This window comes from Pectinophora gossypiella, chromosome 2 (assembly GCF_024362695.1).
Source record: "Pectinophora gossypiella chromosome 2, ilPecGoss1.1, whole genome shotgun sequence".
NCBI classification, from domain to species: domain Eukaryota; kingdom Metazoa; phylum Arthropoda; class Insecta; order Lepidoptera; family Gelechiidae; genus Pectinophora; species Pectinophora gossypiella.
This window is the reverse complement of record NC_065405.1, coordinates 9,113,374-9,221,337: the sequence shown is the minus strand read 5'-3', so window position 1 is coordinate 9,221,337 and position 107,964 is coordinate 9,113,374. Positions and strand designations below refer to the sequence as shown.

General features: G+C 39.0%; 9 protein-coding genes and 1 long non-coding RNA gene across 16 annotated transcripts; 5 read left to right on the top strand and 5 right to left on the bottom strand.

Moving 5' to 3' along the window:
* The first annotated feature begins 6,107 nt into the window (after positions 1-6,107).
* On the top strand, positions 6,108-20,491 carry LOC126375460 (neuronal acetylcholine receptor subunit alpha-7-like). The gene is made up of 11 exons (XM_050022393.1): positions 6,108-6,189; positions 9,090-9,229; positions 10,388-10,432; positions 12,317-12,426; positions 14,017-14,197; positions 15,213-15,288; positions 16,850-17,044; positions 17,377-17,573; positions 17,655-17,899; positions 18,185-18,287; positions 18,582-20,491. Exons 1-11 carry the CDS (start codon positions 6,108-6,110, stop codon positions 18,732-18,734), a joined length of 1,527 nt encoding a protein of 508 aa, XP_049878350.1. The 3' UTR covers positions 18,735-20,491.
* Positions 20,492-21,475: 984 nt separating this feature from the next.
* LOC126377756 (acetylcholine receptor subunit beta-like 1) lies at positions 21,476-34,881 on the top strand. Of its 2 annotated transcripts, none has more exons than XM_050025590.1 (9): positions 21,476-21,548; positions 23,899-24,035; positions 24,481-24,635; positions 24,747-24,837; positions 25,118-25,465; positions 25,869-26,062; positions 26,151-26,309; positions 26,381-26,648; positions 34,234-34,881. In XM_050025590.1, the coding sequence occupies exons 1-9, from the start codon at positions 21,488-21,490 to the stop codon at positions 34,396-34,398; spliced, it is 1,578 nt and encodes a 525-aa protein (XP_049881547.1). In that variant the 5' UTR covers positions 21,476-21,487; the 3' UTR covers positions 34,399-34,881. The 2 variants fall into 2 exon arrangements, with proteins under 2 accessions (XP_049881547.1, XP_049881540.1); XM_050025583.1 differs by having other exon boundaries at positions 21,488-21,548; positions 26,402-26,648.
* A 178-nt stretch (positions 34,882-35,059) lies between these two features.
* LOC126377505 (DNA-directed RNA polymerase II subunit RPB1) lies at positions 35,060-47,851 on the bottom strand. Its single transcript, XM_050025252.1, has 7 exons — positions 47,766-47,851; positions 47,126-47,395; positions 46,731-47,037; positions 40,716-41,007; positions 37,178-40,605; positions 36,893-37,084; positions 35,060-36,778 (listed from the first exon to the last, which is right to left on the bottom strand). Exons 1-7 carry the CDS (start codon positions 47,844-47,846, stop codon positions 35,643-35,645), a joined length of 5,706 nt encoding a protein of 1,901 aa, XP_049881209.1. The 5' UTR covers positions 47,847-47,851; the 3' UTR covers positions 35,060-35,642.
* Positions 47,852-48,345: 494 nt separating this feature from the next.
* On the bottom strand, positions 48,346-51,413 carry LOC126377782 (potential E3 ubiquitin-protein ligase ariadne-2). 2 transcript variants are annotated; one of them, XM_050025612.1, is made up of 9 exons: positions 51,339-51,413; positions 50,981-51,260; positions 50,660-50,906; positions 50,188-50,363; positions 49,497-49,682; positions 49,193-49,378; positions 48,990-49,106; positions 48,760-48,912; positions 48,346-48,678 (listed from the first exon to the last, which is right to left on the bottom strand). In XM_050025612.1, the coding sequence occupies exons 2-9, from the start codon at positions 51,200-51,202 to the stop codon at positions 48,508-48,510; spliced, it is 1,458 nt and encodes a 485-aa protein (XP_049881569.1). In that variant the 5' UTR covers positions 51,203-51,260; positions 51,339-51,413; the 3' UTR covers positions 48,346-48,507. The 2 variants fall into 2 exon arrangements, with proteins under 2 accessions (XP_049881569.1, XP_049881561.1); XM_050025604.1 differs by lacking the exon at positions 51,339-51,413 and having other exon boundaries at positions 50,981-51,330.
* A 1,774-nt stretch (positions 51,414-53,187) lies between these two features.
* On the top strand, positions 53,188-71,868 carry LOC126377600 (ATP-dependent 6-phosphofructokinase). Of its 3 annotated transcripts, none has more exons than XM_050025433.1 (15): positions 53,188-53,354; positions 53,490-53,800; positions 54,303-54,507; positions 54,755-54,909; positions 55,087-55,195; positions 56,318-56,506; positions 56,898-57,041; positions 57,346-57,480; positions 67,404-67,567; positions 67,892-68,033; positions 68,430-68,612; positions 69,626-69,695; positions 69,815-70,039; positions 70,509-70,710; positions 70,950-71,868. In XM_050025433.1, exons 2-15 carry the CDS (start codon positions 53,520-53,522, stop codon positions 71,089-71,091), a joined length of 2,346 nt encoding a protein of 781 aa, XP_049881390.1. In that variant the 5' UTR covers positions 53,188-53,354; positions 53,490-53,519; the 3' UTR covers positions 71,092-71,868. The 3 variants fall into 3 exon arrangements, with proteins under 3 accessions (XP_049881390.1, XP_049881388.1, XP_049881379.1); XM_050025431.1 differs by lacking the exon at positions 55,087-55,195 and adding an exon at positions 55,308-55,416 and having other exon boundaries at positions 53,189-53,354; XM_050025422.1 differs by lacking the exon at positions 55,087-55,195 and adding an exon at positions 55,641-55,749 and having other exon boundaries at positions 53,191-53,354.
* On the bottom strand, positions 61,903-65,295 carry LOC126377772 (uncharacterized). Its single transcript, XM_050025595.1, has 2 exons — positions 64,893-65,295; positions 61,903-63,217 (listed from the first exon to the last, which is right to left on the bottom strand). Exons 1-2 carry the CDS (start codon positions 65,077-65,079, stop codon positions 61,944-61,946), a joined length of 1,461 nt encoding a protein of 486 aa, XP_049881552.1. The 5' UTR covers positions 65,080-65,295; the 3' UTR covers positions 61,903-61,943.
* A 1,459-nt stretch (positions 71,869-73,327) lies between the features above and the next one.
* LOC126377828 (translocating chain-associated membrane protein 1) lies at positions 73,328-84,814 on the top strand. The gene is made up of 9 exons (XM_050025764.1): positions 73,328-73,448; positions 73,540-73,696; positions 73,788-73,976; positions 74,067-74,220; positions 79,497-79,674; positions 80,534-80,649; positions 82,458-82,603; positions 83,092-83,206; positions 83,608-84,814. The coding sequence occupies exons 2-9, from the start codon at positions 73,562-73,564 to the stop codon at positions 83,709-83,711; spliced, it is 1,137 nt and encodes a 378-aa protein (XP_049881721.1). The 5' UTR covers positions 73,328-73,448; positions 73,540-73,561; the 3' UTR covers positions 83,712-84,814.
* On the bottom strand, positions 81,892-83,234 carry LOC126377943 (uncharacterized). The gene is made up of 2 exons (XR_007568020.1): positions 83,098-83,234; positions 81,892-82,793 (listed from the first exon to the last, which is right to left on the bottom strand). It is a non-coding gene; the product is annotated as an uncharacterized LOC126377943 (long non-coding RNA).
* A 2,956-nt stretch (positions 84,815-87,770) lies between the features above and the next one.
* LOC126377894 (uncharacterized) lies at positions 87,771-96,171 on the top strand. Of its 3 annotated transcripts, none has more exons than XM_050025948.1 (4): positions 87,771-87,929; positions 89,453-89,584; positions 92,147-92,252; positions 95,895-96,171. In XM_050025948.1, the coding sequence occupies exons 1-4, from the start codon at positions 87,875-87,877 to the stop codon at positions 96,013-96,015; spliced, it is 414 nt and encodes a 137-aa protein (XP_049881905.1). In that variant the 5' UTR covers positions 87,771-87,874; the 3' UTR covers positions 96,016-96,171. The 3 variants fall into 3 exon arrangements, with proteins under 3 accessions (XP_049881905.1, XP_049881921.1, XP_049881913.1); XM_050025964.1 differs by lacking the exon at positions 95,895-96,171 and adding an exon at positions 93,175-93,350 and having other exon boundaries at positions 87,772-87,929; XM_050025956.1 differs by having other exon boundaries at positions 87,773-87,929; positions 89,456-89,584.
* A 312-nt stretch (positions 96,172-96,483) lies between these two features.
* LOC126377854 (protein transport protein SEC24-like) lies at positions 96,484-98,163 on the bottom strand. Its single transcript, XM_050025850.1, has 2 exons — positions 98,051-98,163; positions 96,484-97,444 (listed from the first exon to the last, which is right to left on the bottom strand). The coding sequence occupies exons 1-2, from the start codon at positions 98,139-98,141 to the stop codon at positions 96,801-96,803; spliced, it is 735 nt and encodes a 244-aa protein (XP_049881807.1). The 5' UTR covers positions 98,142-98,163; the 3' UTR covers positions 96,484-96,800.
* Positions 98,164-107,964: the final 9,801 nt, after the last annotated feature.

Genomic DNA, 107,964 nt, shown 5'->3' with positions numbered 1-107,964 from the left:
TACAAGCTGATCACCTGATTGTCCGAAACTAAGACGATCCGTGCTTCAGAAGGCACGTTAAACCGTTGGTCCCGGTTACTAGTTACTGATGTAAATATGTAGTCGTTACATGAGCCATGTAAGGGGCCTTTGGCGGCTCAGTAATAACCCTAGCACCAGGGTTGATGGGGTTGATATTCCGCCTCACAACCCACACGATAAGAAGAAGACTTGAATAAAGTAGCCACAAGTCGATTTGCCTTGATTGGCAAGTAATTACAAAATCATCTGAAGGCATATCAAATAAATTGATCTTACTCCTATTTTGAAATGCGGTAGCATAGGAACTCCTAAAATATCTGTAAATTGAAAACGCTGCATTAGTTTTATTGTGTTAGGGTAATTTTATTTTTACTTTTTTTCATGGGTAGCCTTACAAGAACATTAACAATGTTTTGCGGTATTTTTGACTTTCCAATGCGCTTTAAAATGTATTTATGTAGCGTGAAGAAGTCCATACGTTTTTATCTTTTAATTTTCAAATTACTCAAACCACAATGCATTTTGTGTATGATGGCTGAATGCCAAATAGAAAGTAGCAGTCAGAAACGCCGGTCTATCAAACAAGATGGGCTTATAGATATCACATGATTGGTCACGATTACCGAATCTTATACTGTCCAACTTCATTGAAAACTAGTCAACGATTACAACTCTATAATTTTAGTAGCGACGCAACTATTATTTTGGTCCATTAGCAATCGATAGAAAATAATCTGTTATCGCTTTCTGACACACCTCATTGAATTTGGTATAACATTGTTAATATTTTATACTTTAATAATGGTTTACTTCCAAACAGCAATGGTTCGCCACCGGGGTAAGCAGAGACTATAGAATTCCATTTGCTTCGATCCTGACACACTTGTCTTGCTTCCTCCACATTCATCAATCGCTTAATACACGCACGCCGGTCAGAGTAGATCGTATTAAACCTTTTCTAAGGACAGGCGTGAGTTTATGTATGTATGTAGCAATGTTTCGCCGTTAAATAGCATATAGTTAAGAAGGGAACAATAAATAACATTAGATGCATGCGGTAAGTAAATGCAAAAGGTACTTACATGCAAAAATACACCTTCTGGAATCGGCCCAGCCTGAAAGTTTTACTTGCAGAGTTCCGTCAGTGTTCATAAACTTGTACGGCGAAGCAAAACCGATTGATGTGTCATGCACGTCTACGAAAAGAACCGATCGCCTGCAGACGACTGGCCACCTATAGACAAATCGTTAATTTTTTCCATCTCTTAGAAACTCGCAAATTTGCCAGGGTCATCGAACCCACAGAAAATACGGAGTTGCATAACAAAACTAGATTCGAAATAGTAATGTCATTCACCACAAATATAAGCGTTCAAACTATTTCAAAATGTACTTACCTTATATGTAACAACAAATCTCTTTCTTATTACAAAAGTTAATAAGACACGAATAAGTTAAGTCTTAAATATGTTTCTACTTTTCATAGTCTGAAGTGGAGATTGTGGACTCTACATAAAATTGCTATCTCAAAAAACGACTGTTTGAAATTTATTTATTCTGCCTTATTTACACTTGGACATCTGCGGCGCCGGTTGGGTGAATGTTTTATCAGCGCCGCGGGAACTGAGGGTCTATAGACGATCACATTTTTCGGATCGATGGTTCAATTTGGTCCAAATTTATCATCGAGTGGCCGGCCGCAGTCATCAATAAGTAATCAGTGTGACGTGTCTACGGTCTCCCAGCAATATCGCAAAAAGCGTATGTCTGAAATATTTCATAGCTTATGCAATATTAATGAAAATGAAACCCTTTCCAATCTGGCAACCTTTTTAAGGCAATCATCGCAATGGAATTACTAATTCGAACCATGAATCAGATTTACGTTAAATATGGCCTAATAATGGGTGTAAATCTAAATAAAATAAAAGTATTAACAAAAGCTATATTACTATACTTAGTTATTACTTTTATTGTTATAAACACGTCAATCAAAAATAAAAGGAAAATATTAAAAAAACTCTTTTATAAAAAATACTGGTCTAAAACATTGAAAAAAATATTTCTCGTCGCCATTAGAATTGAAAAAATATGGAGTTTTATTTTTAATTAGGGCAAATGGCATGTCGAAAATATATTTGATAAATGTGGCCAGTAGATAATAATTGCAGACTTTTTGAAGAATCATTTTATATCTTTTAAATATTCCTAAATCTTTTTTCAGAAACCAAAATACATAAAAATACTTAATCTATTAAAATTCGATTCCATTTTTTTTCATTTCATTTCATTAATTATATACGCTAACACGACGCTTAATTTTAAAAAACACGATGAATATTATCATTTATACAGCATAAATTACACAACTTCATCACGTGATTTTATTCATGTTATGAAAGTGAAAAATGCTCTGCATTCTGTATGAAATTATCTGCAAATCTACAGGAAACGCATTGCGGAAGTATTGCACACGTTGGTTGATTGTTGTTGCATGTTATTTGTTATCGATAACACTTGCATGACAGCATCGTTGAAAGAAATACATTTGCCGAGTAGAAAAAACTGTGTTAGTTTCCATGGTCGGTTTCGCTATGAAGTAATCTGTGACAATGCACTAATGGCTGGTTGCAGTAATGTGCAATTTGCAAGCAGACATCGAGTGGTCACGCGACTGACGCCGCGAGCTCCTGTACACGCCGCACTGACGCGGCGCTATCCTTAAGGGTGAAAGTGGAAGTTCCACCGCTTTTCATAGTGAAAACTTGCACAAGGAACTGGATAGTACAGTGATATTTTTACTATCACTCTTAATGTTATTATGACTAATAAATACGATTTTATACGGCTTCACAGCTAGGGCGACTACAGACCCGTCTAGAAAATCAAGTTAGTTAACCTATAAACACTGCGAAGTCTGGCGACGTGTATTTACAACATTGTCATGAAGAAATTCCGTTGAAAATCCGCTTGCAAAAGTATGTAAAAAAAACTCTGCCTTGGAATGATTCGAAACGACAGTTCGTTAAGCAACTGTAATCAGTTCATAACGGGACTGATGGCGCTTCTTTATCTTAGTGGCGCCATGGTGCAGTCACATCGGCCCACAATTTTCATAGATACCGTTACATCATAACATTGAGAAAAACTATGTCGCCGCCACACGTCGGCTCCACTGTTTAAAAGTGTGTCAACCTCATAAAAGTCAATGTTCATTACATATGCAATCAATAAAGAGGAAGTCATTGAAAAAATACTTATAAAGATATATCTATCGTAGGCGCCAATACTCGAGAAATGATCATTAAGTAGTACATCAGCATATAAAGACCAAGTCATTTTTAAACATGTCAAGCAGCTTCTTTCAATACTACATTTCAAAATTGGAAACCTAAAAAGGCATAGCTATAAATCACTCTGAAAATAAAGCGTCGCATTGTCACGGTGTGTATTTGCTATAGCTAATAGCTGTTCTGAGTGGCGAGTCGTTGCCGTCAGTCAACACATTGGAGGCGTATAGCTATACAACCTCAGCCATGCACCGCTCTATTGAGAGTGCGCCCGTGCACTCGTAACTTTTAACCTTTACGTTTGACATTTCACTTAGGTATACCTACGACGGTCATTATTTCGCCTGGTCCCAGCAAATGAACCGCTTTTGTTCGCACTCCACCATTCCACAGCTCCTTAGGCGCTTTCTCCTAGTTTCGCAAACTTCCTAGTTCACCACGTTTGCCATTTACCAAATATATCCAGCACCTAATAGAGGTTTGCAACTGGATCGTGAGTGCCAAGAATAGTAGTTCCATTACTTTGCTATGGAATAATTAATGATCGTTCGCTTTAATAATGGCGACCAATATAGTGTAACTTACATTTATGTGGTTAAAGCTTTAATTACTGCGATGTGAACGAAGTATGGGAGGATTTTCCATTATATTTTATGCTTCCTGCATGCCGCTCGAGGCGTATAAACTTAATTCATTGAGGACACTTCCTCGTTAAAAATAACTGAAGCAATATAAAATGAGGCTTCATTTTTTTTAAAAAAAGGCAAGCGTTTTGCACGTGATGTTGGTAGTGTAGGTAGGTATGTGGGTAAGGAAAGTGGTGGCACAGTGGGTCGGTAATGTGCAAACACCCTTCATTATCAGGTTCTGGTACATTAGGCGCGGACATGCCTCACCGCGCGTGCCTCGCCGCCTGAAACCCGACACCCTGTATCTCTGCCACCGCTACCGTCGAGCTAAACAAATACACCACCTTAGATAATTAATATTCTTGAATAATTATACTTAATAATGATAAGGTCTTCTCTCCTATCGTGTGGGTTGTGAGGTGGATTAACATCCTCATCAACCTTGGTGTCAGGCTTACTATTGGGCCCCTGACATAATCCATGTAACGAATACCACGTACTTACATCAGTAAGTAGCAATCGGGTCCAACGGCTTAGCGTGCCTTCCGAAGCTCTGATCGTCTTACTTTCGGAGAATCAGGTGATCAGCCTGTAATGGCCTAACCAAACTAGAGATCACAAAGTGATTTTTTGTGATATGTCCCCACCGGGATTCAAACTCGGACCGTGAGCCCAATGCTCAACCACTGGACCACTGATTATAATAAATAATTTGATAATTTGATACTTCTAGAATCAAAATTTTATCAGAAGAACATTAGCTTTTTATGTGTCCATCTGTTACAGACTAACAGATTTCGATATCAATGCAGATTATTATTTTATAATATTTCCGTCATCTTCATCTGGCAAATACAAATAATAAAGTAGAAAGATACACATCAAGATGAACAGACAGTATTTTTAGAATGTAAATATGACCTAACCTACTCCGGTTTTCATTAGGCGTGAAAGTGCATTTATGGTCGTTAGTATCGTGTTACTCACGTAGGTGTTATTGCTGACCATTCAAAATCGTGTTAAATGAACCCGAATAAAACGATAACTAAAAGAAACGTTAAATTAAATTATCGGATCTAGCCGAATCGACAGGCGTTGAAATGATGGCCGAGGATAAAACTCGATCTCTTACCACAAAATCTCTACCGGTTCGGTTCTTTTAGGGGCCGCTTATCGACTCGTAAGGGTTTGTCAGCTGATATCTTGAAAGTCAATGTTCGAGTTAGGAGTCGAAAATTCGTGGTTGTTGGGAGCGAGGTGTCGCGGGAGGGGACGCGTCCTCATTGATCTGCGGCGCGCAGCCCCGCGCCGCCGCAGCCCCGCAGCCTCCGCAACTCGCGGCCACAACAATCGAACCTCTAATCGCAAGATTCCACAGCGCCTACACATTTTTGTCACCTCCAAAATTAACTCGTTAATCAGGTATTTGATTTGAAAAGAGTACATGAGATGATGAGCAACAAATAATATATATTATATGAAATGATATAAGTTTCAATAGAGTTCCAATATACTCATTATTGTTTCTGAAGCTGCTGTAATTGTTATCATTGTAAAGCTGCTGCATAGCATTAAAGAAAATATATAAACGAATCCGAACTGGAAGTTCGACGTGTGTTCCGAAAGAAGCATGTCTGTCGAAGTAGCATGAGACATTGACGTAGGTAGGAGAGAAGAGTTGTCCCGGGAGTGGAGCGAGGTCCGCACCGGGTGCAGGCCGGCAGCTCGCTGGCGGCGGGGGCGGGCGGCGCGGAGTGAATGGGCGGCGGCGGCGGGCGCGGGCGGGGGCTGCGGCGCGCGCTGCCGGCGCCGCTCCGCCCGCCGCGGCCGCTCCGCCAGTCCGCACACCGGCGGCTCCGCTGCCCCACGGTCGGCCGCACTCCGCTACACAACAATGCTCAAAAACACACCGTAGCCCGACAAACCTAAACGTGACGCGGTCGGCGATGCTCGAGGGTCGGACGGCACGCGTGGCCGTCGGCGAGCGGTCGTGAAGGAGGTTTGATATATGAAAACCATAAAAGAATTGAATTTTAAGCTGATCGTATTCGATAGATCGGAATAGGGGGGCGGGAGTGCGGCTGGGGGGAAGCGTGTCGGGCGGAGATGGCGCGGCGCGGCGGCGCGGCGGCGGCGGCGCGCAGCGCGGCGGCGGCGCGGCGCTGACATGGGCGGCGGGCGGGCGCGCCGCGCGCTGGCGGCGGCGCCCGCGGCGCTGCTGCTGCTGCTGGGCCTGCTCTGGCCGAGGGGTAAGCACCGCCTCGCTTGCACCTACACCTGACCCCGGGCCTACTTGGTTCTAGGCCTCCGACGGCGCCCAGCATTCCATTACACGTTGTATCTCCCATTTTAGAAATCAAACATGTACCAGTTAGTAGACCATTTAATACCTCAGATTAGCACAAATCATGTGTAAATCTGTAAAATCATATATTTTGTAAGACAATACAATATCATGAAATATTTCTGCTAGAGTTGCACGTTAGAAACGACCATTACTTATATACATAATATTAACAAACAAAGTTCCCGCACAATCCTTTTCTCTCTGAACTACTTACTCGAAATAATTTACGACGCCTTTCATGTTCCCGCGTGCGTCGCCATGTTCGCTATTTTTCTCGGATATGCCGAGTCACGTACTGAACATCAAAGATTTGGGCGCTCGGATCTCGAGCGGCAAATTTTCCTACAAAAGGCTACCCTCAGACGTGGCACTCGATCGAGAACCTCGAGAGCGTTCAGCTTCAGATAACGTAACGACCATTCGAGGGCCCCTGAGAGGGGATAACGAACCGCCTGAACATGTCTAGTAGCCCGATTTGATATCAAAGGAAGAGCCAAGAGGCATATTGTTGTCGCGTGACATTCATTTACTTACGCCACGAAAAGACAGCGTCGTAACCGAAATAATACAACCCTCTCAGTGAACGAGCGCTTTGTTAAATTACCTACATAATATCGCCATTTTGATTCGATTACGTGGCTATGGCGGCGCCATAAATCACGACGAATTAGCATCAGTGACCTCTGTTCATATGAAATCCTTTTATTTGGCCGCTTGCCGCTCTTTTGTTTATTTAACAATACCGTTATTAACAGCATTTTGTTCGTGGATTCAGAATTAGTGACCTCAGAGATGGAATGCTTAGGTCAGGTGACTATGCATTCTCTGTGATCCCGGACCTCAGCAATAATGTTATTATTTCAGGGCAAATAAAATAAATACAAACTACATACAAACAATAAAACAACTAGAGAAGCCACGTTAACGAAATCGACATTTTTATTTTAATCTTCGAACGCGCGTTGAAGTCTTTTGTACTAAATATAGGACATGAGATAAAAAAAAATATGTTTCTTGACATAACATTTGAGCTATTTATAATGTAAGTATGCAGAAATGTAATAAATTATATATTTATATTATTTCAATATCCATGAAATTGGAAATATTCTAGATACCACTATAATACAATACTGTAAACTTGGCAAGTTTGTTCAGGATAATCTCAATCATTTTATAAATTTCCCTAAACACGGGTTAAAAACAAAAATCCTTTAATCTTATTCGACATTCTGGAAAGAGAGCAACTCTAGCTGTATTTCATTATCTTATATATAATTTTCCTCATAATCCTTAGTCGGATGGTCAGATGCAAGAATCATATTAATATATCAATTGGTGTCGATTTTAAGTAAGTACCTACTTACTTGTATCTGACGACGAATATAAAACAGTTCAGACTGACTACCAACCCACCGTGATAAAATGTTTATATCAAATATTGGTTTACTTAACATTGAAGCAATAAATACCATACAACTAAGGCTACAATTGTAGTATACACCTATTTTAGAATTCAATTAGATATAATTATTAAATAGTGTAAAATTTTACATTAAAAATACACCTTTACACAATTATAATACTTACTTGACAAATATAATAACAACAAAACATAATATAAGCTCATGTCTAGGTATGTCCCAATTGGTGTAGTCAAAGGAACATGCATCGCAAGATGAACTAAGAACCCACACCTCATCGAGCTTTCTAAAAATAGAATAGTGATGTAATTTAATTACTTGCAAGACCAAGATTCTTGATAAGAACTAATCCCGGTAGAAATAATCCCGGTAATAATTCAAGTTCAGGATTCAAGTACCAATATTAAAATTCAAAAATAATAATATTTTTTTACATACCGAACGTCTCATCCGCCTAAAACTACTGCAGCTACTATTCTCATTAAAGATTCAAGTGCCGGGACCCTCTCGTTCAAAGACTTAGTAAGGTACTACCTACACAGTGTCATCGATGTAAGGAGACGAGATTTAAAGAGATTCCGTACTCGAGAGTCCCAACAGACAACTTGCTTCCCGAATGTGACGATTACGGCGAAAGCTCCCTCTACGACGCGAGTGATTGATGATATTACCCACAATTCGCACACCCGTTTGAGCATACGGATATTATGATCGCACGAAATTGAATTATATTTCCCACCTAGTTATTTTAGTTTGTATATTGAAATATTAAAGGTCAATTTATATACATTATATATCTTATTTATATAATCATATACCCACTGCTTGAGATGAAGGTGGTGGACTATACAAAAAATATAACTTCCCTAGAGTTTATCCTGTTTTATTCATCCAGCCTTTCCGATCTGAGACCATCAGGTTCAATTTATTAGTGAAGCGTCTGTGTACTTAACATTACATACATATACTGACATATGATGAATCGCACGGTGATTAGTTATCAACACATCGCCTATAATTATAATGTTCCATCATGTTAGAAAGAACACAATCTTTCCGCATCCTGTCTATGCGAATTTTATCCGTATCGTCATTATGACAACGTATATTATTGTTTGGACTTACATTGGCCAAATTGGAGATGTCCTTAGAAAAGGTTTAACGGTTTAAAGGATTAGGTTTAGGTTGGTACGATCTAGTCTGAACCGGCGTGCGTGTATGAAGCGATTGATGAATGTGGAGGAAGCAAGAGAAGTGTGTCAGGATCGAAGCAAATGGAATTCTATAGTCTCTGCTTACCCCGGTGGGAAATAGGCGTGAGTTTATGTATGTATGTAAGTATATTATTGTATTTCGTAATGATGTGTGTTGGTACCAGGGGCGTGTGGCGGCTACCACGAGAAGCGTCTGCTTCACCACCTGCTGGACCACTACAACGTGCTGGAGAGGCCGGTGGTCAACGAGAGCGACCCGCTGCAGCTCTCCTTTGGCCTCACGCTCATGCAGATCATCGACGTGGTAACTACTGTTAGATAGCAAATGATCATAAACAGCCTATATACGTCCCACTGCTGGGCACAGGCCTTCCCTCAATCAACCGGAGGGGGTATAGAGCATACTCCACCAGGCTGCTCCAATGCGGGTTGGTGGAGCAAATAATCGATCGGTCTAATCTCGACTGATACGTCAGTATGCTAATAAACGTAACAGCACTGGTTTGGAGCCGTATTTTTGAATCGTGCGTTTTCGATTGGAATGCGAATATATACCTATTTCACATAGCACATCAGAACTCGTCGTTTGCAAGATGAGACAGTTATATATTTTCGTGAATTGGGGACGAACAATTCAGAAATACGAGGCCTGTATTTTGGCAGATCTAATTGGTACCGCGCATTGAAGCTTTGTTATATGTTATCTCTGATGAAATATACTTAATCACTGATTGTACTGAACACGTCGTTTTGTCTAATAATACGACTTTCTCACTCACGGCTCTAGTATCTATAGCTTATGTAAGTAATTTAAATTATTGTTTTAAATTAATGAGGCCTACAAAAAAGGGCCTCATACTGCCGTTCGATTCTATCGAACATACATAAACAGCCTATATACGTCCCACTGCTGGGCACAGGCCTCCCCTCAATCAACCGGAGGGGGTATGGAGCATACTCCACCACGCTGATCCACTGCGAGTTGGTGGAGCTGTTTTACGGCTAATAGCCAGGACCAACAGCTTATCGTGCCCTCCGGAGCACGGAAGCATCTTACTTTTTCAGATAATCAGGTGATTCAAGCCTGCAATGTCCTTACTAATCAAAGGACCGTCTCACAATGTGTTTTCGACAAGGTCCCCATCGGGAATCAAACCCTGACCTCCAGATCGTAAGCCCAACGCTCTAACTACTATACCACGGAGGTTGTTAGTTATATCGATAAAAAAATATTTTCACCACCGAAGTTAGGTATAAGTATACATATAAAATTCTCTTGTATGGTGCGCCGCGAAGCTACGACGCAAATGCAAAAAAAAATCTATTCTACAGCAATTAAAAATATTATGAATTCGATATTCTCGTACTCGTTAAATAAATAATACTAATTGTTACTTGTCTCAACATCGTGTTGATATTAATTATGTAATTCTGGACACTAAGCAGACACTTTTGTCAACAGGACGAGAAGAACCAGCTACTTATAACAAACATCTGGCTAAAACTGGTAAGTACATAATACCATTACGACCCTGGACGTATGCTCAGCTCACCCATCAAACTGTCACAGGCTATGTTTGCCAATTATTATTTAATCCATTAGCCCCACTTTGCTGATGTCACTGTAAGATGACTTTAGCTAGCAATACAATTAAGCTCTATTTACCAACGGCTGGCTCTTACCTATCTATAGCCTCATAATAACGTTAAGAGAGTGGCCTCACGCGCGTTGCCGGTACGTTGCGTCGTCACAAAGGACTCTTTCTTACTGAATATAATCGTTGTAATTTATTTTTTAAGTATATAAAACAACGTTTTTTGATGAAATTCTTGTGCATTTACCGCAAATGGCATTAACTATTCGCCGGGCAAATGGGGAGCGCTAAGGGCCCGTTACAACTTTAAGATATTGATAACTTTAAGGCCTGAGGGTGCCAAGGTGGCGCCAACCTCGACTCAGGGCGTCATCTGGGAGGAATAACATTTGAAAGAGTTAATCGAACCTAGTGGTTCGATAGCGATAAGCGCTGAATGAGACAAATCGTCGACCACAGCGACGAGGTCGGTATCGGGGTTCTGTAGTGTTTGTTGTCGCGAGCAGATTGGCCGCCTCTATGGCTAGAGTAATCATTCGGGCTCTGATACTTTTTAGTACCGTCCCTAAGCGGGATGTATTCGGAAGCCGCAACTACCAGGGGATTTGGGTGGTGCGGAGCAGAATCGAAAAAACGTTTTGAAGCTAATTTAAGCTATTGGGCAATGGTTGGCACACCTAGGTCAATGTGCAGATTTTCGTTGCCAGGAAACCACGGGGCACCCGTAGTTTTTCTGTAAGTGATAGATTTCTGCGCAAAAACGACCCCTGGATAAGTCATGATCGGATGGCTGTAAAAAAACGGAGCAACATCGCAAAAAACCCACCACGCTTCGTGTGGCATCGCTCTCGTAGCAATGAGTTTTTTTCCAAAACCATCCAATTAATTTTATGTCAACATGCTTGTCGAAATTGCGGTGGGAAAATATGTTTTGAAGGCTGTTGATAAAATATTGACGAATTTGCTTTAAAAGAATAAAAACCTAAACGAAAAATTTGGAGTCGTTTTACTGCAATATTTTATGTAAGTACCTATTAGAAAATAAACGTGCAAAACAACCGTTAGCCCAAACATAAGTATGTTAGATCCTCTTGGGTTTTCAAGGTACTTTGTCTGTAAGCCTATACACTTATTTGCCCAATTTGATTCCCGCGGGAACAAAACAACAATAATACTGTTAGTTCTGAATTCAAATTCTGATATTAAGTCCACAACATGGAAATTAGCATACATTTGTGTTCGGAAATGCAATTATTGCCGACGGACATAAAGAAAATAGTAGCACTGTAGTCTCTTTGCATTCCTTAATAATATATTATTAATTGTACCTACTTACTTCTTAAAATTACATATTATGTTTTATGGCAATAATGAACTTTATATAAAATGTACAGCACGGCTAGACCTTTCTCAAAAGTCACCACTCTCACGTGTTTTCACGTGTGATATAATTTTACCCATTCCCCTTTCATAAGTTTTAACAAATATTTTAAGAAAAAGACGTGGGATATTTTTACTTCCAATTTAAACACAAGTACCGTTGCAGTAAATGATGCAATTTTATTTCACGAGTATCTCTCAATTTATGGTTTACGCCGTTTCTTTTAAATGTCTGTAAAAATACAGCTTTAAAGGTTGATGTACACAGAGACGGGTAAGCAAGACAAACGAGCCGGTACGCGAGAATTTGTATGAGACCGTAGCAAAATCCCGTGCCCCGGCCTGGTACGTCCGCTTTTTCCTAGTCTGTGGACAGTAAGCTTTATGTTTAAGTAACTTACAACTTATCCTCGCAGGAGTGGAATGATATGAACCTGAGGTGGAACACTTCTGATTTCGGTGGCGTCAAAGACTTGCGGGTGCCGCCCCACAGGCTATGGAAACCAGATGTCCTTATGTACAACAGGTAAGTTAAGTTCTCACACGTTCAATGCAATCAAGTTTTATTTCCACTCACAATCGTTATTTTATTTTTTACCAAACTTGTAATTAAGATTTCCTGCATGTCTATTTAAGCTTTGCTCTTTATAAAGTCATTAGTAAGTAAAATATACTCTGATTTTAGTTCTGTGCAATAAAGTATATTTGATTTGATTTTATTTTTAAATATACTCTTCTACTCTTTATTTATTTATTTATTTCCATAATTCTTAAACAATATCTTTACAGGTATACCCAATGCGATATCGATACATAAATGCGATTAAATATTTTATAAAACAAAGTATGAACACACACACAACATAACATCTAGTACCCACTGAAATAATTTAGAGACCGTTCTGTAAATTTCACCACCGAACAAGTAAATAAGTAGTTATTAGTTAATTATATACCTACATTATAATACGAAATACAGGCATATACATATTTAATGTTTTTGTTCGTGCAAGTAGGTGCTTTATAGAACTAAATTTAAAATGAAATATACGTTATTTAGTAGGTAAGGATATTTTATAAGATTTTTTTGTGACTGTTAAAATCGACGATAAAAACACAATCAACCAGTTCTGAATTAATGCTATAGTTTCCGAAGCTATCAGGTAACCGATGTTGACTTTCTGCCTCATTAATTTTAACAGACTGTGACCGCGGTTGATCAACGCACCGCAATCAAAGTTCATTAATATTTGATAAGTTTGGCGGCGTAAATCTGTTATTAATACCAAGTAAAGCTATCAATAAAACTAAAGTAGGTTTTGATAAGGGTGCGCCCTACAGACGAATGTAGGGTACTGGCATACTTGCTTTCTTTAAAATGTATACCTTCTAGGTATTTAGCGTACCCACTTAATCTTTGACAGCCAAACATGTACCTACTTGTAAACGACCCCTCGTTGCCTTATTACTGAAAACCACGTGAGCGTGTTTTTGAGAAATCACATTTTAATGTGTTTTTATTCAACAAAAGTTCGATATTCAATTAATTTCATACCAGGTAAAATTTCGATTGAAAATAACGTGTCTACCGCGAGATTTTGTTTATTTATTCAGTTATCCAACTGCATTTAGTTGTTTCAGTACTTATATATACATGTAGTTTGTAAGGATCAAAGCAAATGGAATTCCATAGTCGCTTACCCTAGTGAGATGGTGTACATGTAGAAAATTAACAAACAAACATTATCCCGTTTTTCCGCTTACCCAACCTGAAGATTTAAAAGGTCCAGTTTTTTACAGTCAATACTACTGTCAATACTTCAGGTTAGGTAAACGGACCCTGTGAAAAACGGGATAACGCTAGGGAGATTATGACGTCAGCAAGTATTTTTATACATACGTGTTCCTCTAGTTATTAAATAACTCCTAATGTATACTAAAGATGTGTGGCTGTTGCAGTTTCTTGTCATTTCTTCTTCTTAGCCATCATAACACCTTGACAAAAGATGTAGATTCAAAAATGTTAAATTGACCTTCAACAAGTTTATTCGTAATAATTACGTTGAATAAATTATTCTGATTTCTAATTACTTATTCGTTGTTTTGCCCCATAAAGTGCGGATGAAGGGTTTGACAGTACGTACCCCACGAACGTGGTGGTACGCAACAACGGGTCGTGCCTGTACGTGCCGCCAGGCATCTTCAAGAGTACCTGCAAGATAGACATCACCTGGTTCCCCTTCGACGACCAGCGCTGCGAGATGAAGTTCGGCAGCTGGACTTATGATGGATATCAAGTGAGTATACAGATGACAGTCTAAGTCAAGCGCCCCAAGGACATAATATAGCTTTAACGACCCGATTACTCTAGCCATGAGACTCGTGACAACAAACACTTCAGGACCCCTATACCAACCACGCCGGCGTTGTCGACGTTTTCCCTCTTTCAGTGTTTATCTCTATCGATCCACTAGAGTCGATTAATTTCAAATATGGCCAACCAGGCACCCTCAGGCCTGTTGTCTTATTTTTTTACCGAACGAGAGCCCTCAGCGCACCCCATTGTCCGGCCAAGTAGTTAATGCCATTTGCGGTAAATCTACAATAAATCACGTCAAAAAAGTCTAAACATTGTTTTAAGTTTACGCGGTTATGTCAAACGCGGTAAGAACCCGTTACTATGTGCTTTAAAAAAGTCTAAGTCATGAAATTCTACTTCTTTCGAGTTGACGATGAAGCTTCCTCAAACCACTTTTACGTCATATATAGGTAATCCCTTTAGTTCCCACTACTACTGTAATAAGTGGTAAATTATGTACTTAATTCGAAATCCACACTAATATCAGCGGCTTTTGAAAATAGGAATGTTTAAAAAATAATATTTGAAGTCAATGCAAGTTTCCATTAGAGATTCGAAATTCTGGAAGTGGTCATTAATTTTATTTATGCGTTTTCTTTTACAGTTTTTATTAGGTAAATTCCTATGAGGTAAGTAGGAGTCCTGGTACGGCTTTGAAATAGACTACTCTGGGGCGCAATTCCTCTCGCGTCACAAAGTACTGCGGGGCGGAAGGCAAGAAAATAAACACTGCCCTGTTTTTCCCTAAAAAGTAGCATGAGAGCTACACCGACAAGAGCGTGGCTCATAAATTAGTGATGATTAGGTAAATTATGTAAACCAACTACTCGTATGTATAGGCGAATACGAGTATCAGGGCGAGTTACGTAGCTTAAAAAAATCAAAGCCATTCTTTTTCTTAGAATATCTTTTAAACATTATTTTTTTACAAATGTATTATATTTTGTTCACAGTTGGACCTACAACTACAAGATGAATCGGGTGGAGATATAAGCAGTTTCGTCACGAATGGCGAATGGGAGCTTATAGGTCAGTTTAAATTTAATATTCTTTAAAAATGAAATAAGATATTAAATATAATAAACCGCAATTTCTCCTTCTTGGAAGTAAAGTGAAAGCGGGAATTCAATCTACCGTTACACTACTCTAAATACAAAATTACGTCGTTTTTTTTTTTTTTTATATTTTTTGCATAATCAATTATCGGTGCAATGAAAGTATAAGCCACTGAAATCAATGACGGGATGCAAATTATCGCGTTCAAATTAAAAAAAAAAGAATAAGAGCGCAATGAAATGAAACTTTTTGAAACGAGTACAAATTGTAGGTAATTGCAAACCGTATCAAAATTAAGTGCAATTTTGTCTCCAAATTATTTGTGGCGCTGCTAAAGCCTGTAAACTTAATTAGGCAATTACTTATGCAATAACTTGTTTACTACATAAAATTAAACCAATGCACTCTATTTATTCTTCTTTCGTGTTGGTTGTGAGATCAGTGATCGACTTCTTAGATCAGTGCTTAACGTGCTCTCGGATTGCCTGCAATTTCCTAGCTAAACTAGGCAACACAAAGTGATTTTGTGTTATGTCTCCACTGAGATTCGAACCCGGATCCTCCAGATCATGAGCACAGCGCTCGACCACGTAGAACTTCACTCTATACATGACTAGCTTACCACCCACGACTCCGTCCGCTTTGACTTCGGTTATTAAATATAACACTCAGGAATAATATCGTCACTGAAAAGGTAAAATTACGTAAGCGCCAAAATGCCATTTCAAGAAAAAGCCGTTTAAAGTATTTTAATCGTTTTTTATCATTACTTTTTACCCAATTATCCAATTTAGATGACGTCAACGTAAGTTTACTTTGTTTTTATATTATATTATATTATGATATTATAAGATGGACTCCTTTTAGGATATTTTGGCGCTTATGTAATTTTGCCTTTCCAGTGACGATATATTTTTATACTAGTAAAATAATTTTCGAAATCGGTTCAGTAGTTTCAGAGATTACTTTCAACAAACGAAGTCACTAACGTACAAACTTTAAACACTAATAAGTAATTTGTGTAGATTGACGAGCGACGCCCTATTCTAATATGTAACCGTTCGATTTAAATATCCTATCCTGTCTAATTCGTACACAATAATTTGAGGAGCTCAGTGGCGCAGCGGTTAACGCGCTCGGTCTGGGATTGTTGAAGTTAAGCAACTTTCGCAAAGGCCGGTCATAGGATGGGTGATCACAAAAAAAAATTTCTCCGAGCTCTCGAGAGCTCCTCCGTGCTTCGGAAGGCACGTTAAGCCGTTGGTCTCGACTGCATTAGCAGTCGTTAATAACCATAAATCCGCAATGGGCCCGCGTGATGGTTCAAGGCCCGATCTCCCTATCCATCCAAAGGGAAGGCCCGTGCCCCAGCAGTGGGGACCTTAATGGGCTGATGATGATGATGATGAATTTGAGGTTTAAATTTCACAAGCTTTTAAAAATACGCGTTTTGAGGTGAAGTTGGCCTCACCTATAATCAAATGCGACAGTCCTAACCGGAATAAAAAGGAATATTCTCTTGTAATGTGCGCAGGCGTCCCAGGCAAGCGGAATGAAATCTACTACAACTGCTGTCCGGAGCCGTACATAGACATCACTTTCGCGGTGGTGATACGACGGAAGACACTCTACTACTTCTTCAATCTGATCGTGCCCTGCGTGCTGATAGCCTCCATGGCGCTGTTAGGGTTCACCCTGCCGCCCGACTCGGGAGAAAAGCTGTCTTTAGGTATGTTTCGTACTTATATTGGTTACCAAAAAACAGGACTTGAGGTCCAGGGGGGGGGATTCTTGAGGGCTCGGGTTGGTTGGGGTTGGGAGGGGGGTTTATATAGTATTTAAAATAGTTCAGAGTTCTAGGACTAGCTCTCTCTTTCTGACAATTAGCGTAAGTAAAGGACGGCATCATTTTAGGGCCGTAGATTTAGTGCCATAATAAAAAGAAGTTTTATTTCTGGCAGGCACTTTGATCTTTGGGCCTAAAATGAATATTTTCCTTTATCCGCCAGAAATGGCCAGCATCAATGTTGTTAACCATACGAGACTTGTCACTTCGTTCAGGTGTGACGATCCTGCTGTCGTTAACGGTGTTCTTGAACATGGTGGCGGAGACGATGCCGGCGACCTCCGATGCAGTGCCTCTACTGGGTACCTACTTCAACTGCATCATGTTCATGGTAGCCTCCTCCGTCGTCTCCACCATACTCATCCTCAACTACCACCATCGGCACGCAGACACGCACGAAATGAGCGACTGGGTAAGTTATTACTGTGACAAATAGTCTCTTAAAATGTGTTACCTACTTTGAGAGTAAATAATGTGTTTATTTGTTGTACAGATCCGCTGCGTGTTTCTGTACTGGTTACCGTGGATCCTGCGCATGTCGCGCCCGGGTTCGGCGGCGACGCCCCCGCCCGCTCGCGCGCCGCCGCCGCCGGACCTGGAGTTGCGCGAGCGCTCGTCCAAGTCGCTCCTCGCGAACGTGCTCGATATCGACGACGACTTCCGCCACACGCACGCGCAGCAGCCGCCTTGCTGCCGATACTACAGGTCCCTCGACGATCTACACGAACACTACTCGCCGTAAATAGCACGGTTACGATACTACACCCTGCCTCGAACGATCCGCAGTTTACACCCGACCAAAACAGCTTTGGCATCGACATCACATGTCATAGAGATTTGATGAATCACATAGAGATTTATAAATCACATTAATTTCACTCTTCACTCGACTCTTCGACTATGGATCTTAAATCTTTCTCATCTAACGAGCATAAATCCAGTAGCTCCCTTCGTTCCTCGGCTCCACTTGTAGTTAGGGAGTACTCGCAAATGGAAGGCTACAGAGCATATTGGTTGTTACAGAGGGGCTGAGGAGAATGGCGCGGGGCTGGCGGCGCACAGTTGCTTCGGTGTCGACTATGAGCTGTCGCTCATACTCAAAGAGCTTCGAGTCATCACAGATCAGGTCAATATTTAATGTGTTTCCTCTTACATATCTTGGTGTTAGTTTAAAAAACAGTAGTTAGTATAACAGTACAACAGTAGTTAGTAACAGTTGAAAATCTTCACGAGTTTCATCCGTCCAAACATGACCTATGCAGGGGTTGTATTCGCCCCCTCCTGTCTATCGTTAAAAAGTGATACAAAATTGATTCATGTGGTGAGAGCCATAAGCCAGAAAGTAAAAAAATATCTGCAGATAATGTACCCTAAGCCACGAGAAATAAAATAAAGCACTTTAACTGTACAAATTTTTCAGATGCGCAAAGACGACGAAGACGCGGACATTTCGCGCGACTGGAAGTTCGCCGCCATGGTCGTGGACAGACTGTGCCTTATTATCTTTACCCTGTTCACAATCATTGCCACGCTAGCCGTGCTGCTGTCCGCGCCACACATCATGGTGTCGTAGCGACCCGCCCGCCTGCGGCTGCGCATGCGTAACGTTCTGTGATAACGCGAGTACTTGTTAAGTTGTGATGTGCGAAGCGGCGCGGGCGTCGACGCCGCGGCGTCGGAGTTGCCGCCGCCCGCCTCGCCGCCCGCGCCCCCCTGTAGACATAAGTTACCGCTGACTGCCATTCCTATGCGCTCAAACGAATACTGCCTATCCGACTAATGTCCTATGAAACTTTGTGACCTCCTGTCAGCGACTCGTGCTCTTTTCTCCCAAGAACCAATAAATGACCAAGGGTCGTTAACCTTGGGAAATGTAATACTACCAACTAGTCTCTTATAGAGTCAAGAAAGGTGTTCGAGAGGGACGAGTGGTTCCGTGCGGAGGGAGCCGCCAGACAACGTAGTAGGTACGTGGCAGTAGTGGCTGTGCCGGGCCGCGCGCTGCCCGCGGTTGCGGCCCGGCGGCCCGCTGGCAGCTCGACAGCTCTACGCTAGAGTAGTCGCCGTCTCGAATGGTCCACCTCGGTGGCCAGTTCTGAAAATTTTAGCACAAAAACGTCTTCCTTCATACCGTTGAACGACCTGGTTCGCATTAAAAATTTAACTTTGTTAGAACTTTCTCGATTCTTGAAATCTATTGTACAGTTTAGGATTTGGGCAGTAAATAAGCAATGGCCCTTTGTTTCCTTCTTGTTCGATTCCGTGAATCGTGGTTATGATCCCTAACTTTATTTTCAGATGTATTTGTGTCAGTAGCTAGTATAGAACTTTACAAACAATGTTGATTCAATTGGTACAGGTTGTGATATGCCTCGTTGTGAACGGGTCGATATTGTTATAAATGGTAAAATATCCAAGGCTATAGCTTAATAAAACGTTCGTTAAAAGTTGTAGTAAACAAAATATTATTTTATTAAATTCATACCTGGGTCTTTCGGAATGACTTATACAAATAACTAAATTAAATTACATGATATCACGTTTATACTTCTTTCAATAAAGTTACAGTAATCATGCTGCAATAATGTTAGCTTGTGAGCAAAGTTTCTCCTTTTCAAGAATCTTAATTATTGAGAGTAAAATCATTCATCGGGTTGCAAAATATTGTATTCATGCATGATCATTTCATCTGTATTTCATAATTTTGTATGATTTGTTTAAAAACGGTGTAAAATAAGTTGACGTTCGTCGATAGGGAACATTGAACTGAGGTGCCTATACAGCATATAGTATATAGTACAGCAGTCGACTAGTACCGCTGTTACACTGTCTCGACCAGCACTCACGCTCATCTGACTCACTCCGGCGATAACTCGCTCATTGAGTTCGACCATATTCACTTCTGATCCACAAATACATTGTGACCCAATCCTGACATAACTCATATACAAGGATAGGTATTACTTTCAACTATTGTTTTCCAGAAAGCATTGAACACCTCCTAGAAAGAAAACGTCAATCGTTATTAGGAGCAGGTGCGGCGGGTACGTAAACTGAATGTACCCACGCACTGCCTCTATCATGTTTTCTTTCTCCGAGGTTATTGCTAAGATGTAATTGTAGGCGTTCCTTTTAGGAAGTTGCTGAACGACTATGGTTATGTTGTCAATGTTTTCTGTGATCGGTTTACTGTTGTATATCTGGTGTCATCAACCGATGATGGCGGTTGTGTGAGGAGCCGGTCGGTGGGGGCCGCGAGTGACCTGCGTCTACGCGCGCCTCGCGGCACCACCGTCAGCAAGGGGACGCACTGCGGTCCCCATAATTTGTTCAATTGTTAGGGTTAATACTCTGAATTGCACTTTGTTTATTAAATATAAACGAATGAAACAAAACTGCCTTTTACTGCTTAACCTGTTTCCTTGAAGACAATTTCTTGAAAAAACAATATACTTAAGTAAAAAAAGTCTATAATGTAATACCGTAATGAAATGTAACTATAACAATTGTTTGCAGAGCAAACGAGAGCTCATTCGATTAAGTGATTGGACAACTCTCTGAGCAGGCACTTGATTTTGTAACAATGATTTTTTTGTGTATTTAAATTGATTGAAGTAACCCTGACCTATATACCGGAGCTGGCGCGGGCGGAGACAATCGATGCTATCCCGAGGGATATCCGCACATGCGCACATCCACCTACCCCGTAATGCGAGCTTTCACCACAAAATGTGCCAAAACCCATTTGTTACTGCTGACATGTATGTGTGCTGAGATAAGACTTGAAATTTCCAAAAATAAGTACAGCTAAAGCTTCTTCTAATAAAAATATATTCTAATATTTAAATTATTTAAAAAATAATTTTGAAAATGTTCATATTCATTTATTGATTTCAGAGTCACAAGTATTTAACTTGTTACATGTATGTATGTATGTGATGTTAGGTATATTGACTAAAATATCATGACAGGATAAATATGTATTTATTTATTTATTTACGTAGTTCTTTTTGCCTACGATAATACAAAGGAATGCGCTTTAACAAATCTTAGCGAGGCGCTCGTAACATGCACTTGAAACATTAAAGTTTGCGTGCCAACGGACAGTGGGTATACTGCAATGTTGCAGTACGAGCAAATAATTTAATGTTTCTTTCATAATTTTCATGAATGGGTTAGAAGCGGTTACGTGTATTAAGTATCACGTTTGAATGCAAGCGACGTTGTTAGGGCGGGCGGGCGCTCGGGGCTGGTGTGCGGGCGGGCGGGGCGGCGGGCGGCGGACGGGACGTGCCGGCGGGGGCGGGCGCGGCAGTGCGCGCCGCCATGTCGGGCGGGTCGCGCGCCTTCCTGCTCGTAGCCGCCCTGCTCACCGCGCTGTACTCAGGTACTCACATCACTCACCGCACCACTAATAAATACCACCTATCCCTCGCACAAACTCACCTAAGCTCTCTAAAACTATCACCTTGGTTAAATTCAGTCATCTATTTATTTAAAAAAATAAACCATCCGCATATCAAATGTTATCTTATTGTTCAAACCCTTAAGTAGGTAGTGAACACATAATCAAAATATTATATTATCTAAGTATTTAAAAGTACCTCTTGAAAAAACTAATGAAATTTGAGTCCAGTAAAGTCTCGCAATGTGAATTTAATTGTAATTTTACTGTTCGTTTATTGAGCCGGTGATAAAATAATTGCAGTTTAAAATGTGATTAACTACTTCATTGATAGTCTAATTTGATAATAAACTTGTAGAAATTGGAACAGAAATATTGGAGTTTAAAGAAAAGACAGATGTGCTCTTAAGTTCATCTCGCGACCGCTCCTTATTGATCTGTCCGCTGCAGCATCACGCGGATCGTGTCGGATGACAGATGCTACTTGTACACAAATACTTAACACGAATACAACTCCTATATGAGTACGCATTTTCATATTTATATAAATATAACATTTCAACAAGGAACAATCCGAAAATCTGTCCCGAAAAACCTTTTTGGACAGTTGTTTTATTGATTGTGAAACATTTGTCAGAAACTAACTCATTCGCTTGCACATATTTAATTCAGGCTACTTTATATTACCCACATTTGTCCGGCCAAGTAGTTAATGCCATTTGCGGCAAATCTACAATAAGTCACGTTAAAAACTAGTTTTACATAGCAAAGTACCGTTTCGCATTCATTTTTCTTTTTATGAAAATAACCTGCGTTTTCGTTTAGATGGCTAGAGTAGCACGATGAAGGAAGTATACAAATTAGACAAAGATCATTAAGTTATCACAACAGTTTTGACCTTAGCAAATAATATATAGAGTTATACTATAGATAGTTATGATATAAGGCGCTAGGTAGAGTGTAGGAAGTTCGTGCTCGCTCCGTTGATTAGGGAGGCTGTGATTAGTAGTCGAGGGTACCTAAGTAGTGGGTTGTTTACGAAGTTATGTAAGAAAGTTATGTAGCTTTTACCTTAGTCGCATAATATAAACTGACTGATTTTATTTTTCGTTATTTATATTCCCAACCAGCCTCCCTGGTCTAGTGGTTAGAGCGTTGAGCCCACGAACTGGAGGTTCAGGTTCGATTCCTGATGGGGACATTTTCAAAATCACTTTGTGAGACTGTCCTTTGTTTGGTAAGGACATTGCAGTCTTGAATCACCTAATTATCCGAAAAAGTAAGATGATTCCGTGCTTCGGACGGAACGTTAAGCCGTTGGTCCCGGCTATTAGCCGTTAAAAGCTCCACCAATCCGAGCAGCCTGATTGAGTATGCTCCATACCCCCTCCGGTTGATTGAGGGGAGGCCTGTGCCCACCAGCGGGACGTATATAGGCTGTTTATGTTATGTATGTATTTTCCTAAAACATTAAATCAAGTCATTTTGCGATCCACTAAATTTGCTACAAGGTCAATATAAGATGTAGGTAAAACATGTCTAGTCGCTTTGCGATGTAGTCTTTAATGTAGTTAGTCATATTGCTATCTAGACAATCTGAGACCAACCCATACTCAGCACTCAAATGCTGTTCCTGGAAATCAACTACCCTTTGTCTGACTATACAAATGCAACTCAGTTATTTAAATTCAGATTTGAACGTAAAAAAGGTAACAAAGGTAGCTTAGGAGCTACATCTATCTGCTGATTTGGGAGCAAATAAAATATACAGAACTCGTCTTTCTGGACATACATTAAAATCTGGAAGGGAGGGATTGTGTCCTTTCTAACATGATGGCCAATTGTTATGGGTGATAGGCTCATCCCTTGTCACCATAAGGTTCATCATACCTATCTTAGACTTTGTATCAGTCTTTGCAAGTTGTTTTTCATTGCTTGTGGCTCTGCCCACCCCATTCGGGATTACAGGCATATGTATGTGGGTATGTGTGTGAAGGTTACAGACAAAGACACTTTTTTACTTATAATTCCAGTATTGATAACAGGATTTAAAAACCTATAAAAGCTATACTGCTTTTGAGATAAATTGCTATGATGTGGCCTTATTAGATCCCCAGCAACTCTCCGCTCCCCACCAGTGGCTTACTTAAGTTTACCTCACCCCCTCGGTCTTACTTTAGTCTTCAATCGTATGGCGTCAGACGTCACACGTACCTATACAGATGCGCGCGTACGATAACGTCATTGTGTAGTGTCTGTGGAAAACGAGGTATTTTGTATGAAGTGTCCAGGGTGTGCCCCATACATTTAAAAAGATTCTTTATAATTTCAGGATGGTGTTCGGAAGACGAGGAGCGGCTGGTCCGCGACCTGTTCCGTGGCTACAACAAGCTCATCCGGCCCGTCCAGAATATGACACAGAAGGTCGACGTGCGGTTCGGTCTCGCGTTCGTCCAGCTCATCAACGTCGTATGTATCTCTATTGCCTTGTTAATTTAGTTTCGATCGCCATCGACTCTCAAAGAAGAAGAGAACAGAAACTGTATTCTATAAGGTTATAAGTATAAGGTAACTGTATTTCGGTCGGTCACTCTTAGTAGTATGAAGTCAAGTCCCTCTATTTCAACTACTCTTGAAATATACCTACATATAAGTGCGGCAGATTCCCCAACATTCTGAAAAGAATAATTAAAGAATTTTGTCACACGTGACGCCTCGTAATGGTAGTTGTATATCAATGATCAACACCGATAAGAGCCTCCTTTATACGTACACAAGCATACAAAAGACATCAACGACAGCAGTGTTTCTTTTAAATATTGTGTTAAAAAATGTTAAAACGACTTTGCCGACTTCGACGAAACTACTAACTCTCTTTTTTAAAATTAAAATTATTTACAATATTACGTTACAGAACGAAAAGAATCAGATTATGAAATCGAACGTCTGGCTGCGTTTAGTGTGGATGGACTACCAGCTGATGTGGGACGAAGCAGATTACGGTGGCATAGGCGTGTTACGACTGCCTCCAGACAAGGTGTGGAAACCCGACATCGTGTTATTCAACAAGTACGTACTACTATAAAAGCATAAAACTCAAGTAAAGCTAGTGAATCATTTCGTACACTCATATTATTATTAAGTTTAAAGCAGGGTAACTGATCCTATATTTCCTTTCAGCGCTGACGGTAACTATGAAGTTAGATACAAGTCTAACGTCTTGATTTATCCGAATGGTGAAGTACTTTGGGTCCCTCCAGCCATATACCAGGTAAGTTAACCGAATAAACAAAATACAGTACCTACTTACATGATTATTACTATTGTTCATACCACGAATTACTTATTTATATAAACGACCTTGGTTGGCGAAGGAAACATCGTGAGGAAACCCAGATTCCCAGGAAATGCATTTTCTAACCTAACCTAACCTAACCTGTATTGGGCTGGTTTGCCCTTCGCGGCTTGGAAGGTCAGAGAGGCAGTCGCTTCTGTAACAACCGGACCTATCAAATTGATGATAATGATAAATGACCTTGGTTCCCTTTCAGAGTTCATGTACCATTGACGTAACGTACTTCCCGTTCGATCAACAAACCTGCATTATGAAATTCGGCTCATGGACATTCAACGGCGATCAAGTATCGCTCGCGTTATACAACAACAAAAACTTCGTCGATCTATCAGATTATTGGAAGTCAGGAACATGGGACATCATCGAGGTACCGGCATACTTGAACATCTACGAAGGAAACCACCCGACGGAAACGGACATCACGTTTTACATAATCATAAGGAGGAAGACATTGTTTTACACTGTCAATTTAATCCTGCCAACTGTCCTGATTTCATTCCTTTGCGTATTGGTATTCTACTTGCCTGCTGAAGCTGGAGAAAAGGTAATGTATTCCGACTAACATAACTTTGCATCACGCTTGTGTCTCTGAACAGAGGCAGAGGTGTATAGTATATACACTCACTCCTCGCCAGCTATGTTTAAGTCCCATATAATAGAAGGCGATCGTAATGCGATTAACCAGGCACAAATCTTCGGAACCTCATGATATCAATTATCTATGATCCAAACATGAATTGAAACTCATAAAGTCGAATTCAGTGCTTTTGAGCTTGAGCCGGGATTTGAAACCGTGACACTACGGTGTAAGTCGCGCGTTCTCCGAACAGGATTATCGCGGATAAACAAACAAGTACTGCAACCAGATATTGCATTATTACTTATGATATTATCTTCTTTGACTACTTACAGTCAGTAATCAAATACCTCAATAACAATTGTTTCAGGTCACCTTGGGTATCAGTATTTTGCTGTCACTGGTTGTGTTCCTGCTGCTGGTGTCAAAGATTCTACCGCCGACCTCACTCGTGTTGCCACTCATCGCCAAGTATCTGCTGTTTACATTCATCATGAACACCGTCAGTATTCTCGTGACGGTCATCATCATCAATTGGAACTTCAGAGGTCCTAGAACTCACAGGTAACGTATTGACCTACCTACGGAACACAAGTATACTTACTTGAAACCAAGAGAATGGTTATTGATACTATGTTCTACACCTTTGTAGAATGCCTTTGTGGATCCGAAGCGTCTTCCTTCACTACTTGCCGGCAGCCCTCCTTATGCGCCGCCCACGTAAAACTCGTTTACGATGGATGATGGAGATGCCTGGGATGGGCGCCCCGCCACACGCAGCAGCTCCTCACGACTTGCCTAAGCACATCAGGTAAATAAGATATTGTTAGCTGATCTGAATCACACCTATTTCGCGAATGAACTTATGTTCTAACTCCACAGTGCTATTGGTGACAAACAAAGCAAAATGGAGGCTATGGAGTTGTCGGACTTACATCATCCTAACTGCAAGATAAACCGGGCAGCCGGAGGCGGCGGTGAGGTTGGAGCCCTGGGTGGCCTGGGAGCTCTAGGCGGGCTCGGCCTCGGAGGCGAGCGGCGCGAGTCTGAAAGTTCAGACTCCTTGCTTTTGTCTCCCGAGGCTGCGAAAGCCACGGAAGCGGTTGAATTCATCGCTGAACATCTCCGAAATGAAGATCTTTACATCCAGGTAAGTTGTACTGGAAAAGCCAAAACACAAATGTACTTACTTACCTATTAATTATTATTATATAACATTTGATAGTACTACGTCGTTCGCATAAAAATGTATCACGAGCGTTATATAGCAGGTCTGAATAAATCTAATAGTGTAGCGGGAGGTAAAAATAATAATAATAATAGAACGTATAGAACGGCTCGGTCGGGCCGCGCCGTCGTTCCCCCCGCGCGCCTGCGCGAGTAGCATGCGCGAGCGCGCTCGTTGACTCTCGCTCACTCGCACTCACTCAGTTTGCCGCCGAGCTTCATACGCGATAGACCGTTTTCGCGCCGCCCGAGCGAACCGTCCGCGCACGCGCTGCGCCGCTGCGCCCCGTAGTTTAAGTTACTCTCTGTTCTGTTGCAAAAGCCGTTACAGTGTTCACTAATATAAAATAAAAACTAGTGTGGCGAACTAAACCCGATTTTCAATTCCATCTGTGCTACCCCACGCTAGAAGATGGCGTCCCAACGTGAAGCTGGATATTGTGATGGACTTTGCGTACGTTCGGAGTGACTTTCATGTGCTTAAGCATCGTTTTATCTTCTAGAAGAAGTTGCGATCGTGTTACTGTGTGTGCCTTTTGAGTCTCGAAGACTCCCGCCCGAGTGACCAAATCTAAGTACATACCTACTACGTGTGAACTGTAAATTATTACCTAGATCTAGACTTTATTGAGTGTCGTAACTAGCTGACGAACATTAGGACTGTGTGTCTATCGTTTTGTGTTTCGTTTATTTTCTAGTTTTTCTCGAACATTCATGTTCTAGACTTTGTAATTGCGATCTTCACGTGTTCGAATACTTCTTATAAGTGTTTTTAGACTCAGATTGACTATATTTTACGGATAGTTGTGTTAAATATCTTTGGTGGACAGTTTCAAATAAGTATTTTATCATTGCGCGTTGTCCACAAGTGGGCGTGGTCATTTGTGAAAATCGGGCGATTCCATTTTCTAAGTGCCACTTTTTACCGCCAATCGAACTGTCAATGTCAAATTGTCAATCGCGTCATCGAACTTCTTTTTCGTGAAAAACTTTTGTTTATTAACTGTTGTAAATCAGTTTTATAGTTATTATATATTATAGTGTGAAAACTTAGTGTTGACTGGAAAATACTTCAGTTAGGTACTAACAGTGCATACGTAAAGTGAAATACGTTAGTGTGTCTTGTTTTGTTTCGTATGAGACGAGTTGCTGTCGACCGTAGAGGGTCGATGTTCCAGTTGCTCGTATTTGCCATACGTACGAGTACACCGTGCGTGCCCTGCGCATGCCCTTGCGCTGGCACGATTGATGCAGAGCTGCTATACCGCTGCGCCAGCCGCGCATGCCCGCAACCTGCTTGGACTTAGGGAAGTACCCCTTACCTATTTTTCACACAGTGCTAATGAACATTTGAACTATAAGCGGAACTGTTATTTTATCTGTTATATTGACTGCTATATACTACAAACTAAAGTGAAAAGTACTTAAAGTAAATTAAAACGAACTAAAGTGTTAAAATGGTTTTAACTAGAAGTGGTAACGATTTAGCGCCGCCCGTCGATCGCACGCCGCCCGTCGAACGCACGCTGCCCGTCGTTCGCACACCGCCCGTCAGTCGTACGCCGCCAGCAGATGCCACGATGCCCGTCTATGCCACGTCTCCCATTGATGTCACGCTGCCTGCCGAGGGCGCGTCGCACGTCGATGTCACGCTGCTCGCTGATGACGAGTCGCCCGGCGTGAGCTTCATGGCGCCAGGCACCTCTGCGCCTACTGTGCCGAGGCCAATCGCCCCTTCTCCTTATGGTGTACCTGCCGCTGCTTCTCCTCGTGGTGTGCTGGAACCCACGCATGCAAGCCAGGTTTTCCCATCACCATCTTCAGTACTGATGACAGATGAACAATTCAGCCGACTGCTGTCCATGTGCACGCAATCATCACCTGCACCTTCACCCTTGCCGCCTGGTCCGCAAACCTCTAATTTTGCGAACTGCACGTCACGTTTCAATGGTGCCGGCGACATAAACGCGTTCATAGACGCCGTGGAGATGTATAAGCAATGTTTGGGAGTTGATGATGCCGTTGCACTGCGAGGCTTGCCTATGTTGCTGACCGACTTTGCTGCTTCCTGGTGGCGGGGAGTCAAGCATTCTACAGAGTCCTGGGTTGATGCTGTTCAACTGCTGCGAGTAACCTTCGGTCCGCGCATGCCTCCACATAAGATCTACCGACAGATCTTCAAGAAAGAGCAAGCAGAAGAATCAACAGACATATTTGTTTGCCGAGTGAGAGCTCTGATAGCTCAATTACCACCTGACACTCTACCAGAAAATCCAGTACAATTGGATATGACATATGGATTGTTACATCGTAGAATACGCGAGAGGGTGTCACGTAGCTCCTTCTCATCATTTGCAGAGCTACTACAGCATGCCAGAAGCGTAGAAGATATGTTAGACGAGAGTCGACCAGTGATCGGACACAATCGGGTAACCGCTGTTACCCCCACTACTGCTACACCTGCCGTCACTACTGCACGTGCTATCCCGACACAGTCCCGTCCGAAATGCATATATTGCAAATGCTACGGACATACAAGAGACGAATGTCAAAAGTTGAAGAATAAAGTAGAGATTAAGAAGGAAGTTGTTCCAGATCCTCGCCCAGTCAGTTGTTTTGGCTGCGGAGCACTCGGCGTGATAAGATCCAATTGCCCTAAATGCAAAGAGCAGAGCAAAGTAGTTCCTGCTGTGTCGTCTACATTCAACTCAGTGTCGGCTATAGGAGTGAGTGATCTTATGGTTCCACGGGACCGTCCCGTTGTGAACATTTCGGTTTGTGGTTTAGTGGGTAGTGCAATTGTGGACACTGGTGCAAAACAATCTATTGGTAGTAAGAGTCTGTATAACCATCTTGTAAATTGTGGTCAAAGTTTTGATAAAGTTGTAACTGAACTTAGATACGCCGATGGGCGAAGTTGTATAGAAGAAGTTAATGTAGCACGTGTTAATGTTACTTGTAGTAATGTAGTGACTGAGGTTTGTTTTCTAATGTTACCACATGCTACTAACTCATTGCTAGGTATGGATTTCATTGAGGGTACGGGCATGATACTTGACTTTGATCGTAATGTTTGGTATTTGAGAAATTCTCAACCGGAACCAATGTGTTTTGAGGGCAAGACTGATTTAGTTCATCTATCGACTGTGGAACTTCGTGAGGACGAGGGCGCCCACCTTGATTTAGACGCTCGGAACAAGCTCACGACTCTCCTGCAAGAAAATGAAGATATCTTCAAGCTAGGGGGAGCACCCACCAAGTTTGCCACTCATCGCATTGACACCGGTGACGCCGCACCAGTAGCGGGACCGCCGTATCGAGTCACGCCCTCTAAGAAGGAAATTATCCGCCTGGAATTGGACAAAATGTTGGACGAAGACGTCATCGAGGATGCAGAATCGGATTGGGCTTCTCCCGTTGTTTTAGTCCCTAAGAAGGATGGGGAAGTCCGCTTTTGTGTAGATTACCGGAAGCTAAACCGCGTGACGCGATCCGACCAGTACCCGCTCCCCTTGATCGACGATTTGATACAGTCAACGAAAGCCAACAGCATCATGTCCACCATTGATCTCAAAGCAGGTTATTGGCAGATAGAAGTGGCGCCAGAGGATCGCCATAAGACGGCTTTTACCACACCGTTCGGGACTTACCAATTTAAGCGAATGCCGTTTGGTCTTAAGAATTCCCCGGCGACATTTCAACGCTTAATTGATCGATTTCGTGCCGGCCTGAAGGATGTATGCGTAGTTGCATACTTAGATGATCTCCTTATAGTCTCGCCTGATATTGAAACTCACGTGCGTGACTTACAACAGGTCTTTGACAGACTTCGATTATTTGGTCTCCGAGCAAATCGGAAGAAGTGTGTTTTTGGAAGAGATAGAGTTGTATATCTTGGACATGTACTTACCTGTCGTGGTGTCGAGCCAGATCCCGCGAAGGTTGAAGCTGTACTAAATATGGAGCCGCCAAAGAATCTGAAACAAATGAGAACGTTTTTACAAACCTGTGCGTGGTTCAGGAAATTTATACCACAGTTTTCTGAAGTAGCGCGTCCACTCACCGATCTTACGAAAAAGAATCGAACCTGGCGATGGGCTGACGATCAGCAATTCGCGTTTGAAGAGCTGAAGCGTCGTCTCGCGACTAGCCCCATTCTGCAGCAGCCTGATTTTGAGAAGCCATTCATCCTGCGTACTGATGCCAGTGCATACGCCCTGGGTGCTGTTCTCCTTCAGGGAGATGATCCGAAGGAGGAACGGCCGATCGAATATGCGAGCAGACTTTTAACGCCAGCTGAACGTAATTACCATACCACCGAGCGTGAAGCTCTTGCAGTTGTATGGGCCCTTGAGAAGTTTAGGGGTTACCTTGAAGGCGCGCAAGTGCGCGTTGCGACTGACCACCAGCCACTGAAGTGGTTGTTATCGCTGAAGACTCCCAGTGGTCGATTAGCCCGTTGGGCCATGAAGATTCAGGCCTTTAACCTGGAAATAGAGTATACCCCAGGAAGGGCGAATGTCATTGCCGACACGATGAGTAGGCCCGTGTGCGGTGATGCCTTACCAGAAAAGGATGTTGTTGCCAGTTCCTCATGCGATGTTTGCCCTGTAAGTGTAGACTTACCACATCGTCGTCCCGAAGAGATCCGTAGTGCGCAGCTCGAAGATCCTGAAATAAAGAAAATTATTAATGACTTTGAAGGTCAGACGGCCGATGCATCAGACCGCTGGACTGATCGCGGATATTATATGACCTTAGGCGTACTTTACCGTATAGATCTGGACGGAGATTCTGAAGAACCGCAGCTGGTAGTTCCCGAGTCCATGCGTGAAGAGGTCATGAAGATGCTGCATGATGCACCTACCGCTGGACACCTTGGCCTGGAACGAACCCTGAAGAAGATGAAGGAGAGATACTATTTTAGAAACATGCGACAATATGTTGCCAAGTATATCAAGTCATGTGACCTGTGTCAAACCTACAAACCCAACAACATGAAGCCTGCGGGGTTGTTGCAGACGCCCGTAGCTCATCAGCGTATGGAAGTCCTTGCGATGGATCTATTTGGACCTCTTCCCGAAGGAAGCAACGGAGAGAGATGGATCTTCCTCATCGTGGACACTGCAAGTAGATGGGTGGAAGTGTTCCCCTTAGTTGACGCTACAGCTGAAGCCTGCGCTAAAGTGTTGTTGGAGGAAGTATTCCTCAGATATGGGTTTCCTCGCCGTGTAATTTCTGATAACGGCTCACAGTTTGTCTCTGCTGTAATGCAGAAATTGATGTATGTATTCGACGTTAAGCAGAGCCTCATTCCTGCTTACCATCCGGAAGCTAACCCGTCCGAGCGCAAGAACCGCGACATGAAGCAAATGCTTGCTATGCTCGTGGGGCCTGAACATCGGAATTGGCCTGAAGCGTTGCCCGCCGTTCGGTTTGCCCTTAATAGCTCGTACAATGAAGGTACTGGGAGGACTGCTGCATTTTTAACGTTTGCCCGTGAATTGCGCTCACCAATGGATGTAGTTACTGACCTCAGAGGGGTTGTTGAACGCGAGAACTTCGTTCCTCAGATAACTCCATACCTGCTAAAATTCACCGAGACCCTCCAGGAAGTCAAATGGAGAACCGAAGAGCAACAGGATCGTAGAAAGGAAGTCGCTGATAAGAATCGCCGCCCGATTTCTTCCTACCAGGTGGGAGACCTCGTCCTCGTTGAGTCTCACCGGCTTAGTAATGCCGCTAAGGGTTTTAGTAGTAAGTTTGCCCCGCGTCGCGAGGGACCGTACGAGATATCTGAAATTGTCAGCCCAACCTCGTTTCTGCTTAAGGATAAGCAAGGTACCATCAGAGGGAAGTATCATGCTAGTGCCCTTACCCCTTATGTGGGGACTGCTACCCTCATAGAACACCCCCGTAAAAAGGGTCGTCCGGCCAAGTCACCATCGGGTCGATCCGGTGACTTGGAGGGGGAGGTTGTAGCGGGAGGTAAAAATAATAATAATAATAGAACGTATAGAACGGCTCGGTCGGGCCGCGCCGTCGTTCCCCCCGCGCGCCTGCGCGAGTAGCATGCGCGAGCGCGCTCGTTGACTCTCGCTCACTCGCACTCACTCAGTTTGCCGCCGAGCTTCATACGCGATAGACCGTTTTCGCGCCGCCCGAGCGAACCGTCCGCGCACGCGCTGCGCCGCTGCGCCCCGTAGTTTAAGTTACTCTCTGTTCTGTTGCAAAAGCCGTTACAGTGTTCACTAATATAAAATAAAAACTAGTGTGGCGAACTAAACCCGATTTTCAATTCCATCTGTGCTACCCCACGCTAGAATAGTAAAGTAAGTAATCATAAGTAATATAGTCACCATATCTGGCCAAGTACTTTACTGCTATCTGCGACAAATCTACAATAAGTACCGTGAAAAGGAAAAAGAAAAAAAAAGAGTTTTGAACGAAAGAAAGAAACGTTTATTAAGTACTATACATATAGGGACACCGCTGCTGTAACAAATATAAAACAAATCACGGAATAACATAACTTACAATCAAAACACGTAATAATGGCCAAGTGCGAGTCGGACTCGCCCATGAAGGGTTCCATAGGGCAAAATCCGAAAAAAATCAGCTCCCCAAAGAAACCGTATCAGCTGATTGCGCATTTAGCATGGGATGCCAACATTTTTTTTAACAGTTCGACCCATGTTCCTTGGAAAAAGTTGTTCAGTTTCATGGCCAAAACCAGTGCTTCAGTGTTACCGCTCATTCTTTAAGTCGATTGAATGAAAGGCAAATTGCGGTTTATTAATATGACATATTAAAAAAACTATTTAATAAATCTCGTTCAAACCAATTTTCGGTGGAAGTTTGCATGGTAATGTACATCCACATAAGTTACTGGGGGGACACATTTACCACTTTGGAAGAATATCTCGCGCAAACTATTTAGTTTAGAAAAAAATATATTAAAAACCTCAATATCATTTTTGAAGACCTATCCATAGATACCGCACACGTATGCGTTTAATGAAAAAAAAAATGAGTTTCAGTTCTAAGTGTCGGCAACCCCCAAAAATTGTTTTTTTTTTCTATTTTTGTGTTAAAATGTTAATGCCGTTCACAGAATACATCTACTTCCCAAGTTTCAAAAGTACAGCTCTTGTAGTTTCGGAAAAGAGTTGCTGTGACATACGGACGGACGGACAGACATGACGAATCCATAAGGGTTCCGTTTTTGCCATTGGCTACGGAACCCTAAAAACAACTTACATAAGAGAGTACAAATAAATATGTATATGACTGAGTAATAAGACAAATAGTAATTGAGTGTATGGACTAGTCAACAATGGTGGTAGTGTCTTTTATAAAAAGGCCCCACTCAGCATAAGCCCCGGCGCGAGGCACGACCCTGGTATCCTGTGGACCCTGCCAAGTGAAACACGGAAATCGTGTCTCCCACAAATATTATTATTTGCCATACGGTCGGTTCAACATTCCTTCTTTTTTTCTGTTCGCAGACTCGCGAGGACTGGAAGTACGTAGCGATGGTTATCGACAGACTTCAGTTGTACATTTTCTTCATCGTGACCACTGCTGGCACAGTTGGTATCTTGATGGACGCGCCGCACATTTTCGAATACGTCGATCAAGATCGCATCATAGAAATATATCGAGGAAAATAAATAACTTTTTACTGTATTTCTAGAGTGCATTGAGCTCTACGTGGAACATTGAGGCTTCCATCGAAGATAGCTTCCATTACAAAATTATTTTCTTCCTATTAGTTAATAGCAAAATTTATATAGCACAAGACTAAGTGTCGTTTATATTATTTAAGCCAGCAATTAAATCGCATACTTAATTGCATAATATAAATTGCAAATCACTATAGAAATAAGAGTAGCGTAATCTAAACAATAATTTTTATAGAATTTAAAATGGCTGTGTTCGAAGTTTATAAAAGCACAATAGGTACGATTAACAATTTGATGTAAGTTTGTATTTTTATCAGCTACTGTAATCACGATAAGTAATAAGTAGACGATAATGTAAATAATCATAATAAGAAATTTTATTAAGATTGGTAAATTGCCTGGCCCCAGTATTACTTTACTAAGGGAAATAAAATAATTCAAGTGTGTGAAAAGTCCCAATAATTCCCAGAGTTATTTTAATAGTAGTCGTTATTATACTTTTATTATAATTTTACGTAATGTAAAACTAATGTCATTAATTAATAAATAATATTGATTAATCGGTGTTTTATTGCATCTGTACAACGAATTAATGTGGTAATGCTGTCGTGTGGATGAGTGACACGTAGATCTAAATAAAAGTCTCACATGGATTTTAATTTTTAATTCATATTTTGTTGAACTTACATTTATCATTTTAAAATTTAATACAAACTAGTATACTTATTTGAATGTTAGATATAACTTATAAACGGGGGGAAATTATAGACGGGAGATGTCTTTGGGATAGTTTTACACTTTTTTTCATCGTTTTTTGAGACAGGTGATGTATACGCGTACAGCACACATAAGAAAAAATCAACATCTCTAACGCATAAGAAAAAGAAGCTGTCACACAAATAACAAAACTCGAACCGAATGTTCATGTACTTCGGCAAAGGGAAATGCGTGCGAATAGCAACAGACTCCCGTCTATAATTTCTCTGAGTAACTATTGGGTCCTTACCAATTTTATAAAATCACAATGCTTTGAGAAACCAGTCAGTTCAAGGTGATGCAACAGACCCAACAAAAAATTGATCACTCACCATAACACTAATATTAATCCAGAATGGGATCTTATTGGAAATAACTTAATTTACTGCAAACGAGTGCGATAAATTCAATATCGTTTTACAAAAAAATACATAACATTCAAAGATATCATTATACAATGGAACTCCACTTTTGGTTTAGTCGTCACTATCCTCGTAAGTGGGAGAAGTAGGAGAGTAGCTCGGGGACGTTGGAGAATAAGTGGTAGGGCCGGCTGACGAGGGAGAGTACGCTGGAGAAGACGGGGAATAATTGGGAGAGGTAGGAGTGTAAGTCGGCGATGTCGGGGAATACTTGGTGGATGACGGAGAATAGCCCGGCGACGATGGAGAATAGTTGGGTGACGACGGGGAATAATTCGGGGACGACGGGGAATAACGAGTGCTCGCCGGGTGCTGCGGGGACGACGGCGAGTAAGTCGGACTTGTAGGCGAGTACTGCGGACTCGTCGGAGAATATTGAGGACTTGTCGGTGAATATGTAGGACTGCCTCCGGCAACTGACGGGGAAGTCGGAGAGTAATTCGGCGATGGTGAATACTTCGGCGATGATGGCGAATAACTCGGCGAAGTTGGAGAATACGCGGGGGAAGTCGGCGAGTACGACGGGCTCGTTGGCGAATACGCCGGCGAAGTAGGAGTGTAATTCGGAGAAGACGGCGAATAGCTCGGCGAAGCAGGGCTGTACACTGGACTAGTCGGAGAATAACTAGGGGACGATGGAGAATATCCGGGTGATGCCGGAGAATATGCCGGGCTCGTTGGTGAGTACGACGGGCTCGTAGGTGAATAGGATGGACTTGTAGGTGAATAACTTGGGGAAGTAGGCGAATAGCTGGGAGACGTCGGGGAGTACGCAGGACTCGTGGGCGAGTAACTCGGCGATGTCGGGGAGTAGCTGGGCGACGTCGGCGAATACGACGGAGATGTAGGTGAGTAGCCTGGCGACGTCGGCGAGTAGCTTGGAGATGTCGGTGAATAGATCGGAGAAGTAGGAGAATAATTGGGTGACGTCGGGGAATAAGATGGGCTGGTTGGAGAGTAGTGAGGCGATGTGGGAGTGAGACTTGGAGAAGCCGGGGCATATACGGGGCTTGTTGGGGAATACGATGGAGACGCTCCAGCAGGTGACGCATATGGGGACAGCGGGGGTCCGGGAGATCCGGGGGAACCTGGTTGAGGCGACCACGCACTGTACGCTGGCGATAGACCTGATGCATCTGAAGCGCCCGAAGGCGAGAACGATGGTCCTCCAGGTGTCATACTGCTTCCCACTGAAAGTAATAAAAAAATATTTTAAACCCAATGCACATTTCGAGATATCTCACAATACAATAAATGTAACAACCACAGAAGAAATCTGTAAAATTTAATTGATAATTAATTACCTTGACCAGGCGACCATACGCTACTAGCGTATCCAGGTGTGTTCTGATTTGACCATGGTGTCATCAGAGGTGTCATAGACGGAGTGCCGACGCCGAAGTACATGCCACCACCAACACCCATTCCAACACCAAGACCACCCATTTCCATGCCATGTTTGCACTTTTCGGCATCGAGTAACAAATCGAAACAACCTGAAAAATATAAAATAAATCGTAAATATACAGTCACTGCTAAATACGCCTCTATTTTCTCTCTTCTTATAGCAAGATAGATGGACATCATACCTGTTCCCATTCTCGGTAATTGTCCCATAATGATGTTTTCAGATACACCTCTCATAGGGTCTACTTCAGCGTGACTTGCAGCATCAAGCAACACGTCAACAGTTTCTTCGAAAGAGCATCTCATAAGCGCTCCAGTATCTTGTCTGTTAATTCCGTGACGAGTGATGGCCATAAGATGACCTTTAGCTGTCATTACGTCACAAAGCAAAGCAAGGTGACGGTAGTTTACGTACAGGCCGTAGAACTGCAAGACAGCGTTCATTTCTTTCTCCACTGATTTACGCACAGCTTCTATACCCAATACTTGGAATATCTCACAAATGTCGTTACTGAATGTCCTGATCGGGTCGACGTCCCTTTCAGAAAGTACTTTCATCAAAGAAGTACCGTCAGTTTCAAGTAGCCATTCAGCAATAGCTTTAAATTCTCCCTGTTCGGTGATAATTATACGTTTCTTGGCTTCAGTCTGAGGTAAATGCATATACACTTTTGCAATAGCTTCTATGCCCTGGAGAGTCATGTCTGACAACATGTTTGCCTCAATACATCTAAGGAACATGTCGTCTTCCATTTTATCAACAGTCTCTTCATCATTGTCTTGGAATTTACTTTCTTCATTGTTCATAATCCTAATACGTAACACAAGCTTCTCGGCGTTATCGTCGTTGAAGATACAATTCAAATCATCTCCAAATCCAGCATTAATCTTCTCAGCAATCTGTTCCATAGTCAATTTCTTATCTGTCATTCTCTTTCGATCCAATTCAATACGCAAAAGCCATGGAGATATTTTTGTGGGATCAAAATCAGGCATTTCGTAATAGACATTAACGAATTCCTGATCTTCAGCAATGACGGTGTTTTGGGGGTCAGGATCATAATAAATTGCAGTGTTTGCAGTGACTTTGCGAAGAGTGGTGTGTTCTAATCTGCAAAGAACATTCTTAGCTTTCTCCGCGTCTCTGGCTGCTCCTCCAGTTAAGAATACAGTTAGAGATGGAGCTTTCGGTTTCTTCGAAATGTTGATAATTTCCTTCAATCGGGGTACACCAAGGGTTACGTTTTTGGAAGATACACCAGCAAAATGGAAAGTGTTCAGTGTCATCTGAGTGGCAGGTTCTCCCAGTGACTGGGCAGCCAAAGCTCCTACCATTTCACCTGGATTGACTTGCGCCTGTTGGAAGCGAGTTTCAATTTCTCCAATCAACCATTCAAAAGCTTCACTAGAGAGTCGGTATTCTTCAGACACAAACTTTGTGCATAGAGTGGACCTTACTAGACATTGGAAAAGCAGAGTAGCGTTTTCATTAGCTTGTTTAGACAAACGATCTTCGCCCGCTACAATAACGCACTTCTTCAGAAGATCCTTCACACCTTGTATGACTTTAATTGGGCTCAGATCTGTGGGAAGTCTCTTGTCAATGTGGAAAATCTTTTGCACATTCCAAATCATCCTCTTGAAGTTGCAGGGCAGTACAACTTTAGATTCGCCACTAGGGAAGATTTGACGAAGAATTTCTCTATCTTTGCAAAGTTGCTCCCATTCGCTTTCAAGATCACCAATAACATAACCAGATTCTGTGAGTTCCTTGATGATGTCTTCATTAAATATTCTCTTCAAGTATCTTTCATTTGAAGGATCGAATTTAAACTTCTTTTCAAACGCTTTGTTAGATAATTTGACTGTTGGCAGATTTTGGAACTCCACTGTTTCTCCAGCTAGACCGTCTTCGCCGTACCTTAACTGAATCAGCTGTCCGACTGAATTACGGACAGTGCCGTCGTAATGTACCATTACAGACTCCATAGCCTTTATTAGACGTCGTTGAATATATCCAGTCTCAGCAGTTTTCACAGCAGTATCGATAAGACCTTCACGACCTCCCATAGCGTGGAAATAAAATTCCGAAGGCGTCAAGCCGGCAAGGTAAGAATTTTCTACAAACCCTCTAGACTCTGGACCGTAATCATCTTTGATGAAGTGCGGCAATGTTCTTTTACGGAAACCGAAAGGTATGCGTTTACCTTCAACGTTTTGTTGACCCACACAGGCAATAACCTGAGAAATATTGATGTTTGATCCTTTTGAACCGGCGACCACCATAGCTTTAAGGTTATTGTACTCAGTAAGAGACTTTTTGGCTGATCCACCAGTTTTGTCACGAGCGTCGTTCAGAATACGATTTACTTGATTTTCGAATGTCTGTCTGAGAGTGTTACCTGGTGTAGGTTCCAGCTCCATGTTGTGGGCTTTTTGAATGACTTCTATTACATCGTCTTTAGCTTTAACGATAGCACGCTGAATTTCTTGATATGTTTGAGGATCGGCAATGGTATCGCCAATACCGATAGAGTGGCCTTCCAGGAGAAGCCAGTTATTGATGACAGTTTGAATGTTACCATAAAATCGTCCAGCTGTTTCATGTCCCAATTCCAACATGCAAATATGCAACAAAGAACCTGCTGAAGCACCCAAAGATTTTTTACACAAGATACCCATGAGAAGTTCACCATGTTCTACAACAACTTTAGTGTCACCAGGTGAAATCCATTTGTATGGGCCATCATCCTCTTCATCAGGATGTGTGGAATGAGTTCGAATCATGTTTACATTACCAGGAATGATCAAGGTAAATATCTGTTTTCCAGTCCAAAGAGGTTGTGGTTTCAAAATGCATGGTTGTGGGATTTTCCCATCCCAAGTGGGTAAGAACATAAGAAGGTTCATCACTTGTTCTTTTGTCAGGAATACATCTCGTTTAGTCATTTTTCTTACAGCTGTTAATGTATCTTGTACAATACCCATAACAGGTTTGTTGGCTTGTGGTGTAATAATTTGTCTGGGTGTAATGTGAATGTTTTCCACTTCAGCACGGGTTTCCATTGATTGTGGCACATGAAGATTCATTTCATCACCATCAAAATCAGCGTTATATGGCGAAGTGCAACTTAAATTCATACGAAAAGTTGACCACGGAAGCACTTTTACTCTGTGGCCCATCATACTCATTTTGTGGAGAGTAGGTTGACGGTTGAAGATCACCAGATCATCATCTCTTAAATGTCTCTCAACTTTGTAACCATACTGCAAATGCAAATCTGAGGGTTTAGGGTGGAATCTCAAATCAATTCTCTCGCCATTGTCACGAACAATGTACTTTGCTCCTGGGTACTGTGCATTTCCTCTGCGCACTAATTCTTGCATTCTGTCGATATTGAAAGGTGTGACAAGCTCTGGGAATGTTAAATTTTGTGCAATTGATCTGGGTACGCCTACTTGATCAATACGTAAATTGGGATCTGGTGTGATGACAGTACGAGCCGAGAAGTCCACACGTTTGCCCATAAGGTTTCCACGGATTCTGCCTTCCTTACCCTTGAGGCGAGCTTTTATAGCTTTTAGTGGTTTTCCTGACTTCTGCATGGCTCTGAAATAAAAGTAAAAAAAAATATAGTTTTACTAGTACAACAGTGAGTGAGCATTACATCCAAAATTGACAATATAAATAATAGCAACTCCTGACATCAAAATACTCACTTTGGCATACCCGGCATATCATTATCCACAAAAGTAGCCACATGGAATTGCAATAATCTGATGTTCTCAGCTAAAACATGGGCTGCAGCTCCTGATTGTTCATTCCTCATAAGCTCATTATTAGCTTTAATAATGTCAGAAAGTTTGTGTGTCAAGTCATCTTGATTTTTAGCAGCACCGAACATGACAACTGCAGGTCGCACTGATAGTGGTGGCACAGGTAATACAGTGACAATCATCCAATCTGGTCTAGCAAATTTAGGATCCATACCCAATATGAATGACTCTTCATCTGTAAAAGATAACATCATAAATACTCCAGTCAGCAAAGAAAAAAGCTAAAATTTTAAACCTAATTGCATCACAATACATATACCATGTGTCTACACTCAGCGGGATCCCCTGTCTGGGAGACATAAGAGTGATGCAGAGAATTAGATCTGAATTTGTTCTACTGAATTATCCTGAAAACAGAATTTGTTCCGTTAAAAAAACGGAAATACAAAGTTTTCTAACCGACCTCCAGCCAGCGGGATATTTCCCAAAGTTAAGTCTGATGAAGTATAAATTGGTATTAACTTTTAGATCTGTATTTATTCTGTTCAACAAAACAAAAAAAATACTTCTGACGTCCTTACTTCAGCTACAATCAAGCTGCAATGAAACCTCCAGCCAGCGGGATATTTCCCAAAGTTAAGTCTGATGAAGTATAAATTGGTTTTAACTTTTAGATCTGTATTTATTCTGTTCAACAAAACAAAAAAACTACTTCTGACGTCCTTACTTCAGCTACAATCAAGCTGCAATGAAACCTCCAGTCAGCGGACTTTTTCTCTCACAGCTTCAATTTGTACCTGATACATAGTTTTTTTTTATATTCTACTCACATAATATCTTTCAAATTCTATACTTTTTAATTTAAGCACTAGATGTACGAATAGGTAATTTAAGTGAAATTATAGTCGTAAATAGGTTATTTTTTATTATTTTAGTGTAAAAGTTACAAAAGAATGTCATTGAGAGAAAAAGTCCGCTGACTGGAGGTTTCATTGCAGCTTGATTGTAGCTGATGTAAGGACGTCAGAAGTATTTTTTTTGTTTTGTTGAACAGAATAAATACAGATCTAAAAGTTAATACCAATTTATACTTCATCAGACTTAACTTTGGGAAATATCCCGCTGGCTGGAGGTCGGTTACAAAACTTTGTATTTCCGTTTTTTTAACGGAACAAATTCTGTTTTCAGGATAATTCAGTAGAACAAATTCAGATCTTTTTTTTTTTTTTTTTTTTTTTTTTTTTTTTTTTTTATATAAACTTGCAATCAGTCCTTGGACTTTCAGCAGTTCTTTTATATGGTATTATGTCGAGTGAGGCTTGTCCTTCCATTGTTGGACAGCCTTTATTGTGATAGGTTATCCCATATATGTAGCCGTCTAAGGCGTCTCGTATCGAGCGGTTCGCTAAGGTTCTGGGCATAGTGGTTTACATGGTGTGTGATTCTATCTTTGTATCTCTTTGTCGTGTTAGATATTTCTTCCCTGACAGTGGGTATCTCTAAGTATTCGTGGATTTCATCCATTCTTGTGAACCATGGGGCATTAACAATTTTCTTGAGCACATTATTCTGAAACCGCTGCAGTATCTCTATATTTGACATCCTCGCAGATCCCCAGAGCTGTATTCCATAAGTCCATATAGGCTTTAGGATCGCCTTGTAGATCAAAACTTTGTTGTTCACTGAGAGTTTAGATTTCCTTCCGAGTAGCCACTCCAGGGATTTGAGTTTGCAATTCAACTCAACACGTTTCTTTTGTATGTGGAATTTCCATGTTTGTTTTCGATCAAGGTAAAATCCAAGGTATTTAACAACTGTACTATGTGGTAACGTATGTTCTCCAAGTTTGACAGCTGCGGTGTCACCATTACGTAGTGTGAAGGTAATGTGATTTGACTTGGCCGCACTTGCCTTGATACGCCAGTCTTTCATCCACTTGTGAATTTTGTTGAGGTGTGTTTGTAAGATGTGTGATGCAGTGTTTGAGCTTTCGTGAGATGTTAGTATGGCCGTATCATCAGCGAAGGTTGCTGTTATGATATTTTCAGATTCTGGCACATCAGCTGTAAATAGCAAGTATAAAGATGGTCCCAATACCGACCCCTGTGGAACTCCTGCTTTAACGTTATAGAAACTAGAGGTTGCGTCGTTAACTTTTACATAAAAGGTTCTGTCTTCTAGGTAGGATTTGAAGAGCAGATACATGTTATGCGGAAGTAGTTTCTTCAACTTGTAGAGTAGCCCATCGTGCCACACTTTATCGAATGCCTGTTGTACATCAAGAAATACCCCTGAGCAGTATTTCTTACATTCTAGAGCTTTCCTAATGTGGTCACACACTCTATGGACTTGCTCGATTGTTCCATGGTTTTTGCGGAATCCAAATTGGTGATCTGGTATAGCTTGGTTTATGTATTTATGAAGACGATGTGATATAACTTTTTCCAGGACCTTGGACAGCACCGGGAGAAGGCTTATCGGCCTGTAGGATGACGTTAGATGCGGTGGCTTGCCAGGTTTGGGCACCATGGTTATTTGAGACACTTTCCAAATGCTGGGGTAATATGAGTTTCGTAGTATAGAATTAAATAGTTGCGTGATGTAGACTACTGCTTTTTTTGGTAGGTTTCTTAGTATTTCAGCGGTTATTAAATCAAAACCAGGGGCTTTTTTCAATCCTAGATCAAAGATCAATCGCCGAACCTCTGCAGGTGTACAGCATTGAATGGGAGGACTGAGTTGAAGATCGGTTTTAAGGAACGATTGGACTTCACTATCCATTTCATCTGTACCTAAGTCATCGTTTGGAACGAACACATCTCTCAGGAACCTTCCATAAGTTTCTGCTTTCTCTTCGTCTGTTTTAGCCCAACTACCGTCTTTTGTTTTAATTGGATGCTGTGCATGCTGCGGTTTGTCACGAATTTTGGCAGCTTTCCATAGCGAATGTTCATTTTTTGATGGAACTGAAGGTGCTAAATTTTGTAAGTATTGTTGCATTGTTTTGTTTTCTATTTCCGCTATAACTTTTTTGAGCTCAGCCGCTGCTTTATTAAAGGCCCTTTTATCTGCAGGATGTCGACTACAGTGCCATACTCGTCTGAGTCGCCGCTTTTCCAAGACTTTTTGCTTTACGTATTTCGACATTGATTGTTTTCTTGCTTCTATGCGAGTTTTACAATCTGGAGTGCTGAGCCACGCTGCCTTTTGGATGCTCTTTGTTATGTTTATAGTGGCATTCTCAATATCCATGTCTGACTTAAGTGGGACTTTGAGATTTATATTGTCGGTTAAATATTCTGCAAAGTGGTTCCAATTAGTATTCTTGTTGTAAAGGTACGGATTCTTAAGCGAGCTGGTTATAGTCGTACTCATAGTTAGGATGGCTGGTGAGTGATCTGATGAGGTGTCGTAGCAGCTTTGGATGTCTAGGTGATGGGTTTGTAGACCTTTATGTATAAAGAAGTCTATTAGGTCTGGTAGTCTATTGACGTCTGTGGGCCAATATGTTGGTTCACATGTAGTGAGGACATGCAAGTGATTTCTCTCGGCTGTTCTTTTTAAACTTCGCCCTCTTGTATTAGTAACACGGCAACCCCAGTGTGTATTTTTGGCATTTAAGTCACCACCGACTATGAACCGGTTTCCCAGACTTTGAAAGAAGTGACTGAAGTCGATATCGTTCGTTTCAGGTTCTCGTTTCTTTTTAGGGGGACAATAGATAGATGTGATTGTTATTGGCCCTCGATTATCTTGCACCATTATGGATGTGGCTTGTATTTTTGCTGTCTGGTATTCTGGTAATAACTGGTGTTTAATGTTACTTCTTATGACGATTGCAGAACCAGCATGTGCTGTACCATCTGGGTGTGGTGTTGTGTAGATACAGTATCCATCTAAGGTAATTGATGGCTGACTTGTAAGGTGTGCTTCGGATACCAGTAAGATATCTAGATATTGTATATTAAACAAAATGCTAATATCGTCTTTCTTGTCTATGAGACCGTTTATGTTCCACGTTGCAATACGAAGAGCCATTTTTTAGCGAGCTAACTTGTTGATGACTGTGGTCAGAAGACCCATCAATGTGCCCATTTGATCAATAAGTCGATCAAGCTTCTCAGCTTGTTTCAAAAGAATGAGTTCTAGATTATTTGGTTCTCCTAGTGTAGCGTGTGCGTATGATCGGTATCTGTTGTTGTTGGCTGGTTGTTCTTTTTCCTTATCGTCTTGTGTTGCTGTGGTCAGGTTTGATTGGGGAAATTTTGTTTTTAGTGGTGGGTATTGCGCTTTTGTTTGAGAAGTATATGCCGTTGTATGAGTACTTCGTGGTTCTTCCTTTGTTGTGCTGTCTTGAAGCTCAGTTGGTTTAGTCACTCCTTTGTACTGTTTTTTAGTGCGAGTCTTTCTATCTAGAATTTCTTTATATACTTTGCAGCCCTTGTAACTGGCCGGGTGGCTTTCAGAACACAGCGCGCAAGTGGCTGGAGAATTTTTATCTTTGATGCAATCGGTAGTCTTATGGGGTCCACCACATTTTACACAGCGGTGCGGTCTCATGCAGTTATTTTTGCTATGTCCGTATTGTTGACACCGAGTACATTGGACTATGGTGTGCTGTTTTTTGGGATCTTCTATTTTCACCTTTTGATGGAAGATAAATTCTATGTCCTTAAGACGTGCGTTGTTTTCGTGAGGTCGTATATTTACGAAGAAAGTGTTCAGGGGGTCCTTTGTTCCTCTTTTACGAGCAGTGATAATTTCACCTTCGACTTGGTTTCCGGTTTCTTCAATGGCTTTGATGATTTCCTCTGTGGGTGTGCTATGGTGGAGGTGTTTGATCACAATTCTTGTTGATTTTTTATCTTTTCTAGTGAAAGTGTGTCCAATGAGACCTTTAGAACGTACTAGTCCAATCATGATTTGGTAAGTTTCTACTGTTTTTGTTGTAATTATTAGTTGATTCCTTGATACAACTTTGTAGGTGTAGTTTTCCTTTGCTACTTCTTGTTCTAGCAGCTCGGAGAGTTTTTGTAGGTCCTCTATTCCATAAAGTATAATAGGTGGAGGCTTCGGTGTGTTGTGCTTTTTGTTGTTACGAGTGACTTGTTCTCGGTTATTATCTTCTACGGGATCTACTTCCAAATCGTTGAAACTATTTGAAGTTTCAAGAGCATTAGTGTTATCGCTATCAGCCGGAATACCTCTATGCTCATTCAGAGCTTGGTAGTTTTTTCGTTTCACGAATTTTGACTTTGGGGTTGACCATTGTTCTTCATTACCAGGTGAGCGTGTCCGTTTCTGCATTTGTTCAGGCATTCTTTGCCATGGAATCATAGGATTAACTTGAGATCCCGATTGGGTGTCAGCAGTTGACATACTTTTGCTTGTGGTGGTATTGTTGTTTTTGTTGAACATACTTGGATGGAATGTTTGCTGGAAGAGTTTCTTGGGTGGTGGATTTTCCATTTTTGTTGATAGTGTTTTGGTTTCAGAACGAATTCGTAGTAGGAATTTATTTTCTAATTCTGGCAACACTATTCAAGGTGTCAGTTGTCATATTGACATATTTATTTTCCCAAATTGGAGGGTAGAAAATTAAACTTTGCTAGTTGAAATGTCACTTGTGGATTTCACTTGCACCTTTTGTTACGAAAAACACAGATTTTCACTAAGATAACGATATCACTTAGTTCACAGATGTTATATTTTAAAATGTATATGTTTTTGTTTTAATTTTTACTTGTTTTCATAACTAATCAGCAAATTCAGATCTAATTCTCTGCATCACTCTTATGTCTCCCAGACAGGGGATCCCGCTGAGTGTAGACACATACATATACCTACCGATCGAAAGCTTAAGTTCAAACTCATCGTTCCTTATCCAGCTATTTCTAGTTGCATAATAGGTATTAATTTTACTTAACCATAAAATACTTTAAATATACGTTTTGTCACCTGTGATATGCTTTAAAATTTCCCAAACTCTTTCAGCTGTGATTATAATTTTCTTTTCTTGTGTGTCCTCATTTGCATGCTTCCATTCAGCAGTGACGTCCAAACCCTGTCTTCTAATGGATGGCTGGTAATGTCCGCAACCTCCATGACCTGTACCTTTCTTCCCCTCTTCACCTTCCTTCCCTATATCCATATCTTCACCACCCTCACAAATATTTTTGCCTTTGCACAAGTCATATACATATGTCAACCTTTTACGTGGCTGACCCTTAGATTTCATCACCACCTCTTTGATTTTTGGATTTGTCTAAAATATGAAACATTTTATCAGTAATAGGTAGAATGCCTTAACTTCATTATTTGAATAATAATAATGAAAAGAATGATTCACTTACCGGACTGACAAGCAGTTTTGAACAATAAAAACAAACGCATCTCAAAATTTTTATTGTTTTTGTTATGAAACCAATGTGAAACACTGGTTTGGCCAAATCAATGTGACCAAAGTGACCAGGACACTCCGTCATGTTTCCAGCGCACGTTTGGCATCTGGAACTTCTATCGATCACCCCTTGTCGAGGATCCATGAGTCCACCCAGCTTGGGCCTTCCCCCCTCCATAGTTTCAGGGAAGCGAATGCCTCCATCTGTGACTGACATACGTCGCTAAAAAAGAAAATTATATCCTTATAAATAACCTTGATTTGCTGTTTGACAATTAACGGTGCTCTTTCCTTGATTGCTCAGCAAAAGATAAGGGCATAATATTGTGAAATAGGGCCATTGAAGTAACGCATATTCTAACAAAATCCAATATCACTGATGCTCTTAGGTATTTAGGAGATCTTGGAAATATAGATAACTGCTTTTATTGAAGCCAATATGCTGTTGGTATACACACTCCGCACAACACAACATGACCCTAACTGCGTGCCACAAATACGACATCAAAAAGTAAAGTTTCCAATCATAATGACGTAAAAATTAAACCACGTCTGAAAGTTTATATTACAAAGTTTATAAATTATTTACTTACGATTTCATCTGGTGATAATATACCAAATTGTACTCTTTTTACTTGGCGCAAAGGCGCCTTCGAATCATTCGTGGTAGCCATTTTGAATGGCTATGAGCCATAAACTGTAGAATTGCAGGTTATAAAGCGGATATGTGTTACCAGAGTAAAAAAAATAATTATAGTAAGAAGCGGAACGGAAGAGTGACAGAGGAAGTCTATATCATTTGCGTCGATGGAAAAATATCCTAGGATGTTGTCTTTTTGCTAAATATCCAGTTAGAATAGAACTTACATAAGTTGTTGACATACCTACATAAGTTCCGACTTAATATTTGCAAAAAGACAAATAGGATATTTTTTATTGACATCCGGTGCTCTGTGGACTTAGCACCGTAAGCGCGCGACTCTTTCTCGCCTCGACATACATCACCCGTCGCTCTCTCACAGTACTGCATAGAAAGAGACAGATGATCTCTGTCGCGGCGAGTAGCGTGCTTGCGGTGCTAAGCCAGTGCTAAGCCCGCTGGTATTCACCAAGCTATCTTTTCATCAAAGCTAGTATATCGGAAATGAGTTCTATGTATACCAAAAAAGGAAACCATTTTTTAATTACCTATATTTTATTGCAAAGTCATGTTAATAATAAATATACTTTGGCAGAACAAAAAATCTAGCTTTCACAAATATTATACAAACGTGCAGAACTGTTATTTAATACTAAATATTATTGTATTCTCTTAAAAATGCATTATGAGGTTCATTATACTTTGCTACTGGAGGCGATATTCGTGTGAAATTCTAGGAAATCCTTCAGTAGTGTTGTACGTCTTTTCTCTGCTATATCCATTTGATTTTCTAAATCTCCTCTGTCTGTTGTCTCAGCTCTTTCCACTTTCCATGACAAATTCTCTATTTCAGCTTCTAGTTGAGCCTATAAAAAATCATGATTATTAGTATGAGTTATTAGGAATAGGTTGTAGATTTGGAATGTTAAAATGTTTGTAACACAAACCTGTTGGTACTCAAAAAGCTCTTTCCTAGGACCAACTTCCATATAATAAGCGTAAGGATAAGTGTACTGAAGTGTATATCGACATCGTTTGAGAAGCCTTGCAGCATCCCATAGGTACTGCCAGTCTATCCAAGTCCCTTCACCAGCCATCACCTACAAAAGAAAAAAGATGTCTCACCCTATCTTCAATATCAAAACTACTAAAACATAGCAACTGTAGTCAATATTACCTTCTGGTTGATACGACTTTTCAGACTTGCCAGAGTTTGTTCCTCCAGTTTTAGAGAACGAGCATGGTTTTCCCATCTTTCATAATAATGCAGATATTTCTTAAGAGCTTCTCGTGCCTAAAACATAGTTTATATAATATATTATTTGTTAAAAAAGAAGTCATCTACAAAGTAATGTTAACAAAGCTTAATTTCTTAATAACCTGAGCATGTTGACTATCATTGGCCAAGTTAGGATCTTCCTTATAACGACTGCACTCGTAATATTCTGACCCATGGGTCTTCCAGTCACCCAAGCATACCCAACAGAAATCATGTCTACATGCTCCACACTGCATATGGTTACACCCTCCATTCTTTTCTATGCATATCTGACATTTCGGACAATCCTGTAACAATACAATGTGTATTAGTCAAATAAATAGAATACATATAATCAGAATGTGATTTCGTTCAATTTTGTACCAAAGAGATAAAAGGGAACAGTAGTTGTATTTATAAACCAACCTTAGTATGAGCACTAATATAATTGGCAGTTTCAGAGTCATCAGCACACTTGGTAAGCCACCGGCGTATGGTAGGGCAGTCAGTAGGTGCATGGTGCGGAGCCCCACATGAGAAGCAGGTGAGAAGTTCACAGCCACGGCACTCCACGCGCCGCGCCCCTTCTCGGGTCCAAGCGCGGAATATCCACTAACATGAGATAACATTTCAGTAAATCCAACTTTCAGACAATCACAAATCAATATCAAATTCTATTCAGAGAAGCAATTCATCTAAGAAAGTAATATTACTATTTGACATTTGTTGACATTGGACACTTTTATATGCGCAAATTTCAAATTGCAATTTTGCTTTTGAGATGAATCGCTTTGATGTGGCCTATTTAACCACCCAGATCTAATATCAATGCTACCTACATTTTTAAGAAATGATAGGTATAATTTACAAAATGAATTGTTTTCATGTCACATAACATTCAATATCATTGATAGCAGGAAAATTTGAGTCATATAAATTGAAGGTGACATCAATATGCAAACAAAAACATGTGAAATAATAGTAGGTACCTAATGTAAGTAATGTTTAGTTCCAAGAATTGTTATTTATATAATGCAGTCATAGTATTTTGGTATTAAAACATATCTTTTATCCTTGTAACAAAAAAAATATGGTCATATAAGGGTTAGAACATTACCTGACAGTTCGGGCCAGGACAGAATCTAAGTTGTGGGTGTGATTTTACATGGTCCTTGAACATAAACTGTTGATAGCGGTCCCTAAGACCTGGCTTTGCCACATGAGATAGCACAAAGTCTTCAGGTGCCCTTACTTCACACTCTTGAGCCATACACTGGATTGTATTTGAAACACCTGCAATATTAGCATGACATCTTTCTTATCAAAACAATATAAATGATCTGTAATCAGAACTCCTTTATGTAAAAGCAATCAATTTCTCACAATACTAATGATGTTGTTATACCTATATTTTACCCCTACCACATAAGAATACCCCCCACTGAGTTATGTTTAGATTTTGCTTATTTAATAGGTGACAAATAGCCAGCCATATCTGTCCTATATAAAAATATAGAAGACTTCACCTGAACATTGACTTGACACATGAACATTGATAAACAAATACAGAATACCTATTAGATATTTACCTTGCATTATTTGTACTTCAAAATGCATTCCCCAACAATCATTACAAAAGTAGTGCCCACAAGCCAGAGCACTGTATTTCTGCAAGGGAGGGCAGGTTGCACAGACAGCACAGATCGTGCGGCTGGCGCCCGCCTGACACGAAGACAAGCGAGGTTTTACGCGACTGTATACCAGCACCTCGTTTGCGTTTTCCTTATACTTATTAATAATCTCTTGAGCATTCCATTGATAGGCATGTAACATTACCTACAAAACATTAAAATTTTAATTATTTAATTATACAATTAGAATCTGTACACGAACTTCAGGAAAAGACGAACCTTGGCGAGTGACGGCGTAATTTGAAGGCTATTGCTGAGCAACTCAATGGATTCATTCAACAATTTCTCTACTTCCTCTACCTTCAGACAGGAATACAAAAAATACTCCGGATCAGCCTTACTCCGGTCCACCGTCTCCATATCACAATCATCCTGTCCTCCGTAGTAATCATAGTCGTCTCCCTCGTTGTCCGAATATTCCATATCAGATTCCGCAGACATTTTGTTAGTTGGCTGGTTGTTAGTGAATATCAGGAAATCATAAACATGGCGCGAGGCACTAGAAAAACAAACCACTGATGAGTGAAGGCGCTAATATATGTAATATAATTTATAAAAACTATGTTTCCTTTATTACTTGTTTCATAAATAAAAATAAATAAAACAATAATCAATGACGGCCGACTATTTATTACCATTTACAACAATTTTCTACTATAATGATACCAACCGTTGGTGCGTAAAAACTACTAGACAGTAAAGTGTCTTTCTACAAAAGTGAATAAATCGAAGTTTACACTTTTCTTCTGTAGGAACAAAAAAAATCCATATATCTCTATTTAATAGCTTGCGTGTACGACAAAGAAATCATACAAAAATGTAATCGTATTTGTTTTTTTTACTTCATTTTTTTTACAATCACTTTCTTTTTTTTTCATGCTTGGAACATTAAAATAACATTGTCATAAAAAGTTAACCATATCAATAAATTCTGACTGAGTTGGTAGAAATTATGGTTAATTTCTAAACATTCACCTTATGTATATGGCCGATACGTAGTATCCTGAGGTAGTATCTCTTACTAGTCTGTGTGTCGCCGGACAGACCGTCCAAAGACCGGACCATCAGATTTACTGCATGCCTCAAGATTCCTCAAAAAAATATACTTGGTGCTGTATACAGAATGTTGGTGACATCGTAACGAATACTGAGGGGGATGATATCAAGCTGATATCAAGTGGAATTTTTCCGTCGCAAAATTCATGACTTTTTTTAGTTTTTTTTTAATTATTTTTAATTCTATACTTTGCGATGAAAAAATCCACTTGATATTAATTCAGAATAATCAGCTGAATCATCCCCCTCAGTATTCGTTACGATGTCACTTACACCGCGCACAAGTACATACCTACTGTAGCCATACAAGGGTGTTAGTGACGCCGTAACGAATACTGAGGGAGATGATTCAGACCATGAGTCTGAGTTGATATCAAGTGGAATTTTCAGTCGGAAAATTCATGAAAATTTTTGTTTTTTTTTAAGTTATTTTCTGTTCCAAACTTTTTGGTATCAAATTCCATTTGATATCATCTCAGAATCATGGTCTCAAAGTTTTCGTTACGATGTATAGTTGCCATCGTTTAAATCTAATTTTGAGGATAACAAACATATGCATCTTTTATCTTTGTTTTTGAGTCTGCTCCTCTGCGGCTGCTGGTTGGTGGAGGTGTTTTTCGGTAGGGTATAAAATGATAACCCTTGTCTTGTATTGTACCCAGGCACACACTTCTTCCACCCATTATTATTCAAATCAAAATAAATAACATAATTCTATATTTAATCAGATCCAAATATAAGTTTGTCTTTGCCATTACATTATATTTTTGAATAATTTTGTACCCGAGTAATGAGAAAATAGGTAATTATCACGTTAAATCTGGACATCGCCATCTATATCATATTTGGGAACATAGCCTGGAAGTCCCTCATTGCATTATCTGATTTTAATTTTCTTAATGTAGAAACCATTCTGTTTTTAAGAATTAATAATGTACACAGTCCAAGGCCAAGCGATAAATATTGGATATTTTTTGTAATGGTAGTTTTCGTAAAAGATTCTTACCACACAATAGCGATGGGTCGTTATCGGTTTTTGAGATAACGTAACGTAAGCGTTATGTGATTTCCAATAACTAGTTTCTTAACTAGTGATTTTTATAACTAGTTATTTTCACAACGTTCTGAAGCAAACGTGATAATTGTAACGTAAAATCGTTTGGTTAGGTAGCAGTTAAAACGTCGTTTTCATCTTGTCATTACGAATATTGTAAAACCAGTGATTTTGCGTGAGTAGTGAAAGTAGCCAAACATCGACGCTATGCCTTAAACATAAGAGTGAATTCGATTTAACTTTATGGCGTTGTGATTAAAAGAGTTATTGAAGACTGATGCCTATTTCGATCGTTTAAATGGCGTTATGAATATCACTAGTTTTTGTTGTAGTGGAAAACGAGTGATCACTGTTCGAGCTCGTAACTGCATATATAACCAGTTATCGTTAATAACGCCCATCGCTACCACACAAAATGTCACTTCAAAGGTCACCTTGGTAAAGTTCGGATTCAAATTCCTGAAGATATAATAAATAATTTCGGTGCGTAGATAAATGGTGTTTAATTCTTAAAAGCATTTCAGAATTATCTATAAATTGTTAAAAATCGCTACAAAAGTGGTTCTTGTGTTAATTTTGGGTGTGCCAGTTATAACTTTGTTAATTACAACCTTCTAGGTGACCGGAATCTCTTTTTAACCCTTAACGATGGACGGATCGTCACAGAAGTTCATCGAGCGGGGTTCCCACAAGGGTAAAGGCCTTGCTGTTTTTACCAGCGGTGGTGACTCGCAGGGAATGAATGCCGCCGTACGATCTGTAGTGCGTATGGGCATATACCTTGGATGCAAAGTATACTTCATTCGCGAAGGATACCAGGGTATGGTAGATGGAGGTGATAACATAGAAGAGGCTAACTGGTCCTCTGTCAGCTCCATTATTCACAAGGGAGGCACTATTATTGGATCAGCGCGCTGTATGGACTTCATGTATGTTCATTGTTTGTTTATTTATAATTTTTTAAAATAACACTTACTACCTACTTAAATGTTTCGCAGAATCTTACTCACACTTAATGTATTGTCATGATAAAATAATAATAAAATTCAACTGTTACCAACATTTCACAATGCAAATAAAGATTGCATCAAAATGACTAATTCAATATTGGGGTCTTAGATTTAATTAAAGCTCTAGGTACTTGAAGTCTTGAATTGCCTAGAAACTAAAACAAACATGTATTTTCAACTTTATTCAAACAATAGAATGTGTGATATATTTTTTTAGTTAATTATAATATTTATTGATTATTGACTAAGGGGCCTCTGGGGCCTGGCTGTCTACATGAATAGCAGTGACTATATACTTCAACTAGGTATTTTAAAACATGTATACCACAGTGAATAATAGTAAATGCTGATATCTTAAGGTTGTGCCTAATCAGGCAGTCAGGGGGTGAATTTATTATGTATAATTTATGTCACTTTACAGCAAGAAAGAGGGACGTTTGAAGGCAGCCTATAACCTGGTGACCCGTGGTATCACCAACTTGGTAGTAATCGGTGGTGACGGTTCATTGACTGGTGCGAACCTCTTCCGCCAAGAATGGTCCAGCCTCCTTGATGAGTTGTTGGAAAACAACAAGATTACCAAAGACCAGAGGGAGAAATACAAGTATTTACATATAGCTGGAATGGTAAATAATACAAATTTAATAGATTACTGTTCTTTTTCTACCAGTTTCAGTTTTGTAAGTTCCTTACTTAAGAAAATTAGAAGTACTTACTGAGTCCCTAAAAAAATAGAAATGATTTGAAAGACTAGTTATTTTGTAAAGCTTCCAAGCAATTTATAACCATTGTAACTGGTGAGTAAATAGATGAAGAAACTTCAATAAAAACAGCAGATGTCCTTTGCATTAGTTTACAAAAAACTTTTTTTAGGTGGGATCTATTGACAATGACTTCTGTGGCACAGACATGACAATTGGCACTGATTCTGCGTTACATCGCATCATTGAGGCTATTGATGCCATTGTCAGCACTGCCTACTCTCACCAAAGAACATTCATTATGGAGGTCATGGGCAGACACTGTGGGTAAGTCAAAGAGAAGTATTCTTCTACCAACCTCTTTGACCTACACTAACTTATTTTCATTTCTTACAGGAAATATAAGAATCATAGTTTTTGAAGAAATGTACAATAACTTTATAAGCAAATGGATGCCAATTCATGTTCAGTGTATGAAATGTTAATGGAAGTTTGTTAATCTAGATATCTTGCTCTGGTCACGGCCTTAGCGTCCGAAGCGGATTACGTGTTTATTCCTGAGGCGCCGCCCAACGTGGACTGGCAAAATAAACTTTGTAATAAGTTAGAACAGGCAAGCCTCAACACTGATCTATCTTTGCCCTCTCATTTTCTTTTCCCAGTGTGTAAACATTATCATACTTGACACTTTGTGCATTTTCTGTAATCCAGTTTCCCCCTTTTAGTTTTCTTGCAGTATACACCGCCCTGTGTACGGATGCAACTTATAGCTTTATTTGCGAAGACCCAGCGCCTCTCAATTGGGAACAGAAGTTGTGTGCGAAAATAGCAGAGGCAAGGATCTCAAACTGTATTACCTAATGTATGTGGGAGCAGGATCACTTACTCTATTAATACTTTATTTACCATTTCATCCTTTGAATTGGCAGATTCCATTGGCGTGGCGTCATTTGACAATGACGATACTTCAAAATTGTCTATAAATTGTATTGTCCTTGCACTCTGGAGGGTTTCCATGCATGACCTTACCCATTATGCCTGGGTGCTGCTTGTTGCAGTTATCTGGCATTAGTGGCCGCTCTGGCGAGCGAAGCAGATGCGGTATTCATTCCCGAGGACCCTGTTCCCAATAATTGGGTTGAAAAGCTTTGCAAACGATTGCAGCAGGTACGCAAGCTTAATTGAGCGGCACTGTATAATCATAACACACAATCTTTGGTTCTTATTAATAACGCTGTATTTACGCTGCAACAATTTGGTATTTAATTATTTAGTTTTAAGTTTCTTGACAACAAGCGCAACAATTCATGTATGAAATCATATTTAATGAATTCAAATTGACCAATCAATTAACCATATATTTCAGTTGCACAGCTGTTGACCGCCTGGCCGGATCTACTTTGTATTTGCTTCTGCTTTGATTGTGTGTTTTCGGTCAATATTGTAGTATGCTTTATTATTTTTCATTTCAAGTTTTCATTTATCCTCATGTAATCTCCTATCGTGATATCTCCTTGCATGTCATATAATTGATACAGGTGCTTATAATCGTAGTAGTACAAGTAAAACAATCTTATCCTGCATGAGCAGCGTTATCTTAATCTTCATATTCATGGACGCCTTGAATAATTGATGAGTACAGATTAAAAAAAAAACAAATGCATTGACATCAGAAATTGTTTACTGTAATGGTAATTTATGATTGGATAGTGACGTATGTATGTTTGGGGTATAGGAGAGGAAGTCGGGGCAGCGTTTGAACATTATAATCGTGGCGGAGGGCGCCATCGACCGGGAGGGTAAGCCCATCACCGCCGAGTTGGTGAAGAAGGTGGTAGTGGACAACCTGCAGCAGGACACGCGCATCACTGTGCTCGGCCACGTGCAGCGTGGAGGATCGCCCTCGGCTTTCGACAGGATTCTGGTAAGATTCCATAATGAACCAATCCCGTATGTTGCCCGCGTATCGCGCGGAACGCGATAAATGAGCCAATGAAATTGGGTAATAGGTGGCTCGTTTATCACATCGTGCGCGATATGCGGGCTTCATTCTACGTCTACTGTATTCAATAAGGTTGCTTCTCTCTTCATTCAAAGTTAGGTACTTCCTTATTTGCCTTTAAAGTGAGAATCTATTAGAAAATTCCCGTTAATCCCTGTTAATGGTCTTCTATTCAAATGCTTTTTTCATTCGTATTTCATTTATTTTTTCAATATAGAAATTGAGATCGCTGCTATACCGTAATCTTGGTTGAACCTAGTTTTAGCAAGTCTCTGAAATGACTGGCGATTCACGTATCTTTTTATTTGTCCAGGGATGTCGTATGGGTGCGGAAGCGGTGATGGCGTTGATGGAGGCGACGCCGGAGACGGAGCCATGTGTCGTGACTCTGGACGGCAACCAGGCGGTGCGTCTGCCGCTCATGGAGTGCGTACGCCGGACTAAGGCCGTTGCTCAGGCGAGTAAAGAATAAAGACATAAAGACAAATTTATTGCCAATAAAAGTAATATTTACAATAAGTTACGGGTAAAAGGTAATGGTCTAGCATATTATTCATCCACCGACGTCGTGAAGTAGCCATTTCCAGATTACCCAGTGTGCAGCGGATGGAACGAAAGGTTACGGTTGTGGTTGCCCGAAAGAGATTGCTACTTAGCAATAAGGCCTCCTATTGCACTCTATATGTCTATTGTTTCTGTTACTTTCTATTTCCTGTGTGTGCAGTGTAGTATGTGTTATGTTATGTAAATTATTATTATAGGCCATGGCTGACAAGAACTGGGATTTAGCGGTGCAACTGCGCGGGCGCAGTTTCGCACGCAACTTGGACACTTACAAGATGTTGACGCGCCTGAAGCCGCCCAAAGAAGCCTTCAATGAGTCCGGGAAACCCGCTGTAAGTTTATTTTTCTGTATACTATCTTGGTTTGTGCTGCATTATTTTTGAGTGCTGTCTTTATACACTATCTCCTCACTATTTCATGATGTACATTAATGTTAAAAAATACATAATACTTAACAATGATCTATTCTAAGAAGTAATTTGAAACAATTTTATGGGAATCATTTCACGTTATTTACAATTATATGTATACCTATTTTTGAGTAATCAAATGTCTGTTAATAGAACATAACATAACATAAATAGCCTATATACGTCCCACTGCTGGGCACAGGCCTCCTCGGCGTTAATAGAAACCCATGGAAAAATGTTTACGGCAGATCTAGTAACCAGGGGGTCAAAAAGGCCACATTGAAACAATAGGCTAGTTTACAACTAAACAAATCAGTTACTTTTTATTAAACGTCAAAACACGAAATTACTATGGAATTTGATTGATAAAAGGCAACCTGTGGCGTCATAGAAAAACAAGACAAAATGTCGCACTTATTATTATTACATTTTTGTTTATTAAAATTCATAAATAAGATAAATAAAAGAAAACGATTTTGTCACTTTTAAGATCTGTCTTTCTTTAGTAATCAAAATTTAATATCATAATTTATCTTTGACCTAGAAAATTACCCAATTCATCTAAAAATAATAAGCAATATTACAATTTAACATTTGCGCTTATAAAAGTAAGTGTGCAATGCCAATATATGTCAAATAGCAATATTGCTTTCTTAGATCTTCTATCGTGTTGGTTGTGAAGTGGATGACCAACCTCATCAACCCTGGTGTCAGGGTTATTATTGAGCCGCCAAAGGCCCCTGACGTGACTCAAGTAACGACTACGTACTTACATCAGTAAGTAGTCACCGGGACCAACGGCTTAACGTGCCTTCCGAAGCACGGATTATCTTACTTTTGGACAATCAGGTGAAGCAAGTGTAGAAAATCTGCTCTATTAATAATAAGAGTCGTATAAATGACTTCTTTTGTGTCTGCCGTACAAAAGATGTCAGTAAGAGGACATTGATACCAACATTGACTTTGAAACCACAGAAAATATACCTTATTTATAGGTATAGTAAAATATGAATATCTTGGTTGTATCTCCTTTATGTTGTTGCAATAGAATGTTGCACATATTTTACTGATAAAGTTCAAAAACCCTCATTGTTTGAACACTACATTTGTTTACAAGATGTCATTGTAGATAATAAAGAACAGATAAGATTGATGATTTTTATATTATGTCTACATCCTTTATAAGTATAATGTTGGAATGAGGTCATTGGCATTCGAAATGTGCAAAATACAGAGTGTTAGTGACATCGTAACGAATTCTAAGGGGGATGATTCGGACCATAATTCTGAGTTAATACTTGTTTTTTGTTGTCTTTTTATTATTTTTAATTCTATACTTTTGCCTTACAACCCGTAAAAGTACGTACAGGTAGCCATAGAAGTACGTATGGGTGCTAGTGACACCGTAACAAATACTGAGGAGAATGATTCAGACCATGATTCCGAGTTGATATCATGTAGTATTCCTTGTCCGAAAATTCATGAAAATGATAGAGATATTTTAAATTATTTTCAGTTCCATACTTTTGTGACGGAAAATTGTAATAATGTTTCCTATCCACTGGTTGCCTGGAAGAAATTGCTGCTTAGCAATAAGGCCGCCAGATTGTACTGTATCTTAATTTGTTTTGTATGTTGTGTGCAATAAAGTATACCGGGTGTTAGTGACATCGTAACGAATACTGAGAGGGATGATTCAGACCATGATTCTGAGTTAATATCTAGTGGAATTTTCCGTCGCAAAATTCATGAAATTTTGAGTTTTGTTTTTAATTATTTTCAATTCCATATTGTGTTTTTAGCTGCATAGAACCCAAATTTCAATAAAAAAAACAATAATGACAAATTATCGAAAATTTTCGATGTAATGGAGACAACAGCTGCTCGAACGGGTCAACGGCCACACGCACCGAGCCGCGCGCCCCGCTCCGCACGCCCCGCTCCGCGCGCCCCGCGCCGCACGCCGGCGGCGGCGCGGCCTACAAAGTAGGCACTACGAACCGATCCTATTTCTTTCTCTGTCTATCGTAAATTTATAAATTTATTTTATTCTTATTCTTAAATGGACGGATAATCAACAGGCATAAAATTTATGGAATACACGTCAATTTTAAGCAGAAATCTAAAACAACCGACAGAATTAAGTTGACAGCACACGTCAAACGGTTTGCATACCAGCGAGATACCTTTTTGATTCGACCGGGTTATTCATTCATTTACTCATAGGAATCGGGGCCATTATCTACCTAAAACAGTTGAAACAGTAAATAATTGTATTCTTTGTTGTCATTAGAATAACTAACAACCAACTAACACAACCACCACAGATTAGGTAATTAGTTACCTACTATGTCAACCATCCACCAACTTAGTATGTAAGTACCTACGCAAAACCTCGCTACACAAAAATCGAGCGAGATCGCGTCTAGAATTGGGCGGACACTCCGCCAGAGTGTTGCCTATCGATATTCTATCGATACCTAGTTAAAAAAAACCAATAGTAGGTACCTATCGATAGATCTTTTAGATCAATACCCATTATTATTACAAAGCAAGACCTATCGGTACTATCGCTAGTATCGATCTAAATGTACTATCACTACTTTCGATAGTTTAGACAATTTTCAAGTTCAACAATTGATAATCTACCTATCGATAGTTCGGCAACTCCGCCGCGTAGGCAATGTCGGCATGTTCAAAGAAAAAAATTGTCCGAGAGGAGTGATCTTATTTTTCTTGTTACATGTTGGTACCGAGGTACTAAGTACTAAGTTATTCGTGGTTTTAAATCTCATTGTTAAATCATCAGTAAAGAACTAATTAAACCTATCCTGTTCTGTGTACAATATTCATGTAACGGCTACATGCTTACATAAGTACCTAGTAGACGGGAGCAACGACTTAACGTACCTTCCGAAGCACGGATCATTTTACTTTCGGACAATCAGGTGATCAGCCTGTAACGTCCCAACCAAAGGCCTTATAAACAGATTTTTGTGATATGTCCCCACCGGAATACGAACCCGGACCCTCCGCATCCCATCGCTCAACCACTGGACCACATAGGCCAAGAAGGTTCTAAGACATAATTAAAGGATCCTGGGACGCAAGACCTCCGAGTTAGGGCTTGTTTGATCTGTCTTGATGGATACTCGGACGTGAATAGCCTCACGGATCAAGGGCAACGCGCGCCAATAAAGTAGGCATTACGAACAGATACTAGGTATTTCTTTGAGTTGATAGGTATCAAGTGAAGTTTCCTGTCGCCAAATTCATAAAAAAATTAGATTTTTTTCAGTCCCATATTGTTTTAAGCTGCATAGAACGCACATTTAAAATAAACAAATAAAAATTACTAATTATTAAATTTTATCAATGTCATCAATAATAATAATAACGTATCTACAACTTCAGCTATGCGCAGGTGAATAGCCGGCGCACGGGTCAAGGGCAACGCTCGCCAATAAAGTAGGCATACGAACAGATACTATTTCTTTCTCTGTCACTTGCACCATAAACATACTTCTCTCTCTCTCTCTAGTCGTCGGCTCGACTCGGTCGCGGCCGGTGCGTCGTCGGCGCCCTTAGTCGGCGCCTTTGATGCTTTGCGCTAACGCCGCCGCGCGCTTCCGCTCAGTCGAATACTAAGCTTGACCCGAATCGCGTGATGTTTTTCGAGGATATTTTTTTCGTGTTTGTGAGTGTTTGTTTCATTCTGTAAATGAGTAGTGTCGACTATGATGATAGATCATAGACCATTTACTGCGCAAAAGTATGGAAGATTGTTGATGTTTATTAAAGAGCAAGGTGTTGTGTTTGTGAGTGCGTGTGATACCTACCTACCGCGGAGGAAACGCGATGTTGCATACCTACGTGACGTGACATGTTCTAGGGTACCTACCTAGGTACTTCATCCGAAGGAATAACAATTAAGGTAAGGCAAGAGTAGGGTTTTTATTGTTAATAAGTTAGGAACGTTTTAATAACTGGTAGGTAGGTACCGTGCGTGAAAAATCGTGGCAGTAGGTGTTCTACTTCAACAAACAACATTTTTAAACGTTGAACCACTAAGCATCTAAATACAAGAGAATGAAAACTCCTATAAGCCGCGCCAATAAAGAAACGAATCGAAAATGGCGTCTAGTACTTGCAAAGACAGATGGTAGGGTCAGCAATACTAGGGTTTAGTTCCCGGGAAATTTCGAAAAAATAGATATTTTTCAATTTTATTAAAAATATTTTTTAAGCAAGATTAATATTCCGGGATCGAAAACCCATTAGTTTCAAGCTTGTTAAGAGATACATAAGTATGTAGAATACATAGGTGTAAATATAAAACAATGCTTTGAGCGAAACATTATTATTTATTTATCAAAATAGACAAATTAATTTTGAGACGTTGATGGCCTTTCACCGGTTTTAGTAGACGTTGATGTCCCTTCACCGGGGTCATCGTAATCAATCTCTTCAATCCCAGACATCTCACTGTCCCTTTCTTCCGCCGAAGTATCAGTTTCACTTGATGAATCGTCGCTGCTATCCATACCCACTCGTATAATGAAATCATCTATTTCCGTTTCATTCGTAACGTCACGTGTCCAGTACGTTTCTTCTACTCTTTTAATATGGTTGATTTGTTTTTTCCAGTCTTCAGCTGTTATTGATGAGATGGCATCTTTTGTTAGTTGTTCAATTTTGTTTTCATGCTGTTCCACATTTTTGTCAGCAACCCTTTGTTTTAACAAATTCCAGATATGCTCAATCGGGTTCAAATCACAGTTATATGGGGGCAATCTTAGGACTTCGTGTCCGTGTGATTTTAATAATTCATCCACTACATACTTTTTCTCTGGCATTTGTTTCTTTAACTCTGTTAGGAGCTCTGCTTTTGTCCATTCCTCTCTGTAGGTTATATTATGTTCCTTCATAAATTTTTTTACATCATCTTTTCGAGTAGCCGTTGTTGGTGCTTTGTCCAATTGCATCGAATGATACGAAGCATTGTCTAGTACTAGAATACATGATGGAGGCAGATTTGGAATTAATTTTTCATTCAAATATTTTAGAAAATTTTGGCCATCCATTTCGTCGTGGTAGTCACCTGTTTTACATTTCGCTTTAAAAACCAGGCCAGCACCACTCACGAAACCATTTTCACTTCCTGCGTGAACTATTACCCACCTTTGGCCAGGGCTGTCATTTTTTCGAACACCCTTATCCCTCGAACTTTGCCAGCATTTGCTTACTGTATAGTGGGCGTGAATCCATGTTTCATCCATATATATCACAGGTTTTTTATCGGGTCCTAATGCATCATTTTCTCTAATGCGTCGCAAATAGCGGGCTCGCCAAGCTTTAATATTGTCTTTTTCTATAAGAATCGATCTGTTTTGACGGCATTTTTTGAACCGATAGCCAAGTTTATTTTTTAAAATCCGCCTCAAAGTTGTTTTAGATCCTTTGAAATTTAAGTCTTTTTTTGCGGATGCCAATATTTTATTTAACGTGGGTACTTCTTTACGCACATCGTAAATAGAATTAACAATATTTCCGATGGCACAGATATCAAAATTGTCAATGGGGACTCTAGTATTATGTAGACCACGTCTCCCTTTGCTGGGTGTCCGAATTCTTGTCTTCTTCTCCTCAGCAAGTTGACCTTAAAAAACAAAAATAATTCTCAGCATTAATAAAAACATTGAACATTGCAGTTATCATCGGATATTAGCCGTAACATATCGAGAATATCTAAGAAGTACCTATTTATAAGCATATTTTATTCCTTATTTTTATAAAAGAAATAATTTGTATTATACATATAAATCTTATTATAAGATTAAAACTTAATTTTCGTTTCCAAAAGAAAGATTTAGTTCAAAAATGGAATGAAAATATTGTGTATATCAGGATCGCGGGTGTATTTCTCAGATCAGCCTAAATATATTGCAGTTATTTGGTACCTTCTGTGTACTTTTACGTACCTCTCCTGAAAATCTGTGTACCTACGTCCATACAATGATATTTTGAATATTAGGTACACCCGCCATCGTGATGTCAGAACCGCGGGTGTACTGTTAACCAATATATGTACCTTAGTACACTGTTTAACTACATTTGGTACCTTTTGTGTACCTCAAGAAACAAGTATTAAACCAATAAACTACGGTATACTTTCTGAGAAATTTCAAAAAAACATTTTTTTTCTCTTTTACGTCGTTACTATTTTACTTAAAAAAAACAGTAATCGAACCCAGAACCTTCACATTAAACATAATAATATACTACTATGCCCATCCCGGGATTCGAACCCAGAACCTCCACATTAAACATCTACTATTATGTCCTTACCGGGAATCGAACCCAGAGCCTCAACATTGTATGTGTACTATTTTTTGGCTACACCAGGATTCGAACCCAGAATCACCGCATTAAACATGTAGGCACAAATGTGGCTTACTGGGAATCGAATCAGAAAAAAAATTGAGGTAGGTACTTTTGTATTGATTGCACAATCACAGTGCAAAAAAAAAAGTTTTTTTGGAATTTCTCAGAAAGTATACCGTATTTTATTGGTTTAATACTTGTTTCTTGAGGTACACAAAAGGTACCAAATGTAGTTAAACAGTGTACTAAGGTACATATATTGGTTAACAGTACACCCGCGGTTCTGACATCACGATGGCGGGTGTACCTAATATTCAAAATATCATTGTATGGACGTAGGTACACAGATTTTCAGGAGAGGTACGTAAAAGTACACAGAAGGTACCAAATAACTGCAATATATTTAGGCTAATCTGAGAAATACACCCGCGATCCTGATATACACAAAATATTTCCCATTAGTTGTTTTTTACAGAAGATAGCCTATATGGGCTATGAGCTTTTGCATGCTAAAAGCTAGGCGAAAATAACTTAAAAAGAAAAACAAAGAACTAGCGATAAACTAGAACTCCGCGCCACAAAAGAAGTCCCGTGGATGAGGTCGTTGCACGTCAAAGGCGGCCATCTTGAGACACGAAAAAGAACTCTATTGCAAAGAAATAAGAAAAGTCAAATTTAGTTCCACAATATGCCGCGGGAATTCTTTCGTTTCAATCTAGGCAACATGGTCTTATTTTATGAATTAGGTATGATCTTAGCCTGCTCCACACTAACTGGACGAATTTAAAAAAAAAATAACATCAATCGTGTAATATTGAGGTTATTTTATTATTTCTCGTAAATTATAGATTTCTTCACAAAAACTATTTAATGTCTATACTTGTGTACAAAATCATGCCGCGGGTTACTAATGACATACCCTTGTTAAATACGAAAAATATATTACATACCTTCTTTTTTTATTTTCACAATAGTGCTAACAGATAAACCCGTGGCCATGGCGGCGCGAGCGTTTGCGTATTGAAACGGATGATACCGTTCCAAATTTTTTTCTTCTTGGAAGTATTTGATGACGTTATAAACAATATCACGTGCATCACTTCGAAGAACCTTGCCTCGTTTTCCAGAAGTCGTCATAATGACCACGTATCAACACGGCACTTAAAAGTTGGGTTAGGAATTTGGAAACAAACAGCGTCGTGAGCGTCGTAGCAGCGGAAGAGCAAAACCAGACTGATTCATTTTTTTTTTGTATACGGTACGCCCGTGTGTGAGTAAAGACAGCAATAGCGTGCGAGTGAGAGAGAACGATGAGTGACGCCATTTTCGATTCGTTTCTTTAATGGCGCGGCTTATACCTAGATATCAACATCGTATCACGCACGCGTAACGTAGCCGCGCGTAAGTTTAGCGTCTGTGTGGCGCGTTGTTCGACTTACATTGCGGCACAGTAAAAATTGAAAATCTTAATTAAACATTTGCGACAAGAAAAACACCCACCATCATTTTTAGTACAATAAAATAGGCGTTCCATTTTTTTTTTCGTTACGATGTCACTAACACCCTGTATTTGATTTGATTTGAAAATTCCACTTGATATCAACTCGAATCATGGTCTGAACCGTCCCTCAAAGTTATCGTTACAATGTCACTAACACCCTGTATTTTCGTGACCTTTTGCTGGTACTATTCCTTTATTATGAGACATAATGAAGAAATAATGATGTCTGCGTACAATGTTCAAGGACGTCAATTAGTTTCGTTTTTTCATAGGTACCTAATTAATTACTATCTTTCACCTCTGGTCAAGGTTGTTAGTAATCAGAGAGCAACTTCCAGCCATACAAGGTCCTAAATGGACATGATGTCGTATGGTGATAGGGTTGGCTGGTGATTCACCCATTCCATCATGTTAGAAAGGACTCAATTTCTCCGGCGGTTTTCACGATTTACTACGTAAGATATTTTTTTTTTTTTTTTTGTTTTGGTTTTCCCCGGAGGGTAAGGCAAAGGGAACTATGCCCATACAGCCATGTCTGACGTATTTTTTTTTCTTGATGATTAATGAAATGATGAAAGGTGATGATGATGAAACCTAAGCCCCCACCCTCGGAGTAGACTCCTACTCCGAACCCCAAACGAATTAACTCAAAAGTCCGCATAAACTTTTGAGTTATGAAGCGGCTTCCTGGCACGAAGCGAAAATAGGCAGATACACTTTGTTTATTGAATACTCCAATATAATAACACTCGCGAATGTCTTCCGACTAACTTAATGCGATCATTAACCACAAAACACCACTTCGTATTAATTATTTAGATTATTCAATGAAGAAAGCAACTGTCCCGTTCCCGTCTCCCGCCAAAAAGCCCTACGTAAGATAAACAGCTGAACGGATTCTATGTTTTTTTTTTTAATTCAGTTTAGCACAGCAGCAACAGAAAACTGGCTATCTGCCGCATTTCGTGCCGCCTCTGTATTATTATTTTTTTATTTTCTTCTAATCTTTTCGAAGCAGGGACGAACAAAAGTCATCGAACTAACTGATCAGTCAGTGTGTTTTGAAGATAACTTTAAAAAGACGTTCCTTACAATCCACACACACAACACATACATAGATTTATCTATACATATATGTTTCTTACACATTGTATAAGAAAATGTATTTTATTATTTACTCGATGATGATGTAGTAGAAATGCATTTTCGGAGTTATGTGACCTAACCTGTATTGGGCCGGTTTTTCCTTCGCGGGTTGGAAGGTCAGACAGGTAGTCGCTTCTGTAAAAACCGGACCTGTCAAATATTCAGGTTAGGTTAGCGGACCCTGTGAACAACGGGATAATGCTTATTTACTCGTAGTAGCAGCAAAAACCCAAACATTAAAAAATATATGTATTAAGCCGTTCTTGAATTATATTACATACCTACGTAAACACATCAGCTTATGCTGCTAGTGTACTTAGATAATAATAATAATAATACTTAAACGCACCAATTTCTCATCCGAGTAAGCAGAGGCAATGAAATCCGATCCTGACACTCTTCTCTCGCTTCCTCCACATTCATTAATTTCTCTTTTCGTAAATCGTACTAAGCCGAGAGTTATAACTATAACTTATAAATGGTGTAACTAAGTATATAGTCTTTGTTTTATATTATAACTAGCGACCTGCCCCGGCTTCGCTCGGGTGCAATACTGTGGAAAAAATGAAATTATTTACATCACATTAAAAACCTCAAAAATAACAGTATTTATCCACTATTTAATGGATGTTATTATACATATAAACCTTCCTCTTGAATCACTCTATCTGTTAAAAAAAACCGCATCAAAATCTGTTGCGTAGTTTTGAAGATTTAAGCGTACATAGGGATATAGGGACAGAAAAAGCGACTTTGTTTTGTTTGTTAGTGAAGAGACACAAACTATATTTTTGTTTTTGTAAATCAATCGCAGGAAGGCCTGACACTAGCGGTGATGCACGTGGGCGCGCCCGCATGCGGTATGAACGCGGCTGTACGCTCGTTCGTGCGCAACTGCATCTACCGCGGAGACACCGTGCTCGGCATCCATGATGGCGTGGAAGGCTTCATCAGCGGGAACATCGTCAAGATGGAATGGTAAACAAGTGGTGTCTTGGCTTGTACGTCATGTCGTCTTCAATGCGCCCGCTGTCTTATGCGGATATTAAGCTCTGCGGGTCTAATTTGGCTCTATACTTTTGTTAGTTTTCCCATCTAAAAAAGAGCAAGTTTATGTTTTGAATCATTATCAGAAAAATATTAAATACGAGTTTTAGGAATAAAACATAAATTACATTCTATAGTGGTTATTATTAATGTTCCAAATTCAAATTAATTTCAACTCGTGTTTTGTTGAAAAATTCGAAACTGTTAAAATTTTTTTGGAGTGCCTTTTTATGTACGAATGACCTTATTTCCCAGGTCGGACGTAACCGGGTGGGTGGCCCAGGGCGGCGCGTTCCTTGGCACCAAGCGTACCCTGCCTGGAGACAAGAAGGGGGAGATCGCCGCGCGCATCAAGCAGTTTAACATCCAGGGGCTGCTGATCATTGGTGGTTTTGAGGTATTGCGGTATACTTTACTACAACTACCTACTATAGTTCTTGCGTATTACAGCAGGACAGAAAGATAGAGTACTGCCTAGTGCGAAAGAGACAGATCAAGAAATTGTACTATTCTGACAGCTGTTCTGCGCACCGTGCCATAACGCTAAAGATATAACTATAATATAGCCTATAAAATATGTAACTCCCACTGGTAATATACCACATTGGTTTGCTCCGGGATGGTGGAATTATTTGAGCACGAAGCCTATCTACCCAAAGGCGTCCGACACTTTAGATTCTTGTAACAAAACGCAATCTACATCAACAAAGTCTTACACATACGGACGAATCCTTTTACCACAATTACAAGTCGAATTCCAAAGAAACACCTACCTTAATAACACTTGTTCCAGGCCTACCAAGCCGGCCTAGAGCTGTACGACGCCCGGGCCCAGTTCCCGGAGTTCTGCATCCCACTGGTGGTGATCCCGTCAACCATCAGCAACAACGTGCCCGGCACCGACTTCTCGCTCGGCGCCGACACCGCCCTCAACGAGATCACCGAGATCTGCGACCGTATCCGTCAGTCCGCACAGGTGAAGTACCTCGACTTAAGAAAAAAAAAATGATATTAAATAACAGTCATGACAGACGTCGATCATGTGTTGTGTGTTAAGTCATGTCAGGAGTCTTTGGCGGCCCAATAGTAGTGACACCAGGGTTGGAGAGGTTGGTAATCCACCTCACAACCCACACGATAGAAGAGACTTATATTCAATTAATGGCAATAGGCTCGCTCTTTATTCCAAGGGACGTAAACATAGCTGGCGAGGAGTGGGTGTTTAGACTACACACCTCTGCCTACCCCTTCGGGGATACAGGCGTGACGCTATGTTAAAAAAAGTTTATTATTCTTGTTTCCGATGTAAGGGAATGAAAATGAAGAATATTTATTGCTTAAACCAAATAAACATAATTACAATAAATTGGGATCTCCTAGTAGGCAAATTAATTTACCTGTGTCAGTGAATGTACTGTGGGAATGAGTGATGATAAGAATGAATGAGTGAGAAATTAGAAGGAGGAAGTTTGCTGTTGGATAATTTCCGTGCGAATTAACGAAACTCCTTGCTCAATGAAGCAAGAGGTTGGATGGCGATGTTTCTAGATGATTTGCTGAAATTATAGTCTGGGGTTAAAAAATGGCTTGTTCTCTGTTGTTTCTCATCCCCAACATGTGACAGAACTTCTGCCGCCGCGGGGGCAGCGAGAGGGTTATGTCGGAACCCCCGGTGAAGGTATCACCGTCGTTATGCCAAGCTGCGGGGACACTTTCGCATTCTTCCGCGGCTTATGGCCACGATTGCACCATCACTTTTAACTCACATAGCACCATCTCGTGGCAAATGCCCCCACTCCACCTTCGTTGTAGAGAGGCGCACGCGACGCAACGTACGCTACCTCTCAAGCCCCAGTGGTGGCGCTGACACCCCCGAGTTCAGCGCCAGTGGCTCAGTTCATTTATCCCTAACCTAGGGTCCAAAAAGAGTATACTAGTACAGAGTAATATATAATGTAAATAATCACTCAAACTATAATTCTTTTACAGGGTACCAAACGCCGCGTGTTCGTTATTGAAACTATGGGTGGCTACTGCGGTTACCTGGCTACTTTGGCAGGTAACAATACCTACTTATTTCAGTGAAATGGTCCTATTTGAAAAAAGAATAACTTTTTTCGATGGCTTTCGGTGAATTATTTGAAAGAAGAACAACTTTGTTTTTTGTTTTTTTCTTAGGACTGGCTGGCGGCGCCGATGCGGCGTACATCTACGAAGAAAAGTTCTCCATCAAGGACTTACAGCAGGACGTATACCACATGGCCTCTAAGATGACCGGAGGCATCCAACGTGGACTCATCCTGCGCAATGAGAAGGCCAATGACAACTATAATACGGACTTCATTTACCGTCTGTACTCTGAGGAGGGCAAAGGCCTGTTTACAGCCAGGATGAACGTGCTTGGTAAATTGAACTATATTCTATTATTATACTGTTTATTATTTTACGGAAGGTTTGTGTTATGTATGATGCCGAAACTTACATGCGCACGAAGTCGCTTATAAGGGAGTTTGTGTATAGACTAAAGAGCGATACACAGTGAAGCGAAAAATCCCATGAATTAACTCTATACGTAATGATTTGTCCGACTAAGTATTAATTGCCATCCGAAGTACATAAAGTCACAAAAAATACTTAATGCAGGATGGATACGACGTCGATACGTATCCGCTGAAATGCGGGTACTTTGTTCATCATGGGCTTTATTTAGCCTGTACCTATGAGTATAATCCGCGGCATATAAATTCAACAAAAATGGCAACCCGTGCAAGTAGCATCCCTGGATGACAAGGCTATTGTTCGACTTGCACGCCGTGGATTATACCCGTTAGACGAGCTATTGTAATTTGTTAAAATAAATTTATTTCCACAGGACATATGCAACAAGGCGGGTCCCCAACGCCGTTCGACCGCAACATGGGCACAAAGATGGCGGCCAAGTGCCTGCATTGGCTGGTGGAAACCATACAGAAGGGCCCGGCCAACAACCCCGATAGTGCCTGCCTGCTCGGCGTCGTGAAACGCCAGTACAAGTTCACGCCACTAGAAGATCTCAAAGCGCAGACCAACTTTGCGTAAGTTAAATCAAATCACACGTACACGTAACCTAATTTTATTTCGGCCGGGCGCACTTTGCAAGCATTGTCGTACTAATTCAAATCGTGTGAACACCAGTCTATGACAACCAACTCGCTCCCAGTTTGCGTACTTTCATAGTACTTGGAAGGCTGGCATTGTTCGGAGGCATACGAAAACACATCCATAGTGTGACCAGCCTCAAGCACGAGATATTAACAATCACCTCCACTTTCAGGCAAAGAATACCGAAGCAGCAATGGTGGATCAAACTCCGCCCTCTCCTCCGTATCCTGGCGAAGCACGACTCCACCTACGAAGAGGAAGGCATGTACATGACAGTCGAACAGGGCGAGATGGACTCCGAAAACGTGATCTAAGCGCCCGCTCAAGCTGTGCACTTATTTATGTTTCGGCTTCGGTGCTGCCATTTTTTTCAGCTTTGGTGTTGCCAGCGGTCTCGAAATTATTATCACAAACCTTTAGACCCAGGATCACAAAGTTAGATAGAGATGCGCATTTTTAGGAGATTTAATTGTAGTATTATAAAAATAAAATGAAGTACGACTTTTTAGAATTTATATAAAAATATAATCGGTTATTTATAAACCTCTCATTAGATACGTAGGAATTATACACATGACACTTGTAATAGTTGCGGTCAGATGAAAATGAAATCCTTTACTAACTAATTTTATAAATATCAGTAGCCACAAGCTAGTTCCAGTTGAGTAATTTGTACATTATAGTTATACAATTTTAGGAATAACCCTTGTTGATGTTTGCTTATTTATTTCTATGTTTTTACTAAACAAAACAATTTCATGTGGCTGTGGAGTAACTATGTAATATTTACAGTGTTGGTGATCACTAGCTTGTATCTAGACAATTTATTTATTTGTTTTATATACAGATATAATTTATTTTTGAGAAATCTGTTTCGAAATACCTATTGGTGTTTTAATAGTGAAATCGAATAATAAATAAGCTTTACATTTGTAGCATATGCAAATGTCTAAAAATATCAGACTTAGTATCAATTAGTATTATATGAATTGAATGAGATAATCGTAACTACTGCAAATTGTTGACAGAGATTAAATTATTGTAGATGTTAAAGTGTATTTGATTACTATAAATTAATATACTTTGACTAATACATGGTTGTTTTATTATCATGTTCACACCTGAATGTCTACAGATATAGTAAAGAAATCCACGTAGTGGAATACAAAACATACACATATTGTTTATGATTCTTTATAAACAATATGTGTATTGGACATTTCAAGCAAAACTAAAGTAGGTAAAGGCGTTCTTATCGTAGAAAACGATCTCTTCCAGACTAGCTTCGTTAGAGGCTTAGAGGACAGAATCCCAGCAAAACCTAAAAAATTGGAATATTCCATGAACTACTTACTAATCATTTAAGTTATATAATAAAATGTAGCTATATATATTATAAAACGATCTAACTGCTCTTTCGATATCCACTAGAAGTGATATTAACTCTGAAAGTACCTATTTTATTGATTGGTCCATTGGAATAGCTGTGCCAGTAGGCTCTAGTAAAGCTATCCTGTGTCCCCATTATTACGTGGGAAAAATTCAAACGGCGATATTGCCAACATTGCTATTTAGCACGATATGTTTTGTCGATGATAGTGAGACAACAATAACACTCTTCTTCGACGTCCATCTTGCCTAACTCGTCAGATATCAGTGTCTGCGTTTGTCGCGGGCTTAGAGAAAGAATACGGGCATTGGAATCGCGATACACGAAATAGTCTTTTGCACAAAGACCGACAAGCGCGAGGAAATTACGTACGTTTTCTGCGTGAATCGCTGACGCACGCAGCCGGTATTCTACCGTATGAAATGAATGCTGTTTTACATTTTAGTAAATATAAATAGTATCAGTGATTGATTTTCCTATGTGTTTGTATGACATTAATGCTCAAGTTGGGAATTTTATTGAATCTTGCAATATCTATATTTTATTAATGTACGAGTTCCTGTTCGTGTGGCTTTTCATCATGATGCTGTGAGTTAAGCATGCATGTTCGTAAAAATAAAGATTAAAGATTTTATCTAACTTTGCAACAGGTAGTATTTTCAAATAGGTATCCTATTTAAAAAACGCTCAATATCATTATTATTACGGATTACGAGCCAGCAGAAAAAACTTAAACTACATAAAGGTGTTAGACAGTTGGAGTACTAAAATTAGGCTGCATATATTATGTCTATCCCTAAAGGATAAATATAATTGTATACAACGCTTCATCCCGGATCATCCCTCCTGTTACCTTCTTCACCCTTCCTTTGTCTATAAATAAAAGGTGGAAATAAAACTTGCTTTTTGATTTGTCTAAACGAAATGAAACGAAAAGACCTTATTGACGTATATAGTTACGTATACTTTGCACCATAAACTAAAGTATTTCCCGGATGACATTTATTTTGTACTTATACTTTTCTAATTTACTAAATTTTCTAAATTATATTATTACTTACCTAAATAAAAAATATTTTAATTTTACAACAACACGTTATGTGACAAATAATATAAAATAATTAATTTTATTAAAGAGAAGAATTATTGACTACTTCGGGTGCCAACACAACCAAACAAACGGTTGACGTTTCACCGCGTAGCAAGTGAAAGTTGTCACGTCGGTCAGAATTTCTGTCAGAAATATTTTTGTGGGATAATATTCTTATTGGCTGCTAATTGGTACGGAGTTGTAGAATATCTGCTCAAAAGTCGTAATTGTGGTTACATCTGTCAAGACAAGCTAATTCAGTGTACGTGCTAATATTTTCAGACGCAGGTTGTTGCCGGGAAAAATGGGTGTAAAACCTGCAATTGGAAGGAAATCTAACAAGAACCCACCTATTTTTAGCCATGAATTTGTTATTCAGAACCATGCGGATATAGTATCATGTGTGGTTATGGTTTTCTTGGTCGGACTGATGGTACAGGTATGTATTTAGAAGGTGCCACGTAAGCCGAAGATTGGTATACAATATTGTATATATTTCAGTGTTTGAATGTATTATGTGGATCTTGCAGGCGACGACTCCAATTGCGAGCTTTTTCATCAGTCTACACCACAATGTTAGTGGCGTGGAGCCTACTAGGGAGGCGCCAAAAGGCGAGCCATTCCTTTATGAAGCTGGTTGGAAGGATCTGTGTGCAGTGTTTTTCTACTCGCTTGTATGCATCGTTATGCATGCCATTCTACAAGAATATTTCTTGGATGTAAGTAAACATTTAGTCTATTTTATTCATGTACTTTCTATATTTGCTTTGCTAACTGTATATTATATTTGATATTTTTTACTCCTACAGAAAATCTCAAAGAAATTCCACCTCTCGAAGTCAAGATTAAGTTCTCTAAATGAGTCTGGTCAGATGCTGGTATTCCATCTTGTAACTTTCCTATGGGGAGGTGACGCTATTCTCCGAGAAGGATTCATCTTCAACATTTCATCTCTGTGGGATGGTAAGTGACTAGGTATCTTGTCTTCAATCTGATTTAAAATACAACTTGGTGTGCTTTGTTTCAATAGATATAAGAGCTGGATGGTATTTAAGTTTGTTACTTTCAAATATTTCCATATTGCTGTGCAAAGCAATTACAAGAAATTTCTGCAATAATTTATTGTTTTCTAGTTAACTAATGAGATTTACTTTCTATTTTAGCTGATTATATATACTCTTTAACAATTTAATTATAAATTTACAAAGAAAATTAAAGCTTTAGTGCTACACAATTACATATCCTTAATTCCTTTTAGGATTGCCAAAACTATATCGTCACTGGAAAGGCAAAATTACGTAAGCGCCAAAAGGCCATTTCGAGAAAAAGCCGTTTAAAGTTTCATTTTTTCGTTTTTTTATCATAACTTTTTACCCAATTATCCAATTTAGATGATGTCAATGTAAGGTTACATTGTTTTTTAATTTTCTATGTCCAGCAATACATATCATAACAGTTGGATTGCTATTTTAGGATATAGTGGCGCTTACGTAAAAATGACTTCAGTTTACAGTAAAGCAAATTTACTTAACCGCCATCTGGTTAAAATATTATTTGGAAGCAAAATTACTTACAGCTCTTACGACAATGCATACGAGAACGACAATATTTCTTTAAATATAATAATACTGTAATATTAGCGGAGTAAAAGTTACTGTAACGACTTTTACACATCTGCTCTCATTATGTAAAAATTGCCTAAAAAGTGATCGATTGATTATGTCAGTTCACCAAAAATTCTATAAAGTAAGTTTTTGTAATATCTTACATGGGTAAAAAGACGTAAGAGACAAATAATTATTCTTAATACCTCCTTAAACTACTTATTACTTCAATTGATTTATAAAAATGGCTATTAAAATACTGAAGTGCCAGAAATAAAGTTTCATAAAATATAAATAATAGCGTACAACCCGTTATCTGTTTGTAAAAGTTTCTTTTTAACACTTTCAAAGACAGAACGTATACGGACGTTCCGATTCCAAGGTGCCATACTACCTATTATGAACCACCAATGACCCATGGTCTCTGTCCGTGCGGTATATTTGTATCAAAATTAGATATTGCAATTTAAGTACCTTCCTGTTGTCAGATTGATCTGAAATTTGGTACGCACCTTTAATTCCGATGTCAATACAATATAATAAAATCAATAACATTATAAATCTAAGATGGCAGCCGGTACATAATGGGGGATTACATATTTTTCCAAACCCCCTCAATATGGGTATCAAATGAAATAGCTACACAAGTAGAATACTGTGATTATGTCAAAATTTAAAATCCAAGATGGCCGCCGTTCCAAAATAGCGGACTAGGTACATATTTTTCCACAACCCCCTCAATATGGGTATCAAAGATAGGACTACACTAGTAGAATACTGTCATTATGTCAAAATTTCAAATCCAAGATGGACGATATTACAAAATGACTGAAAGAAGGATGTTGCCCTTAATTTTGTCATTGGCATCCACCGACCATAATATGCAGGGCAGCACAGTGGATCGCTGGGTGGGGTCGCTCCGCGAAGCCTGTGAAATCCCCAGGAGGCTACTGAGCTTCTGGAAGGAGATAGGTTGGCTTACGTAGTCAACAATTACACGCATAATGGGCCGCCTTAGAGTCTAAATGCGGAAAACAGAGCCCACTAACATAACATATCATATGCAGGGAAGCACAGTCGACCATGCAGTAGTATATTTGGGCTCAAAATTGTTTGAATTAGGACAAGCATACGTGGCTCTAAGTCGAGTCAAGTCTCTGGAAGGGTCAAGTCTTTTTAATTCCTCAATAATTCCCCTTATTGTTTTTAAGAGTATTTACCACGAAGTTTAATACACTTTTCCATTCGCTCGAACCAGGTATTATTTAACATTTATTCCACTCCAAAGTAGAGGTGTTCAAAATGGCTGACTTGAAAGCGTTGGCCGCTTCTTCACCGCACTGGAACCTTTGACCGCGAAGAGTTTCTTTTTTAATTTTAGGAAATGTAAAGAAATCATTGGAGCTTAGGTCAGGACTGTATGGAGGATGGTCAAGAATTTCTACGTTTTCCTGCTTCAAATAATCGTTTGACGAGCGGTGTGTGAGCTTGCGTTTTCATGGTGCAGCATCCTGCACTCCTGCGCATCATCATGCGTCGCTTTGGGTTAGATTTTCGATGTTCGGCGATGACTTGTGGTAAACAAATTGTGGTATACCGGTATACCAATCCGCATTAACCGTCCTACGATCTTCAAGTGCAATTGTCGCAACATGACCGATTTTCTCCACGAAGGTAGCCACCATCTTCTTTGAAGTGCTTCGAGAGCGAACAACTTTAGTCGGCTTTGACTCGTTTTGGAAGACCCAAACTGTGGATTGTTGTTTGGAATCAGGATAATAGCATACATCCAAGATTCGTCACCACTGATGATGTCGTACACGTGATTTGACTCTCCTCGGTTGAACCTCTGAAGAGTTTTCTTACACCATCTGACGCGGGCTACCTTATGATCGTCAGAAAATGCGGGATGCAACGGCAAACTAGTTTTCTCACACCAAGTGCCTCATGCAATATCGTTTAAATGGTTGTCCCTGAAATGCCTAATAACGCCTCTATTCTCGGTATGTCACATGACGATTTTTGAGGATTAGTTGTCTCACAGCAACGATATTATCTTCAGTGAAGGCGGTTGTCCACGCTCGAATTCTAAATACCAGCGTTCGATGGTTCGCAGACATGGCACTTCATCGTGGAATAGAGATTTTAACTGTTAGAAACACTGAAGTCGCAGTAGGCCTCTTCGAAAGTTATAGAAAATTTTTCTTTGTAAGATTCATTTTCGGACGTGACCTGACAGATTCAAACCAACGCTGTGACTAAAAAATTGCATTAATCCTTATGCTTTCAATTGTTTTGATATTCGAAATTCCAACAAATTTGAATTTTGAGTTCTCAATTCAAAATTGGCGCTAAATATGCAAACGACAGAACTTAAAAAGTATAACAAAGTCGCTTTTTCTGTCCCTATATCCCTATGTACGCTTAAATCTTTAAAATTGCGCAACGGATTTTGATGCAATTTTCTTTAGTAGATAGAGTGATTCAAGAGGAAAGTTTATAGGTACTTATGTATAATAACATCCAATAAATAGTGTAGAAATACTGTTATTTTTGAGGATTTTAATGTGATGTCGTAAATAATTTCATTTTTCCTCAGCATTGCATCCGAGCAAAGCCGGGTCGCTAATAAATTATAAAATCAATTCTAAAATAGTTTTACTTTTAGATCTATTGTTAAAAATAACTTCCTGGGAAACTTACTGCTAGCCCACAAACTTGCTTAATAACAGCATAAAAATGCGAAGGCAAATTTACGTACACGCCTTACTTATTCTAAATACTGTAAGTCAAAATTACTTATTCGCCATTCACTGCATAAACATGCTAAGACATTATTTTCTTATACGCCTTACTTATTTTAAAAGCTGTAAATAAAAATGACTTATACATAGTCTATTTTTTATTTTCAGTAGTCCAAAATTACTAATAAAATGATACTTTTCAAACTATAGAATGCCAAATTTACTTAAAGTTAATATGTAGTTATTATATAGGAACACAATATTACTTATACACCAGTCACGAAAAAAACACCAAAATCTTGTCGTTTAAGAAACTGGAATTGAAAAAAGTCAACTATTTTTAAATTTACGTAAGCGCCAAAAAAGTGCTCGTATCGCAATGCTACCCAGACAGATCGACGCAGAATGAAACGCTGATTCCGAATATATAAAAAACCCAAAATACCTATTTTGGCGCTTACGTAATTTTGCCTTTCCAGTGACGATATGTATCCTTCTTTAGATAAATACACATTAAAAACATTATACACACACATACATTGTAATAAAGAAGTTTGTTATCAATCAATACATTACATAATTCTTTATCTTAGTTACCATTAGCTTATCAATAACAGTTTTATATATGTATGTATGACATACCTATATGAGTGTAATGAGTTCATATTGGCTGACATAAAATGTTTTTCCTATTTTAATTTTTCACACCATTTTTTCTCATAATCATCAATTTTCTTTTTATAATATTCATCTATTCATAAATGTAATTTTCATTTTTTTTTTCTTAATTGAGTAATTCCTCTGTTACACTGACAATTATATTATTCATCATAAAGTTGTTATCAAGGATAACACACAACATGCAATTGGATGCTGCTATAGCGGAGCCATGCATACATGGTGTCACAGTACTAACCTAAACTATAACATTTCCAAGATTGGGTGATGATTTTTCCATATTTTGTTGAGAAAGTGTAAGAATACAATTCATGAATAAAGTGTATTAGTAGGAACAATGTTAGTAGTAATGATTATGAATAGGCTAGTTTACAACTAGTCAAATCTGTTACTTTTTACTAAACATCAAAACATGAAATGACTATGGAATTTGTAGGAAAATTGTGACGTCATACAAAAACGTGATAAATGTCGCACTTATTATTAAAGTTTTCTTTATTATAATTCAAAAATAAGTTACATAGAAAAAGGAAAATGTGTTTTGTCACCTTTAAATCTGTTTTTAGTTAGAAATCAGAATTTCATAATTTATCTTTGACTTAGGAAACTACCCAATTGTGATTAATATAAATAAATAAAATATGAGCAATGAATAATAGTATAAAAATTATGTGAACAAAGGGTCACCCCAGTGCAATTTTTCAACCTCTGTTTATAAAATACGTTCAATGGTAGTTTAAAATATTATTATGGCCATGTTTTGAGTATGGATGAAAAATAATTAGCTTTTATGTTTTGGTTGTTGATATGGGGTGATTGGATATTCAAAGTAGATTTGATAAGTTAGAAATTATAACATTAAATATTAATGAGGTACTTTCCAGGTCGCTTCCCCCAAAAAATATAGATGGCACTGTACAATATTGGCTTTGTTTAACCTTCTAATTTCATGACATATGGATCTTTTATCTTTGTTTTTGGGTATAAAAGATGACCTTTGTTATTATACCCAGGCATAACACATTTTCCACCCATTATTATACTGATAAAAATAAAAACAATTTCCAAATGTCAAGCAACAATTTTTTTTTTCTTTTTTCGGGAACATGGCCTGGAAAGTTCCTCATTGTGCCCATAGAAGTTCAATTTTAAGATGTCTGAAATAAAGGCTATTCTTTATTATATAGTTTCAAACATAAGATATCTTGCATAGGCTATCCCAACCACCCGATGAGCTTCCTACTGAAGCTGTGGTGGATCGTGCAGGCGTCGTACTGGCTGCACACCATCCCCGAGCTGTATTTCCAGCGCATCAAGAAGGACGAGTGGGCCGGCCGCATCCGACAGGCCGCCACCGCCTTCGCTTTCATTGCCGTTGCTTACAGTTTCAAGTAAGTGCTATTTTAATAATAAAAAAAAAAAAAAAAAAATCTTTATTGAACATAGTATTACAATTTTACATTAATAAAAATACAGACAACTATAATATGACCAATTACTCTAGTTATGCGGCGGTTAGTTAGTTGTGGTGTTATTTTATTTTATTACTTTAGTTTAAAAGAAAAAAGAAAATGTTCTGTTAACATTTATTTATTTCTTCGATAACACAACATATGCACAAGACTATATCCCAATTGTATCCTAATATTTGTTCATATAATTCATTTTGTTATTTTTGTTTAATCAGCTTGGTTACTTAGATAACTATTTGATTATGACTGTTTGACACTTTACTGCTTTGTATAACCATTATAGTCTTCTTCTGCTTCTAATTCTTTTATCCTCTGTGGGGATGCAGGGCTCGAATAACAGACAGTGAGTGAGAGTTTCTACTCTGCGCGATCTTTGCAGCATCTATAGCTTGCCCCTATGACATGTCGAGTTTTAATTCCCGGCCAACCGAGGGTCGCAAGGTCTCTTTGGGCCGCCCTTTGCGTTTTCACGCGCACACCAGTAGGGCTAACTTGCGCAATGTGATAAAAATTTGTCACGGTCATTTTATCGATTCTGACGATATAATTATATCGTTTAGTTGATTGGTGCTAATATGTGAACCCAAATAAGGCAAGTCGTTCTGTAAGAATACGAACAAAATTACGTAACGCGCTTGTTAGGGAAAAAAACAAACTTATCGATTTCGACAAAATTATTGAATCTATCGATGATTTTATCACCTTGCACATGTTAGCCCTGCTGGTCAGAACTCGTCGTGACATAATATAGTATACAACAAAATAATCTTGATTTCAGATTCCAGCGTGTGGGAGTATGTCTGGTGGTGCTTCATTCCCTGGCTGAGTTTGTGGCGCACACCTACAGGCTCAACACCATCCTGCGCGGCGAGCGAGAGGACTTCCTTGACAAAAGTAAGACATACATAGTCAAATACACTTTATTGCACAGAACTTACTTTTAACGATCAAACAATACATGGATACAGTACAACCTAGGCAGCCTTATTGCTCTAAAGCGATTTCTTCCAGGCATCCAGACTTGAATGCAGGATGGTACAACCAGAAATAAATAAAAATAAAATAAAGCAAATTACACTATAATATGTACAGACTCTTACTTGAGACAAGGACAGTTTCAAATCAAGGTGGAACATTAAATCCGGGGGAAAGCTTTTGCTAAATGGGGAATGGGAATGGGAATGGGGTGTATTGTTGTAATTTTTTTTCGCTCTGCACATATGCGTTAAGATCATTACAGAATTTCTGCCCTTATTACCGTAGCAAAAACTTGTTCCATTATCAAGGTCGATTTGAGTTATACAGATGTTTTTTTAACATATTGTGTTTTCACTTATGTTAAACAATCGTTGTTAGAACAGCCGTTTCTATTCTTCACCAATATTTTACACAAAAGTAGCTGTTATGGAATAATGTTTTATATTTGTTGAGTAATTTATTTTATAGTCTTAAGTATGGTAATGAAATATTTAGGATATTTGGCTGTTTTTCTTAGCATTACTTGATTAGAACCGACAGAGGGATTGTGTCCTCTAACATGATGGACTAATGTTATGGGCGATAGGCTGATCCCTTATCACCATAAGGTTCATCATATCCAGCTTACGACGTATCAACAGTGGCTATAAGTTGTCTTTGATTACTTGTGGCTCTGCCCACCCCATTAGGGATTACGGGCGTGAGTTTATGTATGTATGTATGTGTACTTGATTAGAAGATTGTTGATTAATTACTTGTTACATATTTAAAAATCATGCCTATTCCTTGCCCGGGTAAGCAGCAAATGAGTTTACATGGCGTTTGATTTTGTCATACTTATGCTTCCACATTCATCACAAATACAAGAGTAGAGTGCAATAATTGAGATGTGCCTTTAATTACATTATTAAATTAAAAACATTGATTGTATCCAATTTGGTTAGGACATTGTAGGCTGATGAATGCACATAAGTTCTCGCCTGTTTCCTGTTGAGACCACGGAATTCCACTTTCTACGATCCTGACGCACCACTAATTACTACGTCTAATTCCGTTGACTTTGCCTACCCTAAGGGGTAGTAGGCGTGATGTTATGTATGAATAACTGAAATGAGGATACGTCGGTCATCACAAATAGTCGGAGAATAAAATATCAAATCAAATCAAATCATTTATTCATAATATTCATTATACATCATACAGAATGCATTAGACAATAGTCTTAAAAATAATATCAATAAAAATAAATAAATTAATAAGTACTGAAATCAATACGTAATAAATTAGTAATAATATCTATATTTATCGTAATTACTAACAATATATAATTCCATCAATTCCGATTTATAAATTCATCGTAGCTATAGAACGATTGTTCGACGAGCCATCGTTTTAGTTGGACTTTGAAAGATGCCGTGCTTCGAGCCTCTTTAAGGGATTCCGGAAGCCTGTTGTAAACGTGCGGGCTCATGGCGTGGATGGTCCGAGTTGCCTTCGCCAGTCGATGCTGGATGGTATTAAGGCGGTTCCCGTATCGCAATCCTTGCCTCCCATTCTCACCTCTCGTCCTGAATAGGTGCAGATTAGCACGTGCGTAGGTTGCTATTTGTAGAATTAGAGCGGGAGCGTCAATATTTTGAGTGCGACGAAGTACGGCTTAGCAGACTCGTCCACCGGTATCCTATCGAAATGCCTCATGGTGTAATGTGGTATGTTTTATTTAGTTTTGAGCGTGATCAACGGCGCTGTGTTCGTGTCGGTGCGGCTGTGTTCGCTGGTGCTCGGCGTGCTCACGTTCTACTTCGGGCTGGCCGGGCCGGCGCCGCTGCTGCTGCGGGTGGCCGCGCTCTCGCTGCTCGTCTCCTTCCAGGTAACTGTCCACCACATAGTGACGTCACATTGAAGTAGGAAAACGCTTGTTCCATTGAATTTAATATCTTCTTTTTGACTCGATGGCAGACTTATATAGTATTTGGCTACTGAAGTGGCATTGTCAGTAGCCAGCATCAAGTCCTCCCGCGTGCAGTTGGCAGGGCAGGAACGACAGGACATGAGGCATACTGAATTTAATATGATAAGATAAATTAAGCTTTTGTTGATAAACAGTTTAAAATAACATCAGTTAGAAAACAAGTAGTTAGCGAAATGTTTTTATTTTTAATTGATGTTTCGTGGCTCGCATTCAAACGAATATTCGACTAATAAAATGCCCATGTTTTCCCTCAGCAGTCATCGATTTTCCAAATACAAACGAATGCTAATTAATTTCCACGTTCATTAATTAAAATTGCGTAATAGAATGGGCCAATTAAGCAAGAAGTGCTTCCTTCAATGTTAAAATATGATATTCGTTTTCAGGTTTACCTAATGTTCAACTTTATATCGGAGACGATCAAGCAGAGGCAGGAGTCCCGCGCGCTGGCGGCGAGCCGACCCAAGAAGGAGAAGAAGGAGAAACCTAGAAAAGAAAAAGGTATTTTCTCATTTAATTTACGTAAAAAATATTTTGTATCTTATCTAATTTTAAACATAAAAGTAGGTACACTTTTCTAAATATTATTTCATGTCTTGTTGTTTATATACCGACTAGTTTTGATCAATGAAATCCGTACTCTTTTTCTGGTTTTTATTATTCTAACAAGTTTTGGTTGACTCATGATTACTTGTATGTAGCTCTGGTAAGTAATCTTTGATGACTTGTACGAAGCTCATGATTTGAATAGGGATTACAGGCGTGTGATCCGACACTACGGCCACACGACCCGTCGGACGGACGCACCACGACAAAGACGCAGAGGTCGGGACGTGACGGCGTGCGTGGAGACGTGTGTTATCTTCACATATTTCATTATATTTTGTGACATTTGTTTACAGTGAAGAAAGAGAAGCCCCCAGTAGAGGAGTCGGACCTGCCCGAGGTGGACCAGAACACGAACAAGACGCTGCGGCAGCGGCAGCCCGCCGCCAAGGCCAAGTGAATGTCCACTCTTAGTTCGTAAACTATGACTCCCTCTCCTTACGCTTAACTCAGACGGAACACTCTCGAACCACATTTGTAAATCGGTGCCAGGTACGCACGCAAAAAAGCGGTCGTTATTTCAGCTAGAAATGAAACTTCCTGCAATACAATTCACCGTTCTGTATCTGGTCCAGTTTCAAAGTGTTGCGTGTGAGTTAAGCTTAGCTCTGAGCTCGTGTAACCGTGTCTTTCCCTTCGTTTCCTTGTCCTCCATTAGTCTACCACACTCGTCTGTCTAAGCACAAACATCTACAGACTGTCTAACAGCATTTATTTTATACTGTTGCCGTGTAGTGACCTCTTGTCTATGATAATTGTAACGATAGATGTGAATTATTATAAACGTATATTCAATATCTCAACGAGTACATTATATTCAATTTATCGTAACTGTGTGGTAAATTATTAAGCATGTATAAAAATGACTGTGCGAAATATTTTATAAAACCTACATCCGTTTAGACTGCAACGTTATGTCGTAACGTATAGTGGATACAGGGTTGTAAAAATATCTCCTAAAATGTAAAAAAATGTTTAGGATAAATGTTGTTTATATAAATATTTGATAAGGTATAAGTACTGTGTGTTCATACACATTAAAAGATGAAAATTCCATTTTAGTTTTGCGTTTTAATTAAATAAACAATTATTTTTCACTAGTTAATGATCAATTCCAATAGATTTTACTTTTTGTACCATTGAAATTATATTTTTATAGGTTGATTTTAAATATTACATGACAGTTTCTATTTTTGTAACATCGTGTTTTTCAATGTTTGGTATTTAATTTAACCTTATAAATCGGTGCTCTCGAGAATTTATTTTATTTATTACGATGCTGTTTGGTACCTACTTTCAGTGTTAGATTCATACATAAGCTGAGGCGACTGTTGACATGAGATTTTAATTCTTGATTGTTGTTATACTCGTATGTGAAGTAATGAAATTCTTCTTTCTAATGTGAAAATGTGCTCATAAATAAATTATAATATAATTTTCACATGAATTGTCAATTTAAAAGCTTGATGTTATTTTTATTTCAAAATAAATTTTGTAAGAATATTTTTTCTTTTATTATTATGACTGCTTTGAGAAACATGTAAAGTGATTATTCCCGCTGTCCACCTTTTGCAAAATTTTGCTAATTATTCCGACAAAGAATATGATTCACTACGTTTTATTCCCATTCGCCACCACTGCTAGTGGACGGCAGACGACTTTTATTTTAATTTCTGCCGTTTTCAGAAAAGGAGGAGGTACTCAATTCGACCGTCTCTCTCTATATATTTAAGAGCTGCGCTCTTGTCGGTAGAGTAATCGCCATTCCTCTCTTCTTCCCGTCAAATCCTTCACCTGATGCGACACGACCTGCACCTTTTCTACCGACCGACCGTAATTCGACCGTATATTTTTTTTTAAATTTGTTGTATTTTTGAAACAAATATTATTCCCAACTGTGGTAGTCAGAAGTACCAATTCCCGCAAATTCATCAATTTTATCATTTTTACATACAAGAAAAAATATTTTCGTTTCTAGCGTATCCACCCTATCGTAGCAACTATAAGATATCTAATACCTACTATAATAGCTGAAACATTTATATCTATTATAGACAATTATAGTGAACTTTGCGCTTGTTATACGACATAACCGAGCACGAACTGGAAAATTCTGATCATAACTTTTGTTACTTATTGTCTGTTATTTAAGTGTATTGCTATCCATTTCCTTGAACAATATGAACAAACACAAGCGTTAACTAGATTTACAAATGTCATAAATCGCCAATAGATTGACGATTGTTCGTCGGTAACGGGTATTATTTCAAATGTTTAATATGAAATCTGCGCACACTATTGTACACTTCTCATCAAAAAAAAATCGGAACACCTCGCAAGTATATGTTTCGTTAGGATTTTACCACAAAAATAAATACGAGTATTAGGAATAAAAAATAAACGTCATTTTTCATAAACTCGAAAGCGGTTCGACTTTTATAATGAGAAGTATATTTTATGAGGTGGGTATTTCAGAGTTGTACATAAAAAATAAAGTGAACTGGGGGGTTAAAAAGGCCACATCGAAACAATTAATCTAAAAAAGCAATATTGCTATTTGACATATGCACATATAAAAATAAATGCGCAATGCAAACAAATGTCAAATAGCAATATTGCTTTCTTAGATGAATTGCAACTATGTGGCCTTTTTAACCCCATGGTACAATTTACCTATCTTAAAAACTTTTCGTAGATATAATTCCACGTATTGATACATTTAATTTTATAGTTCCGTAAAAAGAAACTTCAACAAAACCGATTTAGTACCCATAGCACCCGTGCACTCCTAACCCGCTCCCGCATCCGCCGGAAATTGTATGTCCAACACACCCTTGACAGGATCCAATTTTCTGTGATTTACACCTGAATCATTTCTAGTTAACCGACTTCATGCATGATAATAATTATTAAATGATTTCTAACGACTTCATATTGCCTATTAAGTACAGACCCTCATAAGGGCTTCCTTCATACAAACGACATCAACGAGATCGTTTTTGTTCCATAGGTATTTTTTTTTAATTAACAAAAACAAAAAGACAAGATGTTAGAAAAGGTTAAAAGAAATCTCTAATATTGTTTTATTGACACTAACTTTAAACCTACTAAGACGATTTTAAAGAAACTTCTTGTTAAAAAAGTTATTGCAATACGATCTCCAGTTTTTGAGAAATGCGCGGTTTCCGGCCAAGTTGTAAATGCCATTTGCGGCAAATCTACAATAAGTACAATAAGCCACGTTAAAAAAAAAATGCGTGGTCAAACATATATAATTATGTATGTGTAATTTAGCACATGTGCTTATAAGCCCACATAGCCTTCTGCGGCCCAGATTTTCAAACACCCACGCTAATAATCGGGTTTGGATTTTATAAAGTAACATATACGAATAAATACATAATATATTGGCTCGTATGTATCTTACAAGTCAAATTGATAATCTGCTTTTTTTTTGAAGTCGTTTTAAAATACACTTAATCGTTATTTTTTTTTATTAGGCACACAAAACAGGTTGGGATTACAAAATGATTGTTTTGAACCTGCCCAAGACATGTGTGCTCAGCGTAGCCAAACGGGACGAAGTTTATACGGAATGTTTACTGTGGCAACTAGTTGTTGAGTCCCAATTATATTGTAATTCAAAAAAAGTAAAGTAAGGTGTGCCTAGTTATGTATCGAATAACTAAGAATTTGTATCCAATACAAAACTGTTTAAATGTAACGTCTGGTTTTTTGTGTGCATCACAAAAAGCAGCATCTGAAAGCAGATGCTTCCAGATGAATGAATAGCAATTCACCTAATGTTATTAAGATAAAATGGATGAATTGCTAAACTTTCACAATTTCGATGCCTCTATCAATTACGGCGCACCGTGTCTATTAGGTACTTACTCTTAAAGTAGGTAAGAGTTTTAAGACCATGTGTGACGAAAATACCTGAATTATCACATCTGAGCCTGAAGCAGTGTTTACGTCTTTACTTTTTTTCATGTTTGGATAAATCTGTTATTTATTACTATCTATAAATAGTTGTAACTCCTCCTTAAATAGTTATAATAGTCAGGATCAGGAAAAAGCGGGGAAAAGAAGAAGAATACCTGTGGATTCTTCCTTCTTTTCTTAATCAGTGTTCACATCTAGGAAGAATTCATAGGGTAGTCTTCCTCTTTTCCCCATTTTTTCCTGATTACTTGATAACACTGTTGGGCCTTGATTCTCCCACTCTTCTCGACTCTGCACTATCTCCGGCCAAGAGATAGAGTTTCTTTTTGGATCTCCTAGGTAGTTTAGGCGGTTAAAGAGTAGCTTTTTGCGCACCTTGACTGCCGAACCTACTTTCGATCTATCTTTTTATGTGGACAAATTGTTCATTTTGGTATTTATTCATTGACGGACGATAGCTTTTTACTGAAGGCGACGAGACGCGACCGTTATTTCGGACGTGCAAAGTGATGCGCCGACGCAGCAGAGACGCAGTCGCGTAGTGAATATATAAAAGGTTCGCGTGTGTGCGTCAAAGCCAGTTCCTTCTGAATATCGGCGGAGGCTTGACGTCGGAAAATGCATCCTCTCACGTTCCTCGCATTGGCGGCCGTGGCGACCGTGGCTTTGGCAGGTTAGTGCCCCTTGTTTTTACCGCCATCTGACTCCGCTGCAAATTTCATTTCATTTAATCATTGGTCAAACTCTAAATAATATGTGGTTTTTCCTATTCATAGGTTTAGTCGACCAAATATACCTACATTTTATCACAGTCTTTGTTTTATATGTATTAACTTGAAGAGTGATTATTGTAACTTGAAAAGTAAGCGAGGTAAAATGCTCATATTGGAAATGTTTACCTACTTATTTGTAAATTGGTTATTCTTACATGTATATTTTATAGCAAATTCTAAATTGCATGTTAGCTAGCCTGAAATAAACATAGTAATAAGTATTAACATTCTTATAGTATACGTAAACCTACTGAAGTAGGTATTAATTAAGCGCTGTAATTGATTGACGAATTTTACATTAAACATGACTTCACCCATACGATCATCGAGGATCAATCAAGTAACGATGGTCACGATTGCTTAAGGTCGTTGTTTACAATGATTTTAAGCTCTAAACTAATGGCAGTAAGCACAATAATACCGCTTGTTAGCGGTTGTTAGAAGGTGATGATCTCAACCTTGTGCCTGACTAACTATTCTTCCTCGTAATTCGCGTTTTTTACTTTATAAAAGGTTTTCAACATCAAACTCTATATTGTAATGCTTCGTATCAACATAATTTTTAATTGGTACCTACATATTTACTTATACAAGGTAATAGTGACATCGTAACGAATACTGAGGTGTTGATTTGACTCATGATTCTGAGTTATGAAAAAGATGATGAGAAACGCTTCGGGTGGTAATAACAGAAAGTACTGTAAATAATAGAGTATCTATGTACCAAGTAGTTAGTGGTTGTTACTTACAAGATGGTAGAACGGGCAAATTGCTCGAGGCTGTATAAGGCAACGGACCAGACTCTAGACAGATAACTTACACTGTGGGTTGGTATTATACGATCATTCGAAAATTATACTAACAGAATGATTGTAATTTGGTTCTCCTATACCATAGTTTTGTAGAATTTATTACCATAATTTATATCGAAATTCTGAAAGATCCAATTATCCTTAATACCTTCTTCTTCTTCTTTTTGTCGTTTCGATGGCATTTAAAGTATGCAAATAAACTTATTTAAGTAAGTAAGTACCATATTTATAACACAACTGTATTTAGAGAGTATTTAAGATCATCGCACTAATTAAATATTATATGCAGGCTTATCACCTGATTGTCCGAAAGTAAGATCATCCGTGCTTCGGAAGGCACGTTAAGCCGTTGGTCCCGGTTACTATTTATTGACATATATAATAGTGAGTAATCGTTACATGAGCCATGTCAGGGGCTTATGGCGGCTCAATCATAACCCTGGCATCAGGGTTGATGGGGTTGGTAATCCACCTCACAACCCACACGATAAGAAGAAGAAGTTATATCATAGAACTCTATATATGTTCAGTGGTGGTATGTTGTGAAGCGGAGCTAAACATCCTCCTTCAGATTCCACGCCTAGGATACAATTATACTTCCCTCGTTTCAGAAGGTCAGTACTACGTGCCCCGAGCCTACTATACTATTGACGCGGAGGGACACGAGTCGATCCCGGTGCCGCTGCGGCGCCTGCGCAGGTCGCCCATCCCTTACCCGAACCCACCCCCTCTTGATAACAGCTGTAAGTTCATTTTCTTTTTTTATACGAGAATTAAGAAAAATATGCTTTTGTTTAGACAAATATGTCCGAAATATTGGACATGTGGAGAGAATGGAATGGTGAAAGACAAACGAAACCATAAAGGAAATTGGGATAATCAAAGAAGGCCAGGTCAAGATTACACTAAACCGGCGAGCATGCATGCATGAGAAGATTGAACAGCGGAAGAAGCCAAAAGTGGTGTCAGAAGTAATTCGTGGTGTCTGCCTACCCTAATAGGAAATTGGCACGATCTTATTTATGTATGAAATACAAAGTCATTATGAGTAGCAGTAATAACACAGTAGCAGTGATAGTATATCAAAAAACTTCATACTACTACACTACTACTGCACTTTCATGTTGGAAGATACTTCGTCGTAGTGTGATAAATACTGCAAGTCTTAGGTTCTAACCAATAATTTACGTTTTCCTCACTAATTTACTGGTGCATGGTCCACGTGAGAACCGGGTGAGAGCCTTCAGCGCTCCCCATTTGTCCGGCCAAGTAGTTAATGACATCTGCGGCAAATCTACAATAAGTCACGTCGGAAAAAAAAGAAAAGGTCCACATGAGACGCACGAGTCAATTAAAACCATAAATTATGTTTATTTCAAAATTATTAATAGGCAAAATAATTTACAAAAATGTTTTAGACAACAAATAGAGGCAACATCAATATTTTGAGAAGATAAATTAATGCATAAATACGTACCCATTATTTATGATCCCATAACGTTCTATGCAGACACAATAGAAACAAGTGTCCTTATAAATGTTATAAAATATTGACAACGATTGTGTTAAATTAATACCTAACTTAGTAATAACTTTAATGTAGTAATGTTGTTTGTTCCCTTACAAAAGACATAAATCTTATTTAAAAAAGCAACCTTTTTTAAATTACAAAAGAATACAATCCCATAAATTGTAAAAAAGATAGTTAAGTAGGTACGCATTTATTGGCCATCGCATTTTTTTACTTAAACAACCAGATTTAAAAACAAATCAAAACCTTGAAGTTTCAATTTACAAAAAACATTCGCTTTTCATACCTAGGTACATGTCTTCAAAAATTTATTTCGTGAGTCACGAGTGCACCTGTACCTCTCTTCTTGGCTGACTGGACATGCAGTCATTGCCCTATCTGTCGTCTTCGGATCCGGAATACCGTATCAAATTGATAATTGGCAATCCAATGATACTCTGACCACCTTCCTCTTCGCTATTGAACGGGAACCTTGGAGAAAATATACACCTCCCTTTTAAGTCATGTCTTCTTAAATTGTTATTGCATATTAAAAACATTTAAGAATCTTCCTCATCACGATTGAAGCAAACTCTTACGTAATTTCATACCGATATTTTAAAGTTATTTTGATGAATTTTAATTTGATCACGTTTCATTTAAATTCCTGAGCAGACGTCACTCAGAAATGCATCAGATGGACTGCGCGGCGAATTTTAAGCGTGTTCTTTGGAATGCTAGACTACAGGAAAACAGGCATTTCGCGGTGAACATTTGTATGTAGAGCCATAACAGTACCATTTCACGCGTACAGCACGTTCGTACGGCCGTCTAACGGTTAACATCCAGTGGTAACTGGTGCAAAGAATGCCCGATAGATATCAGCTCTCTCTTTAAATATTAAAAAAGTAGAGTACCGAATGCCAGTCAATATAATTGACATAGTTAGGAACAGGTTATTATGATTAGCTTCGGCGCAGGCGCGCACTTCCAGCAATTATACGGTACTTTGTTTTGCATATTTGAACTACATTTTTTTATTTTTCGTTTGAATTTGATTGTATGCAATGTAGATCGAGATATAAATTTCCGTATTACGGGACTACGAATAAAATATTAGAAATAAATAAGTTTAGTTGAATACTGGGAAGCGCTTTGTAGGGTAATGAATTAGAATGTTGATATATATAACTATTTTACCACTTATTGTAACTATTTTATATATTCGCACGTAAATTTCTGTATTATACTCAGATGAGTACAAAGAAGTGGCGGTGGTTCAGTAACCTAAGCAAACGGACGGAGGCCTAGCTAAACAAATAAGTACAATGTCTGCTCAACCGAAACAATCGGGAATCTGTTCTAGCATAGCCATTTTAAAAGTCTTACTTTCATAAATAACATACGAATATTGTTCTATGTTAAAGATGGCTATGACGAATCTTATGTTGGCAGCATATCATTCATAATAATGGCCCATCTTTTTAGAAAGGATACGATCTCCTTGTAACTTTTTACAACATACCCGGGAATATGCAACTGAAACAGTTCTATGTATTTTATTCAAACTCCAGCATTGAAGTAAGACAGGATTTACTACACAGAGTAGGGGAAAAAGGGGCAGTAGGAGTCAGCGGGCAATGGTGGTCAGTGTAACCACATCCAAACGAAAGAAATTAAACAAGCGAATGTCGTCTTAAACGACGCGTCACGTGACCTATTCTTCTTTGATTTCTTCGCTTAACGCTGTTGCGATAGCGATATCGTTCTAAAACTGTTATTGTCTTGTTTTCAGGGAGCAACGCAGCCAGTGGCTCGTCGTCGTGGTCTAACGCCAACAGTGGCAGCAATGGCGGCTACCGTCCACCTCCACAGAACGGATATGGATCTGCTGCTCCCAGGTAAATAACTTTACCTCTATATATATATATATATAGCGAACGAATATATAAAAACATCAATAGTGTAAGGGTGTGTAACTCACCAAGTCACAAATTGGTGCTGATTCCTAAAGAGGTCAACTTAATTTTAATTTGTTTTAACAGTAATAATGTTAGTTTTATCTCTGTCTTACACTCTTCGTAAGTGAAGGACGGCACTATATTTAAAATAAAATAAAGTTTGGTCTGCCAGAATCGACACCATTGATTTACAAATTCATCTAAATATAAGATTACACCAATCGATCATTTTATCGGGAGGATTTCCTACCGGAGTGTCTAGTCTAGTCTTTCTATTTCTAAACTCGCGAGCGCTAGTGCATTGTTCTTGACTCTTGACGCAAGCGCAAGGACGCAAGTATTTTAATGTGTTGTGTGTGTGTGTTTATTTATTTGCACAGATTATACATCAGCGAGTGTAGATATAGAAAAGTTTGCTACTACCCTCTTACAGAGGGTTAGGTTAGGTTAGGTTAGTAGAAGTACCTAGCCAAAGACGTGGGGGGCAACCATCAAAAATATAAATATACCCTGGAGAATTTTGGCTTCTAGGTATGTTTTAAGGATACAAATAGAAAGCTTAGCATAAGTGTGTGGCGATTGGAAAGCTATAAGTATAGTTATAGATATTATATAGAGTTATCCATTTTAGCACCCATGTTTTAATGACGTCTGCCCATTATCACAATGATATTTTTACCGCTGTTGTCGAGAATACTCATTGATGTTAATAGAATAGTAGATAATACACAAAAGAAACACCTAAATAAAATAAATCTGCAGATTTCACGGTCACGCTTATTTTTACGATTAGTTCAAGCCCTTGTATTTAATATAAAATGTATGTCTGTGTAATTAACAATACATATTTGTTTCTCTCTAGGGGCTAGAGCGAGCGGCGAGGCATACTAACTCCATGGTGTGGGTGATCATCATTTTCCATCAGTTGCACCGCTGCGTCAGCGCCGAAGTGCTCGCGCAGCCCCCGTGCAACTGCCGGAAGATACATTGTAATTAATTAATAATTCGTAGTAAATAAATACAACTAATTTATCATGACGGGATTTTTTTTTATTTACTTATTAAACTTCTTTTTAAACTACAATGACGACGATTGAAGATTGCCTTTGACAAGGCAATCTGGGAAATAGCCCTGTAGAAATAGGTAAGAAGTAAATTTTGATGTGTGTTGCCGCATATGGCATTAACTACTTGGCCGGACAAATGGGGAGCGCTGAGACAAGAGTCCTTCATCTTCTATCGTGTGGGTTGTGAGGTGAATTAGCAACCCCATCAACCCTGGTGTCAGGGTTATTATTGAGCCGCCACAGGCCCCTGACATGATTCATGTAACGATTACGTACTTACATCAGTAAGTAATAACCGGGACCAACAGCTTAACGTGCCTTCCGAAGCACAGATCATCTTACTTTTGCACAATCAGGTGAATCTGTAATGTCCTAACCAAACTAGGGATCACAAAGTGATTTTTGCGATTTGTCGCCATCGGGATTCGAACCCGGGACCTCCGGATCGTGAGCACAACGCTCTACCACTGGACCATGGAGGCCGTACAAGACGCCTGAAGGTGCATAGTTGGGCACGAACCTTAGCTTAGTGTATCGTCTGTGACAATTATATTATATTAGAAAGAATCAATCGACCCTAGTAGGCCAATGAGCGCTGAAGGTCGATCACGTCGGTCTTCCTGTTTTTCCTTTTCTGAACTGCTACACCCCCAGTCGAGTACGTGATTTCATCTGAGGCAATTCAATAAGCCACTTCAAAAAGATTACGCTAGTTTCCAACTAGTCAAATCACTTTTTACTAAACGTCAAAACACGTAACTCCTATGAAATTTGTATGAAAAAGCACACTGTGACGTCATAGAAAACTATGACAAAACGTCGGACTTATTATTAAGTTTTTATTGATTAAAATTCATAAAATATTTTTCGTTAATTCTAGATATGTCTTTATTTAGTATTAAGTAATCAGAATTTCATAATTTTATTTTCAACCTAGTACACGACCCAATTGCCTCCCCTTGGACGTCATTCGGGCACCCCTAGATCAAGAGCTGAGTACAACCACACCGACGTGAAAAAGAATTGATCACAAATTCCTCGAATCCCAAGTTTTTTAGCGTCTTGAAAAGGATTCTCTCACAAAAACTACCGAGTTCCCCTTATGGCGTTAAAAACTGGTACACATGAAAGCAAAATAAGAGTAGGTAGGTATGTGTTCTTTTCTTGTAGGCCGTTATGAACGTTTATTTATAATCATTTAAAAAAAGAAAAAGTCTGATCTTGATTAAAATTAAACGTGTGCAGATATAGGCAGCATATTGCCCGTATTCGTAATATTCATAATTACCTAGTACTTATAGCAAATGTAATTGTTACTGGCAATAAATTTATTTTATTCTTATTCTTATTCTATATGTATATTTAGCTTTTACGGTTATGTACTTATAATGTTTGACCAGTTGATGTGCATTCTTAATCACCTCACCGGTCATGGTTTCGATTTACATGTTCTGAGAAGCATTTGTACGCACCTTCTGATCTAGGGAAGGGAAGACCAATCAGGAATTTCGTTAAAAGATGTTGGAGAAACTTTTTAAATCGACTTAAAGCTGATTTCGTTCCCACATTTACGTGTTTAACCGTATATAATGATTGAAGCATTTTCCAATAATTCTGAAAATTACGTTATTATTGATGTCGATTGAAAGAGAAATGAATCAAAAAACAAGCCCATAAATAAAAAGTTAAACAAAGGGTATCGGCTCATCAAGCCAAAAAGAAGATGTCCCATAAAAACTGGACCCTTGCATATAAGTCTTGATGCTGCTTGTGCAACGCTGTGAAAGTAAAAGGTCGTTAACGTCATGTAAAACCCCATGATTATGAAATAATATAAGATGTTTTGCTGATTGGTTTGCAAAAACATATCGTTCTGTAGAATGATAATGAAGTAGTATAATAAATTATTTAATTACGTAGGTAGTATGTTTTTACTGTAGCATTGAGTCGAGTGGGTCAACCCTTAAGCCGTTATTAACCTACATTTAAGCAGTACAGTGATGTATGGGACGCAGTGATGAAGAAGTCTGTATGGTACTTATATAAACAGCCTATATACGTCCCTGCTGGGCACAGGCCTCCCCTCAATCAACCCGGAGGGGGTATGGAGCATACTCCACCACGCTGCTCAACTGCGGGTTGGTGGAGGTGTTTTTACGGCTAATAGCCGAGACCAACGGCTTAACGTGCCCTCCGAAGCACGGAATCATCTTACTTTTTCGGACAATCAGGTGATTCAAGCCTGAAAAGCCCTTACTAAACAAAGGACAGTCTCACAAAGTGATTTCGACAATGTCCCCATCGGGAATCGAACCCGGACCTTCAGATCGTGAGCCTAATGCTCTACCCACTAGACCACGGAGGCTGTGTATGGTACTTATTGGAATGAATTTAAACTTAATAATAAAGAGCTAACCCCAGCTTTATTCCACTTCAAAGTCGCTTCATTCTCTTCTGGATTATAAGGATAAAACAGTAATTACAAGTGTTATAATGCTTTTCTAATTTCTTTCAGCTTTGGTCTCGGCAATGTCCCCTCTGGTAGTAAGATAGTGAGTGCAAGCGCGTCTACCGGGCTGGACTCCAATGGGCAAGGATACTACGGCACCAGAGTTACTTACGGCATTGTACCGTGATACTATGGCCGTTATACCTAATTGATTGACCTCTTTACTTAATTGATTGTTTACAGACGAAACATTTATTTCTTTGACTCTTGGAACTTTGTATTATAATTTCATTACTTTACTAATATAATAAACGCCTGACAAAATGATCATTTCTTAAACACACTTCAGATACTTTGCTGTATTTTTTATTCCTATTAGATTTTTTCTAAACCATCTTTCCTAAAATTTTTGTACCAAGTTTTTCTACAAGGTACGTTTAACAGGTTTTTATTTATTTTCGTCTGTTTTGTAAGTATACTGAATTATTATTTTTATTAGTACGGCTAGCAATAATCATGAATATTAGAAATAATAAAGTTGAATTTGAAAAGTTGTGTAATTTTTTTATCATGAATCTCCTTCGTAAAAATAAAACAAAAATTAAATGTAAAAAGTATACTTTAATACTGGTAAGAGAGCCTCTAATTGTTTCATTCTTAATAATACCCGTAAAATATACGTCATCATCTCTAATTCACTACTAATTCGACCAAGCTTCATTTAATTAAGTAAGTAAGTACTTTAAATACGAAAAGGTAAGTAATTTGTCAAACGGTGTAATTTGTTTATTTTTTTATTTTTGTGCTAGTCTTGTATAAGTGACTTATTAAACTAATATGTAAAGTTCTACGGGATGAATGCTCAGTTTGAATATAACAATATTACAATATATTTATAGGTAGTATCAATCGAATCATTTAAAGCTTTTCCGTAGAACGTTACATATGAATTGCTTCGGGTTATTCGTTTAGTTATTTGTGAGGCAATTCGAGCCTGTATTGGGGTTTGTTGTATGAGTATCCCTCGGTTTCCGGTGCGGGTTGCGGCGGCACGGGTTGTGGTGGTTGCACAGGCCTCACTGGTTGTACAGGTTGGACCGGCATTACGGGAACCTGAGGTGGTGTTACAATGACGGCATCGTCAGTTAAACCGACGTCACGGCCACCAGGGAGGATTCTTCCGAACTGGGACGGTTGCTGGTAGTATGTTTGTGGGGCTTGGTATGTTTGGCGGAATTGATACGTTTGTGGAGCTTGGTATGTCTGTGGGACTTGGTACGTTTGTGGGGCCTGGTACGTCTGTGGTGTGTACACTTGTGGCTGGTAGTACTGCGGCTGGAACCTCGCTGGCGCTCCGTACTGCGTCGACACCTGCGGCACGCCGTACTCCGGGGCCAGCTCCATTCTGCCAAACATGTTCCCCAGCCATGGGAACTTGTTGGTCAACGAAGCCCATAGACCCGAGCCGCCAACCTGATTAGAGCCTTGTCCATTGCCGAAGAACAACCGTTGCGATTGCTCGGGAAGAAAATTGGAGTTGACCTCTACGGAGTAAAGGTCGTTAGGTCCTGTGTTGTATGGCGGCTGCCGTTGCGGATAGTAGGCTACGGTGCTACCTAGAATTAAAGATTTGCATTATGAAAAAATATTTAGGTTATATTATTATTTAGGTTTATATATTATTTAGGTTAGGTCGTTACATCAAGTCGGGACCTTTGGGTGACTTGAAAATCTCTGGCAACTAGTTTTGCCAATAGCTCAGATCTCTACTCTATTCCACTAAACTTTCATGGAGAAGCGGGGTATATTACGCTTCATATACTCTCCTGGTGTAAAGGGAGATCTGTATCCAGTAGTAGGATATATTAATGTATGTTGTGTGAAGGTTCTTTATTAAGTAAGTACTTAAATTATTTTTTAGATTGAATAATTGTGAATTGTGATAGGATATTTTAATATCCTAAAATTATGAGCGCATTGTCCAACTAAATAATTGGGAAAAACTAGGACAACTTAATAATATTTTTGTAAATCCACAAATATTTAGGAGTGACTTGTAAAAACTAAAAAATAACTTCATTCGAACTCTTAATTTACATCACTGAACAACCATCGAAATGTCACAGCAAAATATCACTTTTCATAATTTATTGGCTTATATTAATTATTCCTTTTAAATGATTTATGTATGTTGCACAACAGTAACACTGCACCGCACGTACCGACCACACAGCACACCAGAAGAACCGCACGCGCATGCATTTTGGTAAGAGTCGAACTCGGACTGCGTGTTATTGTTGCTCGTGTTTCCATTTATACCTCCACTATTTGCTCCTAAAAGAGAACCTTGAAGTAAAATACTCGTAACCCAATATTGAAAGTGTGAGGTAATGGTGGCTCACCCAGCGGCCGGCCGGCTTGTGGACAATAGGTGCGACATCTAGGTGACTCGTGCGCGTGCGCAGTACACAGGACGTGTCCCACCGTCTCCTACGCGGCTGTACACCCATTTTTCACACGTCACTCAACCATGTTCAACTGATTTTACAACGAAAGTCAGAATTCGTAAGTGGTTTCACAAAGCAGGAGAAATCGATAGGTCGTTCGTTTTTGTCGTAGACGTAACTCTACATGCATCTCGCATGTCTAATAGTGCTTTTGTAATAACGGCATTGACTAGACGAAATTGTCTTTTGAACCCTTTTAAATACGTTGAAAGACAGTTCCATAATAGGCGAGGACATCCAATAAGGACTGAGGTTGGTATGGTGTCGATTACACAACCGGCTATTGGAAAAGCTTTGACATTGCTGAAAGCATTGAAACGGGCTTACTTTATTTTCATAATTAAATAAACTTACATGAATAAAGTACCCACACTAATGGATGCAAGGTGGACCGACGATCTGGTGAAGGTCGCGGGAAGCCGCTGGATGCGGGCAGCGCAGGACCGATCGTCGTGGAGATCCTTGGGGGAGGCCTATGCCCAGCAGTGGGCGTCGTACGGCTGATGATGATGACCCCGTAATTCCTTAAAAGCTCACACAAACGTTATATAATAAAGATGCCTACTTTACTTAATGTTATTATTTGTCTTCCACAAAACAATTACTTATAGATAGATTTTTTTTTTTTGAACGTGACTTATTGTAGATTTGCCGCAGATGGCATTAACTACTTGGCCGGACAAATGGGGAGCGCTGAAGGCTCTCACCCGGTACAACGTTTAAGACAACAGGCCTGAGGGTGCCCAGTTGGGCGCGAACCTCGGCTCAGGGCGTCGTCTGAGAGGAAAAATATTTGAAAGAATTAATCGACCCTAGTGGGTCGATAGCGATAAGCGCTGAATGAGGGAACTTATAGATAGATATACTAATACCTTTGATGCTTATTGGATACGTCGCGTCGTCAGAAGATAGCTTGCAAGCTCTCTTTACCAGTTTAGAATTGGTCATTAAAGGGAAATGTAATGGCCTGCATTATAAACAAGTTATACCAAACCTTCGTTTATTATAAATCTACGATCATCATAATCTTCCTGCCCTTATCCCACTCTAGGTGTGGTCGTATTCCTCTGGAATGTATTCCTCTTCCATTCATTTCTGTCAGTGGTCATCTCAGTACTCACACCTTCCACACTCATATACTTCTTCACACAATCCATCGACACTTCATTTTTCTTTCATAATAAATCTATGAAACCACTGTCATATTCCGACAAGGCCTCCCGAACATGTTCCTCCCAGGAATTTACAAAAAAATATTCCCGTTCTTAACTGCTCAAATTCAAATTCTTCCATCATAGAGAGGATAAAATTATTTTCAGGTTTTCGAACTCGGGTAGGAATCCCGCTAAAAGCTTTCTTCTTTCATTCTAGTGTAGGTTTAGAACAACAGCCTGTATACGCGATAAGGTTTAGCGAAAAATGCACTCAAACGCGCGTGTTTGCCCAACATAATCGGCATTATTCATAAGATAACGTCTGTTTGTCTTCACTAGTTGTCACGGTATTGTCGCAGAAGCGTTTTGCGAAACGTTACTCAACCAGTTCACAGATAATGTAGACCTCACTTAGAATAGATAAGTGTGTTTACCATACGCCTTTCTGATTATATTAATCAGTCCAAGGTCTTCAAATTTTCCTCATTTTTTTGTAGTAAGTATTAGTCATGGATTCTAACAAGTACGTTAAACGGATACTCCCACAAAAAGTTAAATATTTCATACGAAACTAATATTGGTTCAGATGCTTCCGTTAAAAAATACATATAAGTATTTACAATACTGCAACAATCAACAAACCTTTCTTCAGTTTAAATTCAAATAAGCAGGAGGATTCTATTAAAAAAAGTATTATAAAACGTATAAAAGTCTAGACTTTTAATATTGAAATATTGATTCTAATGTGTTCTCAGTAGGTAGTACGTGTATCGAATATAAATATAATTTACTGTACCAATCGTAACCCGGAACTGTGTTGTACACTTAAATTATAAAATCTAGACAGATTTATATGACACGTTAATTTACCTATATTTTAGTAAAAATAAGCTTTTAAGGTTATTTATCTTAGAAGTGGAGAAGGTTATTTATTGAATTTCTATTCAATTCCTTTCTAATTACGTTAAATGTGATACGAATTTATAATTACGAAGACATTCCTATAAATTATTAGATGTTATTAGCGACATAAAATAAAAACGAAATAAATATGTACATATATATCGTGTAAGAACGCTTTTTATTACTTAATTAATATTATTGCTTACCTAAAAAGATAAAAATAAATCTAACATTTTGTATACCACCTAACAAATTGTTCCATCAATTGTATAATATCTTATCTGTAAATCTGACCAGTTTAATTGATTAGCAATAGGGAAAGTGGTCATTTAGGGTCAAGACACTCGTGTAACCAGCGTCGTGACATACGACGTGTTGTTGACATAGATTAAGCTTCAAATAATGTGTAATTTTCCTCAATTTTTACTATATTTTTTGTTCACGTGACTTCACCTACTTGGCTGGACAAATGGGGAGCGCTGGTGGCACCCACCTGGTACTAAATGTAAGACAACAGGCCTGAGGGTGCCCAGTTGGGCGCGAAACTCGGCTCAGGACGTCGTCTGACAGGATAATGTGTGAAAGAATTAATAGACCCTAGTGCCGGGTTGATAGCGGTAAGCGCTGAATGAGGGAAATTGTCGACCACGCCGGCAGAGTCGGTATCAGGGTTGTTGCTATTTTAAACGTATTAAAAAATGTACAGTAAAATTAAATAAATATATAATTTTGATTTCCCACGAGTGAACGCGTTGAAGTCTTTTCTATGGATACTTTGGTGCGCTTGCACTTAAAGCAGAAATTATGAACAATTTGCCATTTAATAACATGATTTTGTAGAACAATTGCAAATAATGCTTTTTATGGGCTATTGACAAAAATGCCTTGAATTTTTCGTAAGTATTTAAAAATATTCGTCTGGGTTTCAAAACTTTTGTAGTTGGTAATAAAATACTAAGTTAATTGTTCAACTCATTTGCAGTATTTAAATGAAGAGACATAAAAAAAATGTTTAAATGTAGAGGTCGATCACACAGCGGTGTGAATTAGGCAATGTCACCAGTATTTGAAAAGTAAAGCAAATAGATTAACGACTTTTGATATGTTCTCTGAAAACGTTATCGCATTTCATTGTACGGTATTATTGACATAATTCCGCCAGGGTCGATGAGTTTGATCAACTCGCACGATAGAAGACGCTTGATATAATCAAGCATGGCTCTACGATTTATCCTGTTAATTCTGGGTTTGGATTACCTAAATTGAAGGTATAAACAGACTATTTTTTTTACAAATGGACTGATAATCTGTCATCGTATGTGATTCATTATATTTATTCATCTTAGGGTGAATAGCTGAAGTGATTGCATAGTGATTGCAGGACTACCAGCTTAATTGACTTTATAAATGTAAGTATACATAGTATAGATTCGTTTCTTCACATAGAAAAAAAACTGTTTTGAACCTTTCAATTGGAAGGGAAAACAAAGTTACGTGATTACATTTGTAAAATTATTTATTGTTAAGAAAATTATTTCAAATAATGATCCATGTATTCATGAACTCTTCTATTAAGTACTACTAATTTCAATTCAGTGCCATACGTATCTGTCTTAGAATCTTTGGACTAGAATGCGTGTGTTCGACCCATTACCATCCCTCCGGCTACTACCGTAGCCGTATTGCCAAAACGTTTTGTTTTAAACAATGCAGGTATTATTAAAACAACGAGGTTCGTGTGACAGCGATTTATTAACAATCTTTGTGTTACTTAAATATGATCAGAGGCACAACAATACGTTCACAATAAATAATATTTGCAGATTACAGTTTCAGATTAATTATTAATTACTAATATAAATTTGGATTCGTTACAGTATTAACGTTCACCAGACAAACATGTTAACCGGAAAGTAGAAAAGAGAACAGATGACAGATGTCAATCGAATCACGGAATGAATAGACAAAATGTTGCCATATAGAATAAGTGTTTATGAGAATAGTTACATCTAATTCAATACTTCCCCTCTATTTCTCAAAGAAACACGTCTTTACACAATTCAAAAAAAAATATAGGACTCTACATACTATATGACTCTACATAACATGCATCATAATGATATGAGTGACTCTATCATCATATAAAGTCTCATACATTACAACAGAATATTAGTTCACTCTACATTGCACAATATTAAAAGAGAAAGATATACAATACTCAAATACAGCAAATAGAATAGACCAACAATATTCATGCATTACATACAAATGTTCATAGCATTTATGAATTGTTTATGTTTCACACTGTTTAGAGGTTTAGTTAACACATCAGCAATCATCTTATCTGTCGGCATGTACTGTACAGAAATCATGTTATCTTTAACAAGTTCTTTAACATAGTGGTATCTTAAATCTATATGCTTCGTTCGTTTATGACAATATTCCTTAAGCTTTAATAATTTCTGTGCACTTTGATTATCATTATAAACAATTACATCAATAATATGTTTCAACATAATCTCAGATAAGAAGTTTTTAATAAAGCTTATGTCTTTACAAACGTCACTGATTGCTAGATACTCAGCTTCTGTACTAGAAAGTGCTGTACACCGTTGCTTACGTGATTCCCAGTGTACTACATTATTTCCCAGCTTTATGACAAACCCCGTATAAGACTTACGGTCTAGAGGATCATTAGCCCAATCAGCGTCAGCATAAGCATTCAAACACAATTTACTATTTTTTGTATACAACAAACCATAGTTAATCGTAGATGCCAAGTAACGCAAAATGCGTTTAGCAGCAAGCCAATGTTCCTTACCAAAGCTATTGTTAAACTGACTTAACATGCTACAAGCATAGGAAATATCAGGCCTAGTACAGACTGATAAGTACATGAGACATCCCAATAGCTGTCTATAGTGATATTTATCATCACATAAATGATCAACTTCGCATTTATACAATTTTAAGTTTACAGTCATAGGAGTAGATACTGGTTTACAATTGTCCATACCAAACCTAATGAGCAACTTTTTTATATATTCTGACTGGTCAAGCTTTAAAATACCTCTTACTCTATCCCTAGTCACACGAATACCTAGGCAGCTTTTCAAATTACCTAGATTCTTAACATTAAAATTGTCTTGTAACAATTGTAATAATGTGGCTTTTAAAGAGCTGTTTCTACTCGAAAATATATAAAAATCATCAACGTACAATGCAATTATACACAGATCATTATTATTACTATTGGTATAGACGCAGGGTTCACATTTACTTTGTTTAAAACCATGTTGAGAGAGAAGACAATGAACCTTCGAATTCCATATACGGCTGGCCTGTTTAAGACCATAAATCCCCTTTTTTAAAAGACATACCTTACTTTTGTTGTCATTAACAAAACCAGGGGGCTGTTCCATATAGATTATCTCTGTAAGGTCCCCATGTAAAAATGCAGTAGTAACATCAATATGACTAATATCTAAATTCATTTCATTAGCCAATGAAAATAAGATTCGCATAGTTGAATGGCGAACCACAGGAGAAAAAGTTTCATTGTAGTCTATCCCCTCAACCTGAGTAAAACCCCGTGCAACAAGTCTGGCTTTAAATTTATCAAACTTGCCATCTGCGTCATACTTAGTTTTATAGACCCACTTACATTTAACAATGTTTTGATTTAAAGGTCTATCAACTAATCGCCATACTTTGTTTACAATCAAAGAATTATATTCAGATTGCATTGCCGACTGCCAATGCTCAGAGTTAGGACCTGAGATTGCCTCCTCATATGTAAGTGGCTCATCGAGTGTGATGTCCTGAGCCACAAGAGAATAGTCTACCTCATAGTCACCATACTTTGGCGGCAGCTTAGAGCGAGTAGAACGAACGGGCCGCACGACGGCAGGCGGCGGCGAACCGGACGACGCTTCCCCTCGAGATGGAGTCCCACCAGACGAGCTCAAGCGCTCAGAGCGCGAGCCATCATTAGGCGGCGACCACACCGAGTTGGATTCGGTCTCACTGCCCGTGCAGTACTCCTCGTCCTCAATACCTGTAACACAAGAATCATTAGTGGAATTCTGTATGGAATTATGACTAGAATTCGGCCCTAAAGTATGACTAGAATTATCATTAATATTCAGTACATTACATTGACTAGAATTCAGTTCACAATCAATACCAGGAGTCGGCTCAGATTGCTGGCTAGATTCCTGTATATTGCCTACAGAATTTATTCCATTATTAGATTCATTATTAAAATTATTAATGCTATTATCACAGATTTTATCACTAAAATAATCATAATAAATAAAATCATTAGTTTGCATATTATTAATAAAATTTGTGTCTTTGGTATAAAATTTATTTTCTATAAAAACTACATTCCTAGATATTAAAACTTTGCCTGGTTTATGAGGGTCCATCAGTCTGAAACCTTTTGAGGTTTCACTGTAACCTACGAATACATACGGTTTGCTTTTAACATCAAGCTTACGGCGATGTTGCTCAGGCACAAGGGAATATGCAATACAGCCAAACACATGGAGATGACTAAGGTCAGGAACAGACCCGGTCCACTTCTCCATCGGAGTCAGTCCTGCTAAAGCAGAAGTAGGGCACCTATTTTTAAGGTAAACAGCTGTCATTAAAGCCTCTCCCCAATATCGTTTGCAGAGACCTGCTTCCTGTAACATACACCTTGCCTTTTCAACAAGTGTTCGGTTCAATCGTTCCGAGACACCATTCTGCTGAGCACAATATGGAACCGATGTTTGATGAATGATACCCTGACTTTTTAGGTATTCTTGAAATTTAGCACCAGTATATTCACCCCCATTATCTGAACGCAACACTTTTATAGAAGAGCCCAACTGTTTTTCTACAAGCTTCTTAAAATAAATAAAATTAGACATTACCTCATTTTTATTCCTAATCAGGTACACAAAACTTCTTCGGGTGTAGTCGTCAGTGAAGGTGACGAAATACTTCGCCCCTCCCCAGCTGGCCTCCGGCATTGGTCCACAAACATCAGAATGGATGAGCTGCAATGGCTGCGTAGCACGCTTTGCTTCACCAACTGGATATGGCTTAGCTGGCATTTTGCCTTCCAAGCATGCTATACAATCTTGATTATGATTAGTAGGCTGAAAACAAACACCAATTGAAGCACCATTTTTAAGAATATTCATATCATTCACGTTCAAGTGGCCCAACCTTTTATGCCATAATTCAGCTGACACATTTGACCTAGCTGCATCTGTGACACTCTCTGGTTCATGCCTAGTACACATGAGCGTAGTGTTCCTTATGTGAAGATTTTTCACCTACACCAACATTTAGTTTGTAAATACCCCGATAGTTTGAAGCTGTAGCTATAGGCTTACCTTCCATCTTACAATATTTATAAATGTAACAACCCTTATTATTGAAAGTAATTGTGAGCCCTTGCTTAACCAATTTACTTACTGACAAGAGATTGGCAGAAATACCAGGAATATATAAAACATCTTTAAGGTTTCTTACCGAATTATCTAGAGAAATGTCACCTACTCCTTTACAAGGTAGTGTACTATTGTTAGCAATAGTAATATTATTATTACAGTCTCTAAGATTTTTGTATAAACTCTTGTCACGACACATGTGGTTTGAAGCTCCACTGTCAACTATCCATTGTTGATCATGAGTGGCTAAGAAGGCCGACGCGAAGAATGTCTGCTCCGAGTCCTTTTCTTTCTTCTTCAGCTTCTTTAACTTAAAGCATTTGGACGCCACGTGGCCGACACGCTTGCAGAATGTACAAGTTATACTGGTCCTCCGTACACTTTTAGAAATAAATGCAGCACTCGTCGATCCATCAGTTGAAGTTTTCTTCCTGACTTCCTCCTGCATAAGTCTACTGCGCACCAGTTCACTGGTTAAGTCCTTAGTCATAGAAGCAGTCTCCAAGCTTGAAACAAGTGCATCATATTCATGGCCTAAGCCGCTGAGAAGCAATTCAGAAACCTCCTTGTCTGGTATAATCTTCCCTATATCGGCAAGCTGATGTACCAAGCCCATCACAAATTCTATGTATTCTGACATACTAGCAAACTGAGATGACTCAGTCTTGTGAAGCTGACGCAGAAGCAGCACACGTCTGTATAAGCCCTTATCTTCAAAAATTCCACTTAATGTCTCCCAAGCTTTCTTACTGGTTTTTATATCACGTACATATTGGTAGCAACAGGGCATAATCCCTAAGCAGATGCGCGCAAGCGCTTTTCCATCGCGCGCAGCATCCACGCTTTCTGTATCTGCAGTCACACAGTCCCAAAGATTTTCCAAAGTGAGCGCCATGCGCATAGCAAATTTCCATGTTTGGAAATTTTCGACGCCTCGGAGCCTTTCGAAAGACATGTTACTTACATGTGATGAATTTGTATTTCCAGATTGTAATTCCTCCATATCACAAGTAGTTTACTGATCATATAAATATCGCTTGTGCTTTTACGTGTCTGGTAGCATAACCTATTAAAACAACGAGGTTCGTGTGACAGCGATTTATTAACAATCTTTGTGTTACTTAAATATGATCAGAGGCACAACAATACGTTCACAATAAATAATATTTGCAGATTACAGTTTCAGATTAATTATTAATTACTAATATAAATTTGGATTCGTTACAGTATTAACGTTCACCAGACAAACATGTTAACCGGAAAGTAGAAAAGAGAACAGATGACAGATGTCAATCGAATCACGGAATGAATAGACAAAATGTTGCCATATAGAATAAGTGTTTATGAGAATAGTTACATCTAATTCAATAGGTATAACTAGAACTACAAGAAGCTCACGACTAAAGTCCCAATTGGACTAGTCAGAGACACATTCATCATAGATGAGCTGAATAACTACGCTTCACCGAGCTTTCTATTAGGCCAATGGTGGTGCGTATTGCCATATATTATGGTCGAGCCACCTGGGATAGTGAAAATTGCCTTAACCTCTTAACGCCGATATTTCCAGACACAATAGTTAAACAAGGGTTTTGGATTTTAAAAGACGAATGGTCTTTCGACTTTAAGGGTAAATTTATACTAAATTAATAGTAATTATTGTATATTTTAGTTTGCAATTTATACAACTCTCCCAAATATTGTTTGCGTAACGATGCAACATGAATAAAGCTTGCAGACGATATGTTTATGATGACAGCACAGGGGTAAAATTATAGCTTCGAGTCACCGAATTGTGTGTGTGTGTGGGGGACTTTCGTATTGCGTATCCTATTGTATTCATTTACATCTCATAATAAATACCTATTTAGTATTATGCCTGTTATTTTTACATAAAGCAGAACAACATATATCAACTTATATTGTGTGGGTTGTGAGGTGGCTCTCAGCAATCTCAGCAACCCTGACAGGGTTATTATTGAGCCCGTCAAACATATTCATGTACCCATGCGATGTCAGTGAAGTCGTAAAAATCTAGTCCAAATAAATATATATTTTCTGACAAACTCATTAATGCGAAAACGTTTAGTGCTATTCCAATGTGATGCTATTTTAAAATAATACA

What these genes read in the sequence shown, in the direction of transcription:
- LOC126377854 (XM_050025850.1), bottom strand. Translation starts at nt 98,141, where the DNA reads ATGGAAACACGAGCAACAATAACACGCAGTCCGAGTTCGACTCTTACC. An exon ending in TCTGGTGTGCTGTGTGGTCG is followed by an intron (nt 97,445 to 98,050) that starts GTACGTGCGGTG and finishes CTTTAATTCTAG; the next exon opens with GTAGCACCGTAGCCTACTAT.
- LOC126377600 (XM_050025433.1), top strand. Translation starts at nt 53,520, where the DNA reads ATGGACGGATCGTCACAGAAGTTCATCGAGCGGGGTTCCCACAAGGGT. An exon ending in AACATCGTCAAGATGGAATG is followed by an intron (nt 67,568 to 67,891) that starts GTAAACAAGTGG and finishes CTTATTTCCCAG; the next exon opens with GTCGGACGTAACCGGGTGGG. An exon ending in AGCCAGGATGAACGTGCTTG is followed by an intron (nt 70,040 to 70,508) that starts GTAAATTGAACT and finishes TTATTTCCACAG; the next exon opens with GACATATGCAACAAGGCGGG.
- LOC126375460 (XM_050022393.1), top strand. Translation starts at nt 6,108, where the DNA reads ATGGGCGGCGGGCGGGCGCGCCGCGCGCTGGCGGCGGCGCCCGCGGCG. An exon ending in GGGCCTGCTCTGGCCGAGGG is followed by an intron (nt 6,190 to 9,089) that starts GTAAGCACCGCC and finishes TGTTGGTACCAG; the next exon opens with GGGCGTGTGGCGGCTACCAC. An exon ending in TGGCGAATGGGAGCTTATAG is followed by an intron (nt 15,289 to 16,849) that starts GTCAGTTTAAAT and finishes TAATGTGCGCAG; the next exon opens with GCGTCCCAGGCAAGCGGAAT.
- LOC126377894 (XM_050025948.1), top strand. Translation starts at nt 87,875, where the DNA reads ATGCATCCTCTCACGTTCCTCGCATTGGCGGCCGTGGCGACCGTGGCT. An exon ending in GGCGACCGTGGCTTTGGCAG is followed by an intron (nt 87,930 to 89,452) that starts GTTAGTGCCCCT and finishes CCCTCGTTTCAG; the next exon opens with AAGGTCAGTACTACGTGCCC. An exon ending in ACCCCCTCTTGATAACAGCT is followed by an intron (nt 89,585 to 92,146) that starts GTAAGTTCATTT and finishes TCTTGTTTTCAG; the next exon opens with GGAGCAACGCAGCCAGTGGC.
- LOC126377505 (XM_050025252.1), bottom strand. Translation starts at nt 47,846, where the DNA reads ATGGCTACCACGAATGATTCGAAGGCGCCTTTGCGCCAAGTAAAAAGA. An exon ending in AATTTTAAAGCATATCACAG is followed by an intron (nt 41,008 to 46,730) that starts GTGACAAAACGT and finishes TATCTTTTACAG; the next exon opens with ATGAAGAGTCATTCATATTG. An exon ending in ATTACCGAGAATGGGAACAG is followed by an intron (nt 37,085 to 37,177) that starts GTATGATGTCCA and finishes TATATTTTTCAG; the next exon opens with GTTGTTTCGATTTGTTACTC.
- LOC126377772 (XM_050025595.1), bottom strand. Translation starts at nt 65,079, where the DNA reads ATGACGACTTCTGGAAAACGAGGCAAGGTTCTTCGAAGTGATGCACGT. An exon ending in TGTGAAAATAAAAAAAGAAG is followed by an intron (nt 63,218 to 64,892) that starts GTATGTAATATA and finishes TTGTTTTTTAAG; the next exon opens with GTCAACTTGCTGAGGAGAAG.
- LOC126377828 (XM_050025764.1), top strand. Translation starts at nt 73,562, where the DNA reads ATGGGTGTAAAACCTGCAATTGGAAGGAAATCTAACAAGAACCCACCT. An exon ending in GCCGTTGCTTACAGTTTCAA is followed by an intron (nt 79,675 to 80,533) that starts GTAAGTGCTATT and finishes TCTTGATTTCAG; the next exon opens with ATTCCAGCGTGTGGGAGTAT. An exon ending in AGAGGACTTCCTTGACAAAA is followed by an intron (nt 80,650 to 82,457) that starts GTAAGACATACA and finishes TGTTTTATTTAG; the next exon opens with TTTTGAGCGTGATCAACGGC.
- LOC126377756 (XM_050025590.1), top strand. Translation starts at nt 21,488, where the DNA reads ATGTCGGGCGGGTCGCGCGCCTTCCTGCTCGTAGCCGCCCTGCTCACC. An exon ending in GACATCGTGTTATTCAACAA is followed by an intron (nt 24,636 to 24,746) that starts GTACGTACTACT and finishes ATTTCCTTTCAG; the next exon opens with CGCTGACGGTAACTATGAAG. An exon ending in AGAGGTCCTAGAACTCACAG is followed by an intron (nt 26,063 to 26,150) that starts GTAACGTATTGA and finishes ACACCTTTGTAG; the next exon opens with AATGCCTTTGTGGATCCGAA.
- LOC126377782 (XM_050025612.1), bottom strand. Translation starts at nt 51,202, where the DNA reads ATGTCTGCGGAATCTGATATGGAATATTCGGACAACGAGGGAGACGAC. An exon ending in TTACGCCGTCACTCGCCAAG is followed by an intron (nt 50,907 to 50,980) that starts GTTCGTCTTTTC and finishes AATGTTTTGTAG; the next exon opens with GTAATGTTACATGCCTATCA. An exon ending in AGCTTTTTGAGTACCAACAG is followed by an intron (nt 48,679 to 48,759) that starts GTTTGTGTTACA and finishes GATTTTTTATAG; the next exon opens with GCTCAACTAGAAGCTGAAAT.